Source organism: Lynx rufus, unplaced genomic scaffold, assembly GCF_022079265.1.
Source record: "Lynx rufus isolate CCGP_SWC_20201006 ecotype Redwood Valley unplaced genomic scaffold, mLynRuf1.p SCAF_8, whole genome shotgun sequence".
NCBI classification, from domain to species: Eukaryota; Metazoa; Chordata; class Mammalia; order Carnivora; family Felidae; genus Lynx; species Lynx rufus.
This window is the reverse complement of record NW_025814896.1, coordinates 43,581,886-43,698,315: the sequence shown is the minus strand read 5'-3', so window position 1 is coordinate 43,698,315 and position 116,430 is coordinate 43,581,886. Positions and strand designations below refer to the sequence as shown.

At 41.8% G+C, this 116,430-nt stretch overlaps 3 protein-coding genes across 8 annotated transcripts; 2 read left to right on the top strand and 1 right to left on the bottom strand.

Annotated features, from left to right (window-relative positions):
• Nucleotides 1-10,456: 10,456 nt before the first annotated feature.
• RBBP9 (RB binding protein 9, serine hydrolase) lies at nucleotides 10,457-19,268 on the top strand. The gene is made up of 5 exons (XM_047069007.1): nucleotides 10,457-10,591; nucleotides 11,803-11,845; nucleotides 12,850-12,955; nucleotides 16,476-16,561; nucleotides 16,967-19,268. The coding sequence occupies exons 1-5, from the start codon at nucleotides 10,493-10,495 to the stop codon at nucleotides 17,191-17,193; spliced, it is 561 nt and encodes a 186-aa protein (XP_046924963.1). The 5' UTR covers nucleotides 10,457-10,492; the 3' UTR covers nucleotides 17,194-19,268.
• Nucleotides 19,269-19,874: 606 nt separating this feature from the next.
• On the bottom strand, nucleotides 19,875-33,989 carry POLR3F (RNA polymerase III subunit F). Of its 2 annotated transcripts, XM_047069038.1 has the most exons (10): nucleotides 33,656-33,989; nucleotides 32,078-32,195; nucleotides 29,223-29,290; nucleotides 28,838-28,858; nucleotides 28,646-28,713; nucleotides 26,830-26,942; nucleotides 24,681-24,824; nucleotides 24,388-24,495; nucleotides 22,643-22,834; nucleotides 19,875-21,623 (listed from the first exon to the last, which is right to left on the bottom strand). In XM_047069038.1, exons 1-10 carry the CDS (start codon nucleotides 33,715-33,717, stop codon nucleotides 21,546-21,548), a joined length of 972 nt encoding a protein of 323 aa, XP_046924994.1. In that variant the 5' UTR covers nucleotides 33,718-33,989; the 3' UTR covers nucleotides 19,875-21,545. The 2 variants fall into 2 exon arrangements, with proteins under 2 accessions (XP_046924994.1, XP_046924995.1); XM_047069039.1 differs by lacking the exon at nucleotides 28,838-28,858.
• Nucleotides 33,990-36,831: 2,842 nt separating this feature from the next.
• On the top strand, nucleotides 36,832-106,232 carry DZANK1 (double zinc ribbon and ankyrin repeat domains 1). 5 transcript variants are annotated; one of them, XM_047069724.1, is made up of 20 exons: nucleotides 36,832-36,977; nucleotides 40,315-40,468; nucleotides 49,409-49,523; nucleotides 50,923-51,019; nucleotides 52,136-52,203; nucleotides 56,060-56,145; nucleotides 64,097-64,214; nucleotides 68,907-69,020; nucleotides 77,108-77,200; nucleotides 85,646-85,772; nucleotides 86,595-86,755; nucleotides 88,123-88,312; nucleotides 92,228-92,331; nucleotides 94,282-94,356; nucleotides 96,196-96,292; nucleotides 96,746-96,843; nucleotides 100,740-100,820; nucleotides 101,319-101,446; nucleotides 105,515-105,589; nucleotides 106,029-106,232. In XM_047069724.1, the coding sequence occupies exons 1-20, from the start codon at nucleotides 36,869-36,871 to the stop codon at nucleotides 106,150-106,152; spliced, it is 2,214 nt and encodes a 737-aa protein (XP_046925680.1). In that variant the 5' UTR covers nucleotides 36,832-36,868; the 3' UTR covers nucleotides 106,153-106,232. The 5 variants fall into 5 exon arrangements, with proteins under 5 accessions (XP_046925680.1, XP_046925679.1, XP_046925676.1 ...); XM_047069723.1 differs by having other exon boundaries at nucleotides 88,105-88,312; XM_047069720.1 differs by having other exon boundaries at nucleotides 52,121-52,203; nucleotides 88,105-88,312.
• The last annotated feature ends 10,198 nt before the right edge of the window (nucleotides 106,233-116,430 follow it).

Here is a 116,430-nt window from a genome sequence, read left to right as displayed (position 1 = left end):
GAAGGTGAATAATTGGGAGTGGTCATATTCACGCATCCTGGGAGACTAACCGAATTCCTAAGTATATAGAACACAACTTTCTACAGCCACCACAGCCTTTATATACCTTTTTCTAAGTGACAAAAATGAGCACGTTTATTAATCTGACTCCGAGATACAGCCTGTCTATAGTATATTTTTTAAAAGAAGAAAAGCTATATAAACTTACAATGATGCTTAGAATATATCTAGACATGCAAGAATTACCATTAATTAGCTCAACTTAGTACAAAATTTTCAGCTACTTACAGAACACAAACTAGTTTTAGGTCAATATATTATGAAACATACTCTTAATATAAAAAGTCTGTCAATTAATGATTCATTTTTGTTGAACAAATTTACGGTTTTCATGTTCCTAAACCATGTCAGAATAACATTAGGTTTTACATCATTAAGTGAATAAATTTAGGCAGTTTGCATTAATCTCTCAGTAAGGAAGCAAACTCAATTAAAATAAATACACATTTGTATTATAGTTTACCCCGAGAAAAGACATAGCTGTATGGTTTTTTTTTTTTTTTAACCAAACGTTAAAAGAATATCATTTACCAAAGACTTGCTTTAATTATTTGATCCTGGCTTCTTTCTATACTAGAATTTTCTAAGAAGGGTTTTTAAAATTCCTACACATTTAAAGTATTGGAAGTTTAATTTCATTATTTTTGGGTAGTTTTAGGAATATTTGATTTATGTAAGTATGTATTTATCTCAATAAGCCAGTCAGAACAGAGCTCCTATTTATTTATTTATTTATTTATTTATTTAATTTTAGAGAGAGATGGTGAGTGGGGAGAAAGTAGAGGGAAAGAGAGTGAATCCCAAGCAGGCTCCACACACATCGTGGAGACTGACTCAGGCTCTATCCCACAAACAGAGCCAAAATCGAGTTGGATGCCCAACAGACTTAGTCACTCAGGCACTCCGGAACAGAGCTCCTTTAAGAGACATACTAATCTGGGGTGCCTGGACAGCTCAGTTGGTTGGGCATCTGGCTCTTGATTTTGGCTGGGGTCATAACTGATGAAGTTTTTGGGGTGATGGGGGATTTGTGGGGTCCAGAGCCAACGGCCATGAAATAATTCTTGAAGATGTTTTTGGTGCAAAAAGGTGATTTTATTAAAGCATGGGAACAGAACCCATGGGCAGGAAGAACTGCACTGGGGTCTTGATGGGAAACTCATTATACCCTCAGGTTGGGAGGGGGTCAGGCATAGAGTAAGTCTCTAAGGAATTTTGGAAGCAAGGTTTCCAGGACCTTGAGGGGCTAGCTGTTGCTAGGGAAACACCATTTATCACTGTTTAATAAAACCTCATGAAGGGTCATGAGACTCTTCATCATATGAAATGCATATCCGGGGGCCATAAGCTTGGAATATGATTGCCAGCATATATCTTGGGGCAGTTGAGATAAAGGAAGTTGATTTACAGGATCCTTGAGGTTGGGGTAATGTTAAGCTAAGGTTTTCTTTTGCCCCTAACAAAGTGTCATTATCAAGGCAGCTGAGCTCCTAGAGGGAGGTTACTCTGCTGGTTTCAAGGACTTGTCAGTGGGTTGTAGACAGTAAAGGAATTCAGTTTTTCGTTTGCCTTAGTCTCCCACATTACCATGGCAAGCACTTAAACCCCTTTCCTTTGTTCTTGGGTAGTTGGGAGTGTCCGAGGAATATCACACATATTCCACGGGGGGGGGGGGGGGGGGGGCGGGTAGAGTACCAGCCAGCCTGAATTTTGCCCTCAGCCTGCCTCATGCTCCTTCATCAATGATGTCACTGTTCCTGGGTTCCAGCCCTGTCCCACTGACAGCCTTATGTTGGGCTCCACACTGTTCGCACTGAGCCTGCTTGGGATTCTCTCTCTTTTTCTCTGTCCCTCCCCTGCGTACACTCTCTCTCTTTCTCAAAATAAACAAAAAATTTAACTAAGAAAAGAGACATACTAATCTAATTTATTAGAGGTCTCCAAACTTAGTAAACATTTCACACTCCACAACATGTGAGGGCCTTTCTTGGTTATAGCCATAAAGACACAGAGATGCATAGACACAAAGAAAGTATACAGCTTTGGGGCTCCTGGGTGGCTCAGTCAGTTGAGCGTCCGACTTCGGCTCAGGTCACGATCTTGAAGTCTGTGAGTTTGAGCCCCGCGTTGGGCTCTGTGCTGACAGGTCAGAGCCTGGAGCCTGCTTTGGATTCTGTGTCTTCCTCTCTCTCTGCCCCTTCCCCATTCATGCTCTGTCTCTCTCTCTGTCAAAAATAAATAAACGTTAAAAAATTTTTTTTAATTAAAAAAAAAGAAAGTATACAGCTTTGATTCTACAACTTTAGTCACAGGTCAGAAGTGAACACAGAAACACAAAAACTCACCAGATCAGATATAGAGTCATTCTTCTTCCCAGGAGGCATGAAAATCTTGACTGATTTGAACTCATAAATAGACAAAAAAGGCAAACAAACAAAAAAGACCAACTAGATTCTCTCTCATCTCTTATCCAAAAGAGTATATATCTCTGTAACTACCAATTAACTTAAACCACCAAATGGTCAGAAAATAAAGTCAAATTCCTGATTGCTGTTGCCACCAATGATGAGAAACATATTGGCTGTAGATGTATCAGAAACAAAACCAAAAATACAAAATCATTAAAGAGAAAAAACCTAGAGAAACAGAATCAGTTTATTGTTGTATGATTGCCACTTGAATATTCACTGTTCACTCTGAGAGCCAAAAGCAAAATATTCCTGGGCTTAATTAAGCAGCCCACAAGGTATTCTTCAGCAACATGATTTACCTGATTTTGTTAGGTGAATCCATTGGGATGCTGGTGAAACCTTCAAAATTGTTAAAGTTTCAAAAAGGTAAAATTCTGGCCCTCATACAAATATAAAATGAGCATATGTCAAAAACTCATTTATTAATGAGGTAACAAGTAAGGATGTTCAGACTGGTTCAAGGAAGAATTTGATTTATAGATTCATATTCCCTACCACACAAAACTCATTTGCATTGCTGTGGACAAGACTCATTTGCATTGTTATGGACAGGAGACATTTGCATTACTATCAGTTTTCTGTAAATTAATTTCTTTCGCTGCAGAGTTGTAAAATAGCTTAGTCAAAGATAGAGGCACATACCCCTTACAATCAGATGACCCCAGAGAGTCCTTTAAAAAATGCCCAGCATTCCATGGAAGTTCACCCATGGACTTTTGACTATTTCAAAGTCTTTCACAATTTTCGTGACATATTATTCATCATCTATAATCTAATTTCTATGTTTCTGGCTCAGACTTACCTAACATGAGATTCATATATCCAGCAACCTGCTAGATATCTCTGGGGTTTTGGCACCTGAACCTCCATGTGTCCTGTCAAGTTAATTAAAAAGAAGGCCGTTAGACTGATGTGGCTCTAATGCCATGACAGCCTACATAAGCAAACTAAAATGTAAGTACAGAAATGCCTCAAGGTTATGAAATTGAAACACTGAATACAATCAACAGCCAACTGGACAATCAAATAATTTCTTCTCTTGGCTTCTACACCTTTTCTGTTTAAGTGTTTTCCCTGACTCCTGTTGACAGAGGGCTCCTAACCACTTCCAGTTTGGTGCTGTTTGATTCAAATTGAATTTCGCTCAAATAAACTCTTACAATTAAAAAAATTTTTTTTAATGTTTTTTTTGGGAGAGTGCACATGAGCAGGGGAGGGACAAAGAGAGAGGAGGACAGAGGATCCAAAGTGGGCTCTGCACTGACAGCAGTGAGCCAGATGTGGGGCTCAAACCCACCAACTGCGAGATCATGACCTGAACCGAAGTTGGATGCTCAACCGACTGAGCCACCCAGGTGCCCCAACTCTTACAATTTTAGTATGCCTCAGTTTATCTTTTAATGGTCCTAAGCTGAATTCATTGTTCCCCTCGCCCTAAACTAACCTGTCTCTTGTACTTTCTATTTCACTTGGAGATACCATTCTCCTCCCAGTCATCCTAATAACTAGGGAGTTATTCTTGGTCCCTCCTTGTCTCTCGTGGGGTTCAGGACACACTACCAAAATATGACAGAGTATCATATTTAATATTTTAAGCTGAAGGATTTTGAGAGAGGGTAGGTGCAAGGAAGGACCCACTGACCTTCCCTGTCTCCCCTCAAACCGGTCATAAGACCATCATATGAGAGGTGCTCTGTTTTTACCAGGAGGAGACATTTGTTACCTCTGCAGACAGATGGGTGAGCCACACAAATGCCATCTTGGATAAATCCACAATGACTATCTCTCTGTGACCCGAAGCATTCTCCATAATAGCTACTCCCCTCCCACACTTTCTTTTGTCTAAACATACTATTAAGTACACCCTTGGGACATAACATTCTTAACTTTCTTTGGAGATGTGACTATGACACAACTATTCTCAAACATTTCCTCCTGTGGGGTGGGGGGTCTCCCAGAATGTATTCCCCAGCCTCTAGGGCTAAAAAAGCAGGTCTTATGAGAGATAGGGCCACAGAGATCTACTCATCCCCTTAGTAAGCCATTTCTGTAGGGGTGCCTAGGTGACTCAGTTGGTGAAGTGTCTGACTCTTGATTTGGGCTCAGGTGATAATCTCATAATCAAGACCCGCATTGGGCTCTGCACTGACAGGGGACTCTGCTTGGGATTCTCTTTCTGCCCCTCACCAGCCTGCATGCACTCTCTCTCAGAATAAATAAACATTAAAAAAAAAAAACACATTTCTGTCAAGCTGGATTTATCAGGATTTTCCTTTGGTCTTACGACTCCTTGAGCCTTTGGAAGTCATTTTGTGTATGCCTCCCTTTCACAGAACAGATGCCAAGAGGAATCAGAATGAATAGGCCTTGCTAAATTTCTTCCCTTATTAACTACCCTTATTTCATATGCTTTTGTTCTATTGCATTTTCCTCATGACCTACCACTCTTCATAAAACCTAGCATAAAAACAATCCGGTTTAACTGCTTTGTTGGGTTTTCATTTCCTTTAACAAAAAAAAATTTTTAATGTTTATGTATTTTTGAGAGAGAGAGATAGAGACAGATAGAGAGCAGGGGAGGGGCAGAGAGAGAGGGAGACACAGAATCTGAAGCAGGTCCAGGCTCTGAGCTGTCAGCACAGAGCCCGATGTGGGGCTTGAACCCACAAACTGTGAGATCATGACCTGAGCCGAAGTTGGACACTTAACGAACTGAACCACCCAGGTGCCCCGGGTTTTCATTTCCTGATGAAGGCTCCCATGTCATGTAAAACATATTTAAAAAATCAATTTTTTGTATGTTCTTCTCTTGCTTATATGTCTTTTGTTTCAGAGCCCCAGCCAAGAGCCTAGAAGGGTAGAAGGAAAAGATATTTTTTTCTTCCCCTACCTCTTTAACACCCCAACCCTGAAAGTAATAATGCATCACTTGGGCCTGTGGGGTTTTTTATTCTAAATGCTTCTCATTTCCATCTAGCTACTTAGTTCAAGCCCTCATTCACTTTTCCCAAATGACCACAATAGCCTCCTAAATGATCTCTTTGCCAAAATTTTGCCAAACCCAAATCTCACTTTGGTTGCCAGAGAGATTTTTCAGAACCACACATCTGACCCTGACCTTGCCTTGTTGAAAACTACCTAGCTTTCCCTCACTCACAGGATAAAGTAGATGTCCCCTCTTGCTGTACAAGGGTCTCCATGATCTATTTACCTCAGTGCTACGTATTGAACCAGTTGTCTCTCCCAGCCTGTATGCTGTGTCTCACCTCTGTGCTCCTGTATGTCCCTCCTCTCTGCTAAGAACCACCCGGTCACCACCATGCTTTTCCCACTTGACTCTCATGTGTCCTTCAAGACTCCAAAGAAGCTTTCCTTATATTCTCCTTTCTTCTTATTGGTTAAAACAATAATATGTGAAAGAAATAGCAAAGGAGCTCAGAAGGTATTTGCTTGGACAGTGAGTTTGGAGAGTCACAGACAAACCACCTAAAGAAGAGATTCTGACCTGAAAAGAAAAGTTCAGGCAAAGGAAGGTGATTCAGAAAGACAGTCTTAGAGGTTGGTGGTGGCTGAGTGTGTCAGAAAAATGAAAACAACTTTCTCAAGTTCTTGAGAATGGCTCTTTCAATGTTAGCAAATGATGTACCAGACAGAAATGTGCATTTTCAATGTTTTTAGTTCATAAAGATGATGTTTTAGTTTTGAAACCAAGCTATATTTTCCGTGATAATGGCAAGTTCAGAAAATGGTTGCCCAAGAGATAGAAGGTAGAAAAGAAAACAAGGCAGATTTAATGGTAAGTACATAATCTTTGCCATCATTATCAACAAAACAATCTGAGAAGGTTGACAGTTGAGACCATTACCTTATTTTTCTCCTTCTCAAAGGAAGAGTCAACTACCTTGTGAGTGAAAAGAAACACAAATCTTTTTGTGTGTGCATGTGTGTGCAAAAAGGTGATTTTATTAAAGCACGGGGCACAGGGACAGGACCTGTGGGCAGAAAGAGCTGCTGAAAAAAGATCTTAAAACAAATCTTAAGGAAGGATAAATCCTTTTCAGCTCACAGTTCCTTTTAATAGAGTGTCATTGTTCCTTGAACTAAAAACCACTAAGCAAATGGTCTCTAGGCTACAGGAATGCCTCTGCTTGTTTTAATTTATATTTAAATTTTAGGGGCACTTGGGTGGCTCAGTTGGTTGAGCGTTCAACTCTTGATTTTGGTATCGCTTCTCGGCCTTCTGGCTAAGGTCAAGTGCAACTCTTGATTTTGGCTCATATCATGTTCCCAGGATCATGAGATCAAGTCCCACATCAGGCTCTGTGCGGAGAGTGGAGCCTGCTTGAGATTCTCTCTCTCTCTCTCTCTCTCTCTCTCTCTCTGCTCCTCTCCCCTACTTGTGCCTGCTTGCTCTCTCTCTCTTTAAAAAAATAACAAAAAAATAAAATAAAATAATTTTTAAACAGCTTTATTGAGGTATAATTGACACACAATAAGCAGCACATATTTGAAGTGTATAATATGTTAAGTTTTGACTACCATCACCATCAGGATAGTGAACATGTATATCATCCCACAATGTTTCCTTGTGCCCCTGTTATTTTCCATAGTTTTAACTTATTATTATTATTATTTTAATGTTTATTTATTTTTGAGAGACAGACATAATGCAAACAGGGAAAGGGCAGAGAGAGAGGGAGACACAGAATCTGAAGCAGGCTCCAGCCTCTGAGCTGTCAGCACAGAGCCTGATGCAGGGCTTGAAATCACAAACAGTGAGATCATGACCTGAGCCAAAGTCGGATGCTTAACCAACTGAGCCACCCAGGTGCCCCTCCACAGTTTTAAGTGAGTGGAATAATACGGTATGTACTCTTTTTGTTGTTGTTGTTGTTGTCTAGCATCTTTCACTCAGCATAATTATTTTGAGACTAATCCATGGTGGTGTGTGTCTCAGTAATTCATTCCTTCTGAAGTGAATACGGTTACATTTAAAGTCCAGACTAATATGGGGTGCCTGGGTGGCTCAATTGGTTAAGCGTCTGACTTTGGCTCAGGTCATGATCTCGTGGTTGTGTGTTTGAGCCCTGCCTTAGGCTCTGTGCTGACAGCTCAGAGCCTGCAGCCTGCTTTGGATTCTGTGTCTTCCTCTATCTCTGCTCCTCCCCTGCTCTCACTCTGTCTCTCTCTCTCTCTCAAAAATAAACATTAAAAAATGATAAAATTCAAGCTAATATGTATGGAAGTGGCCTTATGAATATTATCTGTGTACTTTATTTATAAAGACTGATTATGACTCCCTTAGTAAATTAATATATTATACATTGCAATTAATAAAGTAATTTCAAAGTAAAAAAATAAATAAATAAATAAAAAATAAATAAAATTCAATAACATTGACTTCTTTTTAATGTTTTATTTATTTTTGAGAGAGAGAGAATGTGCAAGTGGGGTAGGGGCAGAGAGAGACCTACAGAGGATCTGAAGTGGGTTCTCCTCTGACAGCAGTGAGGCTTGAACTCACAAACTGTGAGATCATGACCTAAGCCGAAGTCATATATGCTCAATGTGCTGAGCCACCCAGGCACCCCTCGACTTTTTTGTTCTTGTTGTTTATGTATTTATTTTTAGAGATAGAGAATTAGCAGGAGAGGGGCAAAGAGAGAGGGCAAGAAAGAGAGTCCTAACAGCATGGAGCCCGATGCGGGGCTCAAACCCAGAAACCGTGAGATCTTGACCTGAGCAGAAACCAAGAGTTGTATGCTTAACCCACTGAGCCACCCAGGTGCCCCAATAACATTGGGCTTTTCAAAAAATTCATAGTCTAAAGTTCAAGAAGGAAGAGTATGCGTGGCTCTTCCTAAAGAATGCGGTGGTGGGGCAGTGTATCTTGATCACCTGCTTGTGCCTATTCAAACAATAAACTGTGGGGGTGCCTGGGTGGCTTGGTTAAGCCAGCAGGTCTTGATTTTGGCTCAGGTCATGATCTCGTGGTTGGTGGGTTCAAGCTCTGCATTGGGCTCTGTGCTGACAGTGTGGAGCCTGCTTGGGATTCTCTCTCCTCCCTCTCTCTGCTCCTCCCACCTCGTTCTCTCTCTCTCTCACTCTCTCAAAATAAATAAATAAATAAACTTAAAAAAAATAAAGTGCCTAAGAGTGTTTCTCAGTAACAAATGCAGAAACATGCCTGATGTACAAAGTGAGTAAGTTCATAGGAGAGGCAAGGAATAAGAAACACTTTTCTGTTCATTCTAATTTTTTGTTGTTGTTTTGAAAGAGAGAGAGAGAGAGAGAGAGAGAGAGCACCCAAGCAGGGGAGGGGCAGAGGGAAAGAGAAACTTATTTTCAATATTTAATTATTTTTGAGAGAGAGAGAGAGAGAGAGAGAGAGAGAGAGAGAGAGAACGAGCAGGGGAGGGGCAAAGAGAGAGGGAGACATAGAATCTGAAGCAGGCTCCAGGCTCCAAGCCATCAGCACAGCCTACAAACCGTGAAATCATGACCTGAGCCAAAGTCAGATCCTTAACTGACTGAACCACCCAGGTGTCCCAAGGAAGAGAGAGAATCTTAAGTAGGCTTCATGCCCAGTGTGGAGCCTCACATTGGGCTCCATCCCACCACTCATGGCTTGAGCCAAAATCAAAAGTCAGATGCCTAATGAACTGAGCCACCCAGGCGCCCCTGTTTATTCCCATTTTTAACCACATAAGCATACATTTGCCCACCCCAGTATAAAAGATTTTGATAAATCTATAAGGTATATGTGTTTCCTAAAATTTCAGGACTGCCATATTATAATAGGTAAACCACTGCATTGCTACTTCAGTTTTCCCAGTCTCTAAATTTGTTAAAGTATTGATGTGGAAAATATTGGGGTTCGGAGAAAGAATTCTTGAGATATCTTTGGTGCAAAAAGGTGGTTTTATTAAAGCACAGAGACAGGCTTCGTGCGCAGAAAGTGCTGCACTGGGGTTGTGACGGTGACTGATTATATACCTTCAGGTTGGGAGGGGGTTAGGGACAGGGAAAGTCTCTAAGGTATTTTGGCAACAAGGTTTCCAGGACACTGAGGGGCTAGTTGCTGTTAGGCAAATGTCATTTATTACTGTTTAGTAAAAACTCAATCATGAGACCCTTCAGATGTATATTAAGGGGCTGTAAGCTTGCAGTACTATTGTCAACATATATCTGGGGAAGGGGAGAGATAAAGGAAGTTTCCAAAGGAATTTTTTTATGTTTAAAGTAGACTTACAGGATCCTGGAGGTCCAAATAACATTAAGCTAAGATTGCCTTTTGCCCTTAGCAAGTTGTCATCATCAAGGGAGCTGAGCTTCCAGAGGACTATCACTTTGCCTGTCTCAAGGACTTGTCATTGGGCTGTAAGTTGTAAGGAAATATTATTTTTTTCTTCTGCCTTTGTTCCTCACATCAATTGTGAATGTTATCCATGTGCCATCACCAATGGTGATAGCTTTTAAAAGGACAACATTGAAAGCAATGAAAAATAACAACCAGGGCTGACAGTGACAACTGTACTAGCAACAAATGTTTCAAAATCAGAAGGAAAAGTAATAAGAATTCCACGAGTCCTCAACTCATAAAAAGGTTATTTCTGTATATTTGGAACTAAAACCACACTTTCCAATAGAAATATATCATAATTCTAGTAAAGGGAGAGTATATTCTGGGCGTGTGACAGCCTGTCCTAAATAAGGCGAGGAGGGGACCAGACCGCTAGCAAGAGGCAAGTGAAAGGCGATTTATATTTGCTGGAAACTCGGAAGTTTGCTTTGGCCACCTTCTTCAGTAAGGGCGGCCAGAGTCCAAGAGCCGGCCCACCGGCGCCCCCAGAACTACAATTCCCAGAATGCCACAGTGCAGGCTCCCAGCGGATGCAGTCTCGGACTCCCGGCCCTGCAGGCCCTGCTGCTTGCTGGTCGACATCGGCCCCTCTGCGCTCATGGCTTCCCCGAACAAGGCAGTTATTGTTCCTGGGAATGGAGGTGGGGATGTGGCCACCCACGGCTGGTACGGCTGGGTGAAGAAGGGGCTGGAGCAGGTAAGAGACAAGCCTGACCGCGCTGGGAGCCTTGAGGGGACGGAGGGGACAGTGGACTGAAGTTTGAACGTGTGTTCACCTCGTCCCCAGCCCCCCACCCCTTCAGCGAAGCCCCGTGTTTTCACTGCTCTCCCCGCTGCCCTGTCTCAAACTCTAGAACTAGTGGTCAGAATTTTGGTGGATAAAACTGCCCGGAAGACTTCTCTGAAGATTCAGTGGTTAGAGTACAAGGCACCACCTCTTAGAGCACCCCCCTGTCTCTCTGCATCTGTTGCTGGTTCAGATTTGGGGCTTACTAGATAAGTGTATCTCTGTCTTCTCTGCTTCCTGCCTCAGATTAAAAAAAAAAAAAAATCAGTATGTAATATTTAATATAGGAAAAAGATGAATGTAACATACATGGAAATTGTGAAGTATAATGTAATGAATACCTGAGACTCCATAACCAAACTAAACTCTGCAACATTAACAATACCTTGGAAGCCACATGTATACCCCCCCAATCCCATTTCCCTGAAATTTTTTTCATTTGCTCCTCTTTTAAAAATGAACATACTTTTGCAGCTATGTGGGTATACTTTGAACAATATCTTATTTAATTTGGTTTCTTTGTGAGCTTTACACAAATGGCGTTGTGTCCCACTGTAATTGTCTTGTGCATCTTGATTTTTTTTTTTAACCTCTTCCATAACCAGTCAATAGGACTGCTTCCTGGGTTGCCATCCTTTAGAGCTCTAGAGTATGTGTCTAGAAGAAAATTTCAGGTTGTGGCTGAAAACCGAGGCCAGAGCTACAGATCAAAAAGAGCAGGACTGAAGTTGTCCAAGAGGGTGGGATCTCCAACTTTCTGTACCACATTTTGTACCATGTTTTACCTACTTCCTGGTGCACAGTCTTTTGGACTCCAGTTTGTCTAGAATGCATTCATTCATGATGCCTCTGTAGATACATGCCTACGGTGATAAACAGAGATGTACAAATGCAAATATGTACAGAGCTGGCTAGGTAAGAACTACAGACAGAAGGCAGTTTATCAGGAGGGATTGTCTGTTCACATGGAATCCAATGGCACTTAACCTGCTTCATTTCATAATGTAAGCAAAGACTTATTGAATTGATAGAGATCATATCAGGTGTCTCATTTCTTATTAGCAAAGTATTAGTTGTAATTAAGCTCTTTATTATAGCTTTTTTTTCCCCTCATGTCATAGATACCTGGTTTCCAGTGTTTGGCTAAAAACATGCCTGACCCAAGTAAGTTTTAAACATGTTTTTAAATAGCCTCATCGTGTTGGGTTTTGATCTTGCCATTTTCCTGGTATAGAACAGGAATATCATAGTAGAGAAGCCAAAGGGAATATATTCCTAAGAATGAATGAAGGCAAGTAGTTTGGGGAAAAGGGTGTAAACCAAAAAGCATCATAGAAAATTCTAGTAAGGATCGAGAAAAGCACCCAGGCTTGGTAAAATTTAATTTTCCACTTTTTAAGCAACTCAGTTTTCCCTTCTATAAGTCAACAGATTCAACAGATATTTTCAGGCAAAATGTGTGAGTGTTTCATGTGAGACAGAGATATGATAAAACTTCACAGCACCTATATGAAATCCAAATATTTCAAAATGTAACACTGCCACTTTTGTTCTGACTATGCCCATGACTTGTGTCAGGAATTTCCTCTTAGGAAAGAAAGCATATTTATACATGTGAATTTGAGAATGTTGTCTAGTTATTTCTTTTTTTAAAAATTTTTAAATTTATTTTTGAGAGAGAGAGAGGCAGAGTACGAGCAGAGGAGGGGCAGAGAGAGAGAGGGAGACACAGAATCCAAAGAAGCCTCCAGGCTCTGAGCTGTCAACACAGAGCCCAATGAGGGGCTCAAACTCATGAACCATGAGATCATGGCCTGAGCTGAAGTCGGATGCTTAACCGACTGAGCCACCCAGGTGCCCCTAGAGTTATCTCTTAAGTTTACATTAAAGCTGCAGAATTATATTTTTATTATTTCCTATTTTCTTATAAGAACATGGTAAAATAAAAAAAAAAAAAAGCCATATATATATATAGCAAAACTATGGACTTGAGTCCCTCAAACAGCAACATATAAATCTTTGGCTCTATTGAAACAGCCCCGTCTCCTATATGGTCCTGAAGTTCTTAAGTTGAGAAATGCTAAGTAGTCCTCTGTCAGAAAGGTGGGGTGGTATTAGACTAAGACTGTCCCTATCAAATGACACTCTTTCTTTACCCCGAACCTTAGTTACAGCTCGAGAGAGCATCTGGCTGCCCTTCATGGAGACGGAGCTGCACTGTGATGAGAAGACCATCATCATAGGCCACAGTTCTGGGGCCATTGCAGCCATGAGGTGCGATCCTTGTTCAATAGTCACCCTGTGTGGGCTCCAGCTGGCTTACAGACCTCACTGCAGTTCCTTGAACTTGCCAACTCTGTACCTACCTTAGGCCTGTGCTGGCCCCGGTTCTACCTGGTATACTGTTTCTAGGTACTTGCATGGCTTTCTTTTAAGTCTCTACTTAATGTCTCTTTTCACTGAGGCCTAATCACTCCAAATGAAACAATGGCTCCTATCCCCTTTATATCTTGGTATCCCTCTTTTAATCTATTACACTTTTCAACATCTGATGTCTTGTTTATTTCTTGCCTGTCTCTGGCCAATAAAAATGTAAGCAACATGAGGGTGGGGCTTTGTTCACTCTGACACTGGGACCTTAGTGCCTAGAAGAGTGTCTGTCATATGGTAGGTGCTAAGGTGCTAAATAAATATTTGTTGGAGGGCAGAGGCTGTTACACCACCCTCCACCACTCCCCCCCCCCCCCCCCCCCCCCCGTCTTAGGATTCATGATACTTCCTGATGCTCTCGGTTATAACATGTCTCTCCCTTTAGGCTTATGAGGCCTAGAGGATAGGACTTAGCTGGCTGAATAAGCATATTAGGGTTGGGTTTCTTGCACATTTGCTAGGCTGGATGAGGAAGGAATACAGTTTTTGTGTAACCTCTTGTCCCAAGCAGTCGCTCAGGCTGGCATATAAATTGCATGTCAGGGACCCCTGCCAAATTCCATAGCCTTTCTGCCATTTGAAGCTATGAGATAATGCTTTCCAGTGTGGAGCTTAGTGTTCATAAGCTGCCAAAGGTTGTCTGGAAAATGAAGAAATCCCTTTATGCTGAAATCTGTACCAACTCAAGGCCAACTGAATTTTTCTCAGGCTATTGGCTAATAAAGATGTGCCTTCTTTTTAAAAAAATTTTTAAATGTTTATTTATTTTGGGGAGACAGAGAGACAGAGTGCAAGCAGGGGAGGGGCAGAGAGAGAGGAAGACACAGAACCCAAAGCAGGCTCCAGGCTCCAGGCTGTCAGCACAGAGCCCGACACGGGGTTCAAACCAATGAAGCATGGGATCGTGACCTGGGCCGAAGTTGGATGTTCAACTGACTGAGCCACCCAGGCACCCCAGATGTGCCTTCTTTTAAAGATCCCTGTAACTGGGGCACCTTGGGTGGCTCAGTCGGTTGGGTGTCTGACTCTTGATTTTGGCTCAGGTCATGATCTCATGGTTCATGGGTTCGAGCCCCACATTGGGCTTTGTGCTGGCAGGGCAGTGCCTGCTTGGTATCCTCTTTCTCTGCCCCACCCCTGCTCATGCTCTTTCTCTCTCTCTCAAAATAAATAAACTTAAAAAAAAAAAAAAAGATCCCTGGAGCACCTGGGTGGCTCAGTTGGTTAAGCGTCGGACTTTGGCTCAGGTCATAATCTCATGGTTTGTGGGTTCAGGCCCTGCTTGTCAGGTTCTGTGCTGACACTCGGACCCTAAAGCCTGCTTCAGATTCTGTGTCTCCCTCTTTCTCTGCCCTTCCCCTGCTTACGTTCTCTCTCTTAAAAATAAAATAAAAAATGGGGCGCCTGGGTGGCTCAGTCGATTAAGCATCCGACTTCGGCTCAGGTCACGATCTCACAGTCCGTGAGTTCGAGCCCCGCGTCGGACTCTGGGCTGATGGCTCAGAGCCTGGAGCCTGCTTCCGATTCTGTGTCTCCTTCTCTCTCTGCCCCTCCCCCATTCATGCTCTGTCTCTCTCTGTCTCAAAAATAAATAAAAAACGTTAAAAAAAATTAAAAAAAAATAAATAAAAAATAATAAACTCACTGCAAGATTGTCTGCAACCTAAAAATTAACATCTAAAGTTAAGGTAGGCAAGGAGAAAATACATGCCAGTATGTGGTATAAGATGGTAGGGGAAAAGGATATTGGTAGGGCCACAGAGGACCACCCTGCGGATTACTTACTAATCACAAAGTGGACAATTGTGTCTTTACAATGGATATCTGATATCACCTTAAGTAATCAAACTTAATCTCACCAATAAAGGGACACTGGCATTGTGTGTCTCTGATGTGATGGAGTGGGAAGGACACATTGCCTATGTAGTATTCTTGCCAAAAATGTTTAACCTCTGTCTAATCACGAGGAAACAAAAATTCAATTTAGGGGTGATATACAAGACAATTAATTGGCTTATTAAACTCTTAGAAAATGTCAATGTCACTTAAAAAATTTAAAAGGGACTAAAGAGTCATGAAAACCAAATGCAATGTGTGATCTTTGACTGGATCTAGGATTGAAAAGCAGTTTTGGGGTGCTTGGTGGCTCAGTTGTTTAAGTGTCTGTATCTTGATTTTGGCTCAGGTCGTGATCTCATAGTTTGTGAGTTCAAGCGCCATTATCAGGATCTGTGTATTACTGTCTCAGTGTTAAATGTACTGGGTGTAATAATGGCACTGTGGATATGTAAGAGAATACCTTGTTCTTAGGGGACACAGTTGATGTATTTAGGTGTGAAGTGTGGTAAAATGAATGAATCAAGTGCTTGTTGTTCTAACTGTCCTGTAGGTTTGAAATTTTTCAAAACAAATTGTTGGGCAAAAAGTTTAGACTGCAAAACAAAATACCAACCCTAAATTTTTCCTGGCACAAAGGCCCCTTGAAGCTATTACTATTCCACATCTTTCCCTAGCCTAATCTTTGCCGAGTGTCTGCTTGTGGGCACTGTACTAGGCACCAGGGTCATAGAAATCAAGAAGGCTCACACCTGCCCTTAAGGAGCTGAAGGTTTATTGGGGAAGACAGATATAATACAACGCAAAGAGTAATACAATACAATGTGGAATGTGCAGCAAAAGAGGTACATTTCCGCTATGGTACATAAAATACGGTTCACAGATCACTTGTATTAGTCATCCGGGTTGTGGGGGAGGTGTCATGCCTTAAGATGCAGATCCCTGGGCCTCATACCAACTTTGAATCAGATGCTCCGGGACTGAATCTACAGGTTAACCAAACCAAGCAATGCTGATGCATACTGAAGGTAGGTTAATAGGCACATCAAAGAGAATGATTACACTTAAAAAAAAATTTTGGGGGGAGGGGGAGAGTGCAATCGGGAGGGGCAGAAAGAGGGGGACAGGATCTGAAGCAGGCTCTGCTGTGACAGGCTGATAGCAGCAAGCCTGATGTGGGGCTCAAACTCATGAACCGCGAGATCATGACCTGAGCCGAAGTTGGACACTCAACCGACTGAGCCACCCAGTTGCCCCCACTTTTTGTTTTTTTTGAAAGGATTACCAAAGAGGTTTGGACTACCTTGAAAAATAAGTAGAAACTCATCAAGTAGCCAAGGGTAATTTATTAACCACTGGGCTTGGAGTTCTGTAGTTTCCTTACTTTTTTTAAATTAACCTCAACAGCACCTGTTTTCTGTAAGCTAGATCAAATGAGTTTTCATGTGTTTTTTTTTGTTTCTTTTTTTACTTTTCGGCAATCAGATTTAACATTAAGTATTAGTTGACATCATTTCTCTTTCTCCAGGTATGCAGAAACACACCGAGTATATGCTATTGTGTTAGTGTCTGCATATACCTCTGACTTGGGGGATGAAAACGAGCGTGCCAGTGGTAAGTTTGAAACCAATTCAGTGGTAAGTTTGAAACCCTTCCTCTAATCACAGGGCTACCTGTTCAGGTTAAACAGTACTGGCTTTTGAATAGGCTAAAAAAACCCTCTCGTAAGAGATGAGAAACATTTGCTGCCCTTCTTTTTTACAAATTAGACCCTTTGAGAGGTGATAGACCATTTTCTAAATGCATTGAACCCTAGAGGCCTGATTTTATCTGAGCCACATATGCCCCTTCACAAGTAGCTATGGTATTAAGCCCTACAGATTTGAAAACTAATGGACTTGTAACTCACAGGCTCAGATTCTGTGTGTCTGCTATGGTCTTCACTAGATATTTTACCATGGCTAGAATGGGAATTATCCATGGGCGGTAATAGGCTATATGTATATTTTTTTCCCATAGGATACTTCAACCGTCCCTGGGAGTGGGAGAAGATCAAAGCCAACTGCCTTTACATTGTGCAGTTTGGCTCCACTGATGATCCTTTCCTTCCCTGGAAGGAACAACAAGAAGTGGCTGATAGGTTGGAAGCCAAACTGTACAGATTCACTGACCGTGGCCACTTTCAGAATATGGAGTTTCATGAACTGATTAGCGTGGTAAAGTCTATGCTGAAAGTACCAGCATAGGTAGGATTACTTCTGCTATTTTACATTCCAATATGGGGTAGAGCAATGATCAGGTTATTAATAGATGAAAATTATCTATTATGAGATGATTAGTAGACACATAAAACAGATCAAAGTTCCAGAAAAATAACCCAGAAGTTCAATATTCAAACTAAGTTACAAACTGCGTTTCCATTTTCCATTGGATTTCTATCTCACAAACTGCCATGAACTAAAGCAGTATTTTTCTCATTTGATCAGGGACATAAGGACAGTTTAACCACCTTTATCTGTCCAAAGTGAGTAAGATAGAAGTGGAATCCAGCTTTCCTGATTCCCAGTTCACATTAAAACTAGTTTGTGTATGTTGTAGGAGTTGTACTCCTCTTTGAAATGAACCTTTTTCTAGTTGGCAGGGTGGGGTGGGGTGAGGAAAACGACTAAAGATCCAGAGTGTTGGCTTAGAGCTCAAAACACTAGCTGTTCTGAGCTGGCCCAAGACATTAAACCCAGACTGGGGCCTTCATCTTTGACCCCTGCCCCAGTCCTTCAAACATGTTGAGGGAGAGGGATACATATGGATCTAAGAGTTGGGTCTGCCAGGTCGGGCAGGGAACAGAAGCCCAGCCTGTACAAATATGTCAGCATAGCCAACCAGATGTGTGCTAGACCAGCGTGGTGGGAATTTGGGCAGCATGGAGAACTCGTGCCCTTTCTAAATTGTTGCCATCTGGGAAGGTAGCAGGGTGTTGCCAATTTTCTGATTTTTTGAGGGAAAAACTTCATGCAGTGGTTTTCATATCTAGGGACTATATGTTTATATACACAGTTTATATGTATATGAATTATGCCCAATATATGTACATATGGATTACATAAGTCGACAACGACAGCATAAATAAAAAATGTACAAACACTGCAAGACACACAAAGTCCAAGCCGCCCATTTGTGACCTCTGCCATTAGGAATTTACTTATCCAGGTGCTTTAAATGATTCTCTCTAAGCCTGAGAAACAAATTTAATGTCAAAGGATGAAATCATGGGAACAATTTAGATTTTGTTACAAAATTCTAAGTAATCTTTCCATACTTCAAATTTTGTTCTGTAAAGAGTTCTACCTTTTAAATTCTATGTTCCGTTAGCTCACTTTCAAGCATCATTCCACTTTTCTTCTGATCATACTCCTTCAAAAAATTTTTTTCTTTCCAATATTTTTTGGCTGTTACAATCCCTAAGTATTGACTCAAAACAATTTCCAGTGACTTTGTACATGTTACAGAACCTTATGTTTGCTGCAAAAATATGAATTAACTCACTATTTATGTCTACAGGAGATTCAAAGCCACCATTTTAACCTGAAAAGTCTTGGCTTCTAAATGTGTTCAAAGAAAAAATGGAAAGACTCTAAACTTTTAATAGCAGTTATCTTTGGGGAATGGGAATTTTAGGTACAGTGTGAAGGAAGTCTCCTTTTTATTTTGTACACCTGGGGATTGAGTTTGTTATAGTGAACATTACTTTTATAATTAAAATGACTATGTTTAAAACAACTCATTTGACATGTTAGTGAGAAGCAAATTAGATAAAACAATTGAGTAGTAATTTTCTTAAAGATGTTTGATTTGACCAAGTCTATAACCAAAGTTTGATTCTATTTGAATTGTTTGGAATTAGTAATCATTCTACTTACTCTTGGCCTTGTTTTCTGAAGTCCTTTTGCAAAAAATTACAAACTTACACTACAAATAACAGTTAATAATATTTTGTCCTCTTTCTCCACAGAAAAATACATACAAGTGAGAAATAATTTTGATATCCTTCATTCTATAATTAACATAGACCTATGTGACTGTAAGGATTGTGCTATATAATATGGTAGCCAGTAACCACAGGTAGCCATAAATTGAATTCATTTCTTCATTCAAGTCTTAACAGTCACGAAGTGACAAGTGGGTACTTTTACTGAACAGCAGATGTGGAATACTGTCACTATAAATTGTCCAGCAGCAGTAATTTGGGCATGTATTTTCTTCCCTTACCCACAATCTAATAATGAGTAATAGTTCAAAGTAAAAGTCACTCAACTTGAAATTACTTGTTTGACTAGTTTTTACTCAGCTGATCACCATAAAAATCATGGCTCATAAAATTTACTCCTCATCAAACGAAGCTCAGAGGAATTTTATAGAAGAATGCCACATAAACTATCCATTTAACCACTGAATCACGGTCTCTCAGGATTGTCTGACTCCCTATGATCATTAGTAAGCAGAACAGAAGGGCCATGACAGACTTCAGGGTGTATCTCTTCTCAGGTGACCAAAATACCTTATACTAAATGGAAATCAACTGTAAGGATTAGGACGTCACCACAATTTGATTTTTTTTTTAATTTTTTTTGGTGTCATCAGTCTAGAGCCCCATAATTTGTTTTGGTCAAAGCTTACTTCTGGTGGGTAAATATCTATTTAACTATATATCGGAGCTGCTGTTGTTTGTTTTTTTTTTTAACGTTTATTTATCTTTGAGAGACAGAGAGAGAGCATGAGTGGGGAAGGGGCAGAGAAAGTGGGACACAGAATCCAAAGCAGGCTCCAGGCTCTTAGCTGTCAGCACAGAGCCCGAAGTGGGGCTCGAACTCAAGAACTGCGAGATCATGACCTGAGCCAAAGTTGGATGCTCAACTGACTGAGCTACCCAGGCGCCCTCAGAGGTGCTATATTTTTAAACTATTGTCTCTTTTCTCCTTCAGTTAATATTCAGAATGAAAGACCTGCTATGGGAAAACCATTTAAAGGGTCTCTTTATTCTGGTGAGTCAATGAACTTTTGTTGTAGCCTTTGATTGTAAGCTTTAAAAACCAATCTTTGGCTATCAAGACATAATACAAAATCTGTAGTTAATACATGAACTGCTTCCTTCTCCCTACATCTGCCTCTCCCCCCAACTTCAGTTTTCTCATTAAATAAGACTAGCGCCTCTGTGACAGGCCAGGATCCAAGAAGGACAAATAATGTTCTTACTATTCTAGCTTTCCTTGGGGGTGGAAGAGAAAGGCTTGTGTAGTTTCAGGCTCCTAGATTCTTCTGTATCTTCTATATATTTAATACTTGAAATGATCCTTGTTTCAAAGTGCTGGTGTCACTGAATGCTATTTTATAGAGCTGGCCACAAACTCCATCTGGTTCTTAGTTCGTTACTGAGCTGATTTCCTTTTATTGATCCTATTTATCTCAAAGTTACCCTTCTGATGGTTGCCCACTTGGAGAATCTCCAAACTGGTAGTTGAACTCTGGTGTCAGTAGTAGCTGACCTTCAATTCCTTTCCCTTGGTCCCATACTTTTGGCTTGGACACAGAAATCACTGAGTGGAGGTACAAAGTGAAAATACAATAGCTGAGATCCTAAAAAGCTAACTTTTGTTCAACAGTACACTGAATAACCTAATGTTTTCTCTATGGCTAACGATTAGGACTGGAAGTACTATTAGAACTGAGAACAATTATAATGGCTTTCTGCTTAGCCTAGACTAATTACACCATGATTTTAGAAGAGAATAAGGAAACAAATCTAAAATAGGACAAGAAAAGAAGAATGGTATCCTGCTCACAATGAAGTACGAATGGAGGGTTATGGATTATGGGACAGTTCTAGCAAATAATACAATTGAACCACAGAATGAAACTTGGAAGACTTTAACAAAGGATCAGTGAAAACATTCTCTTGAAGATGAGAATAATCTAACTATGCACTAAAAATCCTTGATAATAGTCATCATTTGCATTTGAGGTAAGTACAAAGGCATAATCCTCTGAAATAATATTTGTGACATAAGGAATTAATAATGTGCAGAAAAGAGATGTTCCATTCTCTTCCCCACTCTTCCCTAAGTGCTATTCCTGCCCCATCACTTTTAATTACTTCTCAATGAAACCACTGAGGAAAGAGAAAACAAATGGCAATAGTGAAGTAGATGTAAAAAATTTCCAATGAAGATCTTAATAACTAACTTGGAAAAGGGCATTTTTAAGCTCTAGCCATTATCATAGTATTTGGCAAATTTAGATTTATTGGCTTCTTTTTCCATGAACCATCACAAGTCTTGAAGGTTTCAGAAGGTGGTCTTCCAGAAGTTCTAAGTATTTATCGAAGAATGGATTTCAGTATTAGCCTTACCTGCTTCATATTCCGTTGGCTACTCTACCATTATAAATTTAGTCTTCATAGATAAAAAAATATTTTTTCATAGCAGCTAGTCTATCCATTATTGTGAAGTTTGCTTTCAAGGGTATTTGATGTTCCATCACGAATTAAAGTATTTGCTCTCAAAGTAACTTCATTTGCAAAATGTCAGTAAAGTTCCTAGCTCTCTTAAAATTCGAGCCACTCTGTCATATAAATACAGTTAGATGGTGAAATCTCACCACCTTCATGGCAGTCGTCAAAAACCTTTAAAAAGAAAAAAGTTTACAATCAAATGAGAGTTTTAAAATTATTATATTATAGGTAAAGTCTTAAGTGTCAACTACAACTATACTTTTTGTTAACAACATATCCAAGACCCAACCATTCTCTAAAGCGGTATTAAAAGTGACACTTTGAAACTGAAAGAGACTAGAGCTGTAATAGGACCTGCTGTGTGATTATAAAGTTAGTTAATGAGAGACCTCTCACTGTAGCACTAAGATGACATGTTCTGCCCACTGACCCAAAGGCTATTGGCAGGTAACAGGGATACAGGAAAGCAGATCTGTATGTGTGTTTGACTAGGCAAATGTTTCGTGTTTAACTACGTTCTTTTTTGTGAAGGGTGCTAAGCAGAATTCCCAATATGCTCGCTTTTTTCCCTAGGAGTTGACACGAGCATACAGACAGCTTAGGCATATAGACAAGGGCCAGTATAAAGAAATAAAACAGCAGCTATGAGGGCCAGGACAGGGCCTGCAGCACGCAGCTGGCAAGCAGTAAATGGGAACGGATGGATGGAGAGTGCTGGTGCATGCTGCAGGGGAAAGCACATCTCTGGGTTTGAATCCTGATTCTTCTAAGCCGTATATCTTGTATCTTCCTTAGCTTCAAGCTTATGCAGAAATAACACCACTAGCTCCAAGGGACAGGAGGAGATTAAATGAGACCACATAAATCTTCAAGAACATACCTGGCCTGTGACACGTTCTCAGCAAATCCTATTTCCCTCCCTACTTAGGTTAAATGATTAGCCCTTGTTAAAAATTGTCCATTTTAGGGCCAAACCCAGAAAAACACAAATTTCCCTAACCTGGTTATTCTAAAAAGGAATGTAAAGCCATGACTTGTTCATCAAAGGCCTGTCATCAAAGTTTACGTGGAGGTTTGAGCAGCTGTTGGTCAACTCTGAGAATCAGAAAACTGGGGTGTGCTTGCTGGTAAGTTATGTGGCATTTGCACTTGGTGGCAGTCAGGTGTGAAATGAAGCCACTTTAACTCACCGGGCAGAGTCCGCAGGGGGCCCGGACCAAACCTGTGGGCGGGATGATAGGATTGACTGCTCTATACAGTTTCATGTGTCCATCCACACTTCCAACTGTGCCTTCTTTTGCAGCGATGATAGTCATCTCTACTTTCCCGTCATAAATGAGTGTATTTAAGATAGTTTCAATGTCCTCCATGGACAATTCTACCTGAAAAGGGGACACATTAGAAAGGACACAGAAAGCACAAGAAGACATCCTATCTGAGGGTGTTTAAACAGTAAGGGTCGCAACTCCGCCATGAATGGGGAAGCATTGCGCCGATGGGTGATTTAAAGCACAGAGCTGAACAACAGCCCAAGCTAGCACAAAGCACTGAAATGCTAAGGACAGAACTCTAACCTCATCTGAATTTGATACTTTCTTTCTATGTTTCTACCCTTAGGTAAAATCTGGAAGTCTTATAAAGTAACATTTCCTTAGCAAGAACTTGATGTGGATTTATAAAATGTTCAAGCATAAAGTTATTTTAGATATCAAATTGTCCAAATTCCTAGTTTTTTATATAAATGAGAAATCTGTGTGGGGTATCTGGGTGGCTCAGTCGGTTAAGTGTCTGACTTCGGTTCAGGTCATGATCTCACGGTTCATGAGTTCAAGCCCCGCATCAAGCTCTGTGCTTACAGCTCAGAGCCTGGAGCCTGCTTCAGATTCTGTGTTTCCCTCTCTCTCTGCCTCTGCCCCACTCGCGCTCTATCTCTCTCTCTCAGAAACAAATAAACATTAAAAAAAATTTTAAATAAGGGGCACCTGGGTGGCTCAGTTGGTAAATGTCTGACTTCAGCTCAGGTCATGATCTCGCAGTTCATGAGTTCGAGCCCTGCATCGGGCTGTGTGCTGACAGCTCAGAGCCTGGAGCCTGCTTCAGCTTCTGTGTCTCCCTCTCTCTCTCTGCTCCTCCCCCACTCACACTCTGTCTCTCTCTCAAAAATAAATAAGCATTAAAAAAATTTTTTTAAATAAATGAGAAATCTGGGGTCTAGGAAATGAAAACAGCTTGTCCAAATGGCCGATTCAATTTCTTCTCTGATTCTGAAAAGCATCCAGCACTCTGTCTTTATATAGGTCTTCAAAAGAATATGCTGATGACGCTACTCGCCTCTTACAAGTTGGATAATACCAGTAAGTGACAACTGATGCTATTGAGGTTTGTCATCTATGTTGAAATGTCCCTGAGAAAGTCAAGACCTTGTCAGAAGAGACTTTTGAATTTTGGGAGTGCAGTGCACTGCCAGGCCTCTACACTGCTGCTCTATATGCCAAGCTTAAGTATATACAGATCACACAGTGCCTGATGGCAGGACAGTCACCTTTGTCTAAATGGCTTAGGACAGTGCTTTCCGAAAGTGGATTCTGCACAATGTTCACAGGTATCACCTCAAAAAAGGGTCTGGGTCAAATATGTTCAGAATACATTGTAAACTATACCCCTGTGATGAAGAGTAACTTTAAAAAATTAAAATGAAGGGGCGCCTGGGTGGCTGTTGAACTTCTGACTTCATACCAGGCCATGATCTCATGGCTCGTGAGTTCGAGCCCTGCGTAGGGCTCTGTGCTGACAGCTCAGAGCCTGGAGCCTGCTTCAGATTTTGTCTCTCTGCCCCTCCCCCACTCATGATCTGTGTCTTTCTCTCAAAAATAAACATTAAAAAAAATTTTTTTAAATAAAAAATAAGATGAAAATTCAAAACCCAAGCTCTCACCTTACTGATCCCCAATTCACAGATGTACTTCCATACTTCATGTGATGAGGCAAATGAACTATTTCTTTGTATCATTGGATTCTGTTTGCTTTCTCGTGCTGTTTCTGCCTATAAGGGTAGAAACACAAATCTCAGCATAGTGTTTTCTGAATACAATTTATATAGTCTGAAAATCAACAATGGAATATACTGTTTAGTAAAAATTATCAACTTCACCATTTTCAAGTCCTATAAAATACGATATAAACTTTTTAAAAAAGATTTGCAGTGATGTGTCCTCAGTTATGCCTCACCTTGGTTTGTAGAAATTTAAAACACTGTTGGTTAAGCACCTCTACAAATTCTGATTCAAAATCCTGGTCACTGTACCAGGCTCCACCAGTCACAGACCGGTCTGGCTGCAGGTTATAGAGCATATATACTTTCTTTTTTGAGGCCTAGGAAAAAACATGCACAAGCAGATGTGGTTATAAGATAAATAAGTCTTCTGAAACTAAGATTAAAAAAAAAACAACAACTCAAAACTTTGTATTTTAGAGCAGTTTTAGATTTACACAATTATTGTAAAGATGGTACATTTGCCTTGTGCTCAGTTTCCCCTCTTATTAGCATCTTACATATTAGTAGGGTACATTTACTACAGTTAATGAACCAATATTGATACATTATTATTACCTAAGTCTATACTTTACTGAGATTTCCTTAGTTTTCCCCTAATGTCCCTTTTCTGGGTCAAGAACCTATTCAGGATACCACACTACATTTACTTGGTATGTTTCCTTGGCAACTTCTGGTTGTGACAGCTTCTCAGACTTTCCTTGTTTTTGAGAACTTGCCAGTTCTGAGAATTACTGATTGGGTATTCTGTAAGATGCCTTTTGATTGGGATTTGTCTGATGTTTTTCTCAGGACTAGACCAGGAAAAAGACCACAGAGGAAGTGCCCTTCTGACCACATCCCATCAAGGGTACTCAATCGTCACCAAGTGATGATTGATCACCATCACTAAGACTTTTCGGTGTTGATGCTAACCTTGATCATGTGGCTTGAGGTAGTGTTTCTCAGTTTTCTCCACTGTAAACTTTCTTCCCTAGCCTTGCCATGTTTGGAAGGAAATCAGTACGCAGAGCCCAAACTGAAGGAGGGAGAGTTACGTTCTACTACCTAAATTACCTGGTACTCTTCTGCACAGGAGGTTTGTCTATTCTGCCTCTTTCCACTCATGGGAAAATGGGTCATTTATTTATTTCAACATTTATATCAGTATGGACTTAGGAAGATTTATTTTAGACTTTGGGTTACAATCCAATACTACTTCAGTTTGAAACCTTGAAAACATTGTGTAAATGAAAGAAGCCTGATGCAAAAGACCACATACTGTATGATTCCATTTATACAAAATTTCCAGAATAGGCAGATCTGTAGAGACAGAAACTACATTAGTGGTTATCAAGGCCTACAGGCAGGGATGCAGAGGACTGACTGCTAGTGGGGTCACATTTCACGGGTGATGAAAATGTCCTAAAATTACAGCAGTGTGATGGTTGCACAACTTTGGGAATACACTAAAAACTACCAAACTGTACATTTTAAACAGATGAATCTTATGGCATATCAATTTTATCTCAATAATAAGGCTGTTATTAAAAATAAAGGTGGAGAAGAAAGATTGGCAAAGTGAAGGTAGGTGATCGGTATGTGGAGACTTGTATTATTGGCTCTACTTTTGTGAAAATTTGAAATTATCCATTAAAAATGCAGAAGGGAGATAATGGTATAAACTAGGGATTGGTAAGGCAAAAATACTATTTGATAAAATCTCTGATGAACATTGAATTCTTATTTGCCAAAATCCGTGTTCAAGCAAACTTTAGGGGGAATCTTGGCTCTTCTGATACCTAAGTCAGTGCAGTCAGCAGCTGGTGTCCCTGATGCAGCCAGCTCTGGAGTGGAAGCCCCTGGAGGAGGTAATAGGGTGGGGTGGGATGAGGAGAAGGAGAAATACCATGTACTGGAACAGACAGGGCAGAGATCTTTCTCTGACTTGTTTACTCACGTATCCCAAGCACTACAAGAGTACCTGGTACACAGCAAACACACAATAGCTATTTGTTGAACGAGTAATCTAATATGCCAGGATGGAGTAAATTATCTTACACACTGGAAATCCAGGAAAAATGCTCATGATTCCAAAAATTCTTTACTGAAGAGTAAAGTGGTTTTAGCTTTAATGGCGCGTGAGACGCAAAGAGTTAATTAAGCAGCAATAAATCTAGGCAACATCTCCAAGCCAATCCAACTTGAGCTTAATTTTTAGAAATCGTTTTGACCAGTAGTTTTAAATCATGACACAGCTTACAGAACAATAAAAATCTTGAAACGTACTTGGACCAGAACATATACAATGACCACTTGGGGGGAAGAAAAGAGAAAACTACTCACTGCCACAGACTTAACAGCTTTGATAAGCTTTTTACTTTCCAAATTCTTTAGAATTTTGTTAATTTCTGTTAATGGCAAGTTACTTTTGTATCGGATATCTCTGCTCCATATTCCTATAAGAAAATAAAGTAAAATGAATTCAACACCATAGGATGTGTGTTTACAGTCCTACTGCTGTATCTCATGCCAAAACTATAACAAAGTATGTATATATATGTATATATCCCTAGAGCACAGCTATAGAGAAAACAGTGACTTAGAGGTAAGAATCTCAGATAACATATAAAATGTTAAGTTATGTGCTCTATCTTCTAACCAGAAATTTCTTGGAATCCTAGCATGGCACCTTTCTAAAAACACTGAAAAAGATATTTTTTAATGGAAGGAAAGAATGGTACTGAATTGACTTACATTGTCTCTTCCATCCCCTTTTGCATCCCAACTTCTGTTTCCTATTATTTTTACTTTAGATTTGTATTTTTTTTAATTTATTATTTTTTGAGAGAGACCTCAAATCAGGAGGGGGAGAGAGGGAGGAAGAGAGAGGATGCCAAGTAGGCTCTGCGCTGTCTGCACAGAGCCCAACTTGCAGCTTGATCCCATGACCTAGGGATCATGACCTGAGCCAAAATCGAGAGTCAGATGCTTAACTGAGCCACCCAGGCACCCCTACTTTAGATTGTATTTAGATTGTAACTTAAGTTTGCGCCAAGGTCAGTTGCCACTGTCAGCGTAGAGCAAAAAATACTTTATGTAAGCATCTGTGTGCATGTATACCCATTACGTATACACAAAAACTGTATTTAAGAGATGAAAAATGGAAGACTGGGGTTCTCACAGCCACCAAAAGCCCTGTGCAGGAGGCTATGGTTTCTCTCTGTTTTAAATGCTTATTTATTTAGTTTTGAGAAAGAAAGAGAAGGAGGGGCAGAGAGAGGGGGAGACAGAGAATCCCAGGCAGGTTCTGCACTGTCAGCTCAGAGCCTGACACAGGGCTCGAACCCACAAACCGTGAGATCATGACCTGAGCCTAAGTTGGACACTTAACCAACTCAGCTACCCTGCCGCCCTGGTTACTCTTTTAAAAAAGGCTTGTATATGGAATTTTGTTAAAACATGTTACCCTATTTTCTTCCCAGCACAGAGGCATAATGAGATAGGAAGAAGTTTTTAAGATAGAGAATGCTTTTTTCATGAATCTATTTTTAAAATATTAATTTAACTTCTAATAAATATAAGAATGATATGATTTCAAATTATATCATGGTTGATACATTGTTGAAACTAGTATCAGTGACTCAAATCCTAAATTGTGATAACAGCAGTTTAGATAGAATTCTGTAAGTGGGATAGAGAGATATCTAATAGTTGCTGAGGGACCTCAGTCAGGCACTGCCACACTGCACTAGACATCCCTCTGCTTTCTCCAAAAACCAGAGAGATGTTATTATCCATAATTTACAGATAAGAGGAAAAGGAAGAAACAAAGGCCTCCAAAGTTTAGAAAGAATTAAAAAACAAAGCAAAACAACAACTCCTTAAGTTTTAAGGATCATAGTTTAGAAGTTCCTTTCCATCCCTGCCCATAGCCATCTAGCTCCTACCCTCCCTGGAGGCAGCAATGGCATCACTTCTGGGTGTCCCTCAAGCATACGCACATTACACGTTTATGTCGTATCTCCTCTTCTTTTAACATACATGGCAGCATTCTCTATACATAGATCTATAGCTTGGGAAGCCAGATCTCATTCCCTATTTCTGGACCTACAGACAAAGACCAGGAAGTTTTTTCCTGCTTCTTCCTTCACATGCTTACCTTTATTTCCTGCATCCTCTATGATTTGATATACCAGTTTTTCTTGGTTATCTGATCCTTTCATTTTACTGCAGGGGAATAAAGTAGAATTAAAAAGGCAAAGAGATACAGGATAATCTAAGAATCTACATAACTACTTGAATTAGTGAACAAGGTCATCACATTGACTTATTTACCAAAAGAAGGGCTTACCTTAAAAAGAATGAGACAGGGCTGTATGTACCAGAATGAAAAGATGTCCAAGATATAGTAAGTGAAAAAAACAAGTTGCAAAACAGTATGGATAGCATGATCCCATTTTTGTTAAAAAAAAAAAAGAAAAAAAAGAAAAAAAGATTATATATATAGTATATAAATATATAATCATCTCTATATATTTATATATATACCTAGAAGAAAGGACATATACCAAATTATTAAGAGCAGTCATCTCTGAAAAATGGAACTCATGACAAGAGGCCGGAATGGTATGCAGGACAGATTACATTATGCAATTCTCTATTGACTTTTTTCCCCAAAACCATAGATTATGTTCGTAATAATTAAAGTTTCTAAAAATAAAAAATTGGGTGCTTACCCAGCATTCTGAGAATCCTTTATTCTATACAGAAGGCCTGTATTGCTCCTTAAGAGATCCAACTGACCCTAAAGTTTTTTTTAAACAGAAAATAATAATGAATTATTTTGGAGCTATTTTAAATCAATCACAAATGTTAATGTATGTATTCTTGAAAAGTTTACACAAACCAAAACATCCTGCCTTGCAGTTATTTGTTAGTTCCTCACTCAAGACTTTGGTCTTTGTCTACATATCACATGTAATATATTTTCAAAAACTTAGCGCTTTATGTTACCATTTTCCAAATTATATGCTGGTGTCCTGGCTTGGGTATATGACCAATGCATCAATAATTTTGAAGAAGCAGCTTTAGAATAATAAATAAAAATCCATAGTCAAATTCGAATAAATTCAATCAGTATATGTAATGTAAAGATAAATAATTTATATAAACAAGAAGTTCAAATAAAGGCTAACATGCATAAATCTATAACATGATGATTAACTAAACCTGACAAAATAGTGACATTTAGTGATTTGTGTGATTTCTGTTGTATTACATGAAAATTAGAAAGGTCAACCAATGAATAAAAGATGCAATAGTTTTGGTTTTATATAACAAATCAAAAGTAAAGCATGTCTGGCGTGCTTTTGAAATTCCTTGGGTGTGAACTCTGGAGCACTCAGGTGGCCATATTATGGGATTTCTGGCAGTTTGGGGAATCCATGGCTGGGAGAGGCCCCACTGCCGTGCGTTGAGACTGGGATGACACATGACTTAGAAACAGGCTTACATACGGATGAACAGCAATAACCTCCCTCCCCAAACCCCACTAAGTAGGAAAATCGAACCACAAAGTTCCATTTGGAGGTCGTTTAATTCAGCCCATGAACATTTCCTGAAAACCCATACTGTGATCCATGTTTGGTGGGGCACAAACATGAATTCTAAAAGAGAATCACACAGCTAACGTCAATGTATCTTGTCGGCATCAACACAGAGGTAAGTTAAGGGTGGAATGGGCGCTCAGAGAAGCAGCTTTGGCCCAACCTGGGGGGATTTCAGGGAAGCTTTCTGGGAGACAATAGCAGAGCTGAAGGAAGAGCTGAAGGAAGAGCTGAAGGAGAATGAATAATTTTCATGTAATACAACAGGAGTTAGTCTGTGAAGAAAGGGAAGAAGGGCCTTCTAACCAGTGAAGACAAAGGACCTGAGGCATGATGTGGCAGGGAACCAAAGACAATCTGTTCCCCTGAACCCTAACTTTTGAGGCAGAGTGGGTGAGGAAGGTAGGGGCTCAGTGTGGTAAACCCAGGAGTGTGGACTTGAATCTGTAGTGTTGAGAGGATTCTGGGTCACGAATGACTTGGTCAGATCTGTATTATGATCAAGGGGCACCTGAGTGGTTCAGTCAGTTAGGCATTCAACTCTTGTTCTCAGGGTCTTGATCTCAGGGTCGTGAGTTCAAGCCCCGCATTGGGCTCTGTGCTGGGTGTGAAGCCTACTTAAAAAAAAAAAAAAATCAGGCTGGCTGCACTGAGGCAGATGGAACCAGGAGAGCCAGTTAGAATATACTGTGATAGTCCAGGAAAAAGCCAAGAGCCTGAACACATGCCGAGGTAGCAGGAATGGAAAGGAGGGAACAAATCTGAGAGCTGTTTATGAGCTAAAAGCAGCAACCCTTTGTGATTTACTAATAATTAAAAGTCATCATAGCTCCACCACTGCTTACAAACTGTAGACCACAGGCCTGGCAGTAGATGGGGCTGCAGAGGTGGCGAAAGAGAGGGAGGTACTGAGGAGGATTTTCAGACAGAAGGCAAAGGGCTCAAAGGGTAGTCAGAGGACAAAAACAGTTTCAGTTGCCACAACCTCCAGCATCCCTTCCACTATCCCTCCTGGAGCTGAGTCCTTCACCACGGTGAACTGATTAGAAATCACCAACAGTACTAAAACAGGGCAAGCACTCCGGCCCACTGCTTATTTTTATAAATAAGGTTTTACCGGAATGCAGCCATGCTCATGTGCTTATGAATGGTTCATGGCTACTTTCCTGCAGAGTTGAGTAGTTATGACAGAAACCTTATGGCCTGCAAAGCCTACGATGCATACTATCTGGCACGTTATAGAAAGTTTTCCAGCCATTGAGCTAGAAGGTCGAAGGGAGTAGTTTAACAGAACGTTCACCTGTCCTCAAACTTCCATGAGTCCTTAGTGGAGAAATCTTTTATTCAATTTCTACTACAACCAAACTGAAATGCTTTCAAGACATGGGAGTTTTGATGATGGAGAAATGAAAGAAGAAATAGGCAGATTTAGAGGATGGGGTGCCACAAGGTGGGGTGTTTTGGGACAGTGTAGGAGAATGATATTAGGGCCCCAGGAGAAGAGAAGAGAGAAGAGCAGGTAGAAGGGCTTCAATGAAAAACCCCACTGCAGTGTGACGAGACTCATTCCTGCCTCCTGAAATGCTCAGAGTGAGGAGTGAGATTGTGGAGAATGAAACCCTAAGGAACCGACTCTGTGATAACCTGCAGAAAAACCAGATGGGGCATATTTCATAGGCAATGGCCCAACACCAACAGCAGGAAGCAAACAGAAGGTGAGAGCAGACTAGGCCTATGTGCCCTGTGTCTCACGATGACAATTAGGTTAACAAATACAACAGTTAAAACAGAATACATTTATTTCATTCTTCTTGTAAAACGATGTGTAATTATTTCTTCTTTCCTCAGTTCGGGCAGTCTGAGCTGTTTCCTGGTTTGGAGTCTTAACCTAACACACTTGAGAATGGTTTCACATCTACGTAACAGGAAGTAATGACAGTCCATAGCACATAAATAATTACATCAACTAGTTGAATTTGCCTTACCATGGACAGCAGTCTATTGATGGCCACTGCCCGCTGCTGGGCTTCTATATGAGGCATTTCATTCTGAATTACTTGGTCTGTGATTCCATGAGGGAACTGGTGACATAATTCTATAATCCTAGGAACAAAGGCAATAATGATTTTATTCATGTTCTGACCCATTTCAAGAGGCAATGAGGGAAAAATACAAGCAGAATGGTTTGAAATTGTGCCTTTTTTCACATTTGGCAGATGATCTAGGTTTCTATGATGGTTGTGAATCAAAGCATGTTAGAAATTGAGCAAGATAAAGTACATGTTTACATAATTACTACTATTTAAGGGAGTGTTTCTTTTCCTCACTAATATGAACTTTAAATTAGAAAAGTCAAATGAAAACAAACACAAAATATATTAAAGCTGGGGCTTCAATTTTCTCAGACAGAACAACTATGACAAAGTTAATATGCAGTGCATTGGGCAGTCATAGTCTGCAAGGAGGCAAATCAGATACGTCTGGTGGGAAGACAAAATTTGTTATGCCAATTAACCACAACTGGGTCTGCTTTGGGAATTATCTATACCAAGCAAAAATCAACCAAACTATCCACCTTGTCATAGGATCATCGTACATGTTTTCATAAGTTTGAGAAAGTCAAGGTCTTTAAAACTATGTGGTAACCTAAAAATATAAAATTAGGAGAGGCTTTAGGTGACCTAAACTCTCAAAAAAAATTTTTTTTGTTTGTTTTATATTTGAGAGAGAGCGTGAGCAGGGGAGGGGCAGAGAGAGAGGGAGTCACAGAATTTGAAGCAGGCTCCAGGCTCTGAGCTGTCAGCTCGGAGCCCCACATGGGGCTGGAACCCATGAGCGGTGAGGTCATGACCTGAGCTGAAGTCGGAGGTTCAACCGACTGAGCCACCCAGGCGCCCCCCCCACGACTTTTTTAAAGTTTTTTTTTTTAATGTTTTACCTTATATTTGAGAGAGAGAGAGAGAGAGAGAGAGAGAGAGAGAGAGACAGCAGGGGAGGGGCTGAGAGAGAGGGAGACACAGAATCTGAAGCAGGCTCCAGGCTCTGAGCTGTCAGCACAGAGCCCGACGCGAGGCTCGAACCCACGAGCGTGACAGGTAACCTAAAACCTTAAATACTGCACGGAAACCATTTGGCTTAGTGTTGCTTCAAAAATCCAGACTGCATCCTAATTTCGCCCAAACATTCTGTCGTGGGAGTTCCCTTAGCGACAAGAGCGATCCTGGATCAGAGTACAGTACGTATCTACAAGTACTACGGGAAAAACGCCAAGTCCTCTCTGGGCGTCGGTTACCTTAATGTAGGAAGAAAACACATCATCACAACTTTCCGAACAGCACCGGCGCAAGATCGGATACGTAAAGTTGCAAACTGTCAAGCTCGCCCGGAACTTCTTAAGAAGTCTGCGGTCCAGGGATGGGAGGGAGGCTCCAAACCCCACGAATCCCCTTCCTGTGCGCGCAAGTATCTGCCGACGGTGCCCGTGGAAGGGGTCCGCCTGCCCGAACGACCAGCCGCCTGAGGGGGGCTCCAGAGCAGGGAAGGAGCCTCACTCACTGGTTTACCTGTTTTCTATTTCCACGGGATCCGCGTCGGGCGGCTGTACCTTCACCTTCACCTCAGCCATCACTGCCCAGTTCCCGTCCCTCGTGGGAAGAGATGTTCGGAGTCGCCGGTTAACCAGCTGGGGAGCGAGGAAACCGGGGAAAGAAAGCACCAGGTTTGGCAAGGGGCCTTCTTCCTCGTGTCGCAGCCGGTCCTTACTTGTTCTGTCGGCCTGAGGTGGCCGAGCCGCGCCTGATCCGCTACGTCTTATTCTTGTTTTTCAGAAGGTCAATGCCTGTCGGACCAACGAGTCTGGTTCCCTCACTCTGTGTTGGGATGTCACCTCTGAGCATTTTCCAACCTCTGTGAAGCCATATTCTCAGAGACCTGCAGTGAAGCCTTTAGGAAAGGCGCGCGAGGCCGGTACCAGTCCCCCGGCCAAGCGGCAGAGGCGGGGTTGGTTGCTAGGAAGTCGGTGTCCTCCAATCACCTGCCCGGCTCTCAGTGGGAGGGGCGCGGCTCGCAGCGTCTGTGGAAACCCAGGAGGCAGCAGAGGAGACGGCAAGAGGTGGTGAGAGGTGGGCTGCCTGACTGGGGACAGTGGCGGTACCTCGGTGATCCCAGTCCGGGTTCTGGTGGTCGAAGGAAGAGAGGGAGCAGGAGGAGAAGGGCCTCCCTCACTCCAGCCGAAAGGAAGCGGGCGTCCCTATCTGCCCCTGATGGACAGGGACTGGGACCGGACGGGGTTCCGGATCCGGGAGGCGAGGGGGCGGTCTTGATGGAAGGATTTGATGGGTGAGGGGTGCTGTTGACCCTACACTGCTGTTTGGGCCTAGCATGGTGGTCTACTTCTTGATCCTCTTCGCTTGGGGCCCACAGGCCGCCCCAGCCTCCCAAGGGGTAGCTCCTACTTGGCTGCGCGTGTTATTCCTTCCCCTATATATATAAATATACATTATTTATAATATAATATATTTAAATATATATATTTATAATATGATGTATTTAAATATATATTTATAATATATTTTTTATATATGACTAAATTTTCAACTTTTTAAATTTTAATTGCCTCTTACTTAAGTGGAAAAATGAGAAACGGCACCTTCTTCTTCCCTCCTTCTCCCTACCCCCCGCCCCAGTCCAGCCACCCTTCTGTAGAGGATATTACTCTAAAATCAGCATCTGCAATTTACATTTGTAGCCTTTGACCTGGAACTATCCAACCAGACATTAATTTCACTTCTTAAATTTATTTATCCAAGTTTTGGGAATATAGTCTGTGACAAAATTCAAGCCACAAGCTGTTCAGGGCAGCATTATTTACAATTACCAACCAAAGCTAACAAGAAACTAGTAATAGCCTAAATTCCCAACCACACAATGATAAGATTATATAAGTATATGGAAAACTGTAAATAATAGAGAGTGCAAGAAGTATACTGTAAAAATGTAATGAACATATAGATTATAACTGAGTGAGACTATACATCCATAATCACTGAAATTTAAGGGGTGCCTGGGTGGCTCAGTCTTGAATGTCCCAAAGGTTATGATCCACTCAGGTCATGATCCCAGGGTCATGGGATGAAGCCCAGCACTGGGTTCTGTGCTGAGCGTGGAACCTGCTTAAGATTCTCTCTCTCTCTCTCTCTCTCTCTCCCTCCCTCCCTCCCTCCCTCCCTCCCTCCCTCCCTCTCTCTCTCTCTCCCTCTCTCCCTCTCCCCTCCATCTCTTCCTTTCTCAAAAAAGAAGTTATTGAAATTTGAAAAGGTGACACAGAGATGTAAATGGTTGTTGTATTAAGGTGACGGTTGTTTTTCCCCTGTATATCCTTTATGTATTAAGAATCATACTCCCTCCCATAGAAAAAGATCAGTAAGGCCTCCATACTTGTACTTAACTGTTTATACAGTAGATAGAGTGGGAGACTTTTTTTGTTTATTTATTTATTTTGAGAGAGAGACAGAGACAGAGAGAAAGAGAATGTGAGCAGGAGAGAGTCAGAGAGGGAGAGAGAGAATCACAATCAGGCTCTATGCTAACCACTTGGGTCTTGATCTCACTGATGGTGAGATCATTACCTGAGCCAAAATCAAGAGTCAGACCCTTAACCAACTGAACCACCCAGGTGCCCCTAGAGTGGGAGACTTTTTGTTCATTGCTCACTGTTTGTATCTGTTCCAGCTTCCTTTCAGCTGAGGCATGATACTCTGCCATCCTTCTAAAATTTCTTTGCAGCTTTCAAATGCAAGAACCACTTGGCCACAACAGTAGGGCCTTGAATGTGGAGCTTTCCCAAGGGAGTTGGCTCTAAATTAACATTTCATGCCACGTACAGAGTTACTCTGCTCCTCTTGTGTGATGAGTTGCCCTGAATCCAGGAGAGGTGGCACATTAATAAGAGGCAGGAAAGGGTGATAGTGATCTAGGGGGAGCTCAGATCAGATCATGAGTAATGGTCTCTGTTCTTATGTACAGTAGTCTCCCCTTATCTGCAGTTTTGCTTTTCGTGGTTTCTCTTACGTGCAGTCAACTGGGGCGTGGACGCAGATGATCCTTTTCCTGATGTTAGAAGGTCAGTAGTAGCCTAACGCTACATCACTGCCTCAGTCACTCACCTTACTTCATCTCATCATGTAGGCATTTTATCATCTCACATCGTCACAAGAAAGGTGAGTACAGTACAATAAGATATTTTGAGAGAGACTACATTCACATAACCTATTACAGTATGTTGTTGTAATTGCTCTATTTTATTACTGTTGTAGTTAATCTCTTACTGTGGCTAATTTATAAATTAAGCTTTATCATATGTATGTATAAATAGGGAAAAACAGTATATACAGGGTTTGGCACTATTCATGGTTTCAGGCATCCACTGGAGGTCTTGAACATTTCCCCCATGGATAAGGGAGGGACTACTGTATTCGTTTAATTTGTTCGTGTACAATAATTCTATTCCTATATCCCATTTGTTCGTGCTCTTTTCCCAGAAGTGAGGTAAGTATTTAGATAGTTAAAATTCCACACGAGACCTCAACAGAAAAAATGCATCTGAAGCAATAATTGTTTGAGTTAAAAACGAAATAATATTTTTAGGTGGTATTCTCTTTAGTTTTTAGTAGTTTTGCTGTATTTAAACAAGTGCTTCTCTTTGACTTTTGTATTCAAATGTAGGTGCCTATTGGAATTTATATTCATCCACCTTTTTTTTAATGTAAGGAGGGAAAATGACTGCTGGTTCAGTGTGTGTCCCTCAGATCATACCACTGCGAGTGCCTCCACCTGGAAAAGCCAACCATGAAATTGATAACAATACACTTTTAGAAATGAAATCAGGTAAGAATCACATGTACTTGAAATTATGTAAAATAACATTGCCACATTTCTTATGTTCATCTCGTTGATTTCTCACTTTGCGTGCCTTCTACAATTAGGACCTTGGGGATTTTGTACAAGTCCCAAAATTTGCAATAGCGTTGTACTTGGTGGTTTATGGAGTCGTATATATTTAAATTAAAATGGTTAGCTTTGAGGCATCTGGGTGGCTCAGTCGGTTGAGCGTCTGATTCTTGATTTCAGCTCAGGTCATGATCTCATGGTTCTTGGGGTCAAGCCCCACATCAGGCTCTGTGCTGGCAGTGTGGAGCCTGCTTGGGATTCTCTGTCTCTCCTCTCTCTCTCTGCCCCTCCCCCTACTTGCACGTGCGTGCACTCTCTCTTTCAAAATAAAGAAACAAACATTTAAAAATAAATAAGTAAAATGGTTAGCTTTGACCAACCTTTCATTTGTGTCAGTACACAGTTGCAGCAATGCCTTGACTCACATTAGCCTAAGTGACTTCCTTAGGATTCTTATTATTTTGCTGGGATAATAAATTTGACTGACTAACACAGGTTTTGCAGTCAGGCATATTGGAGATTAAATCCTGACTTTCAACTTCTAGTGATACATTACTGAGCCTTTCTGAGTCTGAGTCTGCGTTTTTTCATTGTTAGACAGTGAGAATATTATCAGCCATTAGACCCTGTGTCAGGGTCTGGCACATTAGTAATGCCCAAATAAATCTTAACATTATTACAGAAAGAAAGCAGTGAATACATTTCCTGGTAATGACAGGAATGTATATACATATACTCGTATATATATCTACATATATATGTACACGTGTATGTGTGTGTGTGTGTGTGTGTGTGTGTATAAAATTAACATAAGGAGAAATTAAACCTGTGTTTTTAATTTGAGAGAGAAAGAGCACATGAGTGGGGGAGAAGGGCAGAGGGAGAGAGAGAGAATCTTAAGCAGGTACCATGCTCAGCACAGAGCCCAACATGGGGTTTGATCCCGCAACCCTAGGATCATGACTCGAGCCAAAATCAAAAGTCAGATGCTCAACCAACTGAGACACCAGGCACCCCTTTATTTTATTTTTTTTAAGATAATGTCTGTGCCCAATGTGGGGCTTGAACTCACCACCCTGAGATCAAGAGTAACATACTGGGGCTCCTTGGGATTCTCTCTCTCCCTCTCTCTTTCTGCCATGCCCTCACTCATGACTACGTGCTCTCATTCTCTCTCAAAATAAACATCAAACAAACAAACAAACAACAACAACAAAAAAAAACCCCAACCAACCAACCAACCAACCAAACAAACAAACAAAAAAAGAGATCCATGTTCTTACCCAGCCGGGTGCCCTGGGAAAGTTTTATAGATAAAATATATGAGCAAATACTTGCTTTAAAAGATTTTGAAGTTCCAATTATATATTTCAATAAATAATGTGTAAAAACTATTTATCTATATTTTATGGTGACTCCTGTACTTCCTAGACAAATTCCAACTAAGAATACTATATAATATACTACATCTCCCTTTATCTTTTTTAAATGTTTATTTATTTATTTAAAAATTTTAATGTTTATTTATCTGTGAGAGACAGAGATAGAGCATGAATGGGAGAGGGACAGACAGAGAGAGAGAGACAAGAATCCAAAGCAGGCTCCAGGCTCTGAGTTGTCAGCACAGAGCCTGACGTGGGGCTCAAACTCATGAACGATGAGATCATGACCTGAGCTGAAGTCAGACGCTTAACCGACTGAGCCACCCAGGCGCCCCTTTAATGTTTATTTTTGAGAGAGAGAGAGAAACAGACAGAGAGTGTGTGCACACGCAAGAGAGGGCAGGGGTGGGGCAGAGAGGGAGACACAGAATCCAAAGGAGGCTCCAGGCTCTGAGCTGTCAGTGGAGAGCGCAATGTGGGACTCAAACTCATGAACTGGGAGATCATGGCCTGCAGAAGCCAGATGCTTAACTGACTGAGCCACCCAGGCGCCCCTACATCTTAAAAGCTAGTATTATTTTTTAAAATTCTCTTTATCTTAAAAGCTAGTATTATTGTTTAAAATTCTCAAGCTAAAATGCAGGGTTTTTTTAAGTTTATTTATTTATTTTGAGAGACAGAGCAAGAGGGGGTGGGGGAGGCGCAGAGAGACAGGGAGAGAATCCCAAGCAGGCTCCGTGCTATCAGTGCAGAGCCCAGTGAAGGGCTAGATCTCACAAGCCATGAGGTCATGACCTGAGCCAAGAATCTGACACTTGAGGTGGAGAGTCCACCTGAGCCACCTAAGTGCCCCCAAAATACAAATTTTAAAAAATGTGCCCATAGCACTTGGGATGATTATTAACAAATGATGATATGAATGATAGAGGATTCAAATTCCCTAATATTTAAAATGTTCAATAAATAAAGAGGTTGTACAATTTAATAACAAAAAGAATAATAACCCAATAGAAAAGTGGGCAAAAGATAGGAAAGGACATTTTATAGGAAAGGAAACATAGGTGTCTTTTAAACATACGGGAACATGCTTCTGCCCATCCCTTTGCCTACTTGCTAAGCAGACCTTATCCCCTGCTTTATTTACTCCATTGGATTTAGCCACCCCTTGATATCACATATATACTTGTTTGTTTACTGTTTGTGTGTCTTTTATAAACTTGAGGCTCTGTGAGAGCAGGGACTTTGGTCACTAGTTATCCATCACCACACAGTTACAATTTTTTTTTTCTTGTGATGAGAACGTTTGAGATCACCTCTCTTAGCAACCATTTTTGATCTTTTGAACTTTGAATTCTGTAAATTTATTACCTTTAAAATTCCTCCAAGAAGTGTAGGAATCATTCACCAAATCCAAATAAAATATAATACCAGGATTTCTGAAGCAATGCTCAAAAAATAAAAACTTAGCTTCTGCTTTCTACATGGGTGTTGTGGTCTTAAAACTGAGCCCCACTCTATTTATATCGATGCCTTATTGGAGTGGCACAATAGCAAAGAGGTTCAAGAGCATGGGCTATGGATCCAGTGTAGCCAAAGTGAAACCACAACTCTGCTGTTATTGAATGACTTTCTTACCCTCCCTGGGACTCAGTTTCCTCATCTATAAAGTGGGTATAAAGTGGGACCTGTCATATAGGGTTGTACACACGCAATGAGCTAATTCATATAAAGCACACTGCCTGGCACAGAGAAAGAATTCAATTATTGTTAGTTATTGTTACACATTCTTATAATATATTAAAAAATCTCATTAATTAACTGACCCATGGGAATTATTCAGAGACTTTGCTACTTTAGTGTTAATTACAGTTACCCTGTTTTGGGTTTTTCAGACACCCCAGATGTCAACATATATTATACGCTGGATGGCAGCAAACCTGAATTTCTGAAGAGAATCGGTTATCGTGAAAACAATACATTTAAGTATACGAAGCCTATTACTCTGCCTGATGGAAAAATACAAGTTAAAGCTATTGCAGTCTCTAAGTAAGTTAAGAGCATGGTGATTAAAATAACTGGTCAGATAATGACATTATTTTTTAATTTTATTTCTTCCTTTAAGAATAAGTGTTGTATTAGAAGGTCACTAAAGGGAAAGTAACTTTAATTTCAACATATATCTATAGCTTTTGTGTTTTGTTTGTCTTTTACTGAGGTATACTGTAAAGTGTACAAATCATGAGACTACAGCTTGATCAGGTGCTGTGTATATTAATATATATTAACACTGTTTTTCTTTTTTTTTTTTAAGTTTATTTCTTTATTTTGAGAGAGAGAGAGCACAAGCAGGGAAGGGGCAGAGAGAGGGAGGGACAGAATCCTAAGCAGGCTCCACACCATAAGTGCAGAGCCTGATGCAGAGCTCGAACTCAAGAAATGTGAGATCATGACCTGGGCTGAGATCAAGAGTTGGATGCTTAATTGACTGCGCCACCCAGGCGCCCCAACACTGTTTGTATTTTCAATTCCACGTTGGGATTTTGGGAAGGAAGAGCCTTTTCAGGGTTTGGGACCTTTGGAGTGGTTCATCAGACTTTGAAGAAAATACTGTTTTTAGTGGATGGTTCTTTTATTCCATAGGACACAGCCTACAACCACCACCATCATTCTCTATTTTATTTTGTATTGACTTAATCGACCTTCATGGCGACTGCCATTTTAATCTTTGGACATTAACTCCTTTATTCCTTTCTTTGTCCTTTCTTTCCTGCTTAAGGACTTTTTCTAATTTTCAAGTATAGAAACACCACTTAATTTTGAAACTGTGTGTTATAGAGAAAATAACTCAAATGCTTTGCCAGTCTGTGTGTCTGTGATAGAAGAATTCTACTGCACAGCAAGACAGGTTTAGCCACATTTTTGAAACACTTTTAAAGCCCCATACCCTGGATTTGCACATGTACTTTATAAAAGTCTCTCCAGGCTCCCCCTGGTGGCTGAGCTACTGCATGGCTTTTGAGGAGAGCTACAAATTATACACAGATGACTGCTTTGGCGTTTGGAAATTTAAAAAAGAATACAATCAAATCAAAACAAAACACTCTTATACACATTATTGTTCTTAATTAAAGATTGGAAAAAATTGGCTTTTTTCACTTGCCAAACCACTTCTGTCAAAACAAGTCATCTCAAATATCATTAAAAACAAGCAGGGGCATCTGGGTGGCTCAGTCAGTTAAGTATCTGACTTTTGGTTTTGGCTCACGTCATGATCTTGTGGTTTGTAGGACTGAGCCCCATGTCCGGCTCTGTGCTAAGAGCCTCCTTGGGATTCTCTCTCTCTGCCCCTCCCCCATTCACACTCTTTCTTGCCCTCTCTCTCAAAATAAATAAACATTTAAAAAAATTAACAAGCAAAAAAAAAAAAAAAGAAAAAATTAACAAGCAAAATACTCTGGTGCTTAATGCTCTAAGGCAGCCCCTCTTATAAGTGGCAGGCAGTAATGATACGAAGTAGTAATTACTATGTAATTCAGAGGAGTTAGTATAGCTTCCAAAAGAGTGTAAAATAAGGTCATTCTTTATGCATCTCCCCATCTTGCTCTGTGCCCACTTAACATCTGTCCTGAAAGCACTGTTAGTACTTCAGGTGAGCTCAGCTCAGGGAAGGTATTTATACAAAAATGTTTTTGAGTCTTCAAGACAGGAAAGAAATTATACTGCTTCACCTAAGCCTTTTTTTCTAGGTACTTAAGGTAATTAATTTCTTAATAGAGAGAAAAGGATTTGAAATGAGAGTGTTAATAATTGAAGGCCACTAAAATGTTAAGAGGAAAAATTATGGGGGTGCCTGGGTGGCTCAGTCAGTTAAGTGTCCGACTTCGGCTCAGGTCATGATCTCACGGTCTGTGGGTTCGAGCTCCGCATCAGGCTCTGTGCTGAGAGCTCAGAGCCTGAAGCCTGCTTCGGATTCTGTGTTTCCATCTCTCTCTGCCCCTCTCCTGCTCATGCTGTCTCTCAAAAAAAAAAAAAAAATTTTAAAGGAGGAAAAATTATGGTCCTGAAGTTTTGAGTGATATGGGAAAATATTTATGATATAAGTGAAAACAAATTAGGGTGTAAGAGTGCACTATAGTATTTTGACACTTTTTAGAAATGCGTTGTACCAAAAAAAAAAAGAAAAAGAAAAAGAAATGTGTTGGAACAGAACTGGAGAAGGGCAATGACCAGAGCTGAGTGAGCAGTAGGCAAGGAGGGCCCATTACCCGGAGGCAGTGATCTCCCCTTTCCCTGAGCCAGACTGCCAGGGACACTGTGGATGTCTTTGTTTCAAAGGAGTCAGGTTAAGGGACAGCCCCAGTCCCTTGTGAACACACAAGCCATACGTTAGCATTCTTTGCCTCTGGTGATTCAGTCACTTTTTGTGTTGTTGTTGTTGATAATTTTTATAGCTTCCAAAATTTAACAGTGAGCATTGCTTTTGTAATACGCAGAAATAACACAGAATCTCCAAAATCATCATGGAACCAGTGCTTCTCAAGCTTGGCTGCTGAATCAGTTGGCTATTGCTGTATAACAAATCACCCTGACAGTTAGTGGTCTTAAAAGAAACATCATTTATTTGCTCATTATTCTGTGGATCAGCATTTTGGTGTGCATTCATCCGGGTAGTTGTTCTGCTGGCCTTGCCTGAGGTCACTGACATGGCAGCAGTAATTTTGGTCTCCCCTTGAGCCCGCTAGTCTAAGAAAGTTTGAGTCACATTTCTGGTGGTTGATGCAAGTCGTTGGCTGAGCCTTGTGTCTCCAGTTGGGTAACCTGAGTTTTTTTTCACTCAGTTCCAAAAGCTGTAAGAGAAATGGCAAGCCCTAATGCGCAGATGTTTTTCTAGTCTCTGCTTGTGTCGTATTTGTTAATGTTTCATTGACCAAAGTAAGTCATGTGGCAACACTCAAAGTCAATGTGTGAGGGGATTCTACAAGGGCACCAGGGCACCACGGTGCAGATAGATAAGGCATAATATCTCGGACTATTATTGTGACAGTCTACCACAGGTTGTCATCAGAGTCACCCAGGGAGCCTTGCAGAATCTCTGTGCCCAGGTCACACACTCCAGACCAACTAAACAACAATCTCTTGGGGGTGAGACCCAGGCATCAGTATTTTTAAAGTTTCCTGATGATTCTAATATGCAACCAAAGGTGGCAACTGACACATTAATGGGGGAAAAATGTTTCCATTTAGAGAGATTTGACCAATACAACTTTTTCAAAATACAGTAAAACCTTGGATTGTGAGTAACTTGTTCTGCGAGTGTTCCACAAAATGAGCAAACATTTCTACTAAATTTTAACTTGATAAATGAGTGATGTCTTGCAATACGAGTAGTATGTGATGCCAAATGTCACATGGATCACAACTGAGCCAATGGTTCTTGAAACTTGCTTTGATATACAAGTGCTTTGGACTACAAGCATGTTTCCAGAATGAATTATGCTCACAAACCAGGGTTTTACATATATGATATGTATATATGATATATATATATATATATATATATTTAATGCTTGTTTATTTTTGACAGGGAGAGAGAGTGTGTACAAGTGGGGGAGGGGGCGGGGGGGAGACTGAGGGTCTGAGGCGGGTTCTGCACTGGCAGAAGAGAGCCCAATGTAGGGCTTGGATTCACAAACCATGAAATCATGACTTGAGCCAAAGTTGGAGGCCTAACTGACTGAGCCACCCAGGTGTCCCTGAAATATATATAGATATTTATATATGTATTTATATATATATATATACACACACACATATATATATATATATATATATATATATATATTTAATGTTTATTTTATTTTTGAGAGGGAGAGGGGCAAAGAGAGAGGGGGACAGAGTATCCGAAGTGGACTCTGTACTGACAGCAGAGAGCCCGAACCAGGGCTTGAACTCATGAACCATGAGATCATGACCTGAGCTGAAGTTCGACACTCAACCACTGAGCCACCCAGGCGCCTATGAAATATATTTTTATTAAAGTGTCATATTCTAGAATGAAATAAAAGGACGTGTTTGCCTTCATGTGTCCTTATATATATACATGAATTTTCACATCAGAGCATGGTCAATGAGGAACACAGGTGGACAGGAGGGGCTGGGAGCTTGGGGACATTTCAGCAAGCAGGGGTGGGTTTTAGGTTTTTAGTTTATTTATTTATTTAGAGAGAGAGGAGGAGGAATGGCAGAGAGAGAGAGAGAGAGAGAGAGAGAGAGAGAGAGAATCCCAAGCAAGCTCTGTGTTGTCAGCACAGAGCCTGACACGAGGCTGGAACCGATGAACTGTGAGATTGTGACCTGAGCTGTATAATCAATAGACAGATGCTTAACTGACTGAGCCACCCAGGTGCCCCAGGTTTTAGGTTTTAATGGTTTAAATGGTTTAATGGTTTTAGGTTTTCATGGTCTAGTCCAGGGTCTGTAAACTTTCTGACATCTGTTTTGCTTCTTTAAAAGCCACCTTTATGGCCAGGAAATTCCCGCTTTGATATCATCATTGTTTTGAGAATGAACTTGGGTGGTTCTCCCTTCTTTGTCAGTTACCTTATATGGCGGTTAAGATATATGGAGCTGCCCTGAGGTAAAAGTTGTCTTGAACTGAAGGTAGGTGGTCGGGGGAGCCAGAGTTCCCTAAGAAAAACCATTTTTCTTCCATGAGGGACATCCCAGTTTTACAGCAATGGAATGAAGTAAACTCATTAGCAGGTTACCAGGGCATGTCATGGTCATCCCTCTGCAGCCCTGTGCTGGATATAATGTGTGGAGGAAAGATCCAGATGTCATCTCCATAGGCAGCAACAAAGGCAAGAAGAACACTGCTTCAAGAAAGGTAGTTTGGACAGTGGGACAGAGGATGGAGGTTGTTGACCTTCAGATCTGGACTTTAATCCCAGTTCTCTTGCTCCTCTTTGTCTGACCTTGAATAAGTTATGTGGCCTTCTGATTCTCAGTTTCCCCATTTATTAAATGAAGTTAATAAAACTTAGTTGACAGCCATTGTGAAGATCAGAGGCAATACACTTGGCATCGCACATGTAGTAGCTGTTATTGTTGTTTGTTGCTATTCAGATTCTTAACAAAGGCCTAGCAGATTGCTGTTGTGTGACCCAACTCAAAAGGCATGCTTCTGTATTTGAAAAATCTCTGCCTGCCTGGGTAAGTGGTTTCCACTTAACCCCTTCATGTTCCTAAACCAGAGATTCTCAGTTGGGCATAATTGGGCCCCAAAGGGGACATTTTGTAATGTCTGGAAATATTTTTGGTTACCACATCTGGAAGTGGGAGTGTGCTGGTAGCATCTGATGGGTGGAGATCAAGGATGTTGCTAACCATGTTGTGCACAGGACAGCCTCCTACAACAGAGTTATCTAACCTGAAGTTTCAGTAGTTCTCAGTAGATTGAGAAAACCCGACCTGGACAAGCTGCAGAATTCTTACAGATCCAGCTTCTTACCTCTTGTAATCATCCAAGTAATTCTGTTGTTTTATTGAGAGGATAATAATCTTTGTGAGGACAGAGCTACATGTAACTTTTTATTTTATTTTATTTTTGTCGAATGTACCTTCTATTACTCCTCCTAAAGATCCATATTTAAGGCCTCTGATTTCAATCCTTGAAAAAATTTATGTGTATTCAAGTGAGATTTGGGCTGAGTAGGATTTCTAGCTCCAACCCCAAACCTAAGCCTTTTTTGATATACAGTCAAGAAATCCTTCTACTTAGCAGACATTTGAAGCTAGTTTCTGGGCTCCTTTTGGAGGGAACAAAGTCCATGGGTGAGAACCCTGGCTGGGTTCCCATGGAAGGTGCCGGCTGTGGTGGAGACAACCCATGTCTTCCAGGAGTAGAGCAAGTGGCGGGGCAGTCAGGCTTCTACTCAGCGTGATGGGGTGGGGGCTAGAAGCACACATTTCAGGGAGCCCTGCAGTTATCCAGGCTTTGAAGGATTCCTGAATGGAGATGTTTGTGGTGTCCGGGAAGTGTGCTAGCAAGGAGGACGACTGTATGTATATTGGATGACAGACCTGAGGCCAAAAATAAACATTTAGATGAAATGAACGTTGGAGTGAAGGAGTTAAGCAAAGATCATCTGTATCTGCGTCCAGATTTCTGTACCTATAAAACTGGTTTTGTTATTAAGAATAAAACAAAACAGGGGCGCCTGGGTGGTGCAGTCGGTTAAGCGTCCGACTTCAGCCAGGTCACGATCTCGCGGTCCGGGAGTTCGAGCCCCGCGTCAGGCTCTGGGCTGATGGCTCAGAGCCTGGATCCTGTTTCCGATTCTGTGTCTCCCTCTCTCTCTGCCCCTCCCCCGTTCATGCTCTGTCTCTCTCTGTCCCAAAAATAAATAAAAATGTTGAAAAAAAAAAAAGAATAAAACAAAACAAAACAAAACAAAACATGTGCTTCCCTAAAGTTTAGCCACCCGTATATCGCTCCAGCCAATGAACATGCAAGTATCCATTGATCATATTATTTCTTCAGTATTGTCCCTCACTGATAGATAGTGGTGATTGACGTGAATTATGTATTTCTGATAATTCTTTTCTTCTAAAAATGTAGCCTGAAACTTGTATATTGCTTAATGTTTCACATTTCTCAACTGTTTTGGAATTGATGTTTATGTGTTTACAAATATTTACTTAATCAAAGAATTTAAAGCATTTTAGGACATGGAAAAGTAAAAGAGCCCAGACATGTAAGACTATATTTGTGTGGTGACATCTTTTTAATTAAAAAATTTTTTTAATTTTTAAATGATTATGTATTTTGAGAGAGAGAGAGAGAAAGAGAAAGAGAGAGAGAGCATGATCACGGGTGGGGCAGAGAGAGGGAGGGAGAAAGAGAAATTATCCCAAGCAGTCTCCATGCTGCCAGCACAGAGCCAGATGTGGGGCTTGACTACACAAACTGTGAGATCATGACCTGAGCCCAAACCAAGAGTTGGACGCTTAACCAGTTGAGCCACCCAGGTGCTCTGGTGAAATTCATTTTAAATGTCTGGAAAAGGTAAAATTATAGGGATAAGATACAGATCAGTGGTTGCCTGGGGTAGGGGTTGGTAGCAAGGAGTGTCTTCAAACAGGCACAAGGGATTTTTTGGGGTGTGGGGTGACAGAAGTGTTCTAAAACTGGATTGTGGTAATGGTCACACAATTGTATAAATTTGCTAAATATTCTCAAACTATATACTTAAAATAGGTGAGTTTCATGTCATGTAAATTATACCTCAATAAAGTTGTTTTTAAAAAATAAGAGGGGCACCTGGGTGGCTCATTTGTTTGAACGTCCAACTTTTTTTTTTTTAATGTTTATTTATTTTGAGAGAGGGCGCGCGAGCGCAAGCGAGTGCGGGGGAGGGGCAGACAGAGAGGGAGACACAGAAGCTGAAGCAGGCTCCAGGCTCTGAGCTGTCAGCATAGAGCCTGACCCAGGGCCTGAACTCACAAACCACGAGATCATGACTTGAGCCAAAGTTGGATGCTTGATGGACTGAGCCACCCAGGCAGCCCATGAGTGTCTACCTCTTGATTTTAGCTCGGGTCATGATCCCAGAGTTGTGAGATAAAGCCTGTGTCAGGCTCTGCACCCCCTATATTCCTCTCCCCTCCTCGCATGTGCTCTGTCTCTCTAAAAAAAATAAAAATAAAATAAATGGGAAAAAAAAAAGAGTCTAGGCAAGCTGCTGGTGCGGAGATGCAGTCACCACCAGTTTTTAGTTATGGGCACCTCTATATTGCTTTCTCATGGAACTTCTATTATATCCAAGAGGAACAAGATTAATGGTGAAATGTTATGAATACATTGAAAAATTGCTGGTATGTAAGGAATTAAGCTTGCCAGAGCAGATGCTACCTTCAGCTGGAGGAAGGAAAATTCTCTTGGCTCACATGGAATGGTTTATTGGTAACCCCACTCTTTGTTTTAGAATAGTTTGAGGCTTAAGGTATGAAATCTTATGGTGAGTGTGGCGGACTCCAAAAACGCAATAAACCATGCCTCCCAGTAAAGCCCCTCTGCTTAAATCTGGGCTGGCCCTACAACTTACTTTTGACCAATAAAATGCTTCAGAAATGATGTTAAGTCTAGATAAAAAGAAGTATTACGGTTTCTGCTATGGTGTCTTGGAACATAAACCCTGGGTGAAGCCAGGCACCATGAAGGATGTCTGATTTCCCTGAGCCGTCCATACTGTGAGGAAGCCTAAGCTAACCACCATAAGAGGGAGGGAGACGGAAACAGAGACAGATAGACACCGAGGCTGAGAAAGAAGACTGGCGAGCCCCCAGCTGTTACAGTTATGCTAGCCCAGGCTCTGAATATGAGGGAAAAAAGCATTTTATTTATTTATTTAAAAAAATTTTTAATGTTTATTTATTTTTGAGAGAGAGAGAGAGAGTGCAAGCACAAGCGGGGGAGGGGCAGAGAGTGAGGGAGACACAGAATTGGAAGCAGGCTCCAGGCTCTGAGCTGTCAGCACAGAGCCCGACGCGGGGCTTGAACTCACGAACCACGAGATCATGACATGAACCGAAGTCGGACACTCAACCGACTGAGCCACCCAGGTGCCCCAAGAAAGCATTTTAGACACTCAGCTGAGCTAATCTTTCAGTTCACTCCAGTCTAACTGATATCTATCTGACCATGTGAGAGATGACAAATGAGAGCTACCCAGCTGAGCCTGGCTAACCCAGTTTATGTGTGAAGACACTATGTTTTGGAGTGCTTTGTTACACAGCAGTAGATAATCTAACTGAGAACAGGGTAAGGAAGGACTTTAAAAGTTGTGCTTTGATTTTTCCAGTTTAAAACATAATAACCTTAGTAGTGAGGCCAAGGAACTTCATAGAGTTCTCTTAATTGTTAGCCATCTTTTCTTTGAAGCTTTGTGTGACACAGAGGCTCTTTCTATTTTGAATAATTTTCAGGGACTGCAGACAGAGTGGCATTGTAACAAAGGTGTTTCAGGTGGGCTATGAGCCACCAAATGCAGTGTCTTCTGAAGACAATGTTGAAAATATTCTCAAAGATTCTTCAAAGCAGGCAAGTAATGAACCTGTAGCACTTTCAGATAGTCACCACATTCTTGGTTTCTCCTTTCTCAGCGATCCCATCTTCTTTTTCATTTCGTACCCTATGCTCACATGTCCTTATAATTGAGGTCAGTAGTGGTCATTGCAGAGTGATTTCCCACCTGTTGGTCAGTCCATCCTGCACGTGTTTCATCCTGCACATTAGACATTCCTACCCAGCATCACGGCCCATGCTCCAGTGTCTTCATTGATTCCCCACTTACCTATTGATGAAAGCAGAAACCTTTAGCCTGGTATCCCAAGTGATCAGTTTCTGTCTTCAATAATCCTTTATTGCTCTGTGACTCCCCTGTATATATGGCAGCCAAACTAGACTCTGTATGTTGTGTGCTATCATTGCTCTCCTAGCATCCAGGCCTTCTCCTTTTGTATAGTGCTTTCTATATGTGATTACTTTGCTTGTTGTCTGTCTTCTTCATGCGGCGTAAATTCCAAGGTGGCAGAGAGCATGACTGCCATACTCATTGCCTTCCATAGAGGTGGGCAGGAGAAGGCAGTGAGTGTACATTTGTTGAACAGATACATCAGACTAGTAGAAGCCATCTGTGACCAAAGCCTTACCTCTTTAGAGAGTGAACTAGACTTATCTACAAGGATGTTTGAAACTTCAGTCCCTGGGCTGTGGGCATCAGTGAGATAGATCCAAGAGCCAGAGGATGGGCTAACCCATGGTAAGGCAACCAGCCAACAAGTCTCAGTCATGGAGGTCTTGATGGGGATGACTGGAAGTTTGTGAGGGAGTCCCTTCAGCCCAAGGATGGACCAGAGCCCATAGAGGTGGTTGTGGGAGCAGAGCAGTGGGTGCAGGTATAGTGTGGGGTTCAAGTGTGATCAGATCAGAGATCTACCGTGGGCAGGGGCATCCAGCAGAGGCTGAGCCTACATGCATCAGCAGGGGCTCAGGCTTGAACAAGCCATAACCGGCTGCATCCAGGAGAAGAAAGTTCATGGAGAATAGTATAAGGATTGTGTGTGAGCAGGTATTGTACTTAAGTCCTATCTTGGTCTGACCCCACCCTTTATTTACTTCCTGGATCTGGTGGTCCCTTTGTTATTCCCCAGACTGCCATGATTGTAACATCCTGCCTTCATGTCCTGCTGTTGGCCTCTGTTCCTGGCTGTTTGACTGCTGGTCCCTACCAACCAGACATGCTGCCAGCCAAGGGCCCAGATACAAAGCTGTGTGTTTTCAGAGTAAAGTAAAACAGAGGTTACTATGTAAAAAACTACTGTAAACCCTTCCCAGCAAGAAGTACATACCATGACACTGTCTCCACCTGACAATTTTTAATTTTCACATTCTAAATGGGTGTAATGAAGTGACTGACATGAAATCTCTTCATTCCTAGGAATTGAAAAATGGGTTTGTTGGGTCAAAACTACGGAAGAAATGTAAGAATGCTGAAAATAAACAGGGTTGGAACGTTAACCTTAGAAAGTCTCCAAGTATGACATGGCAGGACGAAGGTAAGGTTTAGAATTGTAAACCACCAAACAGGTTCACTGCTGGTTTTCTTGTGTGAAGAAGGGTTAGAATAAGAAATACTGGAATAGAAAAGTAAGCTATAATCTGAGTCTTAGTGCTGTCCTCACTAACAGTTTAAGCATTTGAGGAGGGCACCTGTTGGGATGAGCACTGGGTGTTGTATGGAAACCATTCTGACAATAAATTTCATATTAAAATAAAAAAAAGACCAAGAGGGATAATCAAGGAGTCCAACAAAGTGAGATTTGTTGACCCATTGCAACGAGGGATACCACACCTCAGAGGAACCATGGGGCATCTCACCAAATAAAGGAAAAGACACAGTTATAAGGTTAGGGGGGCAGGTGGAGTTTGGGAAGCAGAATTTTGACAGACTTGAAGCAAAGCAGGGCCTGGTGTAAAGTGCTCACCATCAAGTATGTATTGTAAAGGAACCAGGGTTTTGTTCACCTTGGAAACTGAAAATAAATGTGGAATGTTGTATTCAGAGACCCTTCTCTGATGCTCTACACCAAGGTTAGAAATTGAGGCTGCTTCTCTGTGTCCGAGTGACTTACGTCCTCCAGGCAAGAGTCGGAGGTTTCATTCTTGCTGATATGATTTCAATCAGCAAAGTTTCTGATTATCTCTGGTTTCAGAGCACAAGGTTTCTCAGCAAGTAAGAAACAATAGCCACTCAAAAAAGGGGGGATGCTGTTATGACATTTTACAGCTGCAGTGTGTCTTTGGGAGAAACAGTGTTTCCTGCTAACGTTGGCATTGGATTTGTCTATTTTCTCAGCTTGATGTGGAATGTTGTAGAATTTAGCAGGGCAGATTTTTATTTTCTGAGTCCAGGCTAATTTTTTCTTTCCTAGTGCTAGTTCACTGAGTGGAGGCTTCTTTATATAGTTGCTACGTCTAGTTAAAGATATGATGACAGTGGTCACTTAGAAGGTTTCCAACTATAAAGATGTATTTGCATGATTACATATATAATTACAGATGTCCACAGAATGATTTTTTTGAAATAATTTTAGACCTTGAGGTAGGTGAAAGAACTGACTCTAAAACATGGAAAGATCTTCGTTTCTCAGAGAGTCCAATGGAAATCCCACCTTACCATGAAGAATCAGGTTCTAGACCACCCACCCGCCAGTCTCAGGTAACTTCTAAAAAAAATCTTTATGGTACTAAATACCTCCTATATTCTTAATCTTCCCATAAAATACTTTTAAGACAGTGTACCCCAGCCTTCTCACCACGTGCCAGGCACCGTTTCAGTTCTGGGAATACTGCGTTGGACAAGAAAGGCCCCTGTACTCGGGAGCTTACATTGTATTGGGGGTGGGGGTAGGCAGATAATAAACATGTAAGTCATCAAACAAAAATTTTTTAATAGTAACAAATGTCATGAAAAAGATAAAGCAGGGGTAATGGGATAGAGCAGTGGTTCTCAAATGTGGCCCCACATACCAGTAGCATCAGCGTCACGTGAAGTTTATTAGAAATACAGATGCTCGGGCCCCAGCCCAGATCTTTTGAATCAGAGATTCCGAGGCTGGGCCCAGTGTCTGTTTTAATTAGTCCTTCTTCTGATGCATACTCAAGTTTGAAAACCCGTGGGATAGAGAATGCCCACAGAGGAAGAGCAAGAGTGGTTCTAATTTGGGGTGACAAGAGAGGGCCTCCTTAAATTTGAATTGAACCTTCTGAATGGAATTGAATTGATGTTTGAATTCAAGATGAACAGAAGCCAGCCCTGCAAAGATCTTGGAAGCAGTAACAATAGCAAAGTGAGGGAGTACCAGGAGGTTGGTGTGGATGGAGCATGGTGAGCAAGGCAGGAGATGAGGTGGGAAAGGTAGGCTGGGGCCAGAGCACAGACCCCTGTGGTTCTCAACACGGCTGTATAGTAGAGTCATCTGAGGGGCTTCAAACCAATCCCAAGAACCCAACCTCAGAAAAAGTTGTTTTTAATGTTTATTTATTTTTGAATTGTGGGGGAGAGAGAGAAAGAGAGAGAGAGATTTTCTTTATGTATGACTATTTGGATTACCTTGCCCACCTAGAGTTGTTTTAAGGAAAAGATAGAGTAAGACAATATGTGAATATTCCAACATTTGAAATCTCCTAAAAACAGAAACTCTTTCTGGACATATTACAAATTGTTATGGTCACGTGAGACTGTCTTCTGAAAACAGTTATGATTGCATTTTGTCGTACACCACTCATTCTTCAAAATGATATTTTTCTGTCTAAAAATCAGTATTATACACTATAATGGCTACAGTGGTGAGCATTGCTCACAGGTGTTGAGCGTAAATTAGTCCATTTGGTAACCAAGGAACCATTCTTCCAGAAGACTGGGAAAGGGTGATCTTCTATTGCAGGGATAGTTGTTCTTTTGTTTACTAAGGTTTCCATGAAGGCCTTAGTAGGTCTGTGGTCCTCGGCCTGGACTTTGTGGCCCTCCAAGAAATATGGTGGGTGGGCAGATAGAGTTGTTACAAGGAAAAGATAGAGTAAGACAATTTGTGAAGACTCCAACATTTAGAATCCTCTAAAAAAATAGGAACATTAGAGACACATTTGGGGACTTTGACTAGAATTCAGAGGAGCAAGGGGGCCAGAAAAGGACCACGAAATATTTATCTTCCACTCTTTTTATTCCTATTGGTATGAGACTCTTGTCAGCATTCCAGCTGAATCCCATCTGAACCATACTTCAGCGAACATCAGAATTAATGATACTGGTGGGTATTATAACATGTCAGCAACCACCAGGAAGACAAGATGTCTCTGAAGTAAGCACTGACCTGGGGGGTGCCATCAGGGGCTACACAGCAGAGTAAATGCATGGTACAGCCTGGGTGGGAGAGAAATGACAGCCTACACTAGGCTTCAGTTTCGGGCATAAGAGCTGGGGGTTCTCTAGCAACATGGAATGCCCCAGTCCGTTAGTGGGTTATCTCTACTCAGCTCCGGCCAACTATTGACAAGAAGGCCTATGGGCTCAGTGTTGCCACATCTTGATTTTACAAGAAAAGCCAGAAACCTGCCTGTTTATGTGTAAATATTAACAATTAAATCAAAATTTGAAACATTGTGGACCAGTACATCTGGGTCAAATGGAACTCAACGGCAGGCCAGATTTAGCGAGTAGACCACCACTTTGTGACACCTGGTCTATGCCACGTTGGACCTGACACGAAAGCAACTCAAGACCTCTGACCACTCCCTATTGCCTACAGCACAAGTTCTAGCTTCCTAAGCTCTGCATGCAGGTATTGTGGTAGACAGGGACCCTACTGGGGTCAGATAGGCTGAGGTCCCTGAGACAGTTCACATTCTGTTGATGCGACCTCAAGCAAGTGACTCAACCTTTCTGAGCCTCAGTATCTTCATCTCAAAAATGGGGATTATATGTGCCTCTTTGTGTGAGGCACTGAGATGGGACACAGTATCGTTTCTCTCATATTTGGGCCAAAATGCGTGACTGAATCCCATCAGGAGGAAACATCAGACAAAACCAAATTGAAGGAGATTCTACAAATTAAATTCAAACATGTCAAGGTCATGAAAAGTAAGGACAGACTGAGGAACAATTCCAGATTAAAGGAGACAAAAGACACATGACCACTAAATGCAAAGCCTGACACGGGACTGGATCCTAAACCAGGAAAAAAATAAATATATAGCTGTGAAGGACATCATTGGCACAAACAATGACATTTGAGTAAAGATCTGGGGATTAGATCACAGTATTGGGTAGCTGTTAACTTTTCTGGTTTTGATAATCGCATTGCTGCGTGAGAGGACATCATTGTTCTTAGGATGTGCACACTGAAGAATGTAGGGGAAAAGGGGCATCGTAACTGCCGTCCATTCTCACATGGTTCAGAGATAGAGAAGGGAAGTGCACCGGGCAAAATGTTAATGTGAAAACTGGTCAAGCTGGGTATGCAGGAGTTATTTGTACTCTCCCTGTACTTCTTCTGTAAGTTTGAAATTATTAAGAAATTATTGAAATTGAAATTAAGTTTCAAAAGAAACTTACAAACATTTAAAACATGGGGAAAATGCTACCCACCTTGTAAGGTCATTGTGAAATGTCAAGGAGATAATGGCCACATGATGCCGTTTTAGTAGTGTCAGACCCTCCTTAAGTGATAGCTTCTCCCGTGCACATTCCACCTCCAGCCCCTCAGACCTCCAAACCATGTCAAACGGCTGAGCCCCGGGATAGGCTGAGCACTGCCCTGCCACTGTGCCTTTGCAAATGGGTTTCTTCTGCTTGGGATTCCCATTGTCCTTGTGTCCATTTGACAAACCTTTACACCCCAGGCCCAGCTCAGATGTTAGCACCCTGGGAGGCCCTTCTCCCCTGGAACAAGTGTGATTATGTCCTCTAGGGTCCCATGGGACTCCACACACACACACACACACACACACACACACACACACACACACACGCATACTACACTGAACCTACAGTGTTTTAGTATTTTGTGTATATTCCAGTTCAGGTCCTGGAAGGTAGGTATCATGTAATATTTATTTTTCCCCCCTTCTGCGTCAAACACAGTACCTGTTACAAAGTGAATGCTCAAATAAAAGATATCAAAATGATTTCAATGTTTTTGGATAACAGCAGACAGTTGCTGCATATGTTCTTTTAGGTGACTACTTTGAGTTTCCTAAGGATCTCAAAGATTTTTGAGAAAAATGAAGGTCAACTTAGGTCTTTAAATTCTAAACTCTGGTCTGTTTGATGGTTAATTCAGATATCTTTTCTTATAAACTCTTGTTTTTAATGAAATATACATACCTAATTGTAATAGCACTTTGATATTTTTAATGTCAGGTACTTGGGGTAATCAGTACTTAATGTTTTTTCTGTCATGGTTTTTAAAAGATGGGTACTGGATATGATAAGACAGCCCATTAGAATGAATTTTTAATGAAATTTTACTATACCATAGCTTTTACCATGATTTTATATGTATTCTTAATTGTAGTTCCCTAGTTTTGCACACATAACTGGCCAGAAGAGTTTGACAAGCACAGAGATCATGAGAATTCAAAGACAGACAGACTTTCTCAAGTAAGTATCACATTTTCTTTACTATTTCTTAAATCCTACTGAGACATATTGTCAAAAAAATGTAAGGATGAGACATAAGAATAGTGTTTGCTCACCCAACTGTCCTTCATTACATTTTACAAAATGTTTTTTTTTTTTAGAGAAAGAAAGCATGAGTGGGGGAGGAGCAGAGAGAAAGGGAGAGAGAGAGAATCCCAAGCAGGCTCCACACTGTCAGTGCGGAGCCCAAAGCAGGACCTGAACCCTCAAACTGTGAGATCATGAGCCAAAGTCAGATGCTTAACTGACTGAGTCACCCAGATGCCCCAAAAGTTTTACAAATTTTAAAAGTGTATTGATGTACAATAAAATTGCACTTCTTTAAAAAGTACAGTTGATCGCTATGTATATCACAGTGTTACATACAATAGCCAAGATATGGAAGCAACCTAAGTGTCCATCAATAGGCGAATGGAGGGGCGCCTGGGTGGCGCAGTCGGTTAAGCGTCCGACTTCAGCCAGGTCACGATCTCACGGTCCGGGAGTTCGAGCCCCGCGTCAGGCTCTGGGCTGATGGCTCAGAGCCTGGAGCCTGTTTCCGATTCTGTGTCTCCCTCTCTCTCTGCCCCTCCCCCGTTCATGCTCTGTCTCTCTCTGTCCCAAAAATAAATAAACATTGAAAAATAGGCGAATGGATAGGGAAGATGTATTATATTTATACAATGGAATATTATTCAGCCATAAAAAAGAATGAGATCTTGCCATTTGCAACAGTGTGGATGGAGCTAAAGAATATAATGCTAAGTGAAATAAGTCAGTCAGAGAAAGACAAATACTATATGATTTCACTCACATGTAGAATCTAAAAAACAAACCAGTGAATAAACAAAGAAAAGAATCAGACTTATAAATACATAGAACAAACTGATGGTTGCCAGAGGGGAGGGAGTTAGAAGGATGGGCAAAATTGGGGAAAGAGGAGTGGGAGATACAGGCTTCTAGTTATGGAATGAATAGGTTGCAGGAATAAAAGCATAGGGAATATAGTCAATGGTAATAGTGTTGCATGGTGACAGATGGTAGCTATCCTTGTGGTGAGCATAGCATAACATAGAAGTTGGATCAGTAGGTTGTACAACTGAAACTAATTTAACATTGTGTGGCAACTATACTCAAAAAACATTTTTTTAATTCCTCATTTTGCAAAAAGAAACAGTACAATGGACATATGCATATAACCTTAAAACTACCACCATAATCAAGAAGATGAACAAGTCCATCACCTCTAAAAGTTTCCTGCACTGTACCCTTTGGAAATCTCTCCCTGATCTGCTTCTTATCACTGTAGCTTAGTTTGTATTTGGTTCTGTCCATAAGTGGAATAATTCAGTATGTGCTCTTTTTTGCCAGGCTTCTTTCATTTTCCTAATTATTTTGAAATTCACCCATGTTACTGCATGTTTCAAATGTTTATTTCTTTTGACCGCTGAGTCGTATCCCGTTATATGGATACATCACAATCAGTTTATTCGGTTGTCTATTGATGGACATTTGGGTTGTTTCCAGATTGGGACTGTTACAGATAAAGCTGCTGGGAAAATTTGTATATAAATCATCATATGCACATAATAGTTTCATTTCCCTTAGGTACACACCTGGAATGAAATGGACAGGTCATATGATAGGTATATGTCTAACTTTTTAAGAAACTGCCAAACTGTTTTCCAAAGAAGGTGCACCATTTTACATTCCCTCCAGTGGTGTGTGAGAATCCCACTTTCTCTACGTCCTTACCAATGCTTTAATTTTTATGTTTAGCCATTCTAATGAGATGGTGTTTGTGGATTTCATGTGCATTTCCCTTGTGACTAATGATTTTGAGCGCCTTTAAAAGTGCTTACGTGCCATCGGTACACCTTCTTTGGGAAAGTGACCGTTCAAACATTTTACCCTTTTCAAAGATTGAGTTCTATATCTCATTATTGAGTTGTACATGTTCTCTTTTGTTAATATATGTTTTACAAATATTTTCTCCCAGTTTTGGCTTGTTATTTGCTTAAGAAAGTTTTTTTTTCCGAAGCACTTGTTTTTATTTTTTATGAAATCCAGTGTATTTATTTTTCTCTTATACTTTATGTTCATTTTGACATATTTAAGAAGTCTTTCTCAAACCCATGACATATTTCACTTACAATATTTTATTTTATGTTTTCTTCTAGAAGTTTTATCGCTATTTAGGTCCATGATCCATGTTTGATTATGGTGTGAGTTTATTCCAGCACCATTTGTTGAAAGCAATTGTCCTTTCCTCACTGATTACATTTGGAATATTTAAAACCAATTGATATTTGTGTGGATCTGTTTCTGGACTCTGTATTCTGATTCGCTGATGTTTGTTTATGTTTACTACCACACTGCTTTGATTACCATAGCTTTATAATAAATCTTGAAGCTAAGTATTATGAATTCTCCAACTGTGTTCTTTTACAAAAATGTTTTGGTTATTCTAGGCACTTTGCATTTTCAAATAAGTTTTAAAATCAGCTTCTCAACATCTACAAGATGTATGCTAGAGTTTTGATTTGGATTGCATTTAATTTATATATTAATTTAAGAAAAATTGATGTTGTTAACAATTTTGAGTCTTTAAAGTCCAGGAAAATGGTGTATCTTACTGTTTATTTAGGGCTTTCTTAACATCCTTCAACTATGTTTTGTAATTTTTTTTTAATGTTTCTTTTCTTGTCTTTTTTCTTTTTTTATATATGTGGGTTTTTTTAATGTTTTATTTATTTTTGAGAGAGAGAGAGAGAGAGAGAGAGCACAAGAGCACAAGTGGGGGAGGGGCAGACAGCGAGGGGGACAGAGGATCCAAAGTGGGCTCTGTGCTGACAACGGTGAGCCTGATGTGGGGCTCAAACTCACGACCATGAGATTATGACCTGAGCCTAAGTCGGACGCTCAACGAGCTGAGCCACCCAGGTGCCCCTGTGTTGTGTAGTTTTCGTTGCTCAGGTTTTACATATCTTCTGTCAAATTGATTTCTGAGCATTTCATGTTTTTTGATGCTGTTGTAAATGGTATTGCTTTTAAAATGTAAATTTCTGATAACTCATTGCTGGAATATAAAGTTGATTTTTATGTAGTGTTCTTATAAATTCATTTATTCTTTCAGCTTTTTTTGGTAGAGTCCATAGAATTATCTACATAGGTGATCAGGTCACCTGCAAATAAAGGCAATTGTTTTACTTCTTCATTTCCTTTATGGACATACCTTCCTTCCTCCCTCCCTCCTTCCCTTCCTCTTTTCTTTTCTTTTCTTTCTTTCTTTCTTTCTTTCTTTCTTTCTTTCTTTCTTTCTTTCTTTCTATATAAATTGATTTATTTAAAAGTTACAAAAGAGCACAATAAAATAGAGATTATCCTTAGAATTATGAATGCTGGGGCGCCTGGGTGACTCAGTCGGTTGAGTGTCCGACTTCAGCTCAGGTCACGATCTCGCGGTCCATGAGTTCGAGCCCCACGTCGGGCTCTGTGCTGATGGCTCGGAGCCTGGAGCCTGCTTCCGATTCTGTGTCTCCCTCTCTCTCTGCCCCTCCCCCGTTCATGCTCTGTCTCTCTCTGTCTCAAAAATAAATAAACGTTAAAAAAAAAAAAGAATTATGAATGCTTTGTTAATATCAGGTAGGATTAGAGGGAAGGAAATGGTATTGGGTGGGGGGTACATCTGACTAGTTCTAGAGCTTTAGATGCCTTAGTTACACTGCAGTTGATTACATATTCATTCAGCCATTACATACTAGGTTATAGTGGTTGGGTGGCCAGTAATTTATCTACAGGGAACTCCTACACAAATTAGATCCATCTAGACCTCCTCAGTGCTGTCCCCCTCTACTCCTCAGGATCCTAAAGCCACCTGGATGATAACATTCCTTATTCATATATTCTTCGCTCCTCTAGGGTGCTGGGCAAGCTGAGAGCAGTCTGCTCTCTGCAGCTGGAACATATACAGATCCCTTTTCTTTCTTTTTCTTGGCTTGTTATTTTGGCCAGAACATCCCAGTAAACTTGGAATAGAAGTGATGAGAGTGGTTATTCTGCCTTATTCCTGAACCTAGGGAGAAAACACTCCATTTCTCAATATTAAATGTGATATCGGCTGTAGATTTTTTTGTTGCCCTTCCAGACTGAGGAAATTTTCTCCTATTCCTAGCTTGCTGAAAGTTTTGTTTTGTTTTTAAATCAGGACTGGATGTTAGATTTTTGTCTAAAGCATTTTCTCCATCCATTAAAGTGATCATGTGGTTTTTCTTTTTGTGTTAGTGTGGTAAATCACAAAGATTGATTTTTAAGGTTTAAATCCACCATGCATTCCTGAGTTAAATCTCACTTCAAGTATTATCTATTTTATATAATGTTTAATTTGATTTGCTAAAATATAAAGAATTTTTTGCATGTATGTACATGAGGGATATTGGTCTGTAGTTTCCGTGTCTTTCTGTCTGATTTTAGTGTCAGGGTAATGCTGGGTTCATCAAATGAGTTGGGAAGTAGTCTCTCTTTTTTAGTTTTCTGAGTTTGTGTAGAATTGGTATTATTTCTTTCTTAGGTGTTTGGTAGGATACACCACTGAAGGCACTGGGGTCCAGAGTTTTCTTTTAAGGAAGATTTTAAACTACACAATTTATTTGACAGATATAAGTCTGTTTAGGTTTATCTATTTCTTTTCAAGTGAACCTTGAGTTCCATTTGCTCCTCTTTTTCTGATTTCTTTAATATAGGCAACGAAGTCTTTTATTTGAAGCCTTTCTTCTTTCTAATATAGGCCTTTAGGACTCTGCATTTTCCTGAGTACTGCTTTAGCTCCTAATGTTGGTATGTTGTGTTTTCATTTGGTTTCAGTGTAAACCTTTCTAACAACTATCCTGGTGGTTTCTTTTTTGACCCATGGGTTATTTGAAAGTATTTTATTACATTTCCAAGTATTTGGAGATTTTCCTTATATAGTCTGGTATTTATCTCAAATTTAATTCCTTTTTTGGTCAGAGAGCATATATTGTATGATTGGATTGGTTAATGCTCCATGTTTATTTGATGTGTACTTTGCTAAAGTGAGTATTCTATAAATGTGAATTAGGTTAAATTGGTTGATAGTATTATTTAACTCTTCTCTACCTTCACTGAGTTTTCTGTCTATTGCTTAGTCAATGATTGAGAAATCTATGACTATAACTATGAATTTGTCTACTTATCCTTGCTTTCTATCAGATTTTGCTTCATATACTTTGAAGCTTTATTATTATGTGTAAAGCTTTTGGATTCTTAGGTTCTCTTAATCATGAAATAAACTTCTTTAACCCTGGTGATACTCTTTGCTCAGAAATCTACTTTGCCTGATGTCAATGTAGCCACTTCCTGCTTTCTTCTGATTAGTATTTGCATGGTATATCTTTTTTTATCCTTTTACTTACAACCTATTTGTTTTTCCTTATTTACAGGTTTAAAAAAATGTTTATTTAGGGGCGACTGGATGAGAGAGAGAGGGAGGGGGAGAGAGAGAATGGGAGAGAGAGAGAGAGTGAGTGCAAGCAGGGGAGGGGTAGAGTGAGGGGGACAGAGGATCCGAAGCAGGCTCTGTGCTGACAGCTTCCACGCTGACAGCAGTGAGCCCGATGCGAGGACTTGAACTCACGGACTGCGAGCTTATGACCTGAGCCAAAGTCAGATACTTAACTGATTGAGCCACCCAGGCACCCCTACAAATTTTTTTTAAGCAGCATCTAGTTAGGTCTTGCTTTTTAAAAAACCTCATAATATCTGCATTTTAATTGGGATGTTAAGAGTATATTTATTCTGACTATTGATATGTTTGAATTTAAATCAACCATCATACTATTTGTTTTATGTTTGTCTTATCTGTTCTCTGTTGCTCTTTCCTTTTTTTCTGCCATCTTTTGGATTAATTGGGTATGTTTCATGATTCCATTTTATTTTATACACTCTGTTAGCTTATTAGCTATAACTTTTTTTTTTAGTGGCTGCTTTCGGATTTATAATACATATTTTTTTTTTAATTTTTTTTTTCAACGTTTATTTATTTTTGCGACAGAGAGAGACAGAGCATGAACGGGGGAGGGGCAGAGAGAGAGGGAGACACAGAATCGGAAACAGGCTCCAGGCTCTGAGCCATCCGCCCAGAGCCCGACGCGGGGCTCGAACTCACGGACCGCGAGATCGTGACCTGGCTGAAGTCGGACGCCTAACCGACTGCGCCACCCAGGCGCCCCATACATATTTTTAACACATCACAGTCTATCCTCAAGTGTCATTATGCCACTTCATATATAGCATAAGAACCTTACAATAGTAAACCTCCAGGAACTGAGTAACAGTAACCTTTGTGCTATTGTGGTCCTTTATCTTACTTCTACAAATATGATCCCCACAATACATTATTACTTTTATTTGCTATAATCAATTTTTGAGGCCCTTTAGACTTTTATTGTGGTAAAGTATACGTAAATAAAATCTACCATTTTAACAATTTTTTAAATGTTTATTTATTTTGAGAGAGAGAAAAAGTGCATGCATGTGCGCTTGCGCACGTGAGCGGGGGAAGGGCAGAGAGAAGGAGAGAGAGAATCCCAGGCAGGCTCCACGCTGTCAGCACAGAGCCTGATGTGGGTCTCGATTTCATGAACTGTGATATCATGACCTGAGCCAAAATCAAGAGTCGGTCACTTAACTGACTGAGCCACCCAGGAGCACCCTCATTTTAACAAATTTTAAGTGTACAATTCAGTGGCATTAAGTACATTCAAATGTTGTGCAACCATCACCACTATCCATTTCCAGAACTTTTTCGTCACTCTAAATAGAACTCAGTTCCATTAAGCAGTAACTCCTTTACCCAATCCCTCCAGGCCCTGGCCAGCTCTGTTCTCCTTTCTGTGTCTATGAATTGGACTATTCTAGTTACCTTATGTAAATGAAATCAGACAATATTTGTTTTTTTGTGTCTGACTTATTTTACTTAGTATAGTATTTTCAAAGTTTATTATGTTGTAGTATGTATCAGAATTTCATTACATATTAAAGATGAAAAATAGTCCATTATGTATACACCAGAATTTGTTCATCCACTCATCTGTTGATGGGCATTTGAGCTGTTACCACCTTTTGACTATTATGAATAACGCTGCTTTGGACATTGGGGTACAAGTATCTGAGTCCCTGATTTCAATTCTTCTAGGACTAGAATTTTGATTTTATGGTAATTCTTTGTCCAATGTTTTGAGGAACTGCCACACTGCTTCCCACAGCAGTTACATCAGTTCACTTTCTACCGGAAATGCACGAGGGTTCCAATTTCTAACCAGCCTCACCAATACTTGTATTTTCTATTTTTCTAATGGTCATCCTAATAGATATAAAGTGGTATTTCATGGTGGTTTTGATTTGCATTTTCCTTATGACAAGTGATGTTGAGCATTTTTATGACAACAGTGTTTCTTGGCCATTTGTATATCTTCGTTGGGCAAGAAGTGGCCCTCCAGCGTGCCTGGTGAGAAGACATGGCACTTAGACTGGACTCAGAAGTCATGGAGCAAGTCAGAAAAGTACAATTAATGTAGACATTACTGGAATTGCTGGGGCTCACACATGCCAGATCCTGTGTGATAGGACGAGTCTGAAGTGGGACCAAGGCTGCTGCTGAACTTCTGCCACTGTCAGGAAGTGAGGTAGCCAGGCCAGGTGAGGGGCACCAGCGGGTCCAGGTGGAAGGCCACTTTGTAATAAAATGACTGGAGAAGCATCTCCTGTCTTCAACTTGGTCCATAGCCTTTGACAGTGGTCTGCTCTTTGTTTTGCTTTTTATTTTCTAAAATGTTTGAACACTGTGAGATTTTCACCTGACTTCTAAATGTGAACCCCTCAGAACGTGGCCAACGAGGAACCTATTTTGTTGTAGGTGTGCCCACTGCCTGGCCCCCCGCCCATCTGACCCCTTTGCTCGCTTCTGTCAAGAATGCGGCTCTCCTGTCCCGCCCATATTTGGCTGTCGTCTCCCACCCCCAGAAGGAGCTCAGGTGAGCAGCAGAATCTTTAAAAATGCCTTTCATTGGTTTATCTGATCTTTAATAGCAGCAGTAGCATTGTACCTGGGACACGTGATCCACAAACATAAATATTTGTTGAAAAAATTACTGGCAGGTTAATGTCTTACTATCCAGTCTCCTACTTCAGGATGGAAAACCCCAAAACCTTAAAAGTTGCCTTAGTTTCCATTCAAGAGTGAAAAACCTTATTTGCAATGCCAGTGCAGGTGGCCTTACAGAAGCACAGGCTCAGAGGGAGACTGAAGCCTTATTGTTTCAATGATAAATAAGAATGGATAAATATGTATTTCCCACTCATGTGATATTTCAGTTCATGACCTGGGTACAGTAAGGAAATATATTCTGGAAATAAATGGAGAGAGGTATTTGTTACAAGTCTATATATCTATAAGATACATCGTTTTGTCCAAAGACGCTGTTTGTATAAGCTATAGATTGATCAGTTAAAAAGTTTTGGCTGTTAAGTGTAGATAATAATTGGTATTAACCTACTAATAAGTTTATAGTTAGAAAACATACTCAGTTTACTAACAATCAAAACCTTCATTGAAATGTATTATCTGTTATTCACTTGATACTTTAGGGTTTTTTGGAGTAGGGTTTACAAAATGAAATAAAAGGACCTGTGATATGGACTGAAAATAACCATTTTTAAAAAGATAGTCACAAGAAAAAGCCACTAATTCAGTGAGGTCAAGCTGAGTTCTAGAATTAAGTTCTATCTTCAAGCAAAGGGTCAGAATCTAAACAGGTATCTTTTTATAATTTATTCTAATTCATTGCTCAAGACTATTGTAGAAGTTAATTTAATTTACTATAACATATTTGGAACTTCATAAAGAAGATAAAACAGCAAATAAAATATGAACAGCTCCTGTCAGTTTTAATTTTCCTTGCTTATATTCATTCGTTGGTGCAGCGTCCGTTCTTTTTCACTTGCCTGAAAACAGATTTTCAGAGCAGGGAGGAAAAGTTGCCAGAGATTATAAATATTTTAAATGATGAGCTGAACTTTGAAACATGTATATTGCCCCCCAAAATAATATTTGTTAATATGCTGTAATATATAAACAGCTTTGTAATTTGAACTATTTATTAACTACTTATTGTGTCCTGCTCTCAGCTGGGTTTCTGGGATTCGAAGGAGTAGAGCCTCCTCCTGACTCTTAGATCCAAGACACTCAGTCTCATGAGAGATGCAGAAGTCACCTTACGGCTCCAGGTCCTCCCTTCATTGTCCTGCCCTGTGAGTGCTGGAGCAGGACCCTTTATACATTTCTCCTGTGCCAGCTGGCTACGTGTTCATTTCTGTTAATAGAGGGACATTGCTGCTGGAGGGACACTGCAGGAGAATGGGCTTGGCTTTTCTTTCTGGTTCCGGTATGCTTTCCACTCTCTTTGCTCTGACGGTGCTCACTAACCTACAGGAACCCAGTTGTGCTGAACCCCAGTGAGTTTTGGGGGCACCCCATGGACAGCTGCTCAGTGAGTTTCACTGGCATGCCAGCCAGTTTCCAGATAGTCCTCAGCCATCCCAGTGGGCCGTTTGCCAGCGAGTTTCAGCAGCATGCCTGCACGTGGCTTCCCAGCATGTTCTATGGGCTCCCCAGAGGGAGATTTCCAAACAAGTTTCATTGGACTCGGTTTTTTGCTTCTTTTCTTGCCAGTTTGGGTCCATGTCACCCCAGTTGAACTTCCCCACCATCCAATGGGTGACAGCTATACTCCTTTCCTCCCCACTTACTTATCTTTTCTGTAACATATATTGTCCTACATATTACATCCATATACGTTATGAACTGAAAATGCAGTGTTACACGATCTTACATCATTTAAAGATGAGAGAAGATGTTTATGCACTCATTTATATTTACCCACGTATTTATGAAATCTGGTCTCTCATATCTTCTCTTTCCTGTGAACTCAAGTCATAATCTAGTGTCACTTATTTTCAGCCTGGCAGACCTACTTTGCTAAAGGCATGTCTGCTAGCTGTTTCTGCCTTTGTTTATCCGAGAACATTTACTTTGCATCCTCTTTTGAAAGATAGTTTTACTGGATGTAGAATTCTTGTGTGACAGTTATTTTTAATTTCAGCCCTTTGAACATATTATTCTCCTACATTCTGACCTCCGTGGTTTTTGATGTATGTGATAAGTCATTTTTTCTCTTGTTACTTTTAGGATTTTCTCTTTGACATTCAACAATTGTACTATATTGTGTCTAACTGTGGATCCTTTTGTGTCTATCTCTCTTGGGATTAATTTTCTTGGAGCTAATGTTTTTCTTCAAATATGGGAAGTTTTGGCTAGTATTGCTTCAAATTCTTCTTCTGCCTCTTTCTCTCTCTCCCTTCCTTCTAGGACTTCTTTACATGTATGTTGATAGGTTTTATGTTGTCTCACAGCTTGTTTGATAGTCTGTTTATTTTCTTCCATCCTTTTTCTCTCTGTTCTTCAGATCAGAAAATTTCTATTGTACTATATTCATGTTCATTGCTTCTTTCTTCTGTCTTCTCTGACCTGCTGTTGAATCCCTCTGGAGATTTTTTTTTCCCATTTCAGTTATTTTAATTTTTAACTCCAGGTTTTAATATGATTGTTTTTAAAAAATAATTTCTATATCCTTATTTAGATTCCCTATTTTTCAGATCATTGTCATCATACTTTCTTTAATCTTTTAAATATGGTTTCCTTTAGTTCTTTGATCATTTCTGTAATAGCTGTTTTGAAATCTTTGCCAAATCCAACATCTGGGGATACTATTTGTATTGACTGTTTGGCTTTTTTTTTCCCTCTCCCTGATTATAGGTCACACTTTCTTCGTTTTTGCATACCTCATATTTTTTCTTGAATTCTGGACATTTTAGATTATATAATATATTGTAACAATTCTAGATTCTGACTTTTTCTCCTAGTGTTTTTTTTTCTTTTCTTGTTTTGTTTTGTTTTGTTTTGTTGCTTACTGGGATTAAATTTTCCATGTTTGTCTCCCCTAAAATGTATGGCCACTGATAACAGGTTTTTTATTATTTATTTATTTATTTATTTATTTATTTATTTATTTATTTATTTATTTTTAAGTCTGGATCACCCCTGGGTCTGCATAGCTTAGAGCTCAACTGAATGTTGGCCAGAAGTTGTGCTCAAATACCTTAATCCTGTAAGGCTTCCACTCTCTGCTGAGGGATCTGTGTGTGGGCTGGACCTAACATTCAAGCTTCAGGCTGTTTACAAGTCTGCCCTAGCTTTTACTTTATGCTGAACTCCCTTGAATCTCCGTGTATAGCCTCCATCAGCCAGAGATGTGTTAGTGGCTTATGTTCACTCTGGTTTATGCCGCACATGTGCATATCCTCCACTCAACTAAGGGTATATGGGGAGCTTCTCAAACCCCCTATATTTGACCTTCCTCCTGGAACTCTCTGTTAAATCCCTAGCTAGTTGCCTCAAACAGGACCATGATTTCAGGCTAGTAGAGCCACTGGCCCTCCCTGTTTGCTTGCCACTAAGACTGTCATCTGAACAGTCCTCCAAATCAAGTGAGCCCTGCCTATCAGCAGCTGCTGGTTTCTGCAATCTGTTCTGCCCCAGTGAGGCTACCACACTAACAGAGCTGGGGGAGGGTGGGGATAGCCTCAAGCAGGAACCATGTAGACTTGTAGTGTTTTTATCTGAAATTCACCACTTTTCAGTTTCTTGTGTGCCTTTGGTGACTTTCAGAGTCTGAAATGATTGTATTTTGTATCCAAAATGGCAGTTTTATCCAACTTTTTTTTTTCTAAGTTTTTATTTATTTATATTGAGAGAGAGAGAGAGAGAAAGCACAAGCAGGGGAGGGGCAGGGAAACACAAGAGAACAATAATCCCAAGCAGGATCCACACCGTCAGTATTGAGCCTGATATGGGCTCGAACTCTCGAACCCCGAGATCATGACCTGAACTGAAGTCAAATGCTTAACTGACTGAACCTCTAGGCTCCCCAGTTTTATCCAACTTTATAAATGCTTTTTGGAGAGAGGATTTGTGGGCTTCCTTACTCCACTGTGCTTACAAGATATTTTTGGAGTGTCTGGGTGTCTCAGTTGGTTAAGCATCTGACTCTTAATTTCAGTTCAGGTCATGATCTCATGGTCCATGGATTCGAGCCCTGCATCAGGCTCCACACTGGTTGGGATTCTCTCTTTCTCTCTCTCTGCTCTCCCCTGCTCACACACACTCTCTCTCAAAATAGACTTGAAAAAAAGATATTTTTTCCTTTTAAAAAAAATTGTTTTTAAGTTTGTTTATTTTGAGAGACAAAAGAGTGCACTCACATGAGTGAGGGAGGGACACAGAATCCCGAGTAGGCTCTGCACTGTCATCACAGAGCCTGACATGGGGCTCGAACTCACAAACTGCAAGATCATGACCTGAGCCGAGATCAAGAGTCACACACTTGTCCGACTGAGCCACCCAGGTGTCCCAAAGATATTTTTTCTTTTCTGTTTTTCACACGTCTGTTTTCCACAATAAACATTTTTTACTCACAAAAGAAACAAAATTAGATTAAAGGTAATTATTTTAAAACATTTTTTTACAAAAGCAAATCAAATGTTATATTCTAAGATCTACTTATACCTTCGGTTTTTGCATTCCAAGACAAACCTCTTTCTTTGTGCAGATGGGCTTATGTGCAGAGTGTGGAAACATGGTGCCCATGAACACTCCCATCTGTGTGGTGTGTGAGGCCTCTCTTACTCTACAGCTGCAGCCACAGGCCAGCCTCCGCTTGAAGGTAATGAAACGTGATTCTGTAAAAGCATGAATAAAATATATGGAAAGTGATATGTAAGCAGTTAAATGTCTTCAGCTGGTGGAGTTGGTGAACAATTGATAAACTAATATCTTTGAACAAAATCCATTCTAATGGTTGGGAACGCATGCTGCCCAACAGTTTGACCTGCCAATAGGATCTATAATGTAAGAGAGATACAAGGAAATGTGTTCCCTGAACATGGATTTGAAGGCCAAAATGCATACAGCTAACTTAGACAATTTTTTTAAGAGTTTATTTTTTTAAGTTTATCTATTGATTTTGAGGTGGGGGGAGGGGCAGAGAGAGAGTGAGAATCTCAAGCAGACTCCACACTGTCAGTGTGGAGCCCGATGCAGGGCCCGAATTCACAACCATGAGATCATGACCTTGAGCCGAAATCAAGAGCCAGTTGTTTAACCGACTAAGCCACCCAGGAGCCCCAACCTAGACAGTCTTTTACTTTATGTATTTAAACTTGAACATTGCAAATAAGAACTTTTACTCATGTCCTTAAAATTGCTTTATGCTTTTATTTGCTTTATTTGTTTATGGGTCCCTGTTATACAGAAAAGAATAATTATAGTCATATGGATGAAAAACAAGAGTCAAAAAAAAAGTTAAATATCATCATCAAATATATTCAGAAAACTTTGCTAGACAATGTCATACCATGAAAATATTTTTGATAGAATCACTAAGCATACAACTGTATCTTTTCTCCATTTTTCAATGTATAGTCCCATTCACCTTCTCTTTAATCTCAAGTAAATGTCACTATAGAATAAAATAGATTTTTAAAAAAATTTTTTTTAACGTTTATTTATTTTTGAGACAGAGACAGAGCATGAACGGGGGAGGGTCAAAGAGAGAGAGGGAGACACAGAATCCGAAACAGGCTCCAGGCTCTGAGCTGTCAGCACAGAGCCCGACGCGGGGCTTGAACTCACAAACCGCGAGATCATGACCTGAGCCAAAGTTGGACACTTAACTGACTGAGCCACCCAGGCGCCCCAAAATAGATTTAACAAAGAGAATTTGAGGCATAAAAAAGCAAGCATTTTTAGTAATAAGGAAAATGCATAGATTTAATGTCAGTTGGAATAGTAACACTCCTAAGTCACTTTGTGGATTTTCATTTGGGCAAATGGAGAAAGGGAAAATCCACTTTTTCTTCTACCTCCAAGCTCCCCTTCACTCTGAAAGTTTTTTTTATTTGATAAGAAGTTGTTTATTAATACATTCCAAATATACTTAATATTTATTTTTGTGCCACTAATATGAGATAAAATGTTTAAACGTATTTATTAAAGTTTTGTAAAACTTTTATAATAAGAGGACTTTGGATACTGAGGAAATTCTGAATCTCTATTTGCCGCTCTGCTTAAGGATTCTTGACTGAGATAACCAAATCTTTTTTACTTTTTCTAACTATTCAGCTATTTACTCCCCAAATGATCCTCTTTCCTCTCCTAGACATTCTTGAATTGGACATGCCTGCCTGCACTCTCAAGATTTCTCTCATTTTCTCTGCTAAGTTTTGTTTTTTGTTTTTCGTTTTTTGTTTTTTAGGACTTTTTTTTTTATTATGAAATTTATTGTCAAATTGGTTTCCATACAACACCCAGTGCTCATCCCAACAGGTGCCCTCCTCAATACCCATCACCCACCCTCCCCTCCCTCCCACCCCCCCCATAAACCCTCAGTTCTCAGTTTTTAGGAGTCTCTTATGTTTTGGATCCCTCCCTCTCTAACCATTTTTTTTTCTTCTTCCCCTCCCCCATGGTCTTCTGTTAAGTTTCTCAGGATCCACATAGGAGTGAAAACATATGGAATCTGTCCTTCTCTGTATGACTTATTTCACTTAGCATAACACTCTCCAGTTCCATCCATGTTGCTACAAAGGCCATATTTCATTCTTTCTCCTTGCCACGTAGCATTCCATTGTGTATATAAACCACAATTTCTTTATTCATTCGTCAGTTGATGGACATTTAGGCTCTGAAATGTTTTTAAGTATTCCAAGCAGTGCAAGCCTTCAGAAATGAGGTGTGGAAGAACTGGCTGGGCCAAGGTCAGAAAGATGAAAATTTACTAATTTTTTTGTTGGATGGATGGAGTGGGGAGTGGTAAGAGCCTGAGGTATTATAGTCAGTGGATACTCGCTTTAGGGTCCCTTGAATAGTGAAGATTGAGGGAAGGGGTCTGAGGAAGGAGTAGTCTCCAGGGTCACAGGCATTCAGGCCTAGTCTGAGGCTGCTGGCATCCCTCACCATGGTGCGGCCATGAAACTTCCTTCAGCTGTTTCTCTGAGTTCTGCCTTGCACCTCCGGTATGAACCCTCATGTGCTGAAGGGATTTTTCAAAGACACCTTCGATGTGACTTTTCCCCAGCATGCTGCTTCCTGGACCACTCTCTGGTCCTCTGCACCCAACATTCCCTGGGCTCTGATACCTGGACCCACTGCCCCTGTGCCTGCACACACTTGCAGTGGTGGAGGTGGCAGTCGTGGTGGGTGGGTGGGGGCACGGAGAGAGAATTCACTCTTACCAGGGGCTGGGGCCAGGGATAGCTTTTAAAAGGGGGTGTCATCCGAGGGATATCGTGGGAGGCACAAGCGTTTGCCAGATGGGGAAGGGATGGGACAAAGAAAAGTGGCTTGTGTGTATATGCCTGTGTGTGTTGGCGGTGGGGTGGGGTGGGGTAGAGGGCATTCTAGGAAGATGTCCAGAGACTGGGAACTGCAGGGTGTGCTTCAAAACTCTGTAAACAGTTTGGTTTTGTTGAGCTGCAGAAATGCTGGGGGTGCTGTGGGCTGTGCAAGATGGCGCCTTGTCTACCATACTTAGCAGCTCATATTTCTCCCAGTGCACCCTGAAGGGTTGAAAGCAGGGACAGGGCGACTTCAGCCAGGTCACGATCTCGCCGTCCGTGAGTTCGAGCCCCGCGTCAGGCTCTGGGCTGATGGCTCAGAGCCTGGAGCCTGTTTCCGATTCTGTGTCTCCCTCTCTCTCTGCCCCTCCCCCATTCATGCTCTGTCTCTCTCTGTCCCAAAAATAAATAAACGTTGAAAAAAAAAAAAAAAAAAAGAAAGCAGGGACAGGATTTAGTCAGGCTTGATTTTCTAGAGAGACTTTTATCACCGTAACATCTGATCTTAAAGGAAAATTCCTGATTTTTATGGCCAATCAGTATTGCTGCCTCTACTCACAGGATACCTGTTTGGAAACCCTGGGCTGAGAATCTGCATCCCAGGGGCTTTCCCAAGTGTTACAAGGGCAGTGGATTTTTAGATAACATTTTCACCCAGAGAGGCACCTCCAAGGTCAGTGGGAATTCCTGTTGTTGACAGAAGCCAACAGCCTTGCCTTCCCCAAGGCACCAGCAGGGACTGTTATTTTTGTGTTGTTCTCCATCTCACTCCACGTAGTGCATGAAGCACCACCCGTCCTCTTCCTGCCCACAGTCTGCTGCTACGGACCGATCTTCTGTTGATTTAAAGGACTTGTCAATGCTGAGGGATTTAGTTCTATTTTATATATATATATATATATATATATATATATATATATATGTATATATATATATATACCTTTTTTTTTTTTTACTGCCAGGATTAGAAGCTATAGTAGCAGAAGTTTCTCCATTTACTCTCTGGCACAGGTGCCTATATTTCAGAATAAGAGAGGATTTTACACTTTTAAAAATTCTCTAATTTTTTGTAACAAGTGAAATAGTCCCAAGATATACAAAGAAGTGCATAATTTCCCCATCCACCTCTATTTCTATCCTCCCGAAATAACTGATGATAATAAATACCCTTCTATGTATTTTTTAGAATGCACAGAAACATGCATATATATTCACACATTTGGATTTGGATTTGTTTTTGGTTTTTATTTATTTATTATTTTAGAGGTGGGGAGGGGCAGAGAGAGAGAGAGAGAGAGAGGGAGGGAGGGAGAGGGAGAGGGAGAATCTTAAGCAGGCTCCACGCTCAGTGCAGTGGCCTTGTATGGGGCTCAATCTCATGACCCTGGGATCGTGACCCGAGCCGAAATCAGGAGTAAAATGCTCAACTGACTGAGCCACCCAGGCACCCCTTGTTTTGCTTTTTAAACAAATGTATCCCACTGGCCATTCTCTAAAGTTAAAAATTAACTTGAGCATCTCGTATTTCACCAGAATACATGAGCTTTCCTTTACCAAGAGATCATCAGTTTTCTTGGGACTCCAACTAGCAATATATAGCATACCTCCAGGTCTCCAGGCATATTGGGTTCCCAAAATCTGAGAGGCCTAGGGCAGGGATCCTCTTGAAGTTATTACTGAAAAAGTTCTGATGATTCACATGACTGGGGCAGTTACCTCCTTTTGGGACCCCCACCTCTGACACAATGATTTGGGGCTGAAGCTAGTGTGACCACAGCTCTGCATCAAGCAGAACTTTAGCTTGGCATCTGTTACAAGATCCACTTTGAGCTGAAGTTTGCAATGACCTACTACATGCTTCCTCACTTCATTTTGTCAAAGCCTTTCATCTAGGGGATCAGAAAATTGTTCTTATCTTCCAGCTACTTTGCAAGGAAAAATTTTACCCCAGTAACTGACTGGGTCCACCAAATTGCTTAGAACCATTCAACTAGACATACTGCAAATGCTGTGGATGAGGTGGCCAATGAAGTATTGACTTTTTAAAAAAAGGCCTCATCATAGATGTGTAGCATCTTCTTTAAGGTAGTGTGATGGTGGCCTCAATCCCAAGTCATCCCCATCGACATCTATGAGTTAGTGATTATGATGTAAAATTATTTCTATCTGTGGGTTATGGTCACTGTTCTTCAAGGAAGTGAGCCATGACATGGTGTTAAAAAGCCACCACCAAAACCATTAGAAACACCTGTTGACCAAGAAGGCTATGTTTATTGGACCTGATAACAGTAAGGTAGACTGGTGCTTTTTCTTGGTAGTGTCTCTGAAGGGAGAAGGCAGGGGAAGGTATTTATAGGATTTTAGTGATGCACCTGGGTGATTGCTGGGTATTCTCTCTCTCTCTCTCTCTCTCTCTCTCTCCCTCTCCCCTGTGCACACACTCTCTCTCAAATAAATAAAACTACAATTAAAAAAAAAATTTAAGGGAGTTTTGCAAGGCAGGGTTGGGATAGGGCAGAGTTAGTTTGGATTGGGCAAAGTTATGACATGCTAGTTTTAAATTTAGTTTATTTAAAGAAATTTTTTTTAAATTTTTTTTTTTCAACGTTTATTTATTTTTGGGACAGAGAGAGACAGAGCATGAACGGGGGAGGGGCAGAGAGAGAGGGAGACACAGAATCGGAAACAGGCTCCAGGCTCTGAGCCATCAGCCCAGAGCCTGACGCGGGGCTCGAACTCACGGACGGCGAGATCGTGACCTGGCTGAAGTCGGACGCTTAACCGACTGCGCCACCCAGGCACCCCTAAAGAAATTTTTTTAAATGTTTATTTATTTTTGAGAGAGACAGAGACAGAATATGAGTGGGTTAGGGGCAGAGAGAGAGGGAGACACAGAATCTGAAGCAGACTCCAGGCTCTGAGCTCTCAACACAGAGCCCAACGCGGGGCTCGAACTCACGAGCTGTGAGATCATGACCTGAGCTGCAGTTGGACGCTCAACCAACTGAGCCACCCAGGTGCCCCTAAAAATAGTTTATTTAAATAAAACTTTAATATACTTAAGGTGATGATGTTTTAATATACACGTACATAGTGAAATAATTACTCCAGTCAAGCTAATTAACATATCCATCTCTGTATAGTAGAAATTTGCTAAGAGAGTAGGTTCTGGTGTTACCAGGTCACATGCACATGTGTACACGTGAATGCACACAAACAAATGTTAACAATGTGAGGATATACTGATTTTGGATTGTGGGTCCTGCAAGGTGAGGGTCTTGAGGTAAGCTGTTGGACTTAATAAGTAAGCAGTTTTACTGGTTTACACTCTTTCCAGAATATTTCCTGCAGCAAACAGCTATGTTATTTTTGTTTGATCTTAGTATTTTTTTTAACACAGGGACAAGAAATTTGATTCATTTCTCAACAACAAGTGTCACCAGATCTTTTCTGAGGCAACATGTTCAGGAAGATCACAGCCTTAAATCTCACAGAAAAGCTCTGGCAGTTGTAGATCATGCTACAGAGACTTTAAGCAACTTTGAAAAATGCTGGAACCAGGGAGTGTCAGGATCCATTGAGAGCAAGTCTGTGATCCTCTGCCATTTTGAATAGCAGTCAGCCTTCCATTTGCACATTAGGAGTTCTTTGAGTTGCAAGAACTTGGAATCTTCTACTAGAGTGGAATTAACCAGGCTTGCAAAGGTCAGGGACTTCAGAGCCTTCCTAGTGGCATTGGAACTAAAACCTTGGGAGTTGGATTTTCTTTCTCTTAATGGTCTTCTTTGCCTGTCGAGCTTCAGAACACATGGTGTCAGTTTCAGGACACCTGGGAAATGTAGACACTGGAGTAGAAAGGAACATTTGTGTGACACTGGGCATTGATAATTGAAGGGAATAGTATCCTGATAGTGCAGAATGGTCCAGTGACTGAACAGCTGTTAGCAAACCTCTGATAGCTGAACTCTAGTTAGACTATTTTAGTCTTTCTTTTCTTTTCTTTTCCTTTCTTTCTTTCCTCCTTTCTTTGTTCCCCCCTCCTTCTTTCTTTTTCTTTCCTTCCTTCCTTCCTTCCTTCCTTCCTTCCTTCCTTCCTTCCTTCCTTCTTTCTCTTTCCTCCCCTCTCTCCCTCCCTCCCTCCCTTCCTCTCTCTCTCCCTCTGTCCCTCCATCCCTTCCATTTTCTGCATTGCAACCTATCCTCAGTTTCCTGACTTAGAAAGTTGCACTTACCATTTCTTTTCTTTTTTCTTTTTTAAAAAAACTTTTTAACATTTATTCATTTTTGAGAGACAGAGCACGAGCGGAGGAGGGGCAGAGAGAGAGGGAGACACAGCATCCGAAGCAAGCTCCAGGCTCTGAGCTGTCAGCACAGAGCCCAATGCAGGGCTTGAACTGTGAGATCATGACCTGAGCCAAAGTCAGAAACTAATCCAACTGAGCCACCCAGGTGCCCCATTACCATTTATTTTCTAAGATAGTCTTTTCATTTTTCCATTTCTGAGTGAGAAAGTACAGAGCAAACCTAAATTCATTAACATGAAGCCCCATGGGGTAAACCCCAGTCCAAGAGCTAGATTACTTATAATTTTTTTTTAAGTTTGTTTATTTTTGAGAGAGAGAAAGAGACAGAGCATGGGAGGGACAGGGAGAAGGAGAGAGAATCCCAAGCAGACCCTGTGCTGTCAGTGTGGAGCTCAATGCAGGGCTTGAACCCACAAACTGTGAGATCATGACCTGAGCTGAAATCAAGAGTCCGACGCTTAACCGACTGAGCCATCCAGGTGCCCCAAGAGTTAAATTGCTTGTAAACGCGTAGATCAGCTTTTGCTAGTCTTGGATTTTTCTGTTTATTGTTCAAGCCATGAGACAGAAAACCAACAATCATGTTTTCCACATTGGGGGGGAAAAAAACTCAAAAAACTGACACATAATCAGTGTAAAATTTTGCATTTTAAGGCCAAATGAACACTCATTTTCAGTTTGTTTCTTCAATTTGGGTTTTGTTTCTTTTAAAATTATTTTCGGAGGGGGCGCCTGGGTGGTTCAGTTGGTTGAGTGTCCGACTTCGGCTCAGGTCATGATCTCGTGGTCTGTGAGTTCGAGCCCTGCGTCGGGCTCTGTGCTGACAGCTCGGGGCCTGGAGCCAGGCTGTGTCTCCCTCTCTCTCTGCCCCTCCCCTGCTCATGCTCTGTCTCTCTCTCTCTCTGTCAAAAATAAATAAACATAAAAAAATTTTTTTAATTATTTTCAAATTTCTGACACTGTTTATGTTGTAATAATTCCTAAACAAATCCTGAGTGTTAAAAAAAAAAAAAGGTCAATAGATGGCTGATTGACTAAAAAGACTGCTCAAGGATTTCTTTGCATGGTTGTTTGCTCAGAGGAACATGTTTTTCTTATTCTTTCTTTTTAAGGAGAAAATAATCTGCCGCACTTGTGGCACAGGGAATCCAGCTCACCTGAAATACTGTGTCACCTGTGAGGGGGCCCTGCTGTCATCACAGGAGGTGGGTTGACTGCATGTGTCAGTCCTATACTTAGTGTCTGCTAAATGTCTAGCGTTAATAAGAATGAAGAAATGCAACCTGCAGAGGAGGGAAGAAGTGGCAGAGTGGAGAAAGACACTGAAAGCAACATTTCTCAATGTGGAGAGGACTTTATATTCACCAAAACAAAGTTGTTTTCAAAGTCTTCAGGGGGGAGTCAATAAAATCAGCAATTTCTTACAACTTCACTTAGTAACTTTGCATGGAAGGCTGGCAGTAGCCAGTGGGAAAGTGGACCACTTATAATTCTTTCAAAGTCAGAAGTATGTCTTTTTTGACCATGCCATGCTATTTTTTGAAATTGAAAGCCTGGTGGGTACCCATTTCTGGATTTTCTAGCAGCCTATTTTGAGTATTCAAAGTGAAGGAATGAGTATGGACAACTTAAATACAGTGAATGGTTCCATTTAGGTGATTGGTTGTTTATAAGATGTTTCTGGTGAAGAAGAGGCTTTAAAAATGACTTCCAGGTGACTGTTGCCCTAGCCTAGCGATAGATACCAAAAAGAAGCTGGCATTTACTAGCCAACTTAGAAGAAAAAACTTGCTTCCTTGGGGCCATTGTATATATTTTTGAGTGTTTGGGGGTTTGTTCTCATCTCAGAGAGATTCCTTTGGAAATTGGACAAACGTGTGATGATTCTCATAGGGTCTGTAATATATATAGATGTAAAAATACATAGAACTCTAACATATAGGATGGAGGGAGAGGGATATGAACCAATGGTTGTAAGATTTCTGTATTTTATCTGATGAGGTACAGTAATAATTAATTAGACTGTAAAAAGGTAAAAATCTATATTTTATGGGTTCCTGGGTGACTCAGTTGGTTAAGCGTCCAACTCTTGATTTTGGCTCAGATCATGATCTCATGGTTCATGAGTTCGAACCCCACATTGGGCTCTGGGCTGACAGTGTGGAGCCTGCTTGATATTCTCCCTCTCTCTCTGCCTCTCCCCTGCTTGCACTCTCTCAAAAATAAATAAATACATTTGAAAAAAATCTATGTTTTAATCACTAGGGCAACTACTCAAAAAGAATGCCAAGAAATACAGAGAAAAAGCTAATGGGAAAATTCAAATATAATTCTAAAAAGTATTCAAATTACCCCCCCAAAAAAAAGAACAGGAAAGTAGGAACAAAGAAAACAAAACAAATAGGAAAAATACAAATCAAATAATGAAATGGTAAGTCAAAACCAAAACATCAATAATTACATTAAATTTTGTGGACCAAACATTTCATTGGAAGGTAGTGATTGTCACCATGGATTTCTATAAAAAGAAAAAACAGGGACTCCTGTGTGGCTCAGTTGGTTAAGCATCTGACTGTTGATCTCAGATCAGGTCTTAATCTCAGGGTCATGAGTTCAAGCCCCGCGCCAAAAGAAAAAAAGAAAAAACAACTCTATGCAAGCCACAGACAAGACCTAACTATGTAGACTAAAAGTAAATATATAGTAAAAAATTCCATGTAAACAATGTATACAAGAGGGCTGGAGTGGCTCTATCAATATAGGAGAAAATAAGTTTCAAGGAAAAATATATTATGAGAGATAAAAGATATATATATATATATATATATATATATACACATACATATATATATAGTGAGATTGTTATTTTGTAACAATAAAAGTTAAATTCATCAGGAAGACATAACAATCAAAAACGTTTATGAGCCTACCAAAATACATGATACAAAAATTGGCAGAATTAAAGAGAGAAGCAAACAATTTCAGAATTATAGTTGGGGGTTTTAATGCCCCTTTCTCAGCATTTGCTAGAACAGCTAGACAAAGGTCAGCAAAGGCAATTAGGGTCTGTGCAACCATTCACTTTGACTTAATTGATGTTTCTAGAATAATGTACCCCCAAATGATAGACAACACACTCTTTTGGACATGGTTAGCATTGAATGGGGGTGTATTATTGGTTCCAGAACAAAGTACCACAAACTGAGTGGCTTAGAACAACAGAGATTTATTGTTTCACAGCTTTAGAGGCCAGAGGTCCCAAATCCAAGTGTTGTTGGCAGTGCTGTTCTCCCTGTGAGGCTCCAGGGAAGGAATTCTCCCATAATTCTCTCCTAGCTCCTCCTCTCCCCTTCTGCTCTCCTTCTTGGATGCCATATATTCATCTGTTGAATTGTTTGATATAATTTAAGGTCCCTGAGGTTTTGTTCATTAGAAAAAAATCTCTTGTCTGGTTCCAGTGGTGAGCTACAAAGCTCTGTGCCAGGTAGTTGGTTTCCTTTTCTTAGAGTGGGTTTCAGGCTTCCAGTCTGGTCACCAGGCAGCTCCGCCCTGCCCTGCCCTGCCCTCCACTGTGGTACCTGTACAGGAGTCTGAGACATCCCTTTCCAGAGTCCCAGAAAGGAGACTGAAGGGTACCTAGAGACTCAAACAAATCAGTCCAGAATGATAAAAGAAGGTCACCATCAAATGAGATGATGACCGAGGAGTCAGAAGTTGTCCTAATATCAGCTCCGCAGGTCCAGGTTCCCTCAGAGAGCCTCTATGAAGACTCTGTCGAAGACCATGAGACCATGTCCCAAAGGAATCCTCCCAACGCTGCAGCCTCCTGGCAGACGTTCAGGAAATTCCACTATGAGGATGCAGCTGGACCCAGGGATGTCCTCCGACATCTCCAGAAACTTTCTGGACAGTGGCTGAGACCTGATATTCAGACAAAGAGCAGATTGTGGAGATGCTGGTACAGGAGCACTTCCAGGCTGTCCTGCCCGAGGAGCTCAGATCCAGGCCCAGAGATGTCAGCCTAGGGTCAGAATCACTGCCACTGGGTTCTTGTGCAGCCTACATGTGAGAAGTAACCAGAGGTTCACTTTGTTGTTTCAAGAGCCAGCTACAGTGATGGGGAAACGTGAACCTCAGTTTTTTTGAGCTTGCCTTTGACTAAATTGTAAATAAGACTCCATCAAAACCCACATTTGGATGTCTGTCTGCCTGAGACTGCTCTAATTCCTGGGACTGAGCTCCAGAAAGAGTTTCTTTAATCCCCTGTTAGGACAACCAGCCTGTTGCTTGTTTTTGCTCTGTTGAATGCCTCCTTTTTTGCACTTTCTGACATGCTTTACTATGTTGTTATATATCCAAAGAAGTAATTGCCTCAACTTTCAGAGTTCTTGATTCTTGCTGTGGTGGCATGAATGGAAGCTATTGTAACCCCGTCTAGTAACTCTCATTTGAGATGTCCTTGAAATACTGAAGTTTGGTCCTAAAAATCGTTTTTTCTCTTCTTTACATTGTATAATTTCTTTTTTTTTTTTTTAACTTGTTAATGTTTATTTTGTGAGAGAGAGAGAGAGTGTGAGCTGGGAAGGGGCAGAGAGAGAGGGAGACACAGAATCTGAAGCAGGCTCCAGGGTCTGAACTGTCAGCACAGAGCCCAACCTGGGGCGCAGATCCACAAACTGCGATATCATGACCTGAGCCAAAGTCAGACTTTTAACCAACTGAGCCACCCAGATGAATCAAATTTATTTCTTTTTTTATTTTTTTTTTTATTTTTTTTTTTAATTTTTTTTTTCAACGTTTATTTATTTTTGGGACAGAGAGAGACAGAGCATGAATGGGGGAGGGGCAGAGAGAGAAGGAGACACAGAATCGGAAACAGGCTCCAGGCTCCGAGCCATCAGCCCAGAGCCTGATGCGGGGCTCGAACTCACGGACCGTGAGATCGTGACCTGGCTGAAGTCGGACGCTTAACCGACTGCGCCACCCAGGCGCCCCAGTTTTCTTTTTTTAAAAAAACATTTATTTATTTTTGGGAGAGTGCAAGTGGGGGAGGGGCAGAGAGAGGGTGACAGAGGGTCCAGAGCAGGCTCCGCACTGATGGACTGATAGCAGAGAGCCCGATGCGGGGCTCGAACTTACGAACCACAATTATCATGACCTGAGCCAAAGTCAGATGCTCAACCAACTAAGCCACTCAGTTGCCCCTATAATTTCTTTCTTTCTTTTTTTTAAATGTTTATTTATTTTTGAGAGAGAGACAGAGCACAAGCAGGGGAGGGGCAGAGAGAGAGGGAGACACAGAATCTGAAGCAGGCTCCAGGCTCTGAGCTGTCAGCACAGAGCCCGATGTGGGGCTCGAACTCACGAACCATGAGGTCATGACCTGAGCCGAAGTCGGATGCTCAACTGACTGAGCCACCCAGGTGCCCCAATTTTTTTCTTTAAAAAAGTTTATTTATTTTTGAGAGAGAGAGATAGTGCAAGCAGGGGAGAGGCAGAGAGAGAGAGGGAGAGAGAGAATCCCAAACAGGCTCCACACTGTCGGCATGGAATCCGACACAGGACTCAAACTCATGAACCGTAAGATCGTGACCTGAGCTGAATCAAAGAGTTGGACACTTAACTGAATGAGCCACCCAGGTGTCCCTACACTACATAATTTCTACTGCTCTCTCTTCAAGTTCACTTACTTTTCCCTTTACCATCTCCTTTTAGCTATTAAGTATATACAGCAAATATTTTATTTCAAATGTGTTTTTCTGTTCCAGAATTTTCATTTGTTTCCCTTTCCATTGTTTCTATTTCTCTCCTGAGATTTCCTAACTTTTTATTCATTATGGGAAGAATGTTTGCTTTAAAATTCTTTTTCCAATACCTGATTTACCCTAGGGTTGGGCTAAATTGATTTTCTTTTCTTTTGAGAGGTATTAGTTGTAATTCATTCCAGGCAATGAATTCCCCAAACCAGGTATACATATTATTGCCTGCTAAAGCAAAGCAAAGCAGAGCAAAGCAGAGCAAACAACAAACCCAGCACTCATCAGAGGCTAGTAACAGAATTCAGAAGCTCCACAAACTAACAGGTATAATGCTAAGATCCAATCTAAAATTCCTTAGCATACTAACAACCAAGAAAACTGGGGGTTTTTTAGAGGTAGGGAGCAGAAATTCTGGTTTCCGTTTAGATATGTTGTCTTTAGCTGAACTGCTTTGAGTATTCTGTGCCTGCATCTTTCAGGGGTCAGTAAGAGATGTGAGTACAGAATTTGGGGATCCCCGCTCTGTTTCTTTTCTTTCTGGGAGTTCCCACCTCTTCAGTAGCCAAATACTTCACAGTCTCAGTTTTCTGGTTCTCCTAGTCAGAATTCTGCCCTTTCCCCACTGTTTCACATGCAGTATTTTAGCCCCAGGCTCAAATGAAACTAATTTTGTATAACTCCCCTCCTCCTTGTATGTACTTGTTACAAGAGTCTATCTGCTTCTGTTCATTCTCCAGTGCCTTCAGAAATTATGAGAATGAGCATGGTTTCAGACTTTATGTCACGCTCTCATCATGAAATCACACTTTGTAGTTTTCCAAGGTGCTAGAGAGAAAAATAGTGAGAAAGAAGACAGTAGTGCTTTGGAATTCTTGGAGTGATCTTGCTGATAAATTTAAGTAAATTGTCAAGCAAAAAATGTACCTTCTCAGATAATCTGAACTTCTTACATAAATAGTAAAATAATTTAAATTGATTTTATTACCTGTCAGTGATGTAGTTGTTTCTGGGTCTCACATCAGCAAAACTGTTTCAGGAACAATTACAACATTGAATTTGTTTTCAAAATTTGATTTCTATTTGAAAGGTATATCAGAGTTTGGATGTCACAATGAGGGTATATATCATTGAAGTGCTATAAAAGTAATAATGTGTATTCATTCTGATAGCTTATGTCTTTTCTTTGTTTAGCAGCATTACTATGGATGGGTTAAAATAACTTTTCTTTCTTTAAAGCAATATTATGGGAGAAAATTCCACTTGAACTGTAGATGCATTTAAAAAAAATTTTTAATGTTTATTTTTGAGAGAGAGAGAGAGAGAGAACACAAATGGGGTGGGGAGGGGTAGAGAGAGAGGGAGACACAGAACTGAAACAGGCTCCAGGCTCTGAGCCATCAGCACAGAGCCCGACGTGGGGCTCGAACTCACAGACCATGAGATCATGACCTGAGCCAAAGTCAGACACTTAACTAACTGAGCCACCCAGGCACCCCTAGATACATTTTTTTAGTGGATGCATTTAAATAAAAGATCTGAAGGCTTTATATTTATTTTTTTATGTTTATTTATTTGTTTTGAGAGAGAGAGAGAGAGCACATGTGCTGGGAAGGGGCAGAGAGAAAGGGAAGGAGGGAATCACAAGCAGGTTCCATGCTGTCAGTGCAGAGCCTGATGCCAGACTCAATCTTGTGAACTATGAGATTGAACCTGAGCCAAAATCAAGAGTCAGATGCTTCTCTGACTGAGCCACCCAGGCACCCCTGAAGGCTTTATATTTAGAAACCCAGATCAACAAGTGTTATATCAAAACCCTGTTGTAGCAGTAGGATAAATTGAAATTTAAGTCTGCAGCAAAAGCGTGTAAAGGGTTTCTCTTTTGATTTGCCCTGAGGAGTCTCGTTCTAATTGCACAGAAATGGGGTAAGGGTAATTGTATGCAAAGAGAGATCTTCATTCTCAGTCTCTGTGGACATTGAGGGCTAATGAGACCTCTTTCTGGACAGATGTCTGTTTTAGGATAACAGAACAGTCCCCAAAGTAAAAGAGGATATAGCTGGGCAAATAAAGCAACTAAAATATTCATCTTGGAGGAAAAACCATCCTTTAGAAAATGTCTCCCCTAGTGTGCGCATTCTTAGTTTTATACATGGAACAGGTGGCAGTTATCAATTGAATCAGTTATTCATTGATTCATTCATTCAGTAACTGAATGACTTCTATGTGCCAAGGTGCAAGGTACTGTCTTAGTGGAGAAAAAATGTGAAGTATGTCTTTCCCTTAAAGAAATTAAGATCTAGTGAAAAGCAAGAGAAGGGAGGGAAGCTGACATATGGAGCTGGACCCTGTGCCAAGCACGCCTCCATACTTAATTGACATTAACCATCTGAACCCGTCCTACAGACCTGTGAAAAGGCTGCATGGAGTCATGGATAAAGGTCAGGCTTTAGAATCAGATGGCCTATGATCAACTCTCACCTCTGTGTCTCGGTTTCCAACCGTAAAACACACACCTGTAAAACACAGGTGACAATAGCACCCACCTCACAGGTCTGTTGTGTGGTTTGATGCGAGACTACAGGGGCAGTGCTCAGCATGGTGCCTGCATACAGCAGGTGATCACGTAGCAGTGACGAATACTATCATCCTCATTTGTCTCATGAGAAAATCTCTTACTAGTCAATAAATAAGTAGCAGGAGTAAAAATTCTCATCCAGGCCTACCTAACAAAGTTTCAGAAATTCTCATGAAACAATTCTCTCTCCTCAAAATAAAATAATTCTTTTCATGTGTCAGGGGTGGAAAATAAATTCACATTCCCAGATGGAAACCAAAGCCCTAAAAAAATAGAAGATACACCTCAATTGTGACACCTTACTAGCATGGGTCTGCTTACATTCTTTTTTTTTTAATGTTTATTATTTTTGACAGAGAGAGAGAGAGCTCACGCGTGAGTGCACTCGTGCACGTGAGTGGGGGAGAGGCAGAGAGTGAGACAGAGACACAAAATCTGAAACAGGCTCCAGGTTCTGAGCTGTCAGCACAGAGCCTGATGCAGGGCTCAAACTCACAAACTATGAGATCATGACCTGAGCCGAAGTTGGACACTTAACCAACTGAGCCACCCAGGTGCCCCACATTCTTTTTTTTTTTTTTTTTTTTCCAACGTTTATTTATTTTTGGGACAGAGAGAGACAGAGCATGAACGGGGGAGGGGCAGAGAGAGAGGGAGACACAGAATCGGAAACAGGCTCCAGGCTCTGAGCCATCAGCCCAGAGCCCGACGCGGGGCTCGAACTCACGGACCGCGAGATCGTGACCTGGCTGAAGTCGGACGCTTAACCGACTGCGCCACCCAGGCGCCCCTCTTTTTTTTTTTTAATGCTTATTTATTTTGAGAGAGAGAGAGAATGCACATGAGTGGGGGGGAGGGGCAGAGAGGGAAGGAGGGAGAGAATCCCAAACAGGCTCTGTTCTGCCAGTGCAGAGCCCAATGTGGGGCTTGATCTCATAAACGGTGAGGCCATGACCTGAGCTGAAATCAAGAGTTGGATGTCTGTCTAACTGACGGAGCCACCTGGGTGCCCCATACATTCTTTCTTTAAAAATGTTGTCATAGTAAATCAGGAGGAGGCTTACCATGTTTGGTATTAAAGATACTGAGGAATATCAAGATGCACGAGCCACTGGTTTCATCTATTTGCTGTGAAGTAATATGTCCTCTTTGTACTAATGTATTCATTAGTGAAGCTTATCATAGTTTTATTCTTTGGGGCAAAAATACCTTATTTCCAGGGTTTGCATTGATCTGGGGATTTTTTTTCTGGATTCAGAGGGGGATTGCAGAATCTAGTATTGATGCCTATTGATAAATGCCATTGCATTCAGCAGCCCATGCGCAGTGGAGATAAAGCCCCTCCTCCCCCCACTCAGAAAGGGGAGACCATTTCCTGCTCCAAGTGTGGTCGCAGGAATCGCCCGGAAGCTTGCTTCTGTGACTGGTGTGGAGCCACGGTGGGTATTTTAAATCTGAGTTTCTTGGTGCTGAGGCTTCACCACCACCCTAGAGAGGCCCAGCTCCTCCTCTTCCCCTGCCCTACAGAAATCACTCCTTGCGATTTGAAGACTACCACCTATTTACCTAAGACTCCGGAGACAGAGATACTTCTCTTAAATTGAGAAAGCTCTGTCATTGCTGTTTCTTTGAGGTTAAACTTTTCCTATTTCTATTTGACTATTGGTATTTCTTTTATGAATTATCTGCTTACTTTTCTAATAAAACACTCAAAGTCATTTATTCAAATAAGCGTTGCATGTAAATAATACAAAAGGTTTCGTGTGAAGGGTTAGTCTCCCTTCTCATCCCAGGCCTATAGAGCCTATCCCCAGAAGCAGTCACCGTCACCTAGTGTCTGAGTGTTCTTTGAGCCGTTCAGTGTGCTAATAAGTAAACTGGTAGTTTACTATGAACACTGGCTCAGTTCTTTTCACCTAGCAATATATCTTATTTGTAGCCTCTCATTCTTTTCAGTGGTTCCGTAATATACCACTTTCTGTATATACCATGATATATTGAGGCCATCCCCTATTGCTGGACATTTAGATGGTTTCCAATTATTTTCTCTAAAACCACAATCCTGTGGGGAATGGTCTTAAATATACTTGCTTTGTGTAATTGTTCATCTGTAGGACAAAGTCTAGAAGGTAGACTTGGGGTCAGGGGAATAGGCATATGTTATTTTGATGGTTGGAGATTGTATGGTATGAGAATAACTTACATGGAAAAATTAGGACTCTAATATTTATGAAGATGTAAAAATATTTTCTATCCTCTAGCCAGGCATTTCTGCCTGCTACTCTGTTTGCCCCAAATGTGGGGCCAGCAATCACCCATCTGCCCGATTCTGTGGTTCCTGTGGTATTTATGTGAAGTCCTTGGCAAGACTTAGCATGGATAACAACCTGGCTCTTGCCGCTGGAGAACTTCGCCCTTTTGCTGAGGTGAGGGCTCCACTGTAGTAAGAGCTGGTGCCTGGGGAAGAGCTTAGGACTCTGAATTTGTGTTCTCTACCTTGGGGATCAACCTGGGGAGAGAGAGCCAAAATACAGACTTTTCACATGGATTTTCAACTAGGTGTGTAAGTAAATTCAACCAATTCAAGTTTTCAACACTCAAGTGATTTCGTCTGCATTCAAAGATCTAAGGGTTTATCTGTAGTAGATTGAGATCTAATTGCATTTGGAAGACTAATAAAAATAATGTAAGTTGACATAATGTCATGAAGGAGAAGTGGATTTAAAATACATGAGACAGAAAAAAAGTAAAATAAATACATGAGACAGAATGTCCTTCTCGTGCATTTCTCATGAGGCATACTAGGAACGTTGCTCCCATTGTTTTAAGTTTTAGAAAACTTGTATCAGGTATATGAAATAGCTGCTGCTATTTAAAACAACTGCATATAGTTTAAGGAAAATCTTACAGGGTTATTTTCAGAATGACTTAATCTCTAACCAGCTTGATATTAGCCTTTTGTGAATTTCTCTAAGCTAGATGAAGACTTTTCAGGTTTCTTTTTAGCTCTTCATTAGAAGAATGTGAAGATTGGTAGTCCTTAGAATGCACATGCACTCAGTAATTTTGCATTCATTTTTAGGGAGTTCATGGCCTTCTTAACCCAGACTGAGACTTATGGATCCTGGGAGTGTCAGTAGCCCATATTGACACCTTTGTGCAAATGAGACCAAGCGTTCTTTCTTCAAGACACTAGACTGCCATCTGTTGGAAACTGATTGTAATATACTAATTTTCTTAGACATTTTCTTCCACCTACCAGAAAAACTGTCCTAATAAATTTGCAAATATATGATGCCTACCATGTGAATCTTAGCTCATTAGATGCAGTGATGTTGTGCAGTACACAACCTACACAACCTTACATGATGGTCCTCTCAAGTTCCCATGTCCAGATGCAGGAGTGCCTCAGAGAAAATACCGGTCCCCAGTAGTTGAGTGTGGATGAGTAGTAACTCCATTGGATTGTAGAACTGAGAGGATAGATTTCTTTAGGGCCTCGGGCAGCAAGACAGGGAATATTAGTTTAGTTGATTTGTTGAGTTTGAGATAGTAAATGGCCAAGCAGAAGAGGCTGGCTTTATGGGTCAGGCTGGGAGTTCCTGGGAGAGACAGACCAAGGAAGGTGAGGCAAGGGCTGAAAACCTCTTTTTAGTTCAGAGTACAGTTTCTTGGAGATATTTTTTACTTCTGATTAGAATTCTTTTCTATAAGTAATTATGAAGAATTAATGAAATTATATTCTAGTATTTTATGTTTTCTGCCTTGCTCATAGCCCCGATCTGCCTGGCAGTCCCTAAATGTTCCTTTGCTCAGACCTGAGGCTGGGACTCGGAAGGACGTGGGCACACAGACTACTGGCCTGTTCTACCCATCTGGTGCACTACTAGCCAAAAAGGAACTGGAAATGGCTTCTCAAAAGCAGAGGCAGGAGAAAATGAGTGACCATAAACCTCTCCTCACAGCTGTCAGCCCAGGAAGAGGTGAGAGAAAAAGTACACTTTCTTGTCAGGAGGGAATTCCCTCTTTCTCTGAAAGAAAACTGCATTTTTTTTTTCTTCCTTTAGCTTTATTTCTATGCATAAGTAAATCCCTTTGGGGCGCCTGGGTGTCTCAGTCGGTTAAAGCATCCTACTTCAGTTCAGGTCATGATCTCACGGTTTGTGAGTGCAAGCCCTGCATCAGGCTTTCTGCTGTCAGCACAGAGCCCACTTCAGATCCTCTGTCTCCCGCTCTCTCTGCCCCTCCCCCACACCTCTCCTAAAAAACAAACATTAAAAAGAAAGAAGTGGGGTGCCTGTGTGGCATCCAACTTTGGCTCAGGTCATGATGGCATGATTCGTGACTTCGAGCCCCACGCCGGGCACTCTGCTGTCAGCTCAGAGCCTGCTTTGGATCCTTTGTCCCCTTCTCTCTCTGCCCCTCCCCCACTGGTTCTCTCTCTGTTTCTCTCAAAATAAATAAATTAATTAAAAAAAAAAAAAGTAAATGGGGCTCCTGGGTGGCTCAGTCTGGTAAGCGTCCGATTTTAGCTCAGATCATGATCTCACAGTTTGTGGGTTCGAGCCTTGTGTCGAGCTCTATGCTGACAGCTCAGAGCTTGGAGCCTGCTTGGAATTCTGTGTCTCCCTCTCTCTCTGCCCCTTCCCTGCTCATGCTCTCTCTCTCAAAAATAAATAAACATTAAAAATAAATGAATGAATGGATAAATGAATGAATGAATGAATGAAGTAAATCCCTTGGGGTGCCTGGGTGGCTCAGTCGGTTGAGTGTCTGACTTTGGCTCAGGTCATGATCTCACGGTCCGTGAGTTCTAGCCCCGCATTGGGCTCTGTGCTGACAGCTCGGAGCCTGAAGCCTGCTTCAGATCCTGTGTCTTCCTCTCTCTCTACTTCTCCCCTGCTCATGCTCTGTCTCTCTCTCAAAATAATAAATAAACATTAAAAAAAAAAAAGTAAATTCCATCGTTTTTCTTTAGGTAATTTTCCTTTGTATTATAGCTCTTCCTTAAACTTTTAGTACTCTGATGTTTTGACTCATAGCCCCATCATCTAGTTTGTAAATCAAATAGCACATATGGATTGCAACTATGATGGTAGAAATGTTGTTAGTCTGTGTCATTATTGCTCTCTGCCAATATCTCTCTCTTTTTACTGTTCTAAAATTCACATAACGAAATTCACCATTTTGACCATTTTGAAGTGTACAATTCAGTGATAGTACATTAGCAGCAGTATAGAAACATTACCACATCCAGAACATTTTCATCACCCCAAAAGTAGTCCTGATACTCTTTTTTGTAACCACTGCTCACATCTCCTGACCCAGGTGCCTGGCAACCACAAATATACTTCCTGTTTTTTATTTAAAAAATTTTTTTTAATGTTTATTATTTATTTTTGAGAGACAGAGAGAGACAGAGTGCAAGTTAGGGAGAGGCAGAGAGAGAGGGAGACACAGAATCCGAAGCAAGCTGCAGACTCTGAGCTGTCAGCACAGAGCCCGACGTGGGGCTCGAACTCATGAACCGTGAGATCATGACCTGAGCCAAAGTCGGATGCCTAACCAACTGAACCACCCAGGCACCGCTTTCTGTTTTTATAAATTAGCCTGTTCTGAACATTTCCTGTAAATGCGTCTCCTGCTTGCCCACAAGAAACCAGAAATCCAGACTCTTGTGACATCTCCCAAGTATTAAATGGTGGCAGTTAGTGAATTCAAGTGTGTTTAAACCCTGTGCAGACTGTAGAAGGGCACAAGGGAGTTTTTGGAATGATGGAAATGTTCTATGTTTTGATTGGGATGCATATGCTTGCTGGAATTCAAACCATATACTTAAAAGTTATCTCAATAGGGTTAATTTTAATAGAATAAAATAGGAGTGGCTGGGTGGCTCAGTTGGTTGAGCGTCCAACTCTTGATTTCGGCTCAGATCATGATCTCACGGTTCATGAGTTCGAACCCCACGCTGGGCTCTGGGCTGACAGCACAGGACCTGCTTGAGATTCTCCCTTTCTCTCTATCCCTCCACTGCTTGCACTCTGCCTTTGTCAAAAATGAATAAATACACTTTTAAAAAAGATCTATATTTTAATCAATAGGGCAACTATTCAAAAAGAATACCAAGGAATACAGCTAAAAAGCTAATGGGAAAATTTAAATATAATTCTAAAAAGTATTCAAGTTACCCCCCAAAAAACCCCAGGAAAATAGGAACAAAGAAAACAAAACAAATGGGAAAAGTATAAATCAAATAATAAAATGGTAAGTCAAAACCAAAACATATCAATAATTACATTTAATTTTGTGGACTGAACATTTCATTAGAAGGTAGCAATTGTCATCATGCGTTTTGAAAAAACGAAAAAACAGGGGATCCTGGGTGGCTCAGTTGGTTAAGCATCCAACTCTTGATCTCAGCTCAGGTCTTGATCTCAGGGTCATGAGTTCAAGTGCCACACTGGGGCTCCATGCCAAAAGAAAAAAAAAAAAAAAAAACAACTCTGTGCAAGCCATAGACAAGACCTAACTATGTAGAGTAAAAGTAAATATATAGTAAAAAACACGCTTGCTGAAATTCAAACTGTATGCTTAAAAGTTATGCCTCGGGGCGCCTGGGTGGCTCAGTTGGCAGGGCATCCAACTTCAGCTCAGGTCATGATCTCACGGTTCATGAGTTCAAGCCCCGCATCAGGCTCTGTGCTGACAGCTCCAAGCCTGGAGCCTGCTTCGGATTCTGTGTCTCCCTGTCTCTCTGCCCCTCCCCCACTTGCACTCTGTCTCTCTTTCATAAATAAATAAATGTAAAAAAAAAAAGTTAAAAAAAAGTTATGTCTCAAAAGGGTTAATTTTATTTTATTTTATTTTTTATTTTTTTATTTTTTTCCACTCGTTTAATTCTACCATTTATTTTTTTTCTTTTTTTTTTTATTATGAAGTTTATTGTCAAATTGGTTTCCATACAACATCCAGTTCACATCCCAACAGGTGCCCTCAATACCCATCACCCACCCACCCCTCCCTCCCACCCCCCATAAACCCTCAGTTTGTTCTCAGTTTTTAGGAGTCTTTTATGTTTTGGCTCCCTCCCTCTCTAACCATTTTTTTTTCTCCCCCTCCCCCATGGTCTTCTATTAAGTTTCTCAGGATCCACATAGGAGTGAAAACATATGGAATCTGTCCTTCTCTGTATGACTTATTTCACTTAGCATAACACTCTACAGTTCCATCCATGTTGCTACAAAAGGCCATATTTCATTCTTTCTCATTGCCACATAGCATTCCATTGTGTATATAAACCACAATTTCTTTATCCATTCGTCAGTTGATGGACATTTAGGCTCTTTCCACAATTTGGCTATTGTTGAGAGTGCTGCTATAAACATTGGGGTACAAGTGCCCCTATGCATCAGTACTCCTGTATCCCTTGGGTAAATTCCTAGCAGTGCTACTGCTGGGTCATAGGGTAGGTCTTCAATATGGTTAATTTTAAAAGAATAAAATAGGGGGTGCCTGGGTGGCTCAGTCGGTTGAGCATCTGACTCTTGATTTCAGCTAAGGTCATGATCTCATGGTTCATGAGTACAAGCCTTGTGTTGGACTCTGTGCTGACAGTATGGAGCCTGCTTGGGATTCTCTGTCTCCCTCTCTCTCTTTTCAAAATATGTTCTTTTGATATTCTGTACTATTCTGTGATTAATCATGTCTAATTAAAAAAAAAAGCTGGGAAAAAAATGGAACTTATTCTAGTACATAGTCAAGGTTCAGTAAGCCAAACCATCACAAAATTTGACCAAACAAAATAATAACCTCTCTGAGTATGCATGTTGCAAACTAGCATTTTTCTTTCTTGGCTTCAGAAGAATTATCCACGTGGATGGGTTTCTCTTTTTCTTTAGGGTACTGGAGAAAACAGTTGGATCATATCTCTGCTCACCTCAGGTCTTATGCTCAGAACAACCCTGAGTTCAGGGCTTTGATTGCAGAACCCAGAATGGGAAAGGTGGGTGAGCTCTGACTGGAATTTCCACACCAGAGCATCGCATGGGGTCAGGCTGCAGTTCCCCTCCACTGACTTCACCTGAAATCGCACTTTGCTTGGCTCCTTTCCCTTTCCTGTCCTGCTTTCCACACTTCTTTACTGCCCTCCCCTACAAGCACGGCCTCAATAAATCACCTGTGCATGAAACTTGTCTCAGGGTCTGCTTCTGGGCACCTGACCTAAGCAAGGTAAAATAGTAAATTGTGAACCATCCATGCTTTTACATTCCACGTGCTATGGAGATTCTTGTGGTCAGAGCTAAAAGACCCAGAAGAGTTTAGTCTAGCCAAATTGCACACTGAAATCCATTCTGTATTAGCAGCAGTAGTGATCATAACAGTTGCCGTTTAATGATGCACTCACTATGTGCGTTATGTTCATCGATCTGTAGCGCTCATAACAAACCTACAAGGTAGGGATATTACCTTTGTGGCCGCTTTTAATAATGGCCACAAATTCTTTGATAGTTTTCCCTGCAAAGGGCAGAGTCCCTGTCCCCTGTGGACGGGTGGGAGGACTTATGGCAGTTGGGCTAATAACTGAGTGCAGTGGCAGTGATGCCATGGGACTCTCAGGGTGTGGTCCTCTTACTTGGCACACTCACCTTCAACACTCCTTCTTGGAGCCCAGCCACCCTGCTGTGAGAAGCCCAAGCCCCATGGTGTGGCCACGTGTAGGTGCACCGTCTGCAGCCCTAGCTGAACCCGGGCCTGGAGTCATCATCCTGGGTCAGGAGCCAGGCAGACGAGTGATGAGAGCCTGGGTCATTCCAGCCTCCAAACATGCAGCCACCTTCTAGCCATTTGAGTTTTCCCAGCTGAGGTGGCAGATGTGTCGAGACAAGACCATCTGTCCCCTCTGTGTCCTGTGGGAAGCCACAAACTTAATAAAATGGTCGTTCAGTGCCACTAAGTTTGAGGTGGCTTTTTACACTGCAGTAGATAATCAGAACAAGCCTTATTTTTGACACCCAGGAAAACTGGCTCAAAGAGCTTTGGTGACCTGCCCAGGACTGCACTGTTGGGTCTTTTGGGGGATTCCAGATTTGAAGCCCCATGCTCTTTCTCTGGCATTATACCACCACTGTAAGAGACAGCTCTGTGAGAAGACCTCTTCTGTTTGTCAGAACACTAGAAGGAATCTTTAGAAATCAGCCTGTTTGATCCTCTACCACCAAATTGGCCAACATTGAAACTATTTCATTGTCAAGTAGTGCTTAGTTTCCCTTGATAATGTTTTGGGGGTGTATTCATTCTCTCGCCTAATCCAGGGGTCTGCAAACTATAGCCTGTGGGGCAAATTAGGCCCATTACTCAGTTTTACAAAGCGAGTTTTATTGGATCACGGCTGTACTAATTTGTTTACTTACTGTCCATGACTGCCTTTGTGCTACAATGGCAATGACCCACAAAACCTCAACTACTTACTATCTAATCCTTAAAGAATTTGTTGACCCCTGTTTGAGACAAATTCCTCCTGCTGCTTACAGAGAAAGCTTGTCAACTATGATGCTTGGCTCTTGATTGACAAGGCCTGGCTCCTCCAGACACCCAGCTGACGACATCCAGCCAGGTGGCTTGATTAAACTTAATGTGTGTTTCTTGCAGAGAATATAAATTTGGGTCTTTCTTATCCATTCTGGCAGTCTCTGCTCTTTGATGGGAACATTAATTTCATTCATTTACAATTAGTGGAATTATAGCTATAGCTGGATTTGTGTCTGCTGTTTTGCTACTTGTATTATATCTTACTTAGGTTTTGTTCCATTGTTTCTCTTTTCCTGCCTTCTTTTGAGTTAATTAAATGTTTGGTTAAATTTACGGTTTAACATCTCAGGATTTCTTGGCTGTTGCTCAGGACATTAAGTCCCACATGCATGGTTGTGAATTTTCTCTAACGGTTTTTTAAAAGCTTATCTCTGCTACTGTCCATGAAGATGGCTATGAAGTTAGCATCCAGCTGAATTATATTCAAGTATCAAACAAGGTGCGTAAGACTTTCAGAAACTGTTCATCTGAAAATTGACTGAGCTAGTAAATTGTAGCCTATAGTCTATTGAAATGCTTCTGGGTAACCCATGGAAGACATAAGTTTCAAATATTATAAAACTTGACTAAAGGCCAGTAATTTCATAGGATTAGGTAAATAACTGTGCTAAACCTCAGAGAAGTCAGGTTTCAGGCACATAAAGATGTAGTAAGAGTAGGAATTACTGTCGACCCTATCGGTCCTGTGGTTCTCAGGCTTTTTTATACTCACTGAAGTCTGGGTGTGGATGAAAGACCAACAAAAATGTTTGCCTGTTTGTACTTTCACCTATTTGCCTATAATAAATAAGCCAAATTTTGTGGCTATGTCTCTCTTGATCTGCCTCCTTATATGGTGATTGCAACTTCGCTACAGAGCCTTTAATGTGTGGCAAACATTAATTGATTCATACTGGCAGCTTTAGTTTCATTGGGCAAGAAATCAGAATATACAAAAGAATAATGAATGGATTGAGAAGGTGGATGAAGAAGGCCAGGAAAAGCAGGGGAACTAGCATTTATCAGGCCCTGGCCATATGCCCAGTAGGGAGCTAGCAGTGTCTTTAAAATGAAGACAGACATATGGGCACTGCCTAACTCAGAGGCTGGGAGTGTGCAGTGGGCTGACCCACAAAAGTGCTGTGAATTCAAGTAAAGTGCTAAATGCCATGTTTTCAGTTGTGTGGCCAGAGCAGAGCTTGGGTCAGAGAGGTACTTGAGGAGAAGGGGAGTGAGGGACATGAGACAGGGAAGGGGCTGAGTGGTCACACATAAATTTTGGCTTTAGCCTGATCCACGAGGAGCTCTGAAATGTGGGTCACACCACGAAGTTGTCCCAACTGAGGCAAGAAAAGGAGGGCTGTAACTTCTAGGGTAAGGCAGCACCCATCTCTGGAGGCAGTTGGCCAGAGAAGGGAGTCAGCTGTGAGCTGTTAGCAGTCAACCCAGCAGCTGGGAGGGGTATGCTGATCAGTTAGGGGTATGCTTTGGGTGGGCACTGAGAGCATATATAACATGCTATCAAGTAGAAGTGGAGTAATTATCTTCGGGTTTAATATGTGTTTTTTCTTAACCTGTGTGTTCTAGTGTTGAGGAAGTAGCAGGTGGTTCCCTGTGGCGGGAGAGGCAACCAGGTGAGGGTGGGGCAGGATGCCACACTGTGGAATCAGTCCAGGTGGATATAGAATTCCAGGTCTGGACCATGTATCATCTATCCTAACTTTATAGGCCTCCATTTTACCTCATTTTACTTTCACAGTATCCCTTTGGGGTAGGCCATAATATTTCCACTTTACAGGTAAAGAACCTGAGGTTCAGAGAAATTAAGCAACTTGCTTCTTCTAAGGTCCCTAAACTAGTAAGTAATAGAACCAGGATTCAAACTCTGTGGCTCGAGTCTCCCCATGATGTCACCTAATTCCAAGATACAGAAGGGTTTTAAGCAGGGAAAGGACACCAGTACTTACACAGTTTAGAAAGATGACTGGGGCAGCCACATGGAAAGTGGGCTGGCAGGAACCTGTTGGGATGCCCTTGGAGTGATCCTGGCATATGAAAAGGGGCTGTGGCTGTAACAACAGAGAAGAAGGGCTGCACTGAGGAGCCGTTTAAGAGGCAAAGTGGACAAAACATTACAGGGAGGGGAGGAGGTGTCAGGAAGGATGTCCAGGTTCAAGCTTGACTGTGTAGCTAAAGCTGTCATTAACAAAGAGAGGAACAGGTTAGCAGGGAGATTGTTCCTTCTGTGGGGACACAGCAACCTTGTCATTCATGGTGACTAATTGTTTTCATTGTCCAGAACCTTTACCGCAGCAAGGCTGTGGATTTCAGCAGCCACTTCCTGAGCAGTGTCACTGAGGGTGGTAATGGGCCATTTGGCAGCAGGTCCAGCCTGGGTGAGTTGTACCCTTATGGTGACTTTAAAACAATTGACCAGGAACACATTGACCTGGCAAGGATGGCAGGGAATTGCTTATAGTTTTCCAGCCCAACCATGCATCTCACTGTAATGTTCCAACCATTTTATTCTTCTGGCTTCTCTGAAGTCAGGGGTGAGATTTTTCAAGTCTTTCACAGGGCTTGGGGAGATAGGTTGTGTGGGGGGGTGTTCTTTGGTGCCTATAAACTGTAGTCCCTTTTATTCCTTCCTTCCCACTCATCCTCTGGTCTTAGTCTGGGATGAATGGCTCCAGGAGTCCTTCTTGTGAAGTTCAATCAAGTAGAAATTTCTATAAAAGCCATTTTATTCTTCTGACCTCTTGAGGGGCACAATAGTAGGATAGGTCTATATTATTTGTGGGGAGTGGCGGGGGGACATTGTTTTGGTCCTCAACTCTTTGTCATTCCAGTGAGCAACTACAGCCAGAGCACCTCCGATACCACTGAAAACGTCAAGAGGGCAAAGAATTTCAAGACCAAAACATTTCAAGAAAAGGAGCAGCTCACAGTAAGTGTACTCCTTTGTCCTCACAGCTGTCTTCTTAGGCCTATCTGTTTAATGTTTTACTTTGAGATTTTTTAAATGGAGAAATACTTTTTCATTTTCTGTGCCTTTTTTGGGTATATTTTTTATTTTATGGAATTCTTTAAAATATGTCAAGATTATTAATTAGAATTAAAGTTCTCATCAGTTTCCTGAATCACCTCTGTTTCCTCTGGGGTCAATTCTGTCTGTCCATCTTTCTCTGTCTTGTTTTTGGTTGGTCTCAAATAAGTGATGATCTGTGGTTGCCAGGTCATGTTGACAAGTGAAGGGCTAGTTTGCGTAGTGCCAGTGCTTGCCCTGGGTGTGTGGGCCTGAGGTGCCTATTGGGGGGGATGGGCATGCTGTCTCCCTGGAGAGTGTTTGGGCAGAACACAAGAAATTTCCTTGGGGTCCCCTAAGTTGCCTTCCCCCTAGAGGTGAGTCTGTGCTGTGAAGGGCTCTAGAGTGTTTCATTCCTGGATGGGGCTCTTTTTATTTCCTTGCTCTCCTTCCATCTATGTTGTCATAGAGGTCTGGGCTCTGGCCTTCCTGGGCCCAGTACTCCCAGGAGAACTCTTTGTTAGGCAAATAATTAACGCTCTGGAAAATAGTTATCAGGGTTTAAGCAGAGAGCACAGGAGAGAGGGGAGGACATCACCCAGCTCAGCCCTTTCCTAAAATGCTCATGAATCCAGCCTGCACCCAACACCTGCCCTCCTTGTTGATTAACTCAGCTTCTTCAGGGCTTCCTGGAGGAAACACACTCATATGTCTGGTGTCTTCAACTGCTTTTTCTTTGCTTTGATTTCCCTCTCAGTCAGATTCCACCTACTTTCAGTCTTTGGAATTTCTCACGATTACTGATCCACTGATGGCACTCTTCCAGTTTCCCACAGCTGTTAGAGTTTTGTTCTTCAAAAATATAGAGCATTAACATTTTAACGGGAGCTTTGGAGAAAGAGACAGTGGGTGCCCTTGTTCAGTCCACCACCTTGCCTTTCATTTGGTCCTCTTTGGCTGCAGTAGGAGGACAGATGTGCTTAGCAACAAACCCAAAGCCTGGGTCTCCACCAAGATGGAGATGGGCACAAGTCAGTTCTTCCCTCCTCTTTTCGCGAAGCCAAGCCCTCAGGGCATCCTCAGGGGTGCACATACTGGCGCCCAGATTGTTATCATGAGTTCTACAAAGGCAGGTGATTTCTTGCCTCAACTTGTTTTTTTCCACTACATGCTTTACATGTCATAAACACCAATAAATGTGGGAAGAAGACCTTAGAATTGTATTAACTTTAAAAAAAAATCTATTTCTCCCTGGCCTTGATTTATTTACTTATTTAATTTATTATTTTTTAATTTTTTAATGTTTATTTATTTTTGAGAGAGAGACAGAGTGTGAGCAGGGGAGAAGCAGAGAGAGAGGGAGACACATAATATGAAGCAGGCCCTGGACTCTGAGCTGTCAGCACAGAGCCCAACACGGGGCTTAAACTCACAGACTGCAAGATTATGACCTGAGCTGAGGTCAGACACCTAACCGACTGAGGCACCTAGGCTCCCCATTTACTTATTTTATTTAAATCCAAGTTAAGTTAACATATAGCATAAGAATGATTTCAAGAATAGAATTTAGTGATTCATCACTTACTTATAACACACAGTGCTCGTCCCAGTAAGTGCCCTCTTTAATGTCCATTGCCCACTTAGCCTGTCCCCCCACCCAAGACCTAATAAGCAAACTTCAGTTTGTTCTCTGTATTTAAGAGTCTTTTATGGTTTGTCTAACTCTCTGTTTTTATCTTATTTTTTTGCTTCCCTTCCCCTGTGTTCATCTGTTGTGTTTCTTAAATTCCACATATAAGTGAAATCATATATTGTCTTTCTCTGACTTATTTTGCTTAGCATAATACACTCTAGATCGATCCACATTGTTGCAAAAGGCAAGATTTAATTCTTTTTGATTGCCAAGTAATATTCCATTACATAGATATACCACATCTTCTTTATCCGTTCATCAGTCAATGGACATTTGCTTACTTTTTCCATACTTTTACTTACTCTTTCCATACTTTTGCTATTGTCAATAGTGCTGCTATAAACACTGGGGTCCATGTGCCCCTTTGAATCAGCACTTTTATATCCTTTGGGTAAATACCTAGTAGTGCAGTTGCTGGGTCATAGTTCTATTTTTAATTTTTTGAGGAACCTCCATACTGTTTTCCAATTTGCATTCCCACCAGCAGTGCAAGAGGGTTTGTCTTTTTTTTTTTTTAAGTGTTCTTCTTTCTCTGCATTGTCACCAACATCTGTAGTTGCCTGAATTGTTAATTTTAGCCATAGAACTATATTAACTTGTATCGCTTATGATTCCTCATACTCTTGGCCTTCTCCCAGTTTAAGTATAAAGTTCAATAAACTTTAACAGTTTTCGAGACTCCACCTGCTTATTTTATGTGTGACCTGAATCCCCCATTGTTATGTGCCTTTATTTTCTCATTTGTATTTAGGGGATAAGTATAAGAAAATAATAACAGCATTCAGTGGTTCACTCATTCAGCAGTTATTTTGAGCACACATGCACCAGGCACAGTTTTTGGTGGTAAAAATAAATTGTGAACAAAAGATATAAAAGTCTCATGGGGCACCTGGGTGGCGCAGTCGGTTAAGCGTCTGACTTCAGCCAGGTCACGATCTCGCGGTCCGTGAGTTCGAGCCCCGCGTCGGGCTCTGGGCTGATGGCTCAGAGCCTGGAGCCTGTTTCCGATTCTGTGTCTCCCTCTCTCTCTGCCCCTCCCCCGTTCATGCTCTGTCTCTCTCTGTCCCAAAAATAAATAAACGTTGAAAAAAAAAAGTTGTTTAAAAAAAGATATAAAAGTCTCAGACCTCATGAGGTTGACATTCAAGTGCATTCTAGTATAGTTTTCCATAAGGAATGGAATTCAGCCAGAACAAGTGTGTCCCCCAAGACTGCCTGGGGTTTCACTTGTTAGAGTACATTGTTCCAAGCTAATCACTCTAGAATGGGGGCAGAGGGGACATAGCCTGAACCCGGCATCTTCTCCTGAAAGGCTCAGAGGCTTGACCAATGCCCTCATCTCTGACTTCCCAGAGAGCCAGGAGGGGGGTAGATATTATTTTCACTATGCATACAGGAAACTGGGAATCCCAGAACCATCCCAAGTCACCCTCAGATCCATTGATAGAAACACACTGAAAGTAATGTCTCCAGCTTTCTAGACTGCCTCTTCAACCTTGTGGCAGCCAGCATTTGAAATCCTTTATATAAAGATTGTATATAATGATGAATTTCATCATATTTTGAAAATAGAGAAAAGATAATAAACTCTTCAGATTTCTGATGATAAGTGAGAGCTTTTAACCCCCAAACAAGAGTTGACTTTATCGGTTCACTCATGTGTCGGATGAGTGTGTTTTCTGGATAGTCATACTTAGGCTGATTCTGAACACCTTATATAGCATGCAGGGTGAATTGTAGGATTCACCCGTTTGCTTTTCCTAGGAATATTTGTTTTCCTTTGTAATAAAACTAGTGTGGGGTTTCTGGGTTTTTGTGAGGTTTCTCATTGCATCCCTGTCCTTAATAAGCATAAAATAATGTCCCCAAATATAAAACCTTTCCCAAGACAAGGTTTCAGAGACCAGCAAGCTTTACATTAGCTGGGTTTATTTGTGTTGCTGGCTGTCAAAGATCACACACACGCACTCACGGACACACATGCATGCACTTGCTCACACTCGCCTGTCCCTGGGACTCAGAACTTAACCTTGGAGAGGAGGCATTTGCCTTGAGGGTTGAGTTCACACAAGTGGGGCAGCAATATTTGTGGTGGTGGAAATGACCGTGTTGTATAATCCTACAGCCTGAAAACAGGCTCCTGCTGAAGGAAGTGGGACCGACAGGGGAAGGAAGAGTCTCTGTGATTGAACAGCTGCTCGATGAGGTGAGTACATCCCAAAGAAATCTCTCTGAGGATTTCAGCCTTGTGATTCACCTGTGTCTCTTTCATGTGGAAGTCTTGTTCAGTACTGGGATCATCACAGGGCCATTTCATTTTAAACTGGAAGTGGATTAACTGGCCAGTCCAGAACTTTACATTAATTGTTATTGGTTGCTAGTTTTTATAGCAGAGAAAATATACCGAAAAGTCATATGAGCCCGAATAATGTGCACAAAGGTGGACAGAATCCCTGGTCTGTGACCCCATGTGACCTTCATGTTTCCTAAAGAAGCAAAGTTGTCTGGGTGCCTGCCTTCCTGATGAGGACAGCACAAGTTCTATGGCACCATGACCCGCAGCTCTGTTATAGGTCAGATCTTAGGTTTCCTGATGTTCCTTTCTTTTGATGGAAAGCATATTTGTTACACTTCATAGGACGGCAGGTGGATGCTGCTGAGAGCAGGGCTTTGTGGCAAGTTTGTCCTTTTCCTTATGCTGCAGGGAGCAGATCCCAACTGCAGGGACAGTGAGGAGCGACCCCTTATAACCATGGCTGTTGTGAATAAGCACCACGAAGCGATTCCGGTTCTTGTGCAGAGAGGAGCAGACACCGAGCAGCGGTGGGGACCGTAAGTAAGACACAGTAAAAGGGCAGCCCTGGCAATGTCGCAGCCAGCTGTGACCTCGCACGTGTGCCCTGTTCAATTTGAACCAGTCAGGAACCATTTTTAAACCCATTTGGGCCTTAATCTAGGGAAAACAAAAATTTTTAAATGGACTATTGGATTGCCTGATTTTTTGTAGCTTTTATAAAGGATAAGTTTTGTTAACTCATGAATTTATACTGTTGTGGGGCCGGCAAATCCTTTGCCCTTGGGATGTCAGGTGACATTTTCATCATGATCTGAGCTGTTGGCATCCATAAGAGAGGAGTGGCCCCAGTGTATTCCCTGTGGAAATGTACCCATGAAATTACTGCAGAAAGAAAACCTTATCCGTCTGTCTCTGGGTGCTGACACCCTGGGGGCGAGCCTGCACATGAGAGTTCACCACATGATTTGATGAAGCAGGAGGACGATACCAAGTCCTGTTGGGTGCTTCTGTCATTTCCCTAGTCTCAGGGCTGTCCTGCCTCTTGACTTCTCCCAGCTTCGTGATTCTGTTGTTCTCTTGCAAATTACAGCAAAACCTGGGATAGTGAATAACTTGTTCTGCAAGTGTGCCGCAACATGAGCAAACATTTTTTATAAATTTTAACTTGATAAACTAGTGATGTCTTATGATACGAGTAGTACATGATGCCAGATGTCACATGATCACAACTGAGTTAATGGTTCTTGAAATTCACTTTGATATACAAATGCTTTGGATAACAAGCATGTTGCTGGAACGAATTATGGTCACAAACCAAGATTTTACTGTACTTTGGAAAGGTGGGGTGGAATGTTCCTTGAGGACGAGTTCCATATGTTAATTGCTTATATCCTGCCAAACAAGTTGCCAAACTAGAAGTTCTCCAGGGGTCCTGCAGATATCTGACACTGCTGCCCCCTGAGTTATTTCTGAGACCAGATTGAGGCCCCGTCAGAGCATCATGCAGCCAGCACAGGGGTCTAAGAGTTAAATAGCTTTGCTTCTGGCTTTCTCCGTCTCAAAATTTCCTCTAGTGTTTTTATTAAAAATATATCCCTGTTGGGGCACCTGGGTGGCTCAGTCGTTGGAGTGTTTGACTTCGGCTCAGGTCATGATCTCGCAGTTTGTGGGTTCGAGCCCCGCATCGGGCTCTGTGCTGACAGCTCAGAGCCTGGAGCCTGCTTCGGATTCTGTGTCTCCCTCTCTTTCTGCACCTCTCCTGCTTGCACTCTGTCTCTCTCTCAAAAATAAACAAACATTAAAAAATTGTTTAAAAAATATATATCCCTGGGGCGCCTGGGTGGCTCAGTCGGTTAAGCGTCCGACTTCAGCTCAGGTCACGATCTCGCGGTCTGCGAGTTCGAGCCCCGCGTCGGGCTCTGGGCTGATGGCTCAGAGCCTGGAGCCTGCTTCCGATTCTGTGTCTCCCTCTCTCTCTGCCCCTCCCCCGTTCATGCTGTGTCTCTCTCTGTCTCAAAAATAAATAAACGTTAAAAAAAATTTTTTTTTAAAAATATATATATCCCTGGTAACTTTTCTATGTGTGCTTTTATAAGTTCTGCCCAATAGGACAGCTATATCAAGACATGACCCCTTTTTTAGCAGAATGTTTGGCACACTTGGTATACATATTTAGTGGCTGGCATTTACTTGCTCACCTTTTCAGGATTCACATTCTTCATACTTTGTCAGCTTCTTCATTTACCCACACTCATTATTCATAAAAATAATGTCACCTTGTTAAGGTATACTTTATATTTGCACAAATCAGATAGGCTTTTCTTGGAGCACTTACGTATAATGTATGTGGTTGATACAAAATCTCTTAAGCAGATTTTGAATTGATGCTTATGTATAAGGTGTCCTAGCTTTATGAAAAGTCCAGCTGATGGGGCGCCTGGGTGGCGCAGTCGGTTAAGCGTCCGACTTCAGCCAGGTCACGATCTCGCGGTCCGTGAGTTCGAGCCCCGCGTCAGACTCTGGGCTGATGGCTCAGAGCCTGGAGCCTGTTTCCGATTCTGTGTCTCCCTCTCTCTCTGCCCCTCCCCCGTTCATGCTCTGTCTCTCTCTGTCCCAAAAATAAATAAACATTGAAAAAAAAAATTAAAAAAAAAAAAAGTCCAGCTGAGAGGAAGAAACTACTCTGGACACGGAACAGATTACCTGTTTTTCCTTGGTGTTCCTCAGTTTCCATTCTTGCTTCATTACCATTCTATAAATCGACATTCATCCACACGCAATCCCGTTGCGTCGCTACTAACTTTCTGCTCGTACCATCTGTCTGAACAGTGTGTGATAGCCCGTTGTCTCTCCCACTGCATTAGCCTGGTTAGCAGAGTTTAGCTCCATGGTGGGGGAGGGAGGAAAGCCAGACCAGAAGCCCTCCCTCAAAATAGAGCACAGAGATCTCTTCTTCCATTTTAGTTTATGCCAATAGAAGAAAGCAGATTTTTCCACCAGGAGCCAACTCTGTTAAGTCTGGTTTATAATTGTTAGTTCTAAGTGTTGAGACCTGGGTCAGCCTGGCTTCTGCCCCACAGCTGGACCTCTATAGATCCAGGAACATGACCTCAAGACTCCAACCATTCTACTGCTCTTCATGCACAAGCCATGGAGAGATCTGGCTTTCCTGTAAAAGAGGCTCAGTGAGTTGTTCCTTAGCAAACAAGAATTAGAAAGCTCTTCCCCACCCCCTACCCCGGCCCCCACCCTTACCCCTGCCCCAAGCTTGTTTGGCTAGGGGAAAGAAGCAGTCAAGGTAGTCTCTATGCAAGGTAACTCCTGTCAGGTAGCTCAGTGGGTAGCAGAAAGCCCCGCTTTAGTGTTTCTGTTTCCAATGTTTGTATCTTTCCTACCAGAATACACTCATATTCAACCCAAAGGGATGGCTAAGGCGAAGTATGCATTCTTCACCAAAGCCGATACCTCTTATGGGCAGATTTCACAAACACAGATTCAAGGTCTCACTAGGAGAGGGGCAAAGCAAAGTGCCATTTGCTTTTGGACAACAGCTGCCCTCCTTCACTGGCAGTTTCAAACATTTCATCCCTTAGCTCTGCCCCAGTAGCCAGGAGGGACAAATGTAACCATCAGTCTGTTTCTTAGAGCTTCAACTGAGGAGATTTATTCTATTAGGTAATTCACAATTTACAAAGAAAGAATGTGCCTTCGTCCTCCCTGATACTTAGATTTGAATAAACAGTTTGAGTTGTTTGTGCATTAATAGTAAAGTTTCTTTAAAGTACAAATTCACAGGGGGCGCCTGGATGGCTCAATTGGTTAAGCATCTGACTTCGGCTTAGGTCATGATCTTGCAGTTCGTGGGTTCAAGCCGCACATGGGCTCTGTGCTGACAGCTAAGAGCCTGGAGCCTGCTTCAGATTCTGTGTCTCCCTGTCTCTCTGCCTCTCACCTGCTTGCACTCTGTCTGTCTCTCCCTCTCTAAAAAAATAAACATTAAAAAGAACTTAAAGTACAAATTCACAGAACATCATACTGTACCTGCTGTACAAAACACGTTCTAGAAGGTCTGGTAATATAGTACCAAGCTGTTCAGAGGAACAGATTTGTAGGGTATCACCTCTACTCTGAAGCATGGGGTCCTGATAAGAGGGTATTCCATCAAGTGCCATTGCCATGTTGGAGTTGCGTTGTTTGAGGGGCGGTGTACAAAGTTAGAGTTGGCAGTCACAATTCATTACTTTCAAAAACTGAACCGTGGTTACACAGAAAATCTAACCACGGCACCCCCTCCCCACCTAGTAAATGGAATGCATGTTCTCTCAGTTGAGAGGGAGTCACGAAGGAAGAAGATCATACGTCTTCTCAGGAGATATGGCAACTCCATGAATGTATGCAGGTTCCAATGGTAAATGCCATATAAAGACCCAAGGAACTTGAGTGGTGAAGTGACCAACAGTTGAGCCCTATACTACCAGAGAGAAAGGAAAGATGAAAGGAGGGGGTCAGTGTCATTGGTGTGACTGAGACATCCGTTGTCCGTGTGCCCATAGCATCCTGCATTGCAACTGCTTTAGCAGGATGATTTTCTTCCCCCCAAACAGGCTCCGAAATACAGCTCTTCATGAAGCGACCCTCCTTGGCCTGGCGGGAAGGGAGTGCGTCGCTGCTTTACTGCGGTATGTTCCCGGCCTCTGGGGGAGACTTCTGAGGGCCACAGCGATCCCCCTGCTGACTATGATGATTTCAGAAGGCCCCAGTTCCTGAACAGTTAACTCTGTGAATGGGGGCCACCATCCCACTGTGGGTCCCCAGCACTGAGGGCTTCTAAAAGCACAACGAAAATACCCACACACACACCCAACACACTTGGTTGTAGGACTTTCATGCAATGGGAGCCAATGGCCAGGATTGGCAATTGAATGTGTTGAAATCACAGAGCCCCTCAAAAGGTCTCAGGGTAGAGCCACCCTTGAGAGTTAGAGTCATGGTGGCCTCTTGGGGACGGGTGTAGGAAGGTCTGTCTGGGAGTCTCCCAGACCGGCCTCTGTGTCAGGGAAGAGCCATCCTTGAGTTCAAGCACCTGAGTGCCTCTATTCATGCCTGTTTCCTTGGCAGATGCAATGCAGGCATCCAAAAGAAGAACACGAATGGCCAGACGGCATATGACCTGGCTCTGAAAACTGGGGATGAGGTCATCACCTCACTCTTTGCTGCTAAGCTCGGCCTGGATGACTCTTAGACCCAAGAGCCTGCGCGGGACCTGATTTCAAGAAACCATCCAGCTCTAGCTGTTCTTTGTTTCTTTCTGAGATGTGTTATTTGTGGTTTGGAAATTGAGGTTGAGAGGAACGCATAAGATTTTTTTTTTTTTTAATATGACAGTGTAAGCCACCATGTGGGCATTTCCCAATATGCTCTGGATGGTGACGAATTTAACATATGTTTTGTAAAGGGTCTGTTGCTGCTTATTTTGGAATTTTCTTTAAAATTTATTTTTCAATAGATAATTGCACATGGTTCAAAGCTAAACAGTATGAAGTGTTAAGTAGTAAAAACTCTGCCATCCCTGTCCCACAGCCACCCACGTCCCCTCCTCAGAGGCTGCAATGATACCAGTGTCATCTGCGTCTTTCCAGAAATAGTAGAGGATTATATAAGCACATGTGCGTAATATATGCATATGTACATATAGGGTATGTATAAAATACAAATACAGAGAACAGATATATTCTTTCTCCTCTTTTAAGACAAGTACTAGCAAACTACACACCCGTCTGATGTTTTACATCTTGTTCTATTCCTTAATATCTCTTGTAGGTGGTTCCAAATTAGTACATTAAGATTAACTTTATTTAAAGACTTTCATTTCTAATGTGAAATATTCCTATTGTTGTGGTTTGTTCTCCGGTTGACAAACAAGCTTTGAATAAGCCCATGTGCAGGAATGTGCAATTTTAACTCACTCATTTTTTCAGACTGTTATTTCAGTCTTTGGGTGATAACTCTGCAATCGTGGAGTCCCTAAATAGTTCCTGTTAAACTATGTTGACAGAGTATCTGTTAGTTTAGAATGAGTAATTCAGCACAATAAATAATAGACCTGGTTGAGTGGTTGCTGTTATCACTACCTGCACTTCCTTTCCCGAGATGGTGACTGCGGGAGGACAGGCGCAGAGTCTCTGGGAGCGAAGCCCCCGCATGGGGTTTGGGGGCACCGGCACTGGCTCTCCCCTGTCCGACTTGGCCGGCTGTATTTGCTGTGGGGGCCACTGCAAGGTAACCAGTGTCCTGAGAGACCCGCGGAGTGTGGTCAGGTGGTTTGATGTCAGGGTTGGTTTGCACTGTCAACCTGGCTGTATGATACAACCTTTCCCAGACTTCTCTGCCTTTATGGTTCAGCTCAGGGTTGGCAGCAAGAGTCACTGCACCAGGTTTCAGATTCCCGAGGTGGAAGTGAAGCCGCAGCCATCACACTAGGAGGGTGGGTTAGGGCTCCAGACGCTGCCACGGCTCACACCCTACAGGCTCTGGAATCAATCCTGCAGGAGGAGGGTACAGAGTTCAAGACTATTTTCCCCAGAGCTCAGGGAGCAGGGAAGGCCCGGAGGACCCATGGGTTCCAGAAACAATCCTCTTGGAGCTCTCAGGGGTCACTTTCATACCCTGAGCGCAGGATCCACATCTCTACTGTTCCTTGGGCTTCCACACTTCCTAGGGGAGGGTCCTGCCCTCTACCCGAGCAGCAAAGCACAAACCTGACCTCTCGTGCCTTTCACTAAAGCCCATCCACAACCTAAATTACCCCTGAGTTTCACTGCTTCAGAATCAAACCTCATTTACAAAGTGAACAGGTGGCTGAAGATTCAAGAACATTGTTTCAAATCCAGGAACTTTCTGATAAAATCCTAGAGGGTTATGTAAAACATTACATAAACATTGAACAACATGTTTTCGGGAAAAATAAAGTGAAACACCTGTTTCAGGCAGGGCCTTTCTGATTTCAAAATTCATGTTCTTTCTTGTCCTTTGTGAAGTTTTTGTTTTTTCCTCATGCCACTGTATCAGGGCTTGATACGGGAGAACCACCATAGTGACGCTGAGTGAGGGGTTATTAAAGGAACCGGGCCGCAGCAGTCGCGGGGGTGAGTGAGGCTGGTCCTGCGTGGGCCTGGAGCCGCCGTAGCTCAGCAGGGCCGCAGCGCGGAAGGAAAGGTGGGCTCCAAGTGGGATGAACGAGGACAGACTGGAGCCCGCAGGCCCAGTCCTCCCCCTCTCTCCTCTTGGTCACCGGCGGCTTGCAGCAGCTGCTGGCGCCCTTCAGCAGGGAGCTAGCTCCAGGTGTCCCAGGCTGGACTCTCCAGGAGCAGACCTGAGATGCTGAGGGACGAGAGACAGAGGAGAACGCATGTTCATAGGGCATCAGCGTTTGCGGAAGGAAGAAGGAGGTGGTGCAGCAGAAGTCACTCCAGATGCAGCCCCCGCAAGCTGCAGCCGACTGTGGGTCGGGGTGCTGGAGAGGAGGATTGCCCGTCATCCCGCTGTGCCTGGACAGCTGTAGCTCAGTCGCTGGTTGACAGCTGTCCCAGGAAAGCTGTGACTTCAGGCCAGGAAGCTCTCTGAAGTTGCTAATGGCTGGGGGCGGCCCGCTGCCCTGTCTGCTGCTTGCACTCCCTACCCCCAGGTGGTCAGCCCTGCCTGCGGGGCACGTGGATGGTGCATCTCCGTGTGTTCCCTGGAACTGCCCTTCCCACCCTGGCTGCTGGAAGGAGGTCTGGCGGGAGCTGTCCGCATGCACCAGCAATCCTGCCCCCGGGATGCGAGGGAGGGCAGCAGTGACCCTGATCGCAGAGCCCCCACCCTGCAGGCTCAGCTCAGGCACGGTGGTTGGTGCTCAGGGTGCTGCTGGTCCCCAGATGGGGTGAAAATCAGCTCACTGTCCGTTGGTTGGTGGCTCAGGTCACTGTGACCTTCCTACATCTGGACCCACTTCCAACAACTCCCAAGGCCCAGCCGCTCCTGTTGGAGGACCTGTCCTTGCTTTGTGGCTTTGTCCCCACATCCCACAAAGGCTCCAGTGGCCTGGAGTTTACCATTACCCTCCTTACCATCAAGGTGAATGCATTCCCACGTGTTTATCGACCAATTTTCCTTGTTGATTTGGAGAGGTGATTTATATCCTCTAGAATCAGAGTGTAATTCTAGACTCTAGAGCAGCGGTATCAAATGGAAATACAACGCTGGCCACATAAATGTTTTCTAGCAGCCAAATTTAGTTTCCGCTGATTCCTAACTTACTACAATTTGTAATGGAATGAAAACTGCATGGGGCACCTGGGTGGCTCAGTCGGTTGAGCAACCGACTCTTGGTTTTGGCTCAGGTCCTGATCCTGGGGTCTTGGGATTGAGCCCCGTGTCAGGCTCCGTGCTAGCTTAAGATCCCCCGCCTCTCTCCCTCTGCTCCTCTCCCCACCTGTGCTCTCTCTCTCTCTCTCTAAAAACAAACAAGCAAAACGAAAACACTGTATGTTAATGATTTTCAGCATCCACTAAAATAAAATTTTTCCCATGAGTAACATTGATAGTATGTTTTTGAATCAAGCCTTCATTGCTGAGATGAATATAATACATTCTTACTGAATTCCACTCCTGGATTTTATTTGCTAACAATCTGCTTGTTATTAAATGAAACTGACCTCCATTTATTTTTGTTATTTGTTTGGAACCAAAATAATGCTAGACTCACAATGTTACAGCCTTCCGGTTTTTTCCCAGTACTTTAGAGAGGTTTATGAAACACAAGACTGAATTATTTTGTGCAGATATGATAGAAGGCTTTCAGTATAACTCAGGGCTTTATGATTTTCAGTCCTAAATCTTTGTCCTCTGTATCAGGGCTCACACCAAGAAGCAGAACTAGTAGGAGATGTGTGTCTAGAGACTTGTCACAAGACACGGGCTTAGGTGGTTGTCGTGCTGACTGGGCAAGTCCAAAGTCTCAGCGTGGGTGTCCGGAAGGGCGGCCTGCAGCTGTGGCCTTCTTCTCCAGGGAGGTCTTCGTTTTCTACTTCAGGTCTTTCAACTGAATCAGGCCAACCCAGACCTGCTAGGATGATCTCCCTTTCTTCAAGTCAGCTGACCATGAACTTTAATCACACTGCAAATACCTTCCCAGCAACACCTGAATTAGTGCGTGAGTGAGGGCTGGAGCGCAGGCAAGTCGACACATTAAAAGAAGCCCATCGCAGCCTCCATCACAGTGTCATCGATTATTTCTTCGTTTTTTTCTACCCCCACTTGAATAAAATCGGTAATACACACGTGCATCTTGTTTCCCTTTTTGTATAAGGCTATACATTTTTTTCTGCCAGTTGCATGGGTTTTGGGGTCATAAGATTTTCATTATCCTTCTTTTTTGTTTTTATATTTAGATTTGGTTGTTAACCCCTCCTTTGGCCGCCACTATTTCAATAGGTGTGGAAGCGCAGCGGCAAGAGCCTCGCCCTCTGCAAAATACCGGAGTAGTGAGGGTTACCCAGAGCTTCACTGTTCTTTCAGGCAAGGCTGAACCCTCCTCTCCCCACTCCGCCCCACCTGGTCCCCAAACGTGACCTCTGAGAAGGACCAGAGTGACCTAAAATTCAAGTCTGCTTCACTGTCAGACCACTAACCCACCGCTGGGACCTCTCCTGGGGGAGGGGAGGGGAGGTGAGGGGAGAGGAGGGGAATGGAGGGTCCCCACGTTTCCAGCTGGGTGGTAATAAATGGCTCAATTTTTAGATGAATTACTCCCAATGCATTTGGAGCCTCAGAAATCCTACTTCTCACCCAAGCTCTGAACACGAGAAATTTTATTCTTTTCTACCCCAAACCCTTCCCCCACTTTATCCTTCATCTGCTCAGTACAGACATCCTTTCCTCCATCAAATGGAAGAAGGGAAAGAGGCAATCCTTGGGAGTAGTTCCCAAACCATTTCTGATTTTGGCAGTAGAGAGAGGTGTTCTCAAATATAATTTTCTTCCTTCCTTTTTTTTTTTTTTTTTTTACTGTTTATTTTATTTTTGAAAGAGAGTAAGAGAGAGAGAGTGAGAGTGGAGGAGGGGCAGAGAGAGAGAGACACAGAATCGGAAGCAGCTCCAGGCTCTGAGCTGTGAGCACAGAGCTGGATGCGGGGCTAGAACTCACGAACTGTGAGATCATGACTTGAGCTGAAGTCGGATGCTTAACCAACTGAGCCACTCAGGTGCCCTTCAAATATAATATTCTGTAAATGTCTACTATTAGGCTTAACTCACATTCTCAGCCCCCGCTATTGTGGGTGCTTTTCTTATTTTTTCTTGTTCCTCCTCAAATTCCCTTTCCTACTTTCTCCAAGCATGGAAAAAGAAACTGGTAAAATCTGGTCGATTCTTTTCTCTGCTGAGCAAGTAGTTGTTTGGAATGGTTTACCCTTAGAGGAACATTCACGCCTTTTCCTTTGCCAAGTGTATTCTGTTCCTCAGTTGTTTTCTTTTCAAATTTGGGGAGGTATTAGAGATTTTTAGCATTTGACCTTTCAACCCCTTCCCTTAGGATGCTTTGATGAGGGAGATGTTAGCTTCATGGAGTATGAGACACATAACTTCTAGAAACTTCTATCTCTGAACACCCCTTCCTCTAAAATTTGAATAGTATGGGCATTATTTGTGTTTTTACTTATTTGCTTTAATTTTATTGGGTTTAGAGAGGGCTTGCTCTGAGCTAGTGTAATACTACCATCTTACCTCAGCAGCCCTATTTACTCAGAAATTCTAGATTCTTCACCACTGCTCCAGCCAACATTTCCACCAGAGCACCCATCGCTCTGAGATCTACCACTGCAGCAAAGTCACCATCTGCTATTTCTCTCTCTTGACCAAGGGCTTGGTAAATATTTAAGTATATTAGATTTTTATTGCTGCGTAACTGATTATTCCAAAGCTTAGTAGCTTAAAAATAATAAAACCTTACTATCTGACTGTTTCTGTGGGTTAAGAATTTAGAAGCAGCTGAGCTGGGTGGTTCTGATTTGGGGTCTTTCATCTGAAAGCTTGGCTGGGGCCATGCCTCTGGATGGCTCGCTCACACACTGCTGGTTTTGTGGTGAGGCCATCCTTCCTGGTGTGGGCCTCTCCATGGGCTGCTTGAGTGACCTCACAACATGGTGGCCTGTTTTCCTTCAAGGGAGCAATCCAAGAGAGAGCAAGGTGGAAGACCCTTGTCTTTGATCCCCTACAATGGGGATTACACCCCATCAGTGCCACTTCTTCCTACCATGGCCAGCTCTATTCAGTGCGAGAGTCAACCACAAAGACAATAACAGGAGGCAAGGATCATGAGGGGGCCGTTTGGGAAGTTGGTTGCTTCCGTGAGTAAATAAGTAGAATGAATTGATGAGAGTCACTAATAGATTTTCTAGAAAATAAGGGTTTCTCTCTCCCTCTCCCTCTCTCTGTCCCTCCCTTACTCATACGTGTGCATGCTCTCTCTCAAAATAAATAAATAAATAAGCTTAAAGAAAATGAAATTTAATTTGGGACACCTGGGTAGCTCAGTCGGTTAAGTGTCCAACTCTTGATTTCAGCTCAGGTCACAGTCTCATTGTAGTGTGATTGAGCCCTGCGTCGGGCTCTGTGCTGGGCATGGAGCCTCCTTGGGATTCTCTCCCCCCTTCTCCCTCTGCCCCTCTCTTGCTCATGCTTGCTCACTTTCTCTCTAAATAAATAATTTTTAAAAAGGAATTTAATTTAATTCAGGTTAACTTACCTGACTCCCCTCTTCTCTTTCCATTTTTCCATGATCAGTGTTATCTTTAGATGGTAATCAGAAAAAAAAAATCACAGATGCCACTGAGCACCCAAGTGCTCTGCCATCTCAGACTGTCTCTGAGGACAATTTGCTTCTCACCAAGACAAGAAATCCCAGACTTTTCTTCCATCTAAGTCCCACCCCATCTCTTTGTCCCGGTCTGTCTCGGGCTCCTGCTTTCATACTCCATACATGGGGTAGAGTTATCATTTATCAACGTGCACAGAGAAATGTAGCTTCACACATGGCTTCCTATTTTGCTCATGTTAGCCCTTCCTGCCCCCGCTCCCAGCCACCATGCCCGTCTTTGGAGAAGCTGCTGGCAATGGTTAACTTCATGTGTCAACTTGACTTGGTCATGGAGTGCCCGGATATTTGGTTGAGCATTAATTATCTCTGGGTGTGTCTGTGAGGGTGTTTCTGGATGAGACTAGCACTTGAGTTGGTGCACTGAGTAAAGCAGATGGTCGTTCCCAGTGTGGTGGGCATCACCCAATCTGTTGAGGGCCAGATGGAACAAAAAGTTGGAGGAAGGGAGAATTCACTGTCTGCCTATGGAGCTAGGACATCCGTCTCCTCCTAACCTTGGATTAGGACTTACACCATCGATGCTCCTGGTCCTCTGGCCTTTGGACTCAGATTGGAACTACATCACTGGCTTTCCTGGATCTCCAGCTTGCAGATGGCATGGCATGAAGATCCTCAGCCTTCGTAACAGCATGAGCTGATTTCTTATAATAAATCTCTCTCCTTCCTACCCTGTACTACTGTTCCTGTTTCTCTAGAGAACCCTAACTAATGCACTCCTTTATTGTTGGTTTTTCCTCTGATATTCCAGGGCTATATTCCTTCTCTTCTTTCCTTCAAACTGGGGTTACACAGTGCCGGAGGCTAAGTATGGAAAGCAGAGTTCTAAAGTGACTCCCAGTGAGTCACATTCTTACGTAGCCCGGCCAAGAGGGCCTGTGAATATGAGGGACGCCACTCCCATGAGTAGATTATGTGGTATGCCAAAAGTGGGGGGACTCTGTGAGGTAATTAAAGCCCATAATCAGTTAACTTTAAGTTAATCTAAAGATCACTGTGGGTGGGCCTGACCTAATCAGTGGAATCCTTTAAAAGAGCATCTAGAGGTTGGAGATTTGGAACAGCAGAGATTCTCCTTTGTTGAGCTGGAAGAAGCAAGCTGCTATTTGTGGGAAGACTGGTGTGAGGCTCTAGGAACTGAAGTCTTCAGTTCTACTGCCGCTAGGAACTGAATTCTGCCAACAGCCAGTTAGCTGGGCAAAGATTCCTGAGCCTCCGATGAGATCACAGCCGCGACATCTGGACTTCAGCCCAGTGAGACCCTGAGAGGTCTCAGCCAAGCTGTGCCCAGACTCCTGCCCCATGGAAACTCTGTGATAATAAATGTGGGTTATTGTAAGCAGCTACTTTTGTAGTAGCAGGTTATAGAGCAGTAGAAAACTACCATGCTCTTCAAAAGGAGGTCTGTGCAATGTTATCTGGCAATGAGCTTAACTCCGGGCCAAAAAGATAAGGATCGTCGTTCAGAATGTGGAACCCCTAAGTCACAACAAGCACACAGTTTTGCCTGGTTGACTTTGCAGCAAATCTTTCCTGCTAAAGGAAGCAGCATGTTGAATGAACTCTTTCTGGAGACCTAAAGTCCCTGCGTGGAAAGCAGATTCTTCCAGGATCCAGCCGTTCCTATTGTCCCTCTCATATGTCATGGTGGGGAGGCAGCTGCAGGTGGCATCTGTCTACTTGGCCCCCCTCTTGCCTGTCAAGTCTAGAGACACTGGATTCCTTCTGCTTCCCTCCGGGTAACAATTCTGTTGTGAACACCCTCAACCAGTCGTGGCCCTTCGCTGCCTGCACGAATGAGAACAGTGGCTCAAGTCCACGTTTCAGTCTGGACAGAAATCTCTGCCTGCCTTGGATCCAGCTGGGAGCCACTTCCTCTGCTCAGGTTATTCTTCAGGCTTGAAGTCCTGTAAGTTTCAGGGTTGCATCCTTCCAGAGTTACTGTGTCCTCCAGCTTACTACTCTACGCATGGATCATCACTACTTGGTTTCTTTCCCCTTGGAGTGACTTAGTGTACAGGTCAGTGAATTTGTCATTTTCACATCTTGTTCTTTTTCCTAGAGCCTTTGACTTGGGCATAGAGGGCTTTCAGATACCTTTGCTTTGATCTCTATCACCATCCCCAAGAGGCCTGTCATTCTTGAACCTCCAGCTGTAGCTGTGGCTGGGACCCCTACACTGCACCTGCTAAGATGCCAGGCTCCAGGACCCAACCCTGTGCCTTACTCAGGCCCCCATCCACCCACTCTGGTCCCCTTGTCGCCTCCTTCCTCCTGTCCTGCCTTGCGTCCCGCCTTTCTTCAGGTGACCCATGGTTGTCCTCATGAGAAATCCAAACGCCTTCCCCAAGTCGGCAGGTGACTCCTGGATTAGAGGGCCGCAACCATCACTCCAGCCTCTCTCCTTGCTGTTCCTCACTGAGACTGTACCTGAGCCTGAAAAAGTTACCTGGGTGTGCTCTCTCAGCCCTGGGCCTGTGCACCTGCGGCTGCCTGCCTCAACTGCCTCTGCTTCTCCCTCTGGAAGAAATGACCAGTCCCTGCTGAACTTGTCTGACCATATGCCCATCTCTCCAGGACACTGAACATATGTGGGCACTAAATCCAGTTTCTGGCATGTGGTAGGTTCTCAAAAATAGCTGTTGATGCAATACATTGCGTGGCTTTTGGGGCAGAAAGTTTTCTAGCCAAACTGTAGACTTTGTGGCAGGGTGTCTTGGCTGTGAAGTTTGAAATATACAATTCTTACTTTTTTTAATGTTTATTTATTTTGAGAGAGAGAGAGAGCATAAGCAGGAGAAGGGCAGAAAGAGAGAGTGAGGGAAAATCCCAAGCAGGCTCCATGCTGCCAGTGCAGAGCGCAATTCGGCGCTTGATCCTACGAACTGAACCGTGAGATCATGACCTAAGCCGAAATCAAGAGCTGGGTGTTGTAGACTCTGGGTCTAAAGTTCTTTCTTGTCCAGCAAGAAAGCGGAATGCAGGATTAAAATTTGAGAGATGGCTAATGTCTGGGAGAAGACAAGAGCCCAATTAAGGGTCTTTGCTCCATTTTTATTAGGATCAGAAGGCTTACAAACATGGTGATAAACGTGCACAAAGATAATAAGTCTGTGAACATTAGCTCATGGGCATGAAGGAAAGGGGGCTTTGAAGATATACTGTTAAGGGTTTGGGTCAATGTAAACCAAAATCCTGGAGGAGCAGATGGTTGTTAACCTCAGACTTGAGGCTCTGGGTCTGTTTATCTTAGCTAGCCTACGGGATAAGAAAGATAAAGCATGCTACCTCAGGGTCAACAAGGCACCTTTCTTTTGCTAATTAGCTCTACTCTGGGCAACTTCACCCTGCCAAGGTCTATAGCCCTATTTACCTGTTTACCTAATTTGGTCCTTCCTTCCTGTGAAAGTAGCTTTCTGCTACAGTGCTAAATTGGGGGGCTTATCCACCCTGAATACCTAATCTTATTTACCTCATATGCCTTTGTATTAGGACCTTTGCCCCCCCTCTCTATACTGGAACTTTTGCCCCACCCTCTCTATACTTAATTACCTAATCTTGTTTACCCAAACTTGGGTGTGAGCATCCTATGGCTTTGTAATTCTT

Coding starts and splice junctions, on each gene's coding strand:
- RBBP9 (XM_047069007.1), top strand. CDS start 10,493: ATGGCTTCCCCGAACAAGGCAGTTATTGTTCCTGGGAATGGAGGTGGG. Junction 10,592..11,802: donor TGAAGAAGGGGCTGGAGCAG/GTAAGAGACAAG, acceptor CTCATGTCATAG/ATACCTGGTTTCCAGTGTTT. Junction 12,956..16,475: donor GGGGCCATTGCAGCCATGAG/GTGCGATCCTTG, acceptor CTCTTTCTCCAG/GTATGCAGAAACACACCGAG.
- POLR3F (XM_047069038.1), bottom strand. CDS start 33,717: ATGGCTGAGGTGAAGGTGAAGGTACAGCCGCCCGACGCGGATCCCGTG. Junction 24,496..24,680: donor TTAAATTTCTACAAACCAAG/GTGAGGCATAAC, acceptor CTACCCTTATAG/GCAGAAACAGCACGAGAAAG. Junction 22,835..24,387: donor GTGAATTGGGGATCAGTAAG/GTGAGAGCTTGG, acceptor TCCCCTTTTCAG/GTAGAATTGTCCATGGAGGA.
- DZANK1 (XM_047069718.1), top strand. CDS start 36,869: ATGACTGCTGGTTCAGTGTGTGTCCCTCAGATCATACCACTGCGAGTG. Junction 88,313..92,227: donor AGCTGTCAGCCCAGGAAGAG/GTGAGAGAAAAA, acceptor CTTTTTCTTTAG/GGTACTGGAGAAAACAGTTG. Junction 94,357..96,195: donor ATATTCAAGTATCAAACAAG/GTGCGTAAGACT, acceptor TTCATTGTCCAG/AACCTTTACCGCAGCAAGGC.